We start from the raw sequence: 112,039 nt of genomic DNA, 5'->3' as shown, positions 1-112,039 counted from the left end.
AAAACCGGCAATTCAATAGCCGGTCAAGTGAATGTTTTAATTTCTAGGAATAAGTCATTTCAACGATCTCTGACATATTATACCGGTCTCCAAAGCAACGAGATGCATACTTGTTGTGCAACCATTCTTCTTAGTCCTGATCTAAATAAAAAAAAGGAATAATTTCTAACTTAGACCGACGGTTTTGATCGAACCGATTATTTTTATTCAAAATTATAATTATTTAGTCTATTTTATACATCTTTAACAATTTCAATAATATTTCATTACATGATAGACTTTATTTAAAACTTTTTTTTTAAAATACACTTTACTTCAAAAGTTAAAAATCTAAAAAAATAAAATGGTAAAAAAAAAAAAGTGAAATATTTAGTTTAAAATTATATTATTTGATACAAATGGAAGTTTTATGTTTTTTAACTTTAAATTTTTTACTTAGTTCAAAATTATATCGTTTGAAATTTTTTTTAACAATTTATTTGATGAATAATATTTAGATAAAATAAAATGATAAGTTATTTAATTATCTTGTAAAATTAATTAATTTTATTTCTTATATAAGTATGAGCATTCTAAAAGTTATTTAAAATAAAACTTATCAATATTTTTTTAAATTCACATTATTTTTTTTTCGAAAGAATAATACTATTACCACACCCAATGTTTGAAATTGAAATATAATTAAATGCTATTTTTTTATTTTGGTATTGTTGATTTTTTTTTTTTTATTCTTTGTTTATCATATATCATGCAAGCATAACATTGTGAAATTTTTATGGGAGTTAATTATACAAATCGATAATTTTAGGAAGTTTTCACTTTTAATAAATGTATTAAGATAAGTATGAAAATTATATTATAATTAGCTTTCACAATCTATTTATCTCATTATCAAAGGTAGATTCTTTTTTTTTTTTTTTTTGTCAATTTATGTTTCTTGACTGAAAATTTTGATGTATGTAAATGAATAAAATTTTAATTATAAGTGATAGTCTTCAAAAAAAAAAAAAAAAAAAAAGAATGGGTTCACAAGTGTTGTTTAGAGAATTTTGAGAACTCAACAAGAAAGGTAGAATAGAGAAGACAAATAGAATTATAACTGTTTTTTAAATTTAGATGAGATAGTGGAGAAAATCTCCCCATTTATCCCATATTTGTTAACTACTGGCATTTAGGATACTACCATTTAACAACATGTGTTCTTAGCGTTGTTACTCATTAAACATACCCGTTAGAATGATTACTTCGTAATTTATTTTTATACATATATTTTTTATTGATTTTTTAAAGATAATATAAAAATTCAATATTTATAATCATAATTATCACTCATATCAAAATGGGTGCAAATCACCACCATATGACATATCTAGTATTTGATGAAATTTTTTAATATTTTTTTACAGTAGATTTTTTTTCATAAAATGGAATAGTTACAAAATTAAAAATAAATAATCATTTGATTCAAGATTTCACCATATACAAAAATAAATATATACATATATTATTGATAATCAAATTTAAAAATTTTTTTGTGATAGTATATACCAAAATCAAAAAACCAACATTAAAATCATCTAAATGATCACTAGGCATCTTATTAAAGCATCCATATACATTCTTTCTTTTATATTACAAACTTTAAAATCTAAATCTTCATTCCCTTTCTTTATGTTTGAAGTTAGATATTATTTTAAAAAAAGAAAAACTAACGTTGATATATAATAAAAATGATTATTATAAAATTATTTGTAGCTTCTGGCATCGTCTTTGTTCTAATTCTTTTGCTTTCTCCGGATAGCACTCCAAATTCTAGAATCTATAGTTTTGCTATATATAAATATATATATTTGCTCATTTGTATTGGAGATTTGCCGGTCCATATGGGGGAAGCATTTGCATGGACCTGACATAGACAGTAGGAACTACGCCTGTTTACTAGTCAGTCCTAAGAGCTGAACATCACCTGATATCCAATATATATATATATATATATATATATATATATTTGTACATGTTTTTCCTTCTTTGTAGTTCCTACTTGGAGAATTCAACTATAATTTTGATGGTTGTATGTTGATTGTATATGTCAATGTTAGAAATTGAAATTGCATATTTAATTTATTTTTTCCTCTAATTTTTGTGGGTTTTCCTATTTATGCTCTAAGAATATTGGAAACGTGTATTGATATTTCTTTTGTTAGTTTTTACTTACAAAATAAGTAAAAATGATTTCTTTTTCATTTTTAGGGGATAAAGATTGGAAAATTCTTACCAATGCAATCTTTTGAATATGGTCAATGTAATAGGAAGATACCTGATTATAAATATAAATGAGTGATTAAGAAAATTTCCATTTCTTTTTTCTTACAGTGTATTGGTGATATTGGAATTTTCCTTTTTCTGGTACTTACTATCCATGAAAAAGTATTTTCATTTCAAACTTAAGTGTATTTGTTAGAAAAAAAAAAAAAAAAAAAAACTAAATTACCTTTTGCCTTATGATTTTATTTTGTATGATTCAATTTGACCTCTAAACCTACTACCGATACTACTGATTAATTGTTATCAGCTTAACATTAATAAAAAAAAAATAAGTTGACATCATAATAATAAAAATTCAGCAAAACATCAAAAATCGAATAAATTTGTTTATAATATTTGCCTATGATATATTAAAATTAATTAGAACATATACCAAAGCATAATCATATTAAACTTAATCAATAAAATTAAAATATTAAAAATAGACCGAATTAATCAAATTAACCGACTCTTAAAACTAGTTATTTGATCAAATAGATAATATTTCGTTTAATTTTTATTTTGGTCAAAATCAGTTAATCAGAAAATTTCAATTTAATCAACGAATTCCTAACAGTTGCTTATTTATTTCAATCTGTTGGTGACACGATAAGGAAAATAAATCGGCTAAAAGAAACACAGTTCAAGTAAAACATAGTCTTGAATTTCCAATTTCAAGAAAAAAAAAAAAATAGCAACATTGTCTAAAACATAGTTTGAGATTCCAATTTCAAATGGTGAGTTCAACGAGCCAATCTTTCTACTATTATCCGCTCAATCCTATAGTGGAACTGAAACCAATCCCCATTAAAATCTAACTCCACAAAGTCCTCTTCGTCTGGGTAAGGGTCATATATATCCAGCAGACCGCAAAATATGACTCTAAATCCAGGCCACACCGTCTCCCTAGTAACATTTTGACGCGGCGGTTGATTGGCATAAAGGCACCAGTGGTGGTGGAGGAGGTCAAGTACCTGTTCCCTATTCATATCTGAATACAAATCAATCTCGTACAACTGCTGCAACTCATTCCGTGGAGTTCTCAAAAGAATTGGAATCCTAAGAGCTCCACCTCCACCTCCACCTAGAGCTTCCCCTCCACCTCCACCTTCTCCACCTCCACCACTACCTTCTCCATCTCTACCAGCAACAGCACCACCACCTCCATTTGCACCATAATTTTCAACCGCTTCATCAGTTGCACTTCCTCCATTGCTAGGTAAACCAGGATAATGTGAAACTCTTTGTCTTTTAAAAAAGCCATTTGCATGGCTTTTTCCTACAAAACATTCATAATTAAATCAATGAACAAACACAATAACACAAGACCAATCTGATAGATTTATATGCACATAAATATCATATCAAAAATAAAATTGATACATCTCATATCATTTCAAGTACCGAAACAAATAATCTGATAGATTTAGACTTCACTACCTGTTGCAGAAAGTGCTCCAGAATAAACCAAATCCACAAGTGAGGAGTACTCTTCGAACTTATCACTATCCATGGAAGCAACAATGAATTAATATATGCATTTAAAACGACATATGAAAATATAAAGCATATAATATCGAACTCAAAGCATATGATAATGTAAAATCAAACTCAGTTAAAAGTGTGGATGTTGTGTACATTTTCAAGACATCCACCATCTTTGTCTCTTAGCTTGGAGCAGAGAGAGGGAAAAGGAAGGAGAGATGTGATTTGAAGCGATTTCTCTGTTTCTTTTCTTCACGCAGAACTGGTTTTTTGGTCTGTGATACAATTTGAGAGAAACCTTCATATATCCTACATGGGAGAGCGAGGGAAGGAGATATTGGCGTGTTTTTTTATGGGAAGGAATTGTATACTCATGTTGTATGGGTGCCCCATATATCTAGCCAATCAAATAAAATTATTTAGAATAAATGAGGGTTATTTATGTCTTTTCATTCCGAGATAGGATAAAATAGTAATACAGGTTAAAAGCTTTTCACTTTGATTAGTTTGATATTTGGCATGGGCCTATACACAGATGTAGGCAATCCTTAAATCCTTTTAGAATGCTAATCGTTTCTTTAGGCCGATTTGATTTCATGGGTTTCGCTTATTTTAGAGTCAGGGAACCTGGATCTATTACCAGCCCTATACTTTGGTGTCTTGGTTTTTATTTATTTTGCTATATAAAGTTAATTTAAATATCAAAATCAAATAAGCAAGGAAAAAGCCGTTACGATGGTTTGCAAAATATAATTAGTTCATTTCTATTTTTTTAAAAATATATCAATTTATCCCTATCTTTTGCTCCTGTTATACTATTAGGTCTTTCAATCTATTTTTTACATTTTTCTGTTAAGTAAATAAGAAAATATAGAGTTAAAAGAGAGATACTAAAATATTATACCAAAAAAATTATAATACGGTCCTTATGGTTTGAAATATACAATTAGTTCGTCCATGTGCTTTTAAAAATAAAAGGGATATTTTTGCCATTTCATAAGGTATTAACGGAAAAAATGCAAAAATTGAACTGAAAAACCTTATAATCTGATGGAAGTAAATTATAAAAATGTTTTAATTTATTTTTAAAAATACATAGACGAACTACTTATATTTCGCAATCCACGGGATCCTAGTGTACCTTTCCCAATAAGCAATCAAGTCTTTCATGCCAAGCAACAATGGGAATCGGTCTCTTATTTGGAAGTGGACCGGTCCCCAAAGAATCCGAGTATTTCTTTGGCTAGCTCTACATAACAGGCTACTAACCAGTAGCGAAAGACATAGGAGACACATCTGCAGCTCTCCAGTGTGCAATATTTGCATGGGGGCTCATGAATCAGTCCTTCATGTGTTAAGGGACTGTTGTTATGTGAACCGGTTTGGCTTAACTTGAATAATTTCTTTGATGTTGGTCTATCCTTAGAAGAATGGATGATTAATGACCTGAAAAGCAAAGAGACTCATGCCTCAGGTGTTCCATGGACCACTATTTTCGGAGAAGCTTGCTGGAAGATTTCGAAAAGAAGTACATGGACCTTTGAACAGCACCACATCACTTCTGAAGAAATTGTTAATGAGATTCTCTTTTCAGCTAAAGAATGTTACACCGGAGGCCATATCCTACATGGAGAGGTGAAGGAAAATCCTATAAGGGATGAGAAATGGATATCTTGGACAGCTCCTTCCCTCCCGTTTGTTAAACTTAACATAGATGGCTCCCTCGTAGAACCCTTAGCTCATGCAGGGGGTTTAATAAGAGACGGCTCAGGCCGCTGGATTAAAGGATTCGTAACAAAGATTGGAACATGTTCAGTCCCTAGTGCGAAACTTTGGGCAGTATTAGAGGTCTCAAAATTGCTAAACAAATGGGTATAGCTCACATTCAAGTAGAGTGTGATAATGCTACGGTTGTCCAATTCATACAACAGGTCATTTTTACGACGTGCATTGACTATACTCATTATATGCTCATTTTTTATATTTATTTAATTTTTTTTATTTATATAATTAAAGTATAAATTCTTATTTAGATTGCAATAAATATAGTGATTTTTTATATATATAGTAAAAATTTTTAGTTATATGTCTTGCAATGTAATATCTCATTGAAAAAAAAAATTATATATTTGTTCTCTCTTTAAAATAGCAATTTAAATATGAAATATGTCATTTATATTCTATTCAGTATATTGGTTCATATAGTTTTTATTATACACTAATTGCTTTTAATTTTCATTTAAGTATCTTAATTTATAAAAATCATCATACACCTTTTATTTTACATCTTATAATTAACTTACATATTTTGTTAATAACTTTCACTATAATCTCTTTTAGTAAATAAATATACTTTAACAATCGAATGAGAAACTAATCTAATAAATCAAATTAAATATTTATAAATAATAATAATTTTTTTTTATTTTTTTAGGCAATCAAAATCATGAAATCATTTAAAAAATTTATTAATAAATTTATATTCCTTAATAGAAAGAATATGATTTGAATTCAATAAGATATCAACATAACTAATCATATTCAAGATGTTTAAAAATAATTTTTTTTATTTTATTTTTTGCCCAACCAAATTAGAGTACAACATGTAATTAAAGAAATTTAACAATACCCTTTTTAAATCAAAATCTTAATTATCTAGATATATATATTTAAGATAAATTTGAAAAAAAAATTTTCAAATACCTCAGATTTATACATATTCATTTAAAATAATAATGTTGAAAATAAATTATAATAATATTAAATAAAAATAAAAATAATATGATAATAATAAATTATTATTAATAATTTATACAATAATATAATGAAATAAAACATAAGTAGACATAATAAAATAATAATAGAAAAATTTTAAATTTTCAAATACTTAATTATCTATATGTATTTATCTATTAAAAAAAGTTAAAAAAATGTCCAATCAAACTGTAGAGATATTATATATATTTTTATGTTAAAATTTTTTAATTGACTATGACTAACGTTATTTTAGAGTATCTTAAATTTTACAAGTACAATATAGGAAATGTCATTATTCCTTGTCATTCCCACCTTTACATATTGTATAGATAAACATAACTAGTCACATACTTGTGCTATGCACAATTTTAATAAATATTAATTTTTAAAATTTAATTTTAATATTTCACTTTTTATTACAATTATTTTCTAATATTTATATAACTTATTTGTAAATAAACAATTTTAAAACTTGTAAAATTTAAATTTATGATATTAAATCTTTTATATTTTAAATGATAAAAACATCATGATAGAAATAATAAATGACAATCAATAATTATAACAATAAAAATATTTTAATGAGAATTAACTAAAAATAACAGTTACAATTTACATGACAATTAATAGAGGGAGATGAAATGTCAAGTTTAGAAATAAATATTAATAAATAATATTTTAATAAAATATTTAGTATTTTAAATTTTTATATATCAAGTTTTATTAAAATATTATTAATATTTATAAAATTGATTTGTAGATAATTAATTTTAAAAACTTGCAATGTTGAAATATAATTTAACAAATGTAGATAATATTTTATAAATTTTAATTATAATATTAAACCATTTTTTAAAATATAGGATAATGAGGTTACATATATTATTAGTTAATTCTATTTATTTTATAATTTTATTTATTTATATAGTCAAATAAAATTTTATAATTTTGATGGCCATTTCATTTATTCGAAAAATTTTGGTTAAGCTAGTTATTTATTCAAATGATTATTGTTTCATATATTATTGATTATTATGTCTTGATATTTATAGTTTCGCATTTAATTAATTAATTGCAATACATATTAAGTCGAGTTCAACTAAGAAAATATGCCACATGTCATTCTTAGAAAAATATGCCAAGTGAAAACTTTATTGAAAAATTATGTCATATGTCAACTTGAAAAAAAAAAACTTATATATATATATATATATATTGATTTTCTTTGCCAAACTTTCATTGTTTCAACTAAATGTTACCAATATATTTAAAGTATACATATTTAATCTATAATACAATTTTTATTTTCTTGAAATGAATTCTTATTCATCCTATACATGGTATTTAATACACTATATTCAATATATTATATAATTTCTTATGTTATCAAATCAAATTTTTTTATTCTTACCGTATTTGATATGTACCTTAATTAGTATATAATACAATTTTTTATTTTATCCAACAAAATTTAGATTCAAATAGAAAATCAATTTTTTATTTTAAATTGTCTTTATTTATTCAACTAATAAAATTAAAATATACTATATTGATGCCATATTTAATATATATACTATATAGCATATAATATAATTTCTTAATTTATCCAATATAATTTAAATTTAAATAGAAAATTAAAGTCACCAATCAAAATTAAATTACCATTATTTTTTAACCAATAAAATTAAAATCCTTAACAGTATTTTTATCAATCCATAAATTTGGTAAAGTGTTTTTTTGCGATCCCAATGTTTCCCTCTCTATTTGTACATCTTCTGTTTGGTAGTTCCTGATATTATGAAATAAAATGGAATCCAATCATGTTACAAAAATCAAATTAGAAGAAGGTCAAGTGAGCTTAAGTCACGACAATGAAAAGCTAGCACGTGAAGCTCCTCGACCTAACATCTTGATTTAATATTTAAAGAATTAATATTTGAGCATTTAACTTAATTAGTATGATTGAATGATTATATGAAAGAGACAAAAACCACCTCTTCTCTATTCTCTCATTTTGGCCGAACACCCTAAGAAAGAAAGGAGAGAATTCTAAGCTTTTTAAGAAGAAATACTTGGTTTTTCATGAAATAATCTAAGAATTTTCAGCTGGAAAAAGCAAATAAAGTGCAGTGAAATTAACCAATCCAATTCAAGAATTACCAACTCAAACGAATTGCAGAGAGATAGAAGGGAGATTGATGAAAGGATTTGGAAGGGCTTCAGTTCAAAGAAAAGGTGCAGTTTTGTGCTTTAGGGAGCTTGCTAGGTCAAAATTGGGCGAAATCGCAACAAAACGCAAAATACAAGGTGATTTAATGCATTAGGCAACTAAACAAAATGTTTTCTAAGTGCTAAAGAGAAAAGATAAGTACTTGAAAGCCCCTCCTATCATATCTTGTAAACAGGTACAATTCCGAGGAGAAAAAAGCATTTTCTCATGACCAAGGCTGTTGCTTCGCACAACAAAAGTCTGCTTGTTTCTTCTGTAGATCCGACAACCTGCACCAATTCCCAACATACTTTAGTTAAATCAAAGTTGTAATGTACCTTCAAATTTTCTGAGATTATCATACAACATTCAAGATACATCAACTAATAGTTGAAGCACACCTGGCAATTAGAGTAAAATTTAGTGAAATATTCGGATAAGCTGTAGAGGTATTCACATATCGCACTTGGCAACAAGTTGATGCAAGCTTCTTCAACCGTCTGAAAGGTTAATTTCATTAGTTAACTATCTAACTATTGTGAAAATAAGCCAGCCAAACAAATAAAAGATCTACCTCAAGGTACACAATCAACTCATGGTTCTTTATCAAATCTTACCTCCGAAAATCGTAGCAAATGAAGTGCCAGAAAACGTTCATCTGGATGATCCAACACTAGCTTCGCTGTCTGTATAATCCCCAAAAAAGGTAGCTGACATGTTAATTACTGCAGGTCTTCTGAATTATGGCAGGGGCTGGGGGAATCCCGTGTTTGACATTACAAAGTCCACTGATGATAGCTTAATAATGGCTAACGAGAATACAAAATCATGCAACAGATTGTGTAGACTAAATGGTGTGGAAAACATCCCTAAGAACTATGTCAAGGACTATAAATACATATTATTACGAACATAGAACAAGTTCTGTCAATCAATTTCAGTATTACGCTTAAATTTGTAATCATCATGAGAAGATGAAAATTATTTACGCTCAAGGCATTAAAATAAATACATAAATGAGTTGTAAGATGAGCAGAAAGATTGAAAACGACTTTCTAGATCGTTAATAAGTCACTTGTACATGCCTCAGTATACATATTTAACCAAACAAGAATACCATAATGGTGCAGCCTCCAATCAAAACCGAGGAATGTAGGAGTGACTAATTAATGATAACAGTTTAGTCACGTGAAGAAACAGGGACTAATTGAACAAGTACAAGAAAATTACACATTACAAAACAACTTACATTTTTCAGCTCCTCTATGTCTCTACCAGATTTCCTGATTATTGAACAGATACGAGCATGCGCATACAGCAAGTAAACAGCAGTATTGCCCTGGTCACAAGTTATAGGTATTCATTGTGGCAGCAACAAATAAGGCAAGTAACAGTCTATAAAGTAACAAAATGAAATGATAGCATAATCAAAAGGTCATATAAACATGCCAGGGCGGAGAAAAAAGAGAAATCTTAATACTATCATAATCACCTTAGATATAAGCAGGTTTAGTGTCATAACCTTTTAAAATATGCTTTAAAGCAGTATGCCTACCTTATCATTAAGCATCTGGTCAAAATTGAATATGTAATCAGTCATTCGGTTGTTCTTTAGGTCAGCATACCTGCCAGAACAAGTTTACAATAAATGCAAGAAAATTTACGTTCACATAGACGCAAGAAAATATAATCTAAATAAAAATATAGAATGTAGTAATACATAATTCAACGTACGAAACCCACAGCACCGAACAATGGCAAGTGTATTAGAGAAAGTTTAGATGATAATATCATAGCAATTGTTACCATTAATACAGATTTCAACTCTTAAGATTTTCTGAAGCATCAAACTTTGTTGTTTAGAAAAGTTTAATGACTTGCACATCGCACATGAGAACCATTAGAGTATATAATTGTTTATGTTATTATTATATGTAACATAAAAATATCTTAAGAAATTGGCGCATTTACATATATTAATTGGAATATTAAATCTTGGAGATCTCAAGTACAAGGAGGCTATTGGCAGAGCTAGCACATCAGAGCAAGTCAAGATGCAAATATTGAAGAATGCCATTAGTTTTCTCTATTACTTTCTCTTGTATTTTTTTCCATTAGTTTGATTAATGTTTGCTGCCTTATATTTGAAATCTATCAGTTCTTTAACAGCTATGTGTGGCTAGTATTTCTCTTTTCAGGGTTTGGTAAACTATGATTACACAGTGATTTTGTAAGAACTTTTCTTTTAATTAATGAAAGCATTGTTTAGTTGTTATTTGAGAAGGGTCCTCTCACTTTGCTTATTAATAAATGACTGACGAAGTACCGAATGATAAGTTACTTAGAACCCTAATGGGTTTTGATTAACTTGGCATCATTAGAGGTACAAAACCATAGCAAGTTGCATACGTGAACCTGGCCCTAGGTGTCACGGAGATAGGATTTTGCTATGCCTATCCGTGCGGCACTTAGTCGCCTTTGGGTGTTAGGACGAGCTAAGTAAGCCTTGGAGTTATGATGGAGCAAAACTGAAAGCCAAATAGAGAAGAGAACACAAGAGAGCTTTGTTGTAGAACTCTTACTACCCAAATGCTTTGTATTACATGAATTGCTTGGCTAAGCTTGGTTTTCTTGGTTGATTTACAAATGAAGTGAGGGGTGGTATTTATAGCCACTTCCACCTCCTCAATGGACGGTTATGATTTAGCCTACACGAATCAATGGTCTAGATTACATAGAGAGTTCTAGAATAATGTAGACACTACACAAAATATCTCCTTGTGTGGAGTAGTGTGGAGAAGTGTAGAGAATTCTAGAATGCGGGCTTGGGTTCTCTCAAGCCTTGTTATATTATGGCAGCCCAATTGGCACCTCTCTAATGCCTTGCCTATAAATTGCTAGGCTGCCTTGCATTCTTGCGCAGCTTGCAGTGCGGGGCGTAACATCCTCCCCCACTTGATTCAGCGACGTCCTCGTCGCGCTATGAGCTTCGTGCTCTTTTACTTGTCCTTGAACTGCCAAAGAACCTCTTCATGCACCCAGCTAGCTTCAGATTCGGGCAAGTTCTTCCACTTGACCAAGTACTCGCGATAGCTCGGCACTCCGCGTCGCCATACTTCTCGTGAGTTGAGGATGCTGTCAACCTCCTTATTTGCTTTAGTAACAACAACCGGCGCTTTAGTGGTCTCGCCCTTTCTTGGATCTTTGCCATCTGCATGATAAGGTTTTAACATACTAGCATGGAAGACATTATGAATCTTCCACTCGGTAGGCAGTTGGACTTGATATGCAGCCTTCCCTACTCGTTTGATGATAGGGAATGGTCCCTCGTACTTCTTCACTGGCCCTTTTTGATCTTTTTGTAAGGACTTGAGCTGATTAGGGCAAAGTTTGACGAGTACCTTGTCTCCTTTGGCGTACTTCTTCGGTCGCCTCTTGGCCCATTTCTTTATAAACCGAACAGCCTTATTGAGACAAGCAAGAATCTCGTCTGCTTCCTTATGCCATTCTCTCACACGCTTGTGAGGTTTACGGGTGTCATCCCGTGGGTTGTTTTGTGAGGCGTTAGCACTGGTGTTGGCTAGCTTCGCCTTATGACTTGATGTGTCAGTGGCAACATCGGCCTTCTTTTGTTCTCCCAATTTTGGGGCCTTCCTTAGTTCTCCCGTCTTTGGAGGTGACTTTCGAGGAAAGGATTTGGCTGGCAGCTTAGCACTTGGCTCCAGCTCAACCTGGTGATTAACTTCCTTTTTAGGAGGTGTTTTTGGTGACTGTGGAGGTGTGATGTCTTTGGACTTATCCTCCATCGTTTCGGCAGACTTTGGCGAGGATTGCTCATGATTTGTCACTTCCTCCTCCTTGGGAGTGCGAAGAGATATGGCGCCTAAATATCGTACGGAACCTGTCTGGGCTTGGTGTTCCTCTGTCGCCTTCACTTCCTCCTCCTTGGGAGTGCGAAGAGATATTGCGCCCAAATATCGTAGGGAACCCATCTGGGCTTTGTGTTCCTCTGTCGCCTGTTTCTCCTTATTGCACTCAGTGACCATGGCATTCACTGCCTTTTTATAGATGTCACGCATCGTATTTATTTTCTCCTTATCGGGGCAATCTCTTGTCCAATGCGGCCCTCCACATAGGAAGCAAGGTTTAGGTCTGAAATTATGCTTCCTAAACTGCTTATCATGTCTTCCCTCGAGAGCTTTGGGCGAACCATCTTCCCTGTGATGATGGTCCTTCTCCTCGTCTTCACTCTCTCCCCCACTCTTGCTAGGAATGGGCTTGTTGTTCTCAACTCGGGTGGAGTAGTCTGTTAGAGTTTCAGCTACGGCAATAGCATCATCAAGTGTTTGCACGCTACGCCGCTCTAGCTCCACCTTCGCCCACTCTCTTAACCCATCTTTGAAGAAGAAGAGAGCATCTTTGTCGGACAAGTCGTCAATTTCCAACATAAGAGTGGTGAACTCCTTAATGTAATCGGAAAGGCTACCTCTTTGTTGTAGACGACGTAGTTTACCCCTTGCTTCAGTATCCGCATTATGAGGCACGAAGTGCTTTCGCAATTCGGACTTGAATTGCTCCCATGTATGGATGTTGCAAGTGCCTTTTTCACGCTCCGCATGCTTCCTTCGCCACCATAACTGAGCAGCATCCCGAAGGAATGTGGGGGCATTGCCAATCTTAGCGGCATCATCATTTACCCCCATGGCCTCAAAGTACTGGTCAAGGCCAAAGAGAAAGTTTTCCACCATGGAGGCACTGCGCGTTCCATCATACGTCGCAGGCTTGGGTACTTTCAAACCATGTGCTACATGACTTGTGGTAGCACTAGTCGACGCAGGACTACTCATTCTTTGGTGCATCCGGCATTCAGAACGGATAGCATCTACTTCACCACGTAAGGCACTAAGTTCAGATTCAGTGAATGTACGTACCTCATTTATCCTACCAGCAAGGGTTTGAAGCTCCTCTCGTAGGGATCTACCAAGCTCGGTGATCATGCATTTGGCAGCTCGAATGATCTCTCCATTCTCCTGAACAACATTGTCGATTTGTTCGGAGAGTTCTCCCACAAAAGCTTCTTGAGAAGACACAGCTTGCTCAAGAGCTGCAAATCTTTGCTCCACATGATCCACGGGTGAGGTTCGTGCCTTAGACTTCCCCCTCTTAGATCGAGTGCGCACCGGCTCACGGCCTCGTACTGCCTCTGGCTGCTCGGGTTGTTGTTCCTCCGCAACAACCAATTGAGCTTTATCGTTTGCCATTGATCAAGGCAAAGGGCTTGGGACCTAGGACGGAACCTGCTCTGATACCACCTGTCACGGAGATAGGATTTTGCTATGCCTATCCGTGCGGCACTTCCTTTAGAATTAACCTATTAAACAAGCCAGTACTTGATCTCCATTCCTTGAGGATGATATTTATTACAGCATCAGAGGCGTATGCTTCTGTAGCTGAACAAAGTACCATTCCATATTGCCTGCCAAAATCTACCTAATTTTTAAGGCATATACCAATTCTCAAAAGAACCTTAGTTAGTTGTTGTTGCCTATTTTATGCTTTGCTTATTTATTAACATATCAAATGATTTTAAAATTCCACTACAATTTTTCTTTAAAATATATCAAACTTTTTCTTACAGAAAGTAATTTAAAATTTTTCGACTTATAAATTTAATCTGCACTTTATATTAATTTGATCAGTGGAGATATTGGAAACAAAAGATTAAAATAGCCAACCCCAACAAGCTTGGAACTAAGGCTTAGTTGTTGTTGTTGTTGTTGTTGTAGCATACCAATTCTCAACTAATCCCATTGCTTCACTATTCAAACAACAATCAATCAATTTATAATTTTTTACACCAAAGTTTTATTCCTTGATAAATCACATCATAAATACTTAATGAACTCTCTTCCATCAATCCAAAGATTGAGTTCCATAATTCCCAAGTTCCCTCACACCCACAGCAGATAATGACGTATTATTCAAGTAAGCCATGCATCAATAGAAAAAAATACCAAAAGCATACTGCATGCCTATTGACAATATGATGACAAGATTTAAGCTAATGAAAAAGGAAAGACAGAGGATAGACAGAAAGCTTACTTAACAGCACCATAACCAATAGCCTCAGCTGTTTGCTCAAGCTCATCTTCAGTCCATTCTTCACCCTTACCTGTCCAGAATTAAGAAAATATAAAGGTAGCCCATAAAAAATCTTTGAGCAAATACTAAAAGCATGTCAATCACAGCTAAATATAAAACACTTCAATTATTCTACCACGCTCAACTAGTGCTGTTTTACTGCGTTTCTTGGCTTCATCAAGGAGATCAACCAATCGAACCACTTCAGTGGAACGAGTTCTAAAGCGCTTTCCATCTTCCCCTTTAAGCACGCCAAAACCAACATGAGTAACTTTTGGGTATAAATTATCAGCAGACGGGAGCCAACCTGCTAGTTTGGCAGCCTGCATTCAAACAAAATCTAATTTTAGAAGTACTATCCATGAGATAAAAGCAACTATGTGTAGATTTTGATGATCAGTATTGCACTTCACCATCACAGAGTGGTTGCAATATAACACAAAAGTAAACTTGTATATAGAAAATAAAGAAGAAAATAATTCAAGCAAAACAAAAAAACAACACGCACTAAGAGGAAAATAAGTGAATACAAGAAACAGAAGCAAATACATACTTTGAAAACCATTTCGAAGTGCTGATTCTGGCCAGCATCAGTAACATAAATAATCCACTCAGCTTTCTCCTCATTAAGGCGATACCTAAAGCAAGAAATATTAGCAATCAAAACAAATTACAACCCACCTTACCCTCTAGCTTTTTCTTTTTCTTGAGAATCCATTCTCCAAATGCTCGTGAATATATGTCATAAAATGGAATTCTTAAAATTCATATATCAGAGTACTAATAGTTTGATGTTAAGAGAAAAAAACTACCCATCTCCACATATATTGAATTTAATGTTGAGCAAAAATGGACCGTAAAACGAAATGTCACAAATCACGAAGCAAAGGACATCACCCCACTTTACATGCGAACAAACATCCATAGGGCGTAAATATGCCTCTAACTTGAGTGGGAGGAAGTAATAATTCAAAATTAAGTTGCTATATGTGCAACAAATCCCACCAATGCCAACCTTCCATATTGGTAATTCAGGAAACCATAAACCGGAATTTTCTCAGAAATCATCGAAACGAAAAAATTTCTGTAGATGATGGAACTTCTTTTTTTTGGGGGGGGAGGGGGGGTGGGGCGGGGGGGAAGGAAGAGAAAGTTAAAGGACAACATAGAAGCAATCACAGTTTTCTCCAATTCTCATCACCTACCATCCATTATCAAATTCAAATTAAGATCACTAGAAAATTGCATAATCCATACAACAATAATAGGATGATTTTAACCACAACGCCCACCAAATACAAATTTAGGAAATGGTTATAGAGATTACAAGGCAATCAAAATAATCTGAAGTAAGATGAAGCAAGGCCAACTAACCAAAGAGCAGCCAGATCAGTTGATGCATAGTTGTAACCACCATCACTCTTCACAACAATAAGAGGTACATCATACCCTTCAATAAATATCACACTAGCGCCTTCACTTTCTTCAACTAATCTTTGCTGGGTTAGTGCCTCTAAAACCCCAGGAATGTAAGGATTGTAAAAGCTTTCTCCCTGTCAATAAGGAATGGCATATAAACATGCATGTGATTAGTAAAAGCTTGCTGCTTATTTTTCTCCTAAAAAAATGCAAAACACTGGTGAGGCTCAAATGCGCCTCTACTAGAATAAACAGCCATTTCTTATTTCAAGCGACCTTTATGGGAAAAAAAGGAAACAAAGAAAGTAAAAGGAGGTCATCATAAGCCCAATATCTTAAATCAGCAAGCATGTTTTTTTATGGATTGCAAGTGTGGTTGCACAGTATATATTAATGCATGCTCGGTAATCAGTATGTCTAAGCTTTAAACAGAGTTTCAAAACTGCAACATACTTAAATGAACAATAAAATAGAGAATTAAATTTATTCATGACTATAGCATAAGCAACATTTGGTACCAACAGCCTAAGTATCATTTTATACTGCTGTGACAACAAGGTACATTAAAGAGCCCACCCCCACCAGAAAGCGGAAAAAGAAGAACATGCAACTTACCTAATTTTATTCTCATCACTTGACATTTTTTTGATTGCCAGATATCATATTACAACCACAGAAAGACTTCAAAAAATATTTGAGGAACACCAATTTTATAATTTCCCACTAAGATCAGACTTGACAGGCATTCCTAGAGGATTCTATACAGTTCAGCAGAACAAACTTTTATGACATCCATGGATCCACAACATAAAAAATGCTAAACATTTACCTTTTCCTCTAGCTGAACCCGAAGGCGTTGATAGACCATATCAAACTCCCTCCTGCTGATATCACATATCTGTTTCCAAGCATGGCGGTACTTGGGTTCTCCACCCTTTGCAACAAAAAATGTCAACATGATATAATACGAAAAATATACTAGCTGTAAAAACAGAAGATTAAACAGTTTACCTGAAGGCGGACCACTGCTTGTTGTGCTCTCTCCTTAAACTCAGAATCAATGTCAAATCTCTTTTTTGATTCCTTGTAGAATGCCTATAAACACAAGTTGTCAGAATCTGCATATCCCATTTTCTAAAAACTTATGATCTAGATCCAATGAAAATATTGCCAGCCTATTTGAAATTAAAAGACAGTGATAACAGAGAACTAAACTTTAGCTTTTTAAGTTTATTAAAAAGTCTTGACCCACCTGTAGATCACCAATGGCACTTTCATTAACATCTTCAATGTTTGGAAACTTTTCAAACAGAAATTCAATCAACATACCAAACTACAAAATGAATAATAATTTGTTAGGTCAGTATTGTTGATTGAGAATGAAATCAAGTTGGCATACAACACAAACCTTTTTAAACTGTAGATATATGTAGACAATCAAAATAAGTTGCCAACATAAATTTCAAATTAAATTTAAAATATCGAATCAAACCATGTCATCTGAACTTGACGAGCTACACATGCAATTATGTTCAAAAAACTTACAACATTAGAACATAATTCACTTCATGTAAAATAGCAAAACACAACACCTAAAGCAGACGTCAACCAAGTGACAAGAAGAATAATCATACTTTATACACAGTTTAGTACAGAAATCAGGAATGAAATAATAGTATATCACTCATTTGAATTGTAAAGAGCTACTGTTGAAAGAAGCAAAGTGATAGCTTTTCAAAATCTCATAAATAACTTTAGCAAACACGATTAGTGAGTGTAGTAAATACAACCAATGATACCTGAGTCCCCCAATCACCAACATGATTTCGACGAAGAACTTCAACATTCGAAAACTCAAGCATGCGAGCTAGCGAGTCACCGATTATGGTAGATCTTAAATGGCCAACATGCAGTTCTTTTGCAATATTGGGTGATGAAAAGTCGACCACAGCACGTTTAACCGAAAGCTTGGGTGCCCAACTTTCAATGCCATTAACAAGCATCTTTTGAATGTACTGCAGGCACAACAATATAATTTAGACAGTCCAACAAAGTTGGCATGAACAGAATGATTAAATTAAAACAAAAAGGAGCTCATGCTAAAAACAAACATATAACTAGAAAAGCAACGATTAAGATGATTATGGAAAACACATGAAATCAGGGAATGCACCTCAGCCATCCACTTGTTCGACAAAAAAACATTCACAAATCCGGGTTTTATCACAGAGGATGACTCTATCATTTCAGAGAAAGGCAGATTTTTCTGAATAGCCTGCCAACATTCCAAAAATATAGTTATCATGTCATCAATATTGACTAAAAAGACTAACAAAGAACATTGTCCAGTACACATGCCTGTCCAACAGCAAGGGGATTCTGATAATTGCTATTTGTTCCTTTCAATTTAGAGAAAAGACTCATGGCGTTATTACTGCAACAACAATAATAATAACAACAAGGTTACTAGATTTACCAAAAAGGGAGAGAAAATGAGAATCCGAATAAAATAAAAGTTAATCGGAGACCCATCCATGGACATTGTATCGAAACAAAACAGAGAGAAAAATTCAAAAAGACAGAATAGAAAACAAGATATCCGCATAATTAAAAATAAACTTATATACCATTGGTAATCGCCAAATTTTGGTACACAGGAAGCAACCAGTGGCTCAGCATTGAGTTGAGGAGGCAGCATTTCTCGAAGTGAAACGGCAAACAACTTGGATAATTGTTTCTTCACATTGCCCATATTCTCCTCCTCCTACATACACAAAATAAATGAATAAAATAAAATCATCTTCAGTGGGGTTTGGTAAATTTTATGTTTACCTTCTTCCTCCTCTTCTTTTAAATCAAGAAAAATCTAAACTAATGTCAAATTAGCATAGATTGAAAATCAAGCCTTCAAGACTTAACCTTTCAAATCTAAGTCAAAACCAAAAATGCCTTTGAGGCATAAAGGATGATGCAAATTGACAATCAAACTTAGACATAAGTAGGCAAAAGAAAGTGATGGAAAAGCAAGCAATAATGACTAAAAAAAGTCAACCATGATTCATGACGGCATTTGGAAATTAAAAGGATGGTGTGGGATAAAAAGATACCCAGAAATAAATTTGAGCTAACATAAATTGTTGATTGCACCATACAAAAACCATGCAAGTGAATCCATATAAGTAGAAGACTACTCATTCACAAATTTTGATGCAACGGAATGCATATTGGTTCACAATCTGTATGTGAACCACACTCCAATAAACCATACTCTAATAAACCAAAATAAAGAGATTCTGCATTCAACGCCCTCTAATCAAAAATTCAAAAAACAAATTAACATTATGCCTGAACTCGAAAAATCTATAATTGCCCAAAAAAAGAAATTAAAAATTCTCTTTAAACTCAAAAAATCCTTGAAATAGTAAAAAAAAAAAAAAAAAAGGTTCTGTCTTCATCTCCAACTAATCAAAAATAATAATAATAATAATAATAATAATCCAAAATTGGGATTACTACTAAAGCAGAACATAATGGAGCATGGTGATTCTGTTGAAGCATCATGGACTGGTCGATGAAAATAGAAGATTAAGTCTTCATGTCCAACTACTAAAAAAAAAAAGAAATTAATTCAAAATTGGACTTACCGCTAAAGCAGAGGACAATGGGGAGTGGTGATTCTGTTGAAGCGTCATCGACTGGTTGACGAAGCGACTCTGTGAGGAAATTCGGCGATTAAATTAGAGGAGTGTAGGAGGGTTTTAACCATCGTATGATCAGTTGAAACAGCAATTGCATGTGCTACGGATTTTAACAGAAAAGTGGAAACTAATTCACGTTTGTGTCCGACATTTTCCCTACTCCTACAATCAGGGGTAATTTAGTCATTAATGTAACATTATAAGTTCTGCTATATTATTCTACTAATGGAATTTTTTTATTATTATTAGTTACTAATGGAAGATTTGGCTTCTTGTATTGGATTAAAACTCTATCACATTTTAAATTTAAAAGATTTTAAAAGATTTTCAATTTAAACTTTTATAAAATTTATAAAAATATGATAATATTCAATTATGACTTTTAAATTAATGATTTGGAAAGATTTTATAAAATTATTAATTTCGTTGGATTTTATAAAAGAGTTATTCTCAAATTTATCATCCAATCCAAAGATTTCAAAAATATTTTAAAATATAACAGAGTTTTAATCAAATACACTCTTTGATGAGAATGGAAGTGAAGTGGATACCTAAGAATTTTAAACTACCTGTACATGTATCTATTCTAGATTCATTTAAAATACTCTTTTAAGTACCCGTATTTGAATCTGTTTAAATTTTACTATCCGTATGTGTCCAAAACTCGTTTAAAGTACCTTGGTAGTGTATCTGCAAATCTTAAATTATCTAAATTTAAGATTATTTAAATACATTTTTACTAACAATGGATAGGGTGCCCCCGAAGAGAATGGATAGCAGGAATTCAAATATCTATACACGTATCCTACTTTTATCCATTATGGATAGTAATTTCATTATTCATATCTGTTGTGGGTAGTAATTTCATTATCCATTATCATTCTAAACTCATTTATAACTATCCATATTCTCTTTAAATGGAATGAAACAAAGCAGATACCCTAAAATACTTGTACCGCTTCCATCCCTACCCCTTAAGGTGTAAAACAATATATTAATTATGAATTAGTTTCGATGGTTAACGATGGTTATTGATTTTCAGTTTTAAATTAGTATATATATATTAGTGTTTATTATAACGTGCGTTGCATATCGTTAATGTTTCGATATTACTCATTGTTTATATTTATTAATTTATTTTTATATAGCATTTAGTATGATTATAATTTTTCTCATTTATTCTCTAAATATTTATATAATGGTAAGATATGAGCGCAACAGCTTTAAATAATATTTATTATAACTGAATAATATTTTTTTAAAACTAATTTTAATATAATAGGACAACGTTAAAAGCAAAGTATATTTAATAAAATAATTATAACTGATAAAATAATAAAATTATTATTAATTATAAGTTTAGACTTCAAATTTTTTTAAAAATGATAAGGTTAGACTTAATTAGCATCGATATCTTTGATAAAAAGCATAAAAGAATTTAATTAAAAACAATCAACTAAATATTGATGAATTGGTTAATTTTTTTTAATAGTCATATTGATAGTTAATTTTAAGTGAAATTATATATTACTAACTTATAATTTAATTAAAAGATTTTATGTTTGAAATTATTATGATATAATAAATTATATTACATGGTATTTACGAAATATGGTAAGAACATAATATAAGAATTCAATTTGAGTTATTATTGGTGTTTTTAAATCTAAATTTTGTTGGATAAAAAATAAAATAAAAAATTTTAAATAGGATAAAAATATAATATAAAAATTTGTTATTAATATTTAATTTTAATTAAATCAACCACAATTTTGAACCAGATGCTTGGTTCGTTGTTAATTTTTGAGAATTATGGTAGCAAAAATTTTAATTAAAAAAAGAATTCTAAATGGCTAAAAAAGTAAAATAAAAAAAAATTATATTAGAACAATTGCATCTGTAGCAATATCTAAAGGTCACACTCAGCAATAGAATAATAATAAAAAAAAGTACAATCAGATGAAGCACTTTCCATGGCTTCGTCTTTTGCATAGACAAGCAAATAAAACTGTGATCGGGTGAATTGCAATGTTATCTAACTTTATACTTAATTTCGTAAGTTCACAAAATTTTAATTCGTTATTTTTTAATTACAGAACTTCAACGTTTGTGTGAATGGAAAGTCACTCACCGGAATACTGTTATCAGAAATACCAACGTGGTAATAGAAATAAAGTATTTTATTTTAAAAATTCATCGGAGTCACACCGAGACCAAAACTGAACCGAGAGCGTTCAAAAATCAATTCAGATTCAAAATTTATAAAATCTCGAACGGTCGGCTCACTAAATCGATCATGTCTACTGAAGGGTAAGCTAAAAATGAAGGCCATAGCAAATAAATGATAGTCAGAAGCACAATCTACATTAGTAAATCTTAAAAGAATACTTTGAAGAATAAACTAACAAATGCCATAAAAACTGAATAAATGGTTCAATTACATGAATTTCAAAGAATTAGAATCACTGATTTCTAATAATAATGCTTCATAATGATGAAATCATCAATGACCATAAATTAGCTGAATCCAAAAAGCAGAAGAAAGAGCTACATACAGTCCAACACATTCAAGGTTCAGCTCCTTCGCCCTTCGGTTTCTCGGATTGAACATCTTCTTGCCCAGACTGGCTTTCAAATTCATTTGTTCTATATATATCGCGGAGCGAATGTCTATGCTGATTGGTTATCTAAATTTACTTCTATTCAACTAGGGGTTTAACGGTTATAGATTCCGCTCTTATTGCTCTTAACTCATGACATTTCTGGTGTTAGTTATAACCGAAAATACCATAATCTCAAACATTGTAAAGGAATATACCTGAAATCAGAGATTGTCGAAGAATCTCATTTTTAAAGTCGAAGTCGATCCTCTTTATTATAAATTTTGACAAAACTCTTACCTTTTTAACGTGTAGCTGAGGTTACAAGGTGGCCGGCCTATTTTGACTAAAGTAAAATCAAGGAAAATTTCCTTTAATATCTCTTCAAGGTATCATAGCAAGTCCCCTAAGACAAACATACCCAATTGTAACCAATAACTAACAAGTAAAATACAAACCAATACTATAACTGAATAAAACTATATAAACCGATAAAAACAGAAACACACATTGTCAATTACATATCAGAACTTGCAATACTAACAAAATTATGAAATGAGGATCGAAATTGGAAGCTCAGGCACTTTTAAGAAAGCCTAAAAAACCCATAGAAAGCCAAGCAATCACATACTGCCAAATGGGAAGAAGTTGTTAAACTTGAAACCAACTTGCAACTTGCAGGTAAAACTGTAATATCTATATGAGAGGGACCGACAGCTATCAACAGTATACATTTATTCTGCTCATAACAAAACTGTTAAAAAATAAATTTCATGTATTTAATATAACTCGTGAAAGTCAAACATAGGAACCATACACGACCCCAAAATGATTGCTCAAACTGCAGCAGTAGTAGTGTGCCAAATGCTTCGATCCTGAAGAATTGACAGACCTAGGTATTGATTTAAAGTCTCTCCTTGAATGCCCAAAACCAGTTATGCAAAGTCCATTCAACTAAACCTGTTATGTTCAATAACAAATGGGAACAAACAAATAAGAACTATAAATGAGTGCAACAAACATCAATATTGCAGTTTTGTTAAATCAACTTGAAGGAATAAACAGAAATGAGGATATCATTTTCACAACATACACATCAACCAACAAAAATAGTTCATACTGTGTATTCAGCTTATGTTTTACAATAGAACCATTACTTGTCAGTCAGAGAAGAATGCCATTTTGTACGGAAGGGAGTTCACAAGTTAATCACAAAAAATCAGAATCATGAAAGCATTTGTATATAAAATAGTCCATTTCCAGTAAATATATGGGTCATCAATACTTTAGTACAACATGTTTGCTTATATTGTAGCACAACGTAGAAAGACAAATATACATACATCAAATGCATTCATTCATTAGTTTGGCACGAAGAGAAATGAAGTTCTGCTACTATAAAATGCACAAGGGACGGATCCATGATACATCAACTCTACAAAAATCACATTCTAACAGCATGAATGTAGACACCATTAAATCATAGTTCAAACAAATGTCAAAATGCATTCCAGGCATTTGTCAAATTTGGAAAATATATCTGCAAGATAATATAGCACCATTCAAGTAAATCTTAGGCACTTCAAGTTTATAAAATGCATTAAGCTAAACATGATGTCTATCTTCGTATGCAAATACTTTTGCAAGGAACACCACAACCATGCATACACACTGCATAAGTTAGCCAAATGCTCTAAGAATATTGGTAAGTATGAAATTATTTCTCCAATAAGACATACAGCATGAAGAATGAACCGACCTAAAGCAAGGGATATAAAAAAACCAATAAATACCGCAAATGATCATAGGCATTAGCCATAAACAGCAAAAGGAACACATACACAACAAATAAATAGGGAGGGCAGTCATTTATAGAACAAACCTTGGAGAACCTGCATTGATATTCCTGTGAAGAATTCGAGCACCAGCAGCATCCCCATCATCAATCAACTCTCTTAGCCCCAAATTCTCCAATTTCTCCCCCTCCTTCTCTTCCTCCTCCTCTTCCTCCTCTTCTTCCTCTTTCTTATCCACCTTACTAATCCCACCACGTCCAACTTCATTACGCTGCAATCTCTCAAAGTAATTTCCATAAATATACTCAGGAGTATACCCATTCTCTTCATCAAACAACATAATATGTCCATGCCACTCCCACACCCTATAATCTGATCCTTTCTCTTCATGAAACCCAACACATATGTGATGTTCACCAATTGTAACTGCCTGGCCTGAGTTAGGTTTCAACGAATCAGTCTTACCCGAGAGAATTAGCCGAATAATTTCCTTCTCAAGCTTCGATTCTTCTTTGGATAGTTGAGTTCTAGTATCAAAGATGTCTTCATCTGAGTTATCAGAGAAAGTGTTGGCACGGTCAAAGAGGAGGTCCTCAAGAGACTCAGAGAGGAAGGGGTTATATGTAGCATTTGGAGGGCGGATTTGGAGGCGGCCCATTAGCGTTTGGAGCATGAGATTGTCAAAGTTGGAGTTGCTGAATGAGCCCATTGCGATTGAGATTTAGTTTTTGGCTTTGACGATCACAAAACAATAGAATCCAATACTGATCTGCAAAAAGAAGCCATATTGAATAGATATTTGATAAGAGGATGAAAATACACAAACAAGTCTCAAAACTTATATTAAGCTGCCTTTCCACAAATAATTTAATCCTCATGCATATTGTACATTTTCCTTTAGAGCAAAATGCCTAGTTAATTGGTATAGTGAAAAAGGACAGTTGCAACCAAAGATAAACCATCAAAATAAGAAAATTTAGAAGAAAATGATAAAACAACATAAACAAGTTTCAAAACTTTTATTTCACAGATATTTATCTTTAGTTCTTCCATGCATAACAAATATTTTCCTTTAAAGCAAAACGCCCAGTAAAAGAGAGGACAAATAAAGAAAGCAGCAGAAATAACACAAATAAATAGTTTTTTTTTACTCTCCACATGCAAAACAAATTGCTCTATCATCAAGCCACTTGATTCTGAATTTCTTAATTAAGGAAACCACAGCATCTGTGAACAGATAAGAACAGAATACTAAAAGTCCTAGTTTTATTATAAAAAAAAAAATAAATACCCTAAAAATATCAAATTAAAACAGATTTGAATTATAAAATCTAGTTATATCAAAATTTATTGAAACGAGAAAACTCAAAAAAAAAAAAAGAAAAAAAAAAGAAAAAAAAGAAAGGGAACAGCAGCCAGTCACAAAGTGAAAAGCAAAAGCAAAACTGGTAGAAAGAAGAAAGGAGAGAAATGGCTAAAGAGGATGAATTCTTGATTACTTTCATGAGCCATTATCTTTTTTTATTTATCATAATTACTAATTTATTCTTACCATTCATAGAAAATTAGAAATCATGTCTGAGATTGCTTTTCAATATACCATATACAGCAGCCATCAAACAACTAAATCATTACAAGAATATAACAAATTGATCTGATATGGCTTAAAGCTCTTTGGTTTTGATTAAAGCATATATATTCATGCTTAGAGGCATCAAAAACGGACAAAGTTTCATATTCTGCCATTTAACTTAATTTTCTCAACGCTTGATCAAATTCTCTAGTTACATTAACAGGATTTTTAAACTCTTAATTAAGTTTAAAATGCCTAATTAAAAAATTCTAATCTAAAATGTATGCTGCAAGTTGGCATCCATAGTCACATTAAAACAAAACTTGCTTATTAAAGATTAAGATTATACCTGAAAAATGGATTTCCATTCAAATATGAATCACAAAAACCTACAAAGTTGTTTACAAAAGAATAACAAAAGCCAGCTCTCATTCAATCAAAAGTAACCTAACACACCACATGATCAAATAGGCCAAAAACCACAAACTTTCAAACGCAAAAGCACCTTAACAAATAGCACACAGTAAATTGATCATGACCTAAACCCCAGAACCCAGAAAAAAATGCTACTTTTTTACACCATCAGATGTTAAATCCCAAACAAACATGAACAATAGTACCCGAATCCGTCCCTCCCAAATCCGTTTAGTATTACCCGCATATTGGCCGAACCGTTCAATCACAAATTCATCTCGCTATCTCTACACAATCTTAATCATTATTAACAAACCAAACTTTGAACTAACAAATCAAACTTTGAATTAACAACCAAACATGTCAGATTTCACTCATATAGCCACGAATTGGCTTATATTCACCATCCTTTTGCCTTTTAATATATATATTTTCAACAAATTAAACACGCACAAAACCCCTAAATGAAAAAATAAAACAATAAACATATATCTCCCGGCTGAACCCACAAATTAATTCAACAAGTCCTCCTCTTTGTCTGTCTATATGTATTTATATAAAAAAAAAGAACAAAGAAAAAGGAAATGGAACGAAGGAAAACGAAAAAAAAAAAATGAGAACGAAATAAAAGAAAACATCAAGAGTGGAACCTGTTAGTGGTACTACGGTTGAAGAGCACCACTGCTGCGGAGGCGACGGCAAAGAAAGGAAGCGACGGGAAGGTATAAAGAAAGAAGACTGTGAGTGTGACTGTAAAAGGAGAGAATGAGCGGCGCAGGGACAGGGAGAAGAATACGCTTGAGTTGAGACATGAGAGGGCTTTTGTTTTGTTTGTATCATTGAAAAGCAATCCTAAACTAAAACGACGTAGTTTTATTTGTGGATTTCATTTACAGAATAGCAAAGAAAACAACGAAACAGAAAGTATTTATTTTCTTCTTTTTTTCCATTGAACATTGAAAGAGAAAGAAGAAAGAGAGAGGAGATCGTACCGCGCAAAGAAGAACTTGATTGATTGAGAAATTGTCTTATCGAAAGTAAATTTGATCAGTTTATAGTTGTTTCTGCTCCTGTTGCTTTTGTATCAACGACTCTCTCTCTCTCTCTCTCTCTAGTGAGCTAAAACCCACTTTTGTTTGTAAATACAGGCAGTTCTTTGTGTTGTGCCCAACAATAAAGCCCACAGAAGCTCGAATACGTTAAGATGCAACCTCAGTCCAGTTCAGTTTTGTCATGTGTAACCTCGTCCATTGGTTATTGTTTTTTAGAGTGGCTAAACGACAGGTAATCTCTACTCTCTTCTCTCTGCCACTATTCCCCTCTTTGCTCTCATCTGAATATATTAAATAACTAATCTCTTCCATCTTTCTAACCCTAAGAACTTCCATCACCATCCATTCACCTTTTCCTCTCTACTGCCTCGTTAATGGCTTCTCCAGTGGCCTAATTGAGCTATAGTGGTCAGGTACCTATAACCTATTTCTTTTTCTTTTGACGGAAAACCCATTTCCTTAATTTGATTTCTCTAGTTGTATTGATGTTGGATTTTGATTTTTAGCGACTGTTCTGGCTTTTTTCCCTGTTATTAGAGGTGCTTTGACTATATTTTAATTTGGTGTGTTTGACAGGTTATTTTGTAAGTTTGTATTGTTATTTTCTTATGTCTCTTGTGTTTTGTCCAATGCAGAATTTGTATTGTATTGGATCTATTGATAGTTGTTTGTTTCTCTTGTGTCTGTGTGTTTTTTTTAGCTGAATTTCTAATCACTGCCTCCTCTAATTGAGCATCTGCGTTTGATCCTGCCACTGTTGATAATTTAAGCTTGCAAGAAAGCTGTGGTTGGAAGCATATTTTTGTTTTCTACAATATCACTTATTATTTCTTGAATTTCTTCTTTCTCAATATCCATTTTTTTTTAATCTCTATTTGATTTGTCACCTGTTCTTTTATCCTAGCTTCAAGTTCCTCCAGCCAAAATAAAAGCTTTATACAATTTTATTACATAAAATTTTACTGTCTCCACAAAGAATGGCTGAGTTTTTTTTGGCAAATTTCTAATCTCCGTCTAAACCATATATTTTTGCCTTCTTATATATAGCCCCGCACTATTTATTCACATTAACCATTTCTAATTTCGAATCTCTGTCTAAACCATCAACTTAAAAAAACTTATCATTTGGCCAATGGATTAGCGATTAACTTATTCCTGTAAAATTTATTCATCCTTGAGTGCTAGCAAGAGATGCTTTAGACAGTGTTTGGTATGAGTAAACATGAAATAATTTTGCTTCTTCTAATCTCTGTGATGGATATTCAAAGCAGGTTCTCTTTGCTAGTTATTTCTCTCTCACTCTCTCTATCTTTTAATGTTCACTTGTTGAGTTAATAAACAACTGCAATATTTAGTAATTCTCTACTCTGTCTTGTAACTTTACTTCAAGCAATGTATTGTACTACCAGTTCTAATTCAATGATGTATGAGTTCTCTTCTTTTTCTTTAGTAAGCTTCACATATAAGTTGGTAAGTGCAAATTATGGATCAAGCAGAGCCAGGCTGCAGTGGAGCAGAAGCAGTGTTAAATCTTCAACCCAACTCTTCAATTGCTATTGCTTATCACCCTCTCTTTGGTACTCATGATGATATGGTGCTCCTTGAGCTTGACGAGAAACTCCTTCCTGAGGTACTTCAACAAAGGTAATCTAAAATCTGATGTCATTTTAGGAATTCATTTAATATCACTTCTCTTTGGCCTCTAGTCATTCAATTTAAGGCTTTGATCTTGTAGGGTTACTTTAAGAGGTCAACCGGATGAAGACGCAGTTCTTTGCACTCAGTCGAAAACTTACGCCATAAAGTTTGTTGGAACTTCTAATTCTTCTTTCCTTATACCCCCATCAGATCAATTTGCACTGTCAGAAAGTTCACTAGATTGCAATGGCAAATTTCATGACCAGCAACTTCTTGCACCTGTCATTAAGGTTGCACCTGGTAACATGGAACTCGTTGAAGTTTCTCCAAAGCTTGATAAGCTCAAGTTGCTTCTCTTACAGAATCCCCTCAGGTCTGAGGAGGTCCTAGAAACGCAGGATTTGGATGTGGATAAAAATACAACTGGATTGTATAGATGGGATGATCTTGTCGACAGAGTTCAGGCGAGCAATGATGAACTGAGAACTAGTTTGTTAGCTCTTTCAGCTGTAGAGATTGATGGTTATTGGAGAGTTGTCGATGAGAAGTACATGGACATCATTCTAAGGATGCTTTTGCACAATTTGGTATTGAATGACTGGTCATTAGATGCACTTAATGAAGGTGAAGTTGTGAGTGTGCTAGCTTCTGATGGATTTCCGCCCAAGCTTGCCCGCCATTGTTTGGATGTTTATGGTAGCAAGATTGATGGCGTTGTGGGCACAAGTAACATGTGGAAGTTGGATGAAAGGCGAGTATGTGTGCATTTTGCAAGAGAGATTTTGAAAGCGGGGAAAAAGAAGATGGAAAATTTTATGGGAGAATGGTTGAAAGAGATTCCAGATGGTATGCAGGCAAGTTTTGATATGTTGGAAGGTGAGGTTTTGACAGAGAAACTTGGTGTTGACATCTGGGTTCGAGCATTCAGTGTTTCTTCATTGCCGTCGACTCCAGCTGAGCGCTTCCTCATGCTCTTTAGGGAGCGGGCAAAATGGGAGTGGAAAGATTTACACCCATACATCAGGTTTTGTTCTGTTTGATTTTTATGTTTTCCCTTTATTCTTGACATGATCTTAGAATGTTGTTAATTGTTGTTTGTGGAATTATTCTTCAGGGATCTAAAGGTACCTGGTCTTTCTTCTGAAGCTTTGTTGCTCAAATACACAAGAAGATCGCAACCGAGCCCTGATGCGGAACCTACTTTTAGTGCCAGATAGTGCCAAATGGTGCCCTTGCTGGTTTTTTAAGGCACTTTGCAACCTAATAAGTGAATTATTTCAAGTGGTTTAGGTTGTGCATACTTTTATTTGTTATATATGAGATCTGTTCGGTCATACAATCTAGGAAACTGAAGCGAGAGTGTAAGCACATTTGTTATGTGATTAGTGTTGCTTCAGTATCAATTGAAGCTGTAACAGTTGCTTAAGTCTCTCGCTAAGCTTGTTAGTTTCATCGAAGGAGACAGTAGAAGTGCTTCCTGGACCCATTAGTTCTTACTAATTTTTCCTTTTTGCTGTAACGAGTTGTTTCTTTCCTGTTAAGATTGAATGCGATTATTTTTTTAAATTAGTACAGCCGAAGCAATAGTGCAATTTAAAGCACGGTTGAAAATCTAAATTAATGGTCACATCTTTTAGTAAATGTTAAACCAATGCGTTGATTGAGCATGGCCACGGTTCCGGAACCGCTGGTTCCGGTTCCAAATTTTTTGGAACCGGAACTGAACCGAAAATTTTCGATTTCGGTTCCGGTTCTTTAACGGTTCCAAAACCGACGGTTTTGATCGGTTTTCGACCGGTTTTTCGGCAAATCGCATACTTTTAAATTTTAAATTTTGAAGAACGGTTTTCAAATTTTAAAAATTTATGAAAATTATTTCTAAAAAAAATACACTTAAAAATTTAAAAAATGCTTTAATTAAATTTTTTTTTTTTTAAAAAAGACTTGAACTTAATTATTTTTTTAAAAAATTTATTTTTTGTTTAAAAAAGTTGGAACATTTTTTTTTTTTTAAAAAAAAGGGCTTCCTCTTGGGGTTTAGAGGAATTAAAACTCACGTAATTCTTACTTACCTTGTACCAATTTCACCTCTTTTACCTTATTTGCTATTTCCACTATCGGTTGATGTTCCCGTTGAGGACCCATCGTAAAAATCATATAAATCTTCATTTTCTTTAGATTTTCTTGTTCTCTTAATTCGGACTTGCTCCAATCATCCACGCATGATTGTGCTTCTAGTGAATCGGGTGTTATACGAGGTCTTGATTCATCAAGTATGTTTCCTCCACTAAAAGCTTATTCAACCGCAACAGTGGAGACCGGAGCTGCTAAAACTTGTTTTGCAATTAAAGAAAGTATTGGAAATGTATTGGCATGACAACTCCACCAATCTAAAATTGGAAAATTATTATCTGCATAATTATCACCAAACTCAAAGAAGTGATTAGATAATTATCAAATTCAGAAAAAGAACCAGATTCCCTTTGTCTCTTTTATCTTTATAGTAAAACCCGTTATATTTATATATATGTCATAAATAGGTGACTATGATATGACACACATATATACACGTGCCATAACCTATGACACAAACTCGTTCAAGGCGATACAAATCCGTTTATGGCAAATTGTATTCGCGTATCATATCCCATTTTGACACCCCACTTAATACTATGTTAATAGAGACCAACTGTACTATAAAGAAGGGGATAATATTGCCCCCTTCTCTTGCAGTGGAAATTTTTTTTTTTTTTTTCCTTTAATAACAAAGAGGTGAGTCTTCGTGGATGAGAAAATTTAACAACCTTTTAACCATCTTGCCCACTATCTCCTTTGTATAATATTCATTTAGCCCCTTACTTTTAGATCCTGCTTTGTCTCTGTACATGAGAATACTTGAATTCAACTATTAGGCATTAAGCTATAAATATCCTAAATCTTTATGCTTCATTGCATACAGAGGAAGGAAAAGCAGAGTATAAATTAAATTAATAACGAAACTAATTATGTTAGAACAAGAAAAAAAATATTTTATTTTATTTGAATACTTTAAATTAATGGATTTAGTTTAACTCGATCAATTTTACTGTATCATACTCAACTTAAATTATAACAAGAGTGATATGGAATATTTATTTTTATTATTTAATATATTGTAGTACATAATACAAACTTAAAAGCCGTATACAAAGTTTACAAACAACTTGTTATACTCGACTCAATTCTGCCATTGCAAAAGGAAAAACATAATTGCACTTTGAGACCTATAAGTGTTAAACAAGACATTAGGCATACTAATTAAGCAAAACCCAGCTGTTTTTAGGGATCCAATAAACAAGGGAAAAAAGGTGAAGACCCCCTAACCTAAACTCACTAGAGCTTTTCTACCATTTTTAGCAGAAGCTCTCTACACTGAACTTGTTGTAAGTCAGACATGGAGGCCATTTTAGAAAAAGAGAAAAACACAGCCCCATATCTCTCTCTCTATATATATAATATGTACTAGTTAATATAGAAAAAGTAGAGGAAATTTGTGTTAAAAAGGGTGATTTTGGTTAGAGAAAATTAGAACTGCCCTCCATTGTAGGTTTGGCCAAAAGCCCAATTAGAAGGAGCCACATTGTTGGAGACCACAGTATGGCCATCACTTGTAGTGACCTTAAAGGAGAGGGATTGACCATTTAAGTAAGAGTTGCTCTGCCAGTTCTGACCCCAGTTTCTGGACATGGCCTGCCAATTTGTTTTAGAGCCTTTTATAGACACAGCAACTACATTACCAGCTCCACCCACATTCGTTATCAACACAAGATTAAAGTAGGAGTGCCCATTTATCGTGAATCTGATTCCACCTGTCTTCCTGCAAGGTACCCTGCATAATCGTTGACGTTAAGTTTAAATGGTTGTTCGGCAAAATTAACTGTTTAAAATACTAAAAGCTACTTCAAAAACTGTTGCCGAGGACAACCTAAATAGACAATATATAATACCTTCTATATTGAACAGGAACTATTCCAGCTCTGTACTGAGCAATGCGTTGGAAAACAGGCTGAGAAAGATCAAAATGCTGCAAGGGAGGGTTACACCACCCTCCATTATTGTTAGGAAGAGCAAAATTTGGTGGGCAAAAATTAGTAGCAGAGACCATAATAGACCCAGGTAAGCACCATCTTTTGTCATTCACACATTTAATCTCAAAGCAAGCTCCACAGCTCGACCCACTGTTGAAAAGAGCAGTACTTAATGCAGCCGTGTTTGTTCCATAACCCTGACTGTACAGATTCCCATACCCACAAGCCCCACCTGCAAGAAACAAAAAGACCCAAAATTTTATATTTTGACTAAAGAGAATAGAAATTTTTTTTAATGAACCAAAAACAAAAAGAGTTCATTTTGGTGGGTTTTTCTTACCCATTGTCCCTGATGCATCACCTCCTCCATAGAAAGTAGCATGAGCATTAGTCCATCCAGTTCCATAACCCTTAACTGTCCTTAAAATTGTGAGAAAAGCCAGAATGGTGTATGCAATCAAATCCATTTCCTGGCAATAAAGAAAAGAAAAGAAAAGAAAAGAAACACTTTTGAGTGAAGAAACCTAAACTGGATTGAAGGCAAAGAAAGAATGTGATAAAGAAGTCAAGGAATTGAGTTGTTTATATAGATGGGAATGCAGAGATGGTTAAAAAATTATTAGGAAACATATATGGCCCAAATAATAGAAAATGGAAACTTTTGGAAGAATCTTAACAGCTAACTGAAACTGAGCAATTAGAAGTGCACATTCAACTGAAAAAAGTAACTTTGACCTCTATCTTTTCGAAAACCAAGTGAGATATAACTTGAAACCTATTAAACAAATGCAAGTCTTTTTGCTGTGAAAGAAACAAAGAAGAATTTTATTTAGTAACACTAGTGGAAGTTATACTTCACATTCAATTTGGGTGGCACATGCAATGCAAAGCACCCACTACCCTAAGAATATAAATTAAATATAAATTAATTTGGATGGAGTAGAAAAATGTAATTTTTGGAAAAGCGTATAAAATGCTTGTATTTTGTTTTTATTTTTAATTCTACTTTTTGAAAAGTAGATCATCCAAAGAAAGCAATTTCTTTAGAAACGACAAAGAAAGTTATTTCTTTAGGGATCAGTAAAGTTACACTTTTTCAGTTAAGTGCAATGAATTTACCGATTTGTCCTGTTATTTAAATATACTTAAACTTATATTATGAATATTATTGCTTTTGTAAATTGAGAGTATTTTACTTTTCATGGAATTGATTTGTATACCAAATACTATCAAATTACTTCTTGGAAAATAGATTATTTTGAACCGAACGAAGTGTTGCCGGCCTCTAATATTATTTTATGTGACGGTTTATAGTTATAAAGTGATTAACTGAATATCATGGGAGAGCAGAACAGATTCTGGAATAAATGCAGTTCTCTTCTCCTATGGACCAAAGACAAAAGAGGTAGACTTTTTGGCATGCTATTCTAAGATTCTGTAGCCAAGAGGAAGAGTTTGAAATTCCAAGCTTTCATTTTCTCAATTTCATAGCTTAATGCAAACTCATGTCTTTTGCTCCCTTAAGTTATATTAGGGATAGAATCTTTTTGCAAAGTTTTATCACCATTGGCTTCACCTTTTGACCTATTATTTAACCTTTCTCTAAGTAAGCATTTTGAAATTTTTATTTTTATTTAATTCTATGGTGGGAGATTTTTTTTATAATAAATATTTTTTTTATCAGGGGAGACGTGGCCTCACTTTAACTTTAATGAAAAAAAAAATTTAATAATTGAACGGGATTAATTTAGTGAGAAAGCAGAAAAAAAAATTCTCTCTTAATTTCTTTATCTTGCTTTTTTTTTTTTTTTGAAAAAATATTTCTTTATTATGCTTGGTCATGGGGTCCTTATCCTATCCAAGTTGGACACTTAGTACTTGTTTGTACAATAAGAGTCTATCAAATATATTTATTGATTTTTTTCTAAAAAAAATTATTGATTGAATGATAATATATTGTTTGAATTAATTTTTAGAGATTATGATAGCGTTTCAATTCTTTGTATCGGTCTTTGTTGCGGAGCTGAGTTCGAAAGGAGCTTTGGGAAAGTCCCCAACTGGTTTGGTTTTTACCGACCAACTGCCGAAATGCCCTTGCTTGGGTCAGCTCTTCGGAGGTTTATGAAAAGTTAACTCATATAATGTTTAATTTTCAGTGTTTTATGAAAAAAAACTCAAACAGTTAACAGCTAAACAATATTAAAACAACTATCAAATTAACTAATTTCACCGAATATACTCTAAGTGGTTGGTGTAACTCTTACAAGAAGTGGTTTTTTTTTTTTTTTTTTTTTCTTTGACATATACAATTGTACCACACACATGTTGGGAATCCACCTGTGTCTTTAGAGTCTTGACACATCTTCTATCTTTTATTTTTTTATTTTTAGAGGTTGACATGCCATTTCTAAGGAAGGAATCTAATGGGTTAATATAATTTTTATTTTTGGGTGAAGATTAAAAGGTTGAGCATGAAATTTGACTGCCTCAAATTGAGGATCTTATGGATTAGATCGAAGTGCTTTGCATGTGCAAACAATTAAATAATAATCAAAACAATGCTATTATTTCCTTATCCTTTATTTCCTTTGCCTTTGTAAAACATCTTAGCTGTATCCACAAGTGATAATTAAGCTCGATTCGTACTGTTATTAAAACCTGCTCAGTCCGGCAATTCTACTCGAAAACGGGTCAATCAGACTCAAAGTCAATTCAACCATGTATTTGAAATATTTAAGAAACAGACAAATTGATTTTAATTTGATTGGTCTTTTTACTTCTCGTAGAAGATAGAAAAAGTGAGAGGTTTCGAATTCGAGTCATTTCCACTACAAAAGCTGTATGTAACCCATAATATTATTTCGATCTATTGAACCTCTCATATATCTAAAAAAAATATTTAAAAAAGATAATACATTGATTAAATATTGATTGAGCAGATCAACCTACACAATAGAATCAACTCAAAGTGCTTCTATTTTCTACTTAAAAACTTTTTTGAGGATAATTCAGCTTGTACTGTGGCTAGGGGTGGCCAAAATTCGATTTTCGGAACCAGAACCATCGGTTTCGAACCGGTGGGAACTGGAACCGGAATCAATGGGAACCGAAACCGGAACTGGAATCGGTCCAAACAGGTTCGGTTTCTATTCCACCAGTTTTGGAACCGTGAACCGGTGGTTCCAGCTCCAGTCGGAACCGATTGTTCTAGTTCCATCTGAAACCAGGTTGAACCATCCAAAACCGGTCGGAACCGGTCTAAAACCAACCTGAACCTTCGAAAAATCGATCAGAGAACCGGCCGGAACTGTCAATTTTGGAACCACTGAGGAACCGGAACCGTACGGTTCCAAACCGTAACCAAAACAGTTATTTTTCGGTTCGATTCTGGTTTCAAATTTTTTAGAACTGGAACCGGCGGTTTCAGAACCGTGGCCACCCCTAACTGTGGCAATATTTTACATATAGAAATGGAAATGCAAAAATTCACCTTTTGGAGTTTCCGTACATCATAGTTTTTAATTTTATGTTATATATATATATATATAGAGAGAGAGAGAGAGAGAGAGAGAGAGAGAGAGAGAGAGAGAGATGAATTGCATTGGAAGGAAGCACTGATTATCATTTGGTGCTGAGAATTAGAAGGGAAAATGCAAATGCGTCGTGTTATGATCCTGAGAATAAGCAAAATTGCATTTGAGTCATGTGCAATTAATGACAATAACTTCAACTTGTACACCACTTCATTTTTGAATTAAAGAAAAAAAAGTGAATAAATATAAAATACTCCAATTGAGTAATCATGAGTTTAAGAGTATTTTCTGTAAAATTAAATGTTTTGGTAACTGTTAGCTGTTTTAATAACTTTTCATGAAACATTAAGCTAAACGTTACATGAGTTAACTTTTCATAAAACGCTATTCTAATCTTTAAAGTTAGTCAAACGATATGTTACTAAACAACTTTTTAGTTAGAGTTTAGCGTTTTGACCAGTTAAAATGCTTAAAACACTTAAAAAGCTATTGCCAACCAACAATCTAAGAGTGTTTAAAATAGTTTTTACTTGAATTATAGGGCTTAAACTAGTCATTATCCCGCACTTCGCACCTGGATAAAAATAAAATTGATTGACGTTTTAGGTAAAATCTGCATAAATAATGGTACCAATTAATCCTTATTTTACATTCAAATAATATATGTATTTTTTTTCATTTTTTCTATTGAAGAAAAATACAATTTAAATGTCAATCAGGTGATGATTTGATTGGTCTTCTCACTTATGTGAAGAGTGAAAGGTCTCGAGTTCGAATCATCTCAAATTGTTTTCACCAATTCGATAAACCAAGGGGAGGATACCCTTGTTGTGTAGACCGCAATATTATTCGGCCCTTAAAAGCCTACAATAAATTAAAATAAAAAATAATTGGGAAAAATGATAACATTTTCCTGCCAGTCTAAAAGTATTATTTTCTCAACCTTTTTTTGCTCAATTGGTAAACTTCAAATAACCTTTTGCTTTAGAATTCAAGTATCATCAATAACATCTCAAACAATATTGACGTGCATATAATTACAAATTAATAGATATGACCATCAGGGACGTACCTAGAAAATTGATTAAGGGGCCAATTATAAATTAAAAAATATTATTAAAGTGAATAAAAAAGTCTAAAAATCTATTGAAAAAAATTTATTTATATTGACTTTATAACCTATTCTGTTTTTGAGAAGATTTTAGAGAAAATGCACTAAAATTTTCAATAGACTTTGAATAATATTCACCAAATTGGTGATAACCTACGTCTTTATGAGAGGTAAAAAGACCAATCAGACCACACTTGATTGACAAACATATATATCATTATTTAGAGCAAATAAAAATAATATCATGTTTCTCCTTAAAAAAAAAAAAGAGTAGTATCATGTTTCGAATTAATATTAATAATAATAATAAAAGTTTTCAACAAATTCAAATGACTAATTATTAAGTACACATCAAATTATCAGTAGAATTTGAAATCATAATAGAAAAAGGATAACTTTTGAAATCAGAATAGAAAAGAGATAACTTTTGTGCCTTCACTTGCAATCTTCTATTGTATTAAGTACATCCTGAAAAATTGATGACCAGAATATCAAATCAAATAAATTAAATTTTAAAATATTAGTATTCAAATAGACTTATAGTAAAACAAAAAAAAAAAAAAAAAAAAAAAAAACAAAATAGTGAAGTAGGAGATTAAAAAAAATTGTGAAGGGTTTTATACTCTTCAATTCAAGCCTAAAGAACTAACTCTTACTACAAAAATTATGGAGGGTTTTGCCAATCAGGTGGTAGTTTGGTTGATCTTCTCACTTATTTTATGTAGGAGTGAGAGGTTTGAGTATAGGTCCTTTTAACAACAGTTGTTTTCATTAATCTAGTGAGTTAAGGGGAGGACTATCTTTAGCTTTATAAGCCGCATAGCACACAATGTTATATCGGCCAAAAGACCTCCAATGAAAAAAAATTATGGAGGGTTTATGTATGAGGAAAGTACAACCTTCTTAAGGCATGGGGCTTTGACAAAAATAATACTCTCCATAAAACTATTTCTCAATCTAATATCATTTCAAAACTATTTACCAATTTAACAATTGTCCTGACATGGAGAGAGAGAGCGTTGCACTAAAACCACTAATTGAGTTTGTAGTTTCAGTGCAATTAAAAAAGTAATTCGTATTGATAAGCAGTTAGCAAAAAGTAGTTGTATGAATAAACAATAATTTTTATTTTATATTGAGACTACCAATCTAATTGAGTTTCAATACACAATGAAAATTTTAAGTTGTCAATTTGCTTTTTCACTAAAACACATATTTCGTTTGGTGGTTTTAGTACAACTATGGAATGTGACCACTAGTTAGTAAAAAGTACATAGAGAAATAGTATTTCGTTAATAGTCGATCAGATTAATTAGTGGTTTTAATAAAAAATATTTATTTACTCAAAATATTTTTTCACCAAAACATACATATAATCTGGTAGTTTTAGTGCAATACATTTGATATGTGCAACGCACTAGACATTAGATTTCATTTCGAGGTGTAGCAGTTGGAGCGGTGGTAATTATTCGATATCTTTTTATCTTATCTTATAATTTCTTAATCTAATTGAATAATAAATTTTGCTTTTATTTTCATAATATTTTTTTTTAATACAGGCAAATTGGCTCCAACATATATATCACAATTCAACATCACCAACATGTAGACATCCATCGGTCCGTCGAAGATTATTTAGCTTATTTGGTGCAATGAATGAAGAAATTCGTATTGAAACTCATCCTAAGCTTTAACCCGTCCCTCGATCTATAGAGTTTCCTCGTGTTCAAACACCAAAAGAACTACAGAGGAACTATAGCGGTGAAGAAGACATGAAATGGAATCCAGACATATTCTAGTTAAGCCCTGCCAGTAGATGATATACCTCAAGTCCCTCCCCCTATGACATATAACTATTATGAAGGTTATCGTGCTAATATGCCCAGCACATCATCTTCTGCACCACAACTTGAGTAGAGTGTACCATCTGCAGCATTTGAAATGCCATTGGACATTCATTACACTCCGATGATGGCAACCCAGGAAACCCATACTTCTTTCTCCGAAATAGGAGAGGCAATGCTATTTTAATATACAGTACCTGTTTTCAATACTTCTGCGGTGCCTTTCGGCACACGTGATGGATCTACATCTCATGCTAGACACTAATTTAATGATTCTTTTGAGATGATGATAGTACCTGAGCAATAGAGTCATCTGACATTTTCTTTCTCCAAAATAGGCGAGGTAACGCTATTTTAATATACAGTACCTGTTTTCAATACTTCTGCGGTGTCTTTCAACACACGTGATGGATCTACATCTCATGCCAAACACTAATTTAATGATTTTTTTTGAAATGATGATAGTACCTGAGCAACAGACTCATCTGACATTTTCTCCACGTCGGCTTTTCTCTCTTACCTATTTTTTTCTTTCTTTTTTACTCCTCTCTCTCTCCTTCCTCTTTGCATCCCTCTGTCCATCACAAATTCACAGTTCACTCACCAGATCTGCATATTCATAATGAACCAATACTCTGGTATTGCACGTTATAATATTATAATATATTAAAGAAAGATATAATTCTTTTTAATATTATTATAATGCTATTAGAATATTAGTTCCAATAATAATATTATTTATGATCTAATGGCTATAATTAAAAAGTTTATAATTATACTACTATTAGAATGCTAGTGATAACTAGACTATAATAGTATATTTATAATATTATTTATGTTTAATCCTAGTATTAGTTATTATAATTATAAAATAGTTAACTATTATATAGTTTTGCTGTATATTTAATTAATATAGATTAATTAAATTAATTTTAATGTATGCATTATAATACAACTGAATACATCATTTAACCTCGGAACTTTGATAAAAAAAAAATCTTGTGGTACCTGAACTATAAAATCGACATTTTGACATCCTAAACTTCATTTTTTTGTAAAATAATTTTTTACTTTTATATGTAAAATATTGATTTGATATATGGTTAATTCAATTTTTGAAACAATAATTTTATATTTTATAAGTGTTTAATTAATCTAATTTTATCAGTTTAGGTGTTTAATGAGTCAAATAAACTATTTAATAAATACAATTTTATAAATTGAAGTGTAAGTCAAAACAAAAGTTGAGGGTGCAATAAGAGTTTTTTTATTTATTTTAAAGACATGAGTGAATTTATGTATTTAACCATTATAACGCTAATGGGTACACACATATTTAAAAATCTAAAATTTAAGTCATCTATATATTTTATATACATGAATATTTTCATTTTGCATTAGTCCTTTATATAATGAATAATTAACTAAATAAAACTCAACTAAACAACTATATATAACGGCTACATAATCATTAAATTTTAGTAATAAATATTTATAAATATCATTTTATCACTATTCAAAAATATTTAAATGTGTCTTTTGAGTTGTTAGATATGAGTCCTCTTTTCTTTCTTTTTATTTTATTTTATTTTTATTTTAATTTTCTTTGTTGTTATCTGCTGGTTTAGTGCTAATTTGGTTCCTATTTTTTCTGAGTTAGTTGAAGTTTTTTGTTATATATAAGTGTTACTCAGTTGAATAAAAATCATCACACTGCCAACTAATTATTTCTGCCCACCATATGTTCGATAGATTGCCTCTGCTATATTTTTTAATCTTCATTCACTACTCTCCATCAAATTCTGCCCGTAGACACCATCCTCCTTTCTCCTCGACGCCAGTTGCAGAGCCTTGTTTGAGATTGTTATTCTTTACGATATAATTATATGGTCCTAATAAGAATGGAAATAGAAAAGCTATGGACCTACAGACCACCAAGAGAGAAAGGAAAGCCCACCACCTCTTGCAATGAAATTTCCTGCCGTATATTGTTGCGAGTGAACACAGAGTTAAGGAAATAATAACTATTGCAAGTGACCACAACCATATACGGCAAGGAATTTCATTGCATTATAGGTACTTGATTTCCATTTCTCTCTTGTCTATAAATTCATGGTTTAATTAACTATTTACATCCTTATTAGTACCAAATAATTTTATTGTCATCAATATTTTCTGATAGCTGGTGAAGTTATTAATTTTCTTTTTTTTTTTTTTTTTTTTTTTTTGAGTGTTGGGGAAAGAGGAAGTTGAATCTGAAGTCGTATTTATACTTATCACTAGACTAAATCTTAGTGTGCAAAATTATAAATTTAATGATGAAAAGGTATAACGGTTTAAACCATTTTGATTAGATTGATCTTAGCTAAATTTATGTTTAAAATTAAAAGAAGGAAAGAAAGAAAGCCTTTGCCCTTGAAAAGATCCACCACCTCTGTTTACATCATCTTGATTTTCACAGGAACAAACACTATTATTACAATGTGAAGGTAATAGATTGCAAGAAAATTGTTCACACACTACAACTGTTAGACATTATATAACATATATATTATCGAGTCAGATGATGTTTGGCATGACTAACGAAATCGCCTGGTCGGCCAACCACCTTCTTCATTTGGTTTCTCTACTGCAATTGGTTTCATCACACAGTATCCATTGCTGGTTCTTGAACAAGAACCCATCACCCTTCCTCTATTGTTCATCACCTGACGATGATGACCACTCGCAAGTCTTCTCTCCATCTCGTGCCTTTCCACCCTTCTCCTTAGATTTTGCCTCTTTAAAATTGAATTTAACGTTTCCTTATTATTATTTCTTTCTCTATTAACTGGTACTGGCATCGCCTCAAGACCCATCAACTTGGCTATCACTCCTGGCTTGCACCAAACCACACTTTCTCCGGCCAAAGTAGAGCATGACTTGTTATGCGAAGAAAGGCTTTTTTCATTTCTCAGTAATCCTCGCTCGCAGCAAATGGATTTTCTTCCAGCAATAACCTGCTGGTGGTGATCTAAATTCCGAAATGAAGATCGATACATGGCATCCTTCCCGTCGAGAGAAAAGCGGGGATACTGATTCAGTGCGTTTCTTGCAGATCGTAAGATATCAGAATTGTTAACACAAGACATTCTCCGACTTCTCATCTCATGATTAAGCTTAGCTGTTCTTGCAATTTCCTCTTCCACCTCTAACTGCAGTATCATCTCCTCTAGTGTTGGTGGGGTTGCGTTACTATTGAAACAGGGAGTAGAGTTAATAAAGCAAGCACGATCACCTCCATCATCGACATGATTAGGTTTGTGTTGATTGAGAGTAGATGTGGAGCCATCGCCATTGCAAAAATTTCTGATCCCTTTTCTCATCTTGGCTCCGACAGAGTTCTTGATGAGAAAAAAGGACAGATCTTTCATTTCATATAATGTTAGTTGTAAGATCTATAACACGTAGTAGAGAGATTTTATTATCATGGGGAAGGAAAGGGTTCCTACAACTACAAGTACTTTCTTTTCTTATTATTATTAGGTGGGGCTTTAAAGACTAGTTAAGAATAACTTGTGATGATGATATATTGTTGAACATCAAAGTTGGAACGTGAAACTAGTGAAAGGGAGCTATAGCTAGCGGTGAAGCTTTAATTTCATATCGGAAAAAAGAAGAAGAAGGAGAAGAAGATAGATTGAACAGTCTAATAAATAGCATTCACAAGGTTCTTTACGTTTCCATACAACATTTATATGTGTTCTCGTGGGTTTAATTAATGATATCATTTTCACGTCTATTGGATGATATATTTTCTCTCAATATATTAATTTGGAATCTATCCATTAATTTAATTAAAAAATAATGTTATTTACACGAAACAAGTTTAAAGAAAATAAAAAAGAAAAAAATTTTCACTCTATTATTTATGTTGTGTAGTATTATTTTCTTTTCTTTTTTTTATATTCCTTTGTAGTCATGATTTTATTTTTGTGATATGTGTAATTTTTAATGTCATATTACTGTTTCGATTACCGAATTTCGATAAGTGACCTCCTGTTGAAATAAAAATTAAAGTTGATTGACTAAAGAATGAAAAATTGAAATTTTGCGACCTAAATAAAATTAAGTATACAATTAGGTGACCATTGGTATAATTTACCCTGAAGTGTTTAATAGACACAATTTTATAAGTTGAAGTGTTTAATAGATTAAGATACCACAAAGTTATTTTTGATAAATTATAGACACGAATATAGTATTTTTGATGTATAACATGGGCCCCATACACTAGGTCTAGGTCTAAATAAGTTTTTTTTTTTTTTTTTTTAATCATTATAGGTTAACATTTGAATGAAGCCACGGATGAAATGTTAAAATATTCAAGACAAATAAATTAGTACTGCATCTCTTATCTGATTCTAATTTAATTACTTAACTCTCAATTTTAATGGTTATTTAATTAAAAATAATTAATAGATTATGCATAATTATCACATTAATAAAAATGTCAAAATAAATATGTGACATCCTACCGAGTTGAGTCTTAACATAGAGTTGAGTAGTCGAGTTGAACCAAACCCGGTTGGGGTAGAATGGGTTATTAAGTGGAGTTACTTGAGTGAGAGAAAAAGATCAAGCATGTGGGTGAGGACTTATTTGCATTAAAAGATCAAGCTTGGGTATTAAGTTGTAGCCTGTTTACAATTGAGGTACCATTTAGGAAGTTTTACATAAAATCCCTTGATTTTTGATGGCCTACCCGTAATACTCATTTTCACTTTCCCATTTGTCATCTTTATCTTCATCTTCTTCATTTTCTTCCTTTCCTCTTCCACCTTATTTTCAATTTTAATGGTAGTTAAGCCTTAACTTCAATTTTTCTTCTATCCAAGTAAGTAAACCTTCTTGAAGTTCATAATTGAATCATTTGGTGTTATTATTTTAGAATTCATAAGAATTCTTATGTATAGGTGAAGGGAGTTCTAAGAGTGTAGAAAAAAGAAGCTAAAGAGGAGCTCAAGCTTTTGGAGTAAAGGTTTGATATCTCTTGTTATTTTTCATTTTCTTTGTATGAGATTTGTGTGGTGTGTTGCTATTGAGACAATCTTGCTTTATGTTGAGTGGGAGGACTGGTAATGGTGAGAAAACAGGGGAAAACAGGGGAAGTATTGAATAAATGAAGTAAATAGGGAGTTATGTTGAAACAGGTTTTGCTGGAAATTTTACCCGTAACTTCATCTTGATTTTGACCCCATTTAATGATGGAATTAGGAAGTGTCATAGAAGAGTTATTTGTTCCTCTATGTGTTAGCTTTACATGGGTTTTTGAATCATCCAAATTGGAGTTGTATATTGAGAGATATGACCAAAAGAGTACAGATAGTGCAGGCTGGAAGCGCGCGCGCGAATTGCATGACGAGTTCTGCCTTCTCGCGCTCGCGAATTTGAACTACGCGCTCGCGACTTTCACCTGACACTCTCTGGCTCTCATTTGGCACATCTCGCGCTCGCGACTTTCAAGTACGCGCTTGCGACTTGTGCTCGCAAACTCTCTGACTCTCATTTGGCACATCTCGCGCTCGCGACTTTGAAGTGCGCGCTCGCGTACTTGGCCCTTGGCCTGTAAGCGATCGCGACCTTCATCGCGCGCTCACGAAATTGGCCTGGGAACTCACTGTCTCTCATTTGGCACTTCTCGCGCTCGCGACTTTCAAGTACGCGCTCGCGACTTGTGCCCGATAATTCACTGTCTCTCATCTGGTGCTTTACGCGCTCGCGACCTTGCAAGGCGCGCTCGCGACTTGTGTTTTCATGCATTTTTGGACTTCTTTTTCAATGCAATTGTATTCCTTTGCTTCCCTTATATGCCTCCAATCATTTTAACATCAAATACAACATTAGAACATGTATCAAAACAACATGCAAGCATGCAAATGATGTGAAATCAAATAAACATTATGAATTATGAAGTTATGAACTATGACTATGATGTTGTGTGATATTATTGACATATCAACATTATGCTCCATTGAGGTTAGGTAGAAACCATGTAGATAAGGCTATGTCGCGACATAGGATAGCAGATCTGCACCTCATACAGTTTGATACTCCGGCTACAGGCCGTTGAGTGGATATGATTATATATGGGCCATAGCAGCCAAGCATACAGTATTCATCCAGTTTCATACAGTTTTTCTTATCACTTCGGTTTCACTATAACCTTATGGAGCCATACAGATATCTTGACATAACATTTCATGAATTATACAGTATATTATAAACAGTACAAAAGATAATCAGGTATCATGAAAGTATCATGATGTGTGTGCTTATATGTGCCATATGTGTTTACATGGTTCTTTCTATACATGTATGTGTTTAATTGTTTCTTTATCTGTTGAGATATCCACTGAGCTTTATTTGCTCAGCGAGTTACCTGTTTAACTCGCAGGTTTTGAGATTGGACCGTAGAGAGTCAGCTTACAACTGCTGCAGTTCATCTGTAGAAGACTCAGTCTTCAGGGTAGTTACTCATTTTAATATGTATCTTTGTCTACCCTTTTTATGGCATGTACAGGGCACTCAGTTGGGCCCATTTCATCTTGTAAACTAGTATCATGTTTTGTAAATATAAATTACATTATTTTTGTATACAACATCAGCATGCTATTATATTCAATATACATTATGACTTCAGCATGTCAGACCATACAGTCAACCAGTTTGTAGCATCTCGGTCCGGTTCATTCGGGTTTACGGGTGGACCGGGAAGGGGTGTTACAAAATAAGTATCAAAATATTATTATTATAATGTCAAAAAAAAATTATTATTATAAAAACTTCAATTAATATATTTGGAAAATAAATATTTTTTCATTTTGATATAAATGGATAATTTATTTATTTTTTAATTTGAATTGACAGAAATAAATTTATATGGATGGAAATCAATATTTCTATTCACTGAACATAAGATTTTAAATGATTGGTATTAGAATTGGGTTCAATACTTCAATTAAAAAGTGATGAGTGATAAGGGAGAAACCAATTGAGCAATTGTACCTGAAAAATTTATATATATAAATGTGAGAATATGGGAAATAATGAGAGTTTCGATACTGGCCTTAATGAATTTAAAATATACTAAACTAATCTTAGTTATAGCCAATTAAAAAATTACATTTTATTAGTTGATTTGATATATTTATAAAATTTATTTTTTAAATAGATATATGTAGATAATTAAGCATTTGAAAATTTTAAGTTTTAAATTTTTTAAATTTATTTTCAATAAACATATATGATAAGGAGACAATTGAAAATTTTTATATTTTATTTTGTAAATATTTGATTCCATTTTAATTATAACTAGGTGAAGGCCCGCGTATTGCGTGGGTTGCTTTATTATTATTTTTTTAAAAGATTATTTATTATTGTATATAGATTTATAATTTATAAATTGTATTTGCTAATAAATTAATAAAAACAAAAGATCTCTTAATTAAAAAATAAACTTCAAAAGTTTAAATTAAGTGTAAACCAATAAATATGGTCATACATATAAAAATGAAAAACTAATTTAAGAGTCTTGTTTAATAGTTTCTTATATATATATATATATATATATATATATATATATATATATAATGACCATATTTTTCATTCAATGATCACTTCGTTCAACGGTTTGAGAAATTCAGTCACTTTCGTAAGGTCAAGTTTATACATCAATAAATTTAAATCGTTTAACATCACCACAATCAAAGGAAATAATATTGTAAACGCGAAAGTTTATATTAGTATCAATATAGCATATACAAAATATTTCTTTTCTGCTTGAAGCTATACTAAAAAATAGAAAGAATTCACACTAACATAAAATTAATAAAGGCAAATTGATGCTTAAAATAACGGTACATATTAAGATTTTAAAAAGATAAGAATCGCATCTTCAAAATCAAGTAGAACAATTTTAAGCATATAACTATAATCATGCACAATTTTGATTGGATATTATTGCTGGGTAGGAACGATGACGAAAGCAAAAAGCTCTTCTTGGAAATGCATGATTCCAAGAGATATTGAATCCAATGAGGAGTGTGATGATTGATGCTTACCCGCGAGAAGATAATTGGATTATAAATGTAAGTAAAAATGTGTGAAAATATACTAACTGATGCCCTATACGAAAGAAAGAAAAAAAAATTCAACATACAACAAACTAACAAAAAAAAGAAAGCAAAGTAGTAACCATATAGGTATACAATTAGAAACAAAATAACTATATATTTTATGCAAAAACGATCATCTTGTACATGTAAGCCAATAACTATGATTATATATAGAAACAGATACCAAATTATCTTTTAAAAAAATTAAAATTTTCAAAAGCTAAATTATCTTTAAAAAATTTTACATTTTGAGAAAATGAAAACCAAGTACCAATTAAAATAGAATAATTTTAAATTAGATTAGATTTCAAAATATATTGCTATTATGTAAATATTAATTTTTTAAAATTAAAAAAAAATATAATCATTTAATCAAAATATAGAAAAATAAAGAAAAAAATCCAAAAATTCCAATTAAAAATTTTCAAAAGCCAAATTATTTTTTAAAAATTTTAAATTTTAGAAAATGAAAATCAAATACCAAATAAAATAAAATATTTTAATTATAATATAAAATATTTATTTCGGAGAGAAATAAAAAAGTATATTTTTTATTAATATTATTTTTCTTTATATTTATATGATTTGATAGGATATATTTTTTTAAGAAATAAAATTTTCAAATACAATATACAAAATATTTTATTTAGGAGAGAGATAAAATAGAAAAAAATGTATTTTTTTTTATTTATGTTTGTATGATTTAATTGGGCATAATTTAAAAAAATAAATTTTCAGAAAGAATATGCATAATTAAACCTTTCAAAATTTTTAAATTTTTACTTTTTCAAAATTATTTTAAAATTTATTTTTAATAAATATACATGATAAGAAGACATTTAAAAATTTTTATATTTTACTTTTAAATATTTGATTCTATTTTAATTATAATTTAAAATTTTTATTTAAGAGAGAAATAAAAAAAGAAAAAAGTATGTTCTTTTTATTAACATTCTTTTTTCTTTATATTTAATGATTTGATTGGATATATTTTTAAAAAAATAAATTTTCAAATAGAATACACATAATTAAACCTTTCAAATTTTTAAATTTATATATTTATATTGAAACTTTTTTATTAGGTGAGTTCTGAAAAATATTTTATTCTTGATAATAATTTTTTATTTTCTTTTTGATTATTAAATAATTTGTATCTATTATTATTTTAATTTAGTAAGATATTTATATCTCTCTTGCAATAAATAGATAGTCTTTTGATGATTAAGCATTTTTAATTTCTCTCATATCCTAAATCTGTTTGACTTAGAATTGAGTCACTTTTTGTAGTTTCTAGATTTTTTTTGTATGTGTATATATTTTTTTCCCAGGGAAAACCCTTCTTACAATAACAGTAGATAGCACACTATCCCAAAGAACAGCACATGCATTTTATGGCAGAAGGTGGACTCAAACCTGAGACCTAAGAAGACAAACTTCTAAAGAGGAATATTCCAATTTGTTAACTGAAATGACAGGTGAAACTTTATACAGCCATGGAAAAGGGAAGTGACAATCTCAACCTTAATCTTTCATTAGACACACAGTTTCAAGTTTTTTCGGTGGCTGGAGACACAATTTAAAGAAAGGAAAAAAAGAATCTCCCAGGTGAAAACCTATTACCATTAAATAGCATTTGGCAGTACGGGTTTTCTTCCATCTTTAAGTTCTTCCACATCAACGCATTGATTTAACATTTACTAAAAGATGTAACCATTAATTTAGATTTTCAACCGTGCTTTAAATTGCACTATTGCTTCGGCTGTACTAATTGAAAAAAATAATCCCATTCAATCTTAACAGGAAAGAAACAACTCGTTACAGCAAAAAGGAAAAATTAGTCAGAACTAATGGGTCCAGGAAGCTCTTCTACTGTCTCCTTCGATGAAACTAACTAGCTTAGCGAGAGACTTGAGTAACTGTTGCAGCTTCAATTGACACTGAAGCAACACTAATCACATAACAAATGTGCTCACACTCTCGCTTTAGTTTCCTAGATTGTATGACCGACCAGATCTCATATATAACAAAAAAGTATGCACAACCTAAACCACTTGAAACAATTCACTTATTAGGTTGCAAAGTGCCTTAAAAAACCAGCAAGGGCACCATTTGGCACTATCTGGCACTAAAAATAGGTTCAGCATCAGGGCTCGGTTGCGATCTTCTTGTGTATTTGAGCAACAAAGCTTCAGAAGAAAGACCAGGTACCTTTAGATCCCTGAAGAATAATTCCACAAACAACAATTAACACCATAGAAAGATCATGTCAAGAATAAAGGGAAAACATAAAAATCAAACAGAACAAAACCTGATGTATGGGTATAAATCTTTCCACTCCCATTTTGCCCGCTCCCTAAAGAGCATGAGGAAGCGCTCAGCTGGAGTTGACGGCAAAGAAGAAACACTGAATGCTCGAACCCACATGTCGACACCAAGTTTCTCTGTCAAAACCTCACCTTCCAACATATCAAAACTTGCCTGCATACCATCTGGAATCTCTTTCAGCCATTCTCCCATAAAATTTTCCATCTTCTTTTTCCCCGCTTTCAAAATCTCTCTTGCAAAATGCACACATACTCGCCTTTCATCCAACTTCCACATGTTACTTGTGCCCACAACGCCATCGATCTTGCTACCATAAACATCCAAACAATGGCGGGCAAGCTTGGCCGGAAATCCATCAGATGCTAGCACACTCACAACTTCACCTTCATTAAGTGCATCAAATGACCAGTCATTCAATACCAAATTGTGCAAAAGCATCCTTAGAATGATGTCCATGTACTTCTCATCGACAACTCTCCAATACCCATCAATCTCTACAGCTGAAAGAGCTAACAAACTAGTTCTCAGTTCATCATTGCTCGCCTGAACTCTGTCGACAAGATCATCCCATCTATACAATCCAGTTGTATTTTTTTCCACATCCAAATCCTGCGTTTCTAGGACCTCCTCAGACCTGAGGGGATTCTGTAAGAGAAGCAACTTGAGCTTATCAAGCTTTGGAGAAACTTCAACGAGTTCCATGTTACCAGGTGCAACCTTAATGACAGGTGCAAGAAGTTGCTGGTCATGAAATTTGCCATTGCAATCTAGTGAACTTTCTGACAGTGCAAATTGATCTGATGGGGGTATAAGGAAAGAAGAATTAGAAGTTCCAACAAACTTTATGGCGTAGGTTTTCGACTGAGTGCAAAGAACAGCGTCTTCATCCGGTTGACCTCTTAAAGTAACCCTACAAGATAAAAGCCTTAAATTGAATGACTAGAGGCCAAAGACAAGTGATATTAAATGAATTCCTAAAATGACATCAGATTTTAGATTACCTTTGTTGAAGTACCTCGGGAAGGAGTTTCTCGTCAAGCTCAAGGAGCATCAGATCATCATGAGTACCAAAGAGAGGGTGATAAGCAATAGCAATTGAAGAGTTGGGTTGAAGATTTAACACTGCTTCTGCTCCACTGCAGCCTGGCTCTGCTTGTTCCATAATTTGCACTTACCAACTTATATGTGAAGCTTACTAAAGAAAAAGAAGAGAACTCGTACATCATTGAATTAGAACTGGTAGTACAATACATTGCTTCAAGTAAGGTTACAAGACAGGGTAGAGAATTACTAAATATTGCTGTTGTTTAGTAACTCAACAAGTGAACATTAGAAGATAGAGAGAGAGAGGAGAGAGAGAGAGAGAGAGAGAAATAACTAGTAAAGAGAACCTGCTTTAAATATCCATCACAGAGATTAGAAAAAGCAAAATTATTTCATGTTTACTCATAGCAAACACTGTCTAAAACATCTCTTGCTAGCACTCAAGGATGAATAAATTTTACAGGAATAAGTTAATCGATAATCCATTGGCCAAATGATAAGTTTTTTTAAGTTGATGGTTTAGACAGAGATTCGAAATTAGAAATGGTTAATGTAAATAAATAATGCGGGGTTATATATAACAAGGCAAAAATATATGGTTTAGACGGAGATTAGAAATTTGCCAAAAAAAACTCAGCCATTCTTTGTGGAGACAGTAAAATTTTATTTAATACAATTGTATAAAGCTTTTATTTGGGCTGGAGGAACTCGAAGCTAGGATAAAAGAAGAGGTTACAAATCAAATAGAGATAAAAAAAAAAAGGATATTGAGAAAGAAGAAATTCAAGAAATAATAAGTGATATTGCAGAAAACAAAAATATGCTTCCAACCACAGCTTTCTTGCAAGCTTAAATTATCAACAGTTGCAGGATCAAACGCAGATGCTCAATTAGAGGAGGCAGTGATTAAAAATTCAGCTAAAAAAACAAACAGACACAAGAGAAACAAACAACTATCAATAGATCCAATACAACACAAATTCTGCGTTGGACAAAACACAAATACAAACTTACAAAATAACCTGTCATACACACCAAATTAAAATATAGTCAAAGCACCTGTAATAACAGGGAAAAAAGCCAGAACAGTCGCTAAAAATCAAAATCCAACATCAATACAACTAGAGAAACCAAATTAAGGAAATGGGTTTTCCGTCAAAAGAAAAAGAAATAGGTTATAGCTACCTGACCACTATAGCTCAATTAGGCCACTGGAGAAGCCATTAACGAGGCAGTAGAGAGGAAAAGGTGAATCGATGGTGATGGAAGTTCTTAGGGTTAGAAAGATGGAAGAGATTAGTTATTTAACATATTCAGATGAGAGCAAAGGGGGGAACAGTGGCAGAAAGAAGAGAGTAGAGGCGAGCGGCGACACAGGTGAAAATATAAATTTGGTTTTTGGGTCTCACAAATATCGGGTTTGAGCAAATCTTTTAAAACTCAGCATTAGTCAGTAAACCAGGCGGACTCCCGCGCGCGCGTAGCTGTCTGTGTTTTTTTGATTTTGATGAGCAGATACATAATTTCTAGCTAACCTTTTTTACTTTATCCTACGAGGTTCTTAATTTTTACTTTCATCCACCAACAACTTTAACTTAGTAAAATTACATGTATCAAACATTTAAAATTATAAAATTATTTTATTAAACACTTTAATTTATAAAATTAAATCAATTAAATTAAATATTGTAAAAATTATTATTCTAAAAATTATGCTAATTACAAATCAAATTAATAAATTACATATAAAAACTAAAATTTCCAAAAATAAATATCGTTAGCAAGGAAAGGTGCAAGGTTATTGAAAATTTATAAATTCACAAGCATAATAAATTATTTACAAATTATAGGGTGTCATAAAATTAAAATAATAAATTTTAGAAGTGAATTTAAGTATTCGACCATTTTTAATTGACACATAGCTTATATTTTATTTATTTATTTAAGTTTATGATTGATTTGCTTTGATTCAATTTTATTATTTTTGAATTCATATAAAGTGATTTATTTTTTTATAGAAATCAATTAATTCAAATAAAAGTTTTGTCAAATTTATTATATAATAATTTGTGTAAGGGTGATGATATTTGACCTAATATATCAAAATGCTACAAACTTTATGAAATTTTGCAAATTTACTCTTTTTTTTTTTTTTGTCAATTTTATCCTAATTATATCTTAGGTCTTGGTTGGTTCAAATCGACCTAATTTCTGGGAGTTGACTTCCTGAAAAGTACAATATGATTGTATTTGATTGATATATTGAATTTTCAATAAGTAAAGCTGAGTTAATGAAATGTGAGATTTAAAATAACAAAAACACTCCAACCAAAAACTATACGTATAATAATTGAAATATTTTATTGAAAAAAAAAAAAAACCTTTTATACAATCCACAATTAAACTCACCTTAAAATCAACATAATTTTTTTATCACATAAATACAAAAAGTTATTATAATTTTATCAAAATAATTTTCTTACATATAAGAAAAGTCACATATGATAATAATACTAGAGCTGCATATGGATTGAGTTAGGTCGGATATATCGATTTAAAATATTCAATATATATGTATGAGTCGATTTTTTTGATCCAAGCCAACTCGTTAACTCTTTAAACCCATAGATTATGAACGGATTTGACGTAAACCTATGAGTCAAATAAATGACAAATGATAAAAATAATTTCAAATAAAATACAATTATTTAATAGAAATAACTAATAAATTAAATGCACTTAGAAACATAATTATATAGCAATTTTCACAAATAAAAATATATTCTAACGGCATTTCAAAACAAGTATTTTAAAATAATAATAATAAATAAATAAATAATCAACAACATTATTCCAAGAAGAAATAAAACCAAATTAAAATACTTAGTTATATATAAGTGTACAATAAATTTTAAACTACAAATGTTTTACTATATAAATTAGCAACTTTTTAAAAGGTAAGACCTGCTAAATATGTAAAATAATTTAGTATTTATATTCAAAATTACAAATCAAACTAAATCAACTCAAATGAATTAAACACATAGACACACACACCATACATATTCATACGTAATATTATTTTTGGAATGAATCAGATCTGTGGATTTATCTAGTGAATTCGTGATCCCACCCAACGCATAAATTATAATGATTAGCCACCTAATAATAATCTACTATATTTTTAAAACTTAATGGATTGGATTGAGTTGGGTAAGGGCAGGTCGCTTGAGTTGAGACAAGTTAGAATGGGGCTTATACAATACATACTAAAATTTCCTTTCTTTCAAAATTGATTATCTCATTACTCTGATTAACTTCGCTTCTGATTATCAAAAAGTTATTTTCCACTCCCTTTATTATATATATTAATAATCATATTCAATGCTTCAATATACCATTTGTTAATTCAATTTTCAGTATTTCGGTTATCATATGGAATTGCAAAAGTGAAGTAAGCAAAACCTTTTTAATTACTATAGTGCAAATATAGGAAAGTTTCCTTCCATAGTGTGATGGCAAGCTACGTACATAATATTGTGACAGATGTAATTAAGTTATGTACATGAGCTCATTTCTATAATAGCATCATTTTTCAGTATACAAGCATATACAAGCATATAGAAGTAGACATCACAAGAAAACTACATATACCTCAAAAAAGTATGAGTATATATATATATATATAAAACTTAATGCAACGACAGCAAGACCAACAATAGACTAAAATTTTTGAAAAAAGAATGGGGGCATACCGTTTAGCCCTGAGGCCTTTGAGGGGTGCATTTGACGCAAAGTAGAAATGACTTCCTCTTCAGAATATGGTTGACATAGGTCTAGATTCATATCCATAGTTACCCTTGACTCTACTGAATTCAACACATTTTCATAGGCAGATGGATTAGAAGATGAAAATAGTTCCTAAAAATATTTATAAAAAACCCTATAAATCCCCTCTTCATTATCAACCAAACGGCCTAACTCATCTTGAACACCCAAAATCTGATTTCTTCTCTAACGCCTATTAGCTTTTTTATGGAAAAAAGATATATTTCGATCTCCTGCCCTCAACCAATCGATTCTAGAGCGCTGTAACCACATTACCTCCTCCCTGGCTAGTAATTCTTTTCACTTCGATTCCAACGCTCTTTGCCTCTCAATACTATCGCGAGACTGCACCTCAACCTGAAGTTCATGAAGCATTTTCTGATAGTTCGAAATCTCCTTAGAAACATGCCCAAAATGAATTTTCTCCCATTTTCGCAATGCCTCACTACAACATTTAAATCTTTCCTCAATAGAAGCATGAACACCTGTGCCCCTAGCCCCCTCCTAAGCATCTTGAACAACTTCCTTACAGGTATCATCCCTCAACCATATAAACTCAAATCTGAAAGGTCTTCTTCTCCTACGTTTAATAGCTGTCGATTTTGAAAGAGATATAAAAATAGGACGGTGATCAGAACATAACCGAAACAAATGAGAGATAGAATATGCAGGAAAGAGATCAACCCAAGCCACAGAAGCCGTAAATCTATCAAGGCATTCTTCAATTCTAGAATCCCCTTCTTGACCATTTGTCTAGGTAAAATTATACCCTATATATCCTAAATCACTCAAACCGCAACTATCCAAAGTAAGATGGAAGGAATCCATTTTCAGCTGAGATCGAAAATTCCCACCCTTTTTTTCACTATTATATAAAATCTCATTAAAGTCCCCCCAAAACAACCAAAGTAAGCCAAAATTACCTGCCAAATGGCGCAATAAATCCCAGGAGAGATGTCTATTACTCTCTTCAGACCAGCAGTAGAAACCCATAAAATGCCATTTACCATTAATTTCAACATCAATATAGTTATCTGAGTATGACAGTAACTGAACTTGAAAGGAACTAGACCACAAAAGAGCTAACCCACCTCTCCTGCCAATAGTTTAATCACACGGAACGCCTAAACCATTACTGAAATCACATTTTCTTTGAAGTCTATCAACCTCATTATCTGTTAATGAGTTCTCCATAAGAAAAATTAGCTCATGATCTTGTAGCTGAATTAGCTTCTTCCGTTGTCGAACTTCTTCGTGGTTCTCAAGCCCTCTGCAGTTCCAAATTAAAAAACTCATGGTGAACGGCGGGGTTGGAAGCCAGCCTCCGCCAATAGATTGTCTGAGCTACCAATCACAACACTATAATTTTTCTTAAATTTTTTCAATCCCAACTCCATCTCATTACCAACCTATTGCACATCGTCGAGACTCACACTTTTCCTCTTCCCTCCTAATAACATCACAGGATCTGAGGAAGGGGTTGAGTTTTGATTTGTGCGAGCCATCCGCTTCTAAGAAATTTTGGATGGTGTCTTGGTATAGGTGAACTGGCTAGGAGTGGTCGAAAGAATAGGAGAAGAATTATTAAGGTCAACTGAACTAGCAGAAAGGTAAGGATCATTCAGGATAGGAGAGATAACAGCACTGGCTTTAGCTGGTTGGTCACTAGGATCAACATGTGGGGTATGTGGACTAAAGCTGGATTTGCTATTAAGGGAAACAGGTGCAGTAGTGAAAGGGACATTGGGGGGGGGGGGGGGGGGGGGGGACTAGGGATAGTATGGGTTGTGGAAACAGAAGAAAGGCTGGAAGGAACAGTTGAATTTAAATTAGTATTAGGTTGTTGAGGCGAACTAACCTTGTGAGTCACAGAAAAACCCTCCATAAGTCTAGTAAAGCAATCATCGTCAATACTAACATCTTTATTATGGGACGAGACTCGGACATTCATCTGTTTAAGCTTGCTAAGAACCTCATCTACACCAATCACATTATTACCCAAATTGGACTCCGCAACCACCTCCCGCTCCTATCCATTAGATTCTACAGGGTTCGTGGCATCTGTATCAAGATTGTCCATAACACCCTGGTCCTGATGTAGCTTGGGAAAAAGTTGATGACGAATAGAATTCGATCCTACAAAACCTGCTGATAGACGCACTGAATTCCAGAATGGAGAGGCTCTAATCCCTTCATCAAACACAAGCAGAGACTGGTCAACTTCTCGCTCCTTTGACAATAAATCACACTGTCTGTATGAGTGCCCACAACGGCCGCAATAGTAATAAAAATTGGGAAGCCTTTCAAACTTTAACGAAACAACCAAAGCCTTACCCCCTATACTAAGAGAGAGAGAGATTTCTTTAAAAGCTTCCTCAAATCCAGCTCCACTCGAAATCTGATATATTTACCCCAACCCCTATCCTTATCTTCATTCTGTTCAACAAACTTTCCCAGCTTATCCCTTAACATTTTGGCAACCATTTGATTCATCCCCTTCAGCAGTAAATCATAAGCACAGAACCATAAAGATGAGTGGAACAATTCTAAGGTTGAGGGTTGCTCATCACTAGTAACTTGCTTAAGAATAAGAAGCTATTTCTGAAAGTGCCAAGGTGAATTATCAAGAACATATTGCAAATCCTGCCAGTGCTAGAATTGGAATAGCAGCACCTCCTTATCCCATTCTGGCATAATAACTCCATGCTTCGGCTTCTAGGCTCTTTGCATTAGGTCCATAAGAGCAAATTTATTATAAGGGCAATTCGACCATAGCTTATCCGCAACACATAACTGAAATTTTGCTACATCCTCACTATACGCCTCTTCAGGGATCACTATAACCTCCTCACCAACCCCCTGCCTAGCACCCTCACAACTACTATCAGCCATCCTCAAGTCCACACCCGCCTAATATGAAGAATTTAGAGTCAAAAACTATAGACTAGAACACCCTAAGACAGAACGACAGCAGAGAACAAGTCTAAGGAGAGAAGTCGACGACACACTAACCTTACAACGTTACAACACTAGAAAAATGACAGACACAGAATGAACAAAGTGAAAACAAGAGAGAGACGAAAGAGAACCACGAAAAGGGACAAGACAACTCAAGAAAAGACACGAATAAAAGACGAAACCCGAACGAGATCAGAAAAAACCAAACCCAATCCCCATGTAGAGGTGACTCTAAACGCCAAAGAGCGAAACCCTAATTCCCAAGAGAGAGAACCCTAATGCTTTCTTAACGTGGCTCATTTGACGACTCAGTACATAGATTTCACGAGTCTACTGGCATAGAATATGGAATCTTTTCTACGTTCCCATCATAGGGAGAACCTTATTGTTGAAGAAAGTTAATAAATATAACAATATTGTTTGCCCATGCAAGTTTTTTTTTATCTTCCTTAACTATATTCCTACCACTTTTTTTTTTTTTTTTTTAAAACATCTTTATACATGCTACATGCTATGTAAATTGTATATTTGTATTAATTCAACACAAGCACAAACGTATATGCATAGATTTTCAATTTCATTCAATTGAAAAAACATAATCATCCAATAATAGATATTTTAATCAAACTATATTAGACCAAAATGTATAAATACTATTATAGTATGCATGTTACTGTTAGTATAATATCATTATGTAAGAGTTAAAATTATTATGGATGAAGTCAATAAATATAAATTATTATGCAGTATTAAATTCCATAATTATGACATACTTCAAAATTAAATTTACAAATTTTAGTTTATAATAATTAATCGGCACATCGTGACGGGATTTATGCTCGTAATGTTCTAGTGATAAATTTTTTATTTGGCTATTTTAAAGCAAAGAACTATGATTAGTATTTAATTTAATTGATTTGGACTGTATTTTAAAAAATAAATATGCTTCCTAGAGAAAAAAAAAAAAAAAAAAAAAAAAACGACACCGTTTGCGGGCCCAGACCGTTTCTCATCCGCTGGAGGAAGGTGCTGAATATGCTGATAAATAAAAGATGGAAGGAAATTACTGGTCTGAGAAGGGGTTTTTCTTTTTCCCGTTTTGGATCTTTAAAGTTAATGACTCCATAATCAGATCCGCTCTGTGTCTGTGATATACAAAATACTCTTTCTTGATTAAATTGCTTTCTCCCTTCTTCTAGATTTCTCTGCCTCTCCGGTTGGTTTCATATTTACTCTTTTGTTTATTGAATTTAACTTTTAATTGCCGATTAAAATTGCTTTGCTTCGCTTCGATTCGATTCCATTTTTTCCTAAATTCATGGCGAACTTAATTACTGATTTTGTATGTACGGTGTTCAGGGCAAAAAGACGATGGCGATGATGGTGAAGGCTATTACGATATCATTTTTGTTAGTTACAGTTCAGTTTCAATTGCTGTTTGCTTTCCCAACCACAGTGCCTGCTTTTCTCTGGTCTTCCCATCGCGATCATCGGTACGTTTCCTCTTTTGTTTTCTCTAATTAGTATAATTTGTTGTTTAATTTGTAGGATATTGCATATTATGAAAGTGTACTGTTAATTTGTGGATCAGATTTAGGGTAAGTATGTGTATAGTTATTTTGATCATGGCTAGTAATGTGAAAATGTGTGAATCTAGTCTTAGAATTTAAGTAACGTGCTGGCGGTTATCAGTTATTATTTAAGAGCTAAAATTTTATGAAATTCGTTTATAAATCCAATTTTTTCGGTTTCCTCAATTTCACTTTTGGTGTTTGTAAATGAAAATTCATTTGGAATCAAGCGTAACTAATTCTATGGAATTGTTTATGCTTGGACCAAATTGATAGAATTTGCAAATGAACTCTCAGCTTAAAAAAGAATACAAGATTTTAGAGCTAATGAACCCTAAGTACAAGTTAGTAAAACTACATACATATTTATCCAAATATGAAAATTCATTTGCAAATGGATTGAATTCTATATAGATTTATTCTGAACGCTATCTGAGTTTAAGGATTGAGAAGATTGGAGAGATTTTGTTTTCACAAGAATGATGAAATGGTAGTAAGATTGAGGCTTTTCATGTTTTCAATAAATTTTATGGTTTTGAATAAACATCCTATTCAAGTTTTGTCTTATGGGAAAATGGAAGAAAAGCAGGGGCCAGCAAGTCACCAAGTTGGAAAAGCTTAGAGAAGTTAATTCGGTTTTAGCATATCTGTTATTTGTTATTAGCTGAATTGTTTAATTGAAAGTACTTGGAAGACATTTCATTTTTAGTCAATAGGAATTTTCGGGAGATTACTAATATTGTCCAGTAGTTACAGTAAGGTATTGCAAATGCAGGAATAAATGCAATGTTTCAAAATTCTAATCTCTCAACTATGGGAATTTATTCATATCTTATTGAAATAATTGCATTCTAGGAAGCATGGTGATTTCCCTTGGTCTGCTGTGCGAGTGTCCCTAATGTGTCGGACACTGGGACATAGAGACAAAGCGTGGTCATGTGTCTGATGCACCACTTACCGTGTCAGAATTTATTTAAAAAAATTTTTAAAGTTAGGAACCAAACAGGGACATAGCAAGGAAAATTTTTGGGCTAACATTATGATTCTTAGAATTGAAAATGAAGTCGAATTAAACCAACCTAATACCAAGAAATCTATGAAGCCCAATGATTAGCAAGCATAGATTAAATTGAAGAGAAGCTAGAGAAGAAAAACAAGAATCTTCAAAACACAAAAGATGAGTATAATAAAACTCTTTCTAGATTTGTCTATATGATCCGGTTTTCCGATTTTAAATAACAAAAGATAAAGGTTCATGATTTTTGATGGACTTAGTCATCTTATGTTGTCCATCTGCCTCTTCCATTGGCACTTTGGCCTCAAACGGTGGCTGGAGGCAGGCTTTAGAACCATGGTTGTTATCATCAATCAATATCATGGATTTGCAATTAAATGCTGTATGTGCTTCACTTTCATTGAGATAGTTGCAAACCAGATGTGGTTAGAAACTATGCCGTATTAGTCATATTCCTTATTCCAGTATCTGTTGTATCAAATTCTGCAAAATCAGAATCTCATACTATATTAATCTGAGTGACTGCAGGTTCTCAAACAACAGAATGGATGTTGTCAATTATCAGACCATTTCTTCAAGGGATCTTGCCAGGTCCATTCTGTCTGAAGGGGGCTGGTCAAATTTACTGGTTCTTAGCTTTCCTTTATGCTGATAGTTTGCTTCAATTCTTTTTAAAATTCTATACATGTGATATCTTCTAAAAAAATTGAAGTTAAGAATTTTTATATGTTATTTTTCTCCCTTTCTCTGGATAGCCTGTTCCTTTTTAATCCTTTTAAATTTTTATTTCCATGTAGTGTTCAGAAAAGAAACTTCAGCAGCCTGTTGATCTGGCACTTGTTTTTGTTGGTAGAGAGGTAAGAAACTTTGGGACGTCATTTGTCATCAGTATCAAGCTACATATTAGTAGAAACAGTCAACTATATGTCAATCCTTTTACATTAACGTTGTTTCACTGTGATGTATGATTGGCTGTTTAATTTACTTGGTGCCCCCTTTCATGCTAATTACTATTCAAATATAGTGTACTGATTGTGTAATTTGTGTTGTTGATAGTTGCTGTCCTCAGATATTTCCACAAGCAAAAATGTAGACCCTGCTCTAGTGAACTTGCTCAAGGTAATGGGGTCTGTGTATGTTAACCTTTTTTTACAGTTTTATCCAACAAACTGGGATTCATAAAATTTATAACAATCCCCCCAATTTTATTATTCTTACGTTATATCGTGGTCTGAACAGGCCTCTTTTACGAAGTCCAATTTCTCCTTGGCATTCCCATATGTTGCTGCATCAGAGGGGGAGACAGTGGAGAAATCATTGGTTTCAGGTTTTGCAGAAACTTGTGGGCAGGATTCAGGAATAAAAAATATTGCCTTTTCAGAGTCATGCTTTGTAGAAGGCGACAACTTTCAGAAGCTTGCAGACGTGCATGCAGTTCATGTAAGTCAACTTGAAAGTTTGTTTCACTAATCATGAAATAGGGATCTGTGACAAACTTCTAATTATCTTTCGATTTGCAAATTATGAACAGGATTTTCTGGTTTCAAAGATGGAAAAGAGACCAAGTGAGCAAGCAGATCTGGTTGTATTCTGCAATGCAGGCTCCTATTCTGCAAAAGGACTTGAGCAACCACAAACTGAAAGTGCGCTAATTTCTTTGTTGCTAGAGGATGTCAGAACTTTTTGATTAATGTCATTTCTTCTCTCTCAGAAAAATGTTTATGCAGATAGATCAAATTAAATGTGCAGGTGAAATTTTGTCTGAGCTTATCAGTTCTGTGGAGACATTGGGGGCAAAGTATGAAGTACTCTATATTTCAGACCCATTTCGATCAGTCCAGTACCCTACTCATCGAGAACTGGAAAGGTTTCTTGCTGAAAGTACTGCTGGAAATGTATCACTCAATTCCACACATTGTGATGAAGTTTGCAAGATCAAATCATCGCTTTTGGAGGGAGTTCTAGTTGTATGTTCCCTTTATGATCCTTCATTTGCATTCGGCTTTAATAGTGCTGCATTCTGTTTTAATAAAATCATAGTTTTCTGGAATTTCATTCATTGAAAACTGAATTAAAAAAAGGAACATGCATGAGTTTTATACACCCAAATTAATCCTTAACAATGTTAAGGCTAATGCTTGTGGTGATTATCCCGTGAGAAGTAAAAAAATTTCAAAACCAGTCCCGTTCACTAAGGACTTGGATTTTGGGACTTCCACAGAATATTAAGAAGAAAAGTGTTGTAGTAAGGCAACAAAGACTCGAACTAGATTCTGAAATAAAAATAAAGACTGCCCAAACATTTTTGATTGATTGTCGAGTAAAGTTAAAAATTATACAAACTTGCCCTTAAAGTAATGAATCAACAGCTTACTTTTGAATAAACAAATTATAAAACTCTTGCCGTCATATAATATCTAAACTGTATAGGAAATCTAGACAATCATCTTTAACATTTTGAGCATTGAATTTGTATTTTCCTGAATTCCATGTTTGTGTGATTCATCTTTTGCAATGCTATACTAGAAAGAAAGATTTCAAATGAGAATTCTCCTATTACCTACGGTCTCCTATATTGTGGGATAGATTGTGAGCATAACCGGCTTTAGTCTTCTTAAATTTTAGCCTCCATAATCTCTCCATTATTAACACCATAAGAATTCAGTTAGTTGAAAAATGAACAGAACTGAAAATTTGACGAATCAAAATTTTTTAACACCATTGGAAAACTAACTGAACTAACTTATGGAGAGAACCTAATATAATTAAACCAAAATATTCAGTTCAGTTATCTGGTTATAATCAAAATAACCAAATAATTAGAATTTATAAATTAAATATTTATTAATCAGTATATAATTAATTAAAAGTATAAATATGATCATATGTTATCATTGAAATCATTACATATTACATTTTATCAATAAAATTTCATTATAAATAATATACTATTAATAAAAATATATTTTATATGTATTAAAAATTTGGTATTTGGTTTGTTTAGTTACTGTTTTCTAGGTAGCTGAACTGATAACTGAAAACTTATATTTTTATACACAAGTAACCAAACCAAAGCAACCAATAGGTGATTGGATAAGGGATAGTCATTTGTATTCCTAGGCCAACTTTCCCTAAGGTCAAAGGTTTGAAACTAGTAGGAGTTTACCTGAATACCATTCTTGGCGCTAGCATGAAGACACATGTGCTAACCCAAAAAAAAATAAGCAAAACCGAAGCAAACCATTTGTTCAGTTTGGTTATAACCAAAAAATGCACAATCCGTATGATTGATCATTCTCGCATCATTCTAGACTAGGGGAATGCCATGTCCACATAGCATCCATTGTTTGATTAAAAGAGGCGAGTTAACACCTGATTAGCTTTTGGGGAATGGCAATAAACCTTCAAATTTAAACTGGAGCCAAGTTTAGCTCCTGAGGTTAAATGAACACGAGTCCCCTTTGAATTTTGGCCAAAAATTCCCCTTTTTTTTATTTTTTATTTTGGTGTCCTGAATGACCTTTTGTGCGAAAGGCTGATAAGCTTACTTTAAACTGGAGCAAAGCTAATGAAGAGGCAAGTGCCTTAGCTGCAAGTTTGTTTATGTTTTTGGGTGAAATAAGTAGTTCAGTAAATTGATTAGCTCTTTGGTTCTTGATCTTGGCAACAAAATTCTGTAATTTGTCTATGCTGTAGTTGTGCATGATACATTGTACTAATCCTCTTGCTTTCCTTCCTTCCAACTAATTAGTAATGCTTTTGATGTTCTGATGTATCTGCTGATATTTCCAGGGGATCGTTTTGCTTATCATTTTAATATCAGGCCTTTGCTGTATGATGGGCATTGATACTCCAACAAAATTTGAGACACCCCAGGATTCTTAATTGGTTTTCTGTGAGATAGTACCCTTGTGTTATGCACCGACGCCTCTGTTCCTGGCACTAGTATAGCAGATTAGTTGCTCTCATAATCTATTCTTATTGAACAGAAATGTTGCCTTGTGATTTTAGTCCACTTGGTAAGGGCATTCTATGATATTGGTAATAATGGAGTACACTTTTGTTTTTGTTGAAATTATGTAACCTTGTGCATTTTTGTTTATCCTTGTCCAATGTAATCGTCATATTATTCTTCATTTTAGTAGGTTTTATGGGAAAAATATCACCTAAATTGGCCCTGTAATGAAAATTTATGATCAGATTCAAAGTTTTAGCTGTTGTGCTTGCACAGATGTTCAAGTTGAAAAATCTAGTCTCTATACGAACAATTATTGAGTTTTTATAATGGGAACGACATGCAGCTGTGTTTTGGAGTTTTACAAATTCCTGTTGTTTTCAATCTCCAATTCAATTTTGGAAAGAAAATGGACAGGAAATTATGCTATTGCCTTTTAACATGTATGATCTGACACTGTCTGCTCTGCTGTATTATTACTAGTAGTCAGAAATGGATGGCATTGCTCTATTCGTCAAATATTTAGCTACCAGTGCACGAAATGCATCAAGAGGAAAAATTATGCACCCAAAGGGCCCCGTCTCAATTTGTCTTAGGTGCATATTTCTTCCTCTGTTCAAGTTCAGGTATGTGCTTTACTTCCTTGCAGGGTTTGCCCTTTTCTGCTTATGTTTCTAGTTTGGTAAACATAGTCTGATGCCATGCACATGAGGTGAAAACCCTCTAAGTTAATTTTGTTCACAAATTTAAATTACTGCTATCATCAAACGCAATAGGAAGTGTTTGTGGTGAAGACTGAAATGCCTCGTTAATCCCAGTTCTTTGAAGGGCTTTCTGAATCATTTGCTTCAGTATGAATTTCTCCACTCCAATGGTGATAAAGTTTGAGTCTACTAAAATTGAGTTGAGTCGAGTGAGTTAGAATATTATAATATGCTAGGCTGGACTTGTAAAGTCGGCCTAATGAAATAGAGTATTCTGAATTTTGTGAGCTTTTCCCTTTTCATCATATTTTGACTTCTTTTTTTACCATAATTTCGGCCTTTTGTACTAGTAATAGAATGAAATTAAAAATAAATAAATAAAATATTTCCAATCTTTTTTAAGATATTACTTCAAAAGGTTGAAATGTATTTCTATACTAAAATACTTTTATTTTTTCACTTAATTTTATTGTCTTGTAATCACATTTTTTTTTTTTAAACTGACTAATTAATTTGGTTTATTGATATTAAAATATGATTATAAGTTTGAATCCTAATATAGACACTTAACTTTTAAATTTTAGTTCACCCTCACTATCTTGTTTTTAAATAAATTAAAAAATAATAACAACAATAATAATAAAAATAAAATTTTAAATGTACTTTGAATATCAAATTATATTCACATTTATAGATTTCAAATATGATATTTGAGACATGCAATTAAATATTAAGAAGTTATCTATTTATTTTTTCTTAAATTTCGCTAGATTATCAATGGAAAAAATTACAATAATTGGATTATTTTATTCTTAAAGTACAAATAATATGAAAGCAAAATACATAGTTGAAAAGGGTTTTATTTTATTAATTTAATTTTTATGCCATCAAGAAATTCTTTGATAAGTGATAAAAATTTATGCTATTAAATTATTAATTAGTACATTTATTTTAAAAGTTAAAATAAGAGTGCTATTGCTATAAAAAATTGAGGTAAAATTCACAGAAAGGTCAATGGTGTGAAATTGAAAATTCTCTAAAATTTGAGATATTATGATATCAAAATAGAGTGAAATTAAGGTAAAATTGATGAAAATATCAAAATAAAGTGAAATTGAGGTAAAATTGAAGAAAATATCAAAATAGAGTGAAATTAAAAAGCATATAAAATCCCGGATATTCTGATATATTATGTCTGTAAAGTCTATTTAAATATTTTTTTAATTTATTAGGAGGCTCGATGGACTGAAATAACAATGTGACTACACAATAAACTATCAAATTAGTGAAAATACTTGAAGTAAAACCCTTCAAATAAGTGAGAATGATCGATTTCTATTCGAATATTTAAATTTTACGTGTGTTTTGTATTTTTATAAAATTTTTAAAAAGAATTTATTAACATAGACACTTGGTGCCCGAATAACCATCTCTAATTTTATGTTTCTTAGGATAAGGGGTAAATCAATTGTTTGAATCCTTACAGTGACCTTACCACATAAATGGGAATGTGTGAGGAAAATATTTCTGGGAAAGAGAGACATCCTAATACGTAACCTCTTTTTGTGACGGTGAAGAAGAACATGGCTCTTTTTCTATTTTAACAAATAAATTTAAAATGAGAAAAAGAAAAAAAAAAAAAAAAAAAGTTCAGAAACAACACCACCAAGTCTCGATGTTTGGGTCCACTTCACTGCCCCAAATTTTAACAAATACGTATCGCAGCACTCAACCTCACGTTTACATGTTTGTTCTGTTAAATATGCAAATACGTATTCTTTTATATGTGTATTCATTAGATTAGATTCCTTTCTCACTAACTTTTATGTCTATTTTCCTATATTTCTCACTCCTTGCCCTTTGGAGAAACTCTAGGGATATGTACTTTTTTTATTAATGAAGAGCCATTTCCATAAATTTGTTCCTCTATTTTTACCAATTTTACGGCATTTTAAAATTTAAAATTTGATAATCTTGCATGCTGAATTTGATATGTGATGGATATAAGTTTTGAAATAATAATTAACTTGATATGTGATCGATATAAGTTTTGAAATAATAATTTTTATATTTTAACTATTTAATTGTCCACTTTTATTTATAGTATGCATTTAAATTTCTTTCCGATTTTACCCTTTGATAAATTCACATTTACATGTAATTGCTTTTAATGATATCTATAAATTTGAAGCTAAGTTATTATGTACAGAAAAGGGAAACACCGTGAATTATCACTACAATAATTGCATGTTCTTATAATTTGTAGAAAAAGAAAACAATCTTTTCGGGACAAAAGGAGTAAATTTTTAGTTAATTTAATTTTATAAGTTGAAGTTTTTAATAAGTAAAATTAAAGTATTTAATAAATATAATTTTATAAATATAAAGTATTAAATATATGAAAAAAATAGTGTAAGTGTGTTAAAGTTTTTTATAAAAAAATACGCGGATGCAAATAATGACGGTCACGTGAGTATTATTTCTGCACTGCCAACACACACCATTTCTGTATAAAACGTTATCTATATGACTGTGACAAATTAGTTCTGTTTATATATCATAATTTATTACTGTTTTCCACATGTATCTAATGATAAACAAGGTTACAGCCTTTTTTTCTAATGGATTAGGCTTCAAAGCTGATATGGTAGCCCATGTCTTGGTTAAAGCTGCTATTATTAATGCCGGCAAACTGGTATGGAGAAAAGCTTCAACTTTTTATTTTTCAAGTTGCATTTTGATGTTATTGATAAGATCGTTTTCTGATAATAGGTTGGGTACATGGTGTCGATCTACTGGTCGGGGTTAGTTTGATTTGTAATGCTAAGTTTTTATCTGGTTTTCTTTTATTTATAAAAGTTTATTTCAAAAAAAAAAAAAAAAATTATCTGTTTGGTTCAGCCGCTAAAGATTTATTTGGCTTCCTTTAATTTGCGTTATCACATAAATGCAAAAATGATATATATATATATCAAAAAATGGAAGAAACAACCTTATCTCTATTTGGGGCCATAAAAGGATTGTTCTAGTAGTTGTCTGCTTCATCCATCATTCTCTCTCTCTCTCTCTCTCTTTCTGTATATATACATTAACTCATCCATTCTTTAAACTCCTCTCTTCTCTACCTCTCTTCCTTATAATTATATATATATACACTATATAGTTAGTAATGGAGATTTTCAGCTATGGCCTGGCCTGTAGAAATGTGCAAAGAGGGATGCAGCCAAGGATGACTTGCCGACTAATTATGTATTTTAAATTCGAATTAAAAGAACAATGGAGTTGGCAAGTTGTCTTTGGCTACGTGTTTCTTTGTGCTTTGCATGCCAGACCTTTGATGACATATTAATTTTTTATATATGCCCTCGTTATGTTATAAGTTACAAATAATAGTTGATTTCGTATATAAGTGGGCTCATACATCGGGAATAGGTAAGTCATTCTCTTATCTTACATATAATAACTTCGACAATGATGAACTATTTCTTATCTTATTCTCTCAATATTTCTCTCCTTTTTAAGTGTGGGTATTCATGTTTTTTCTTTGTTTCAAAATGTTATTACCAAATTAGAAAATCTCTCTTCTTTTTTTCTTTTTCTTATTGGAAAAGACATTAACAAAAAAATCAATCTATCTATGAACTAATTAATTACATGACCTTATTTATTAATTTGGTTTTAAGATATGGCTATCTCATATGTAATGTATACAATCAGTAAAGAATGGAAAATTTCCTTCTTGCTATTCTTATATTTTTTTCATGGTCATACCTTACATAGAATTGCATTAATTGCAACTTAACCAATGTCAATTCTCAAACTTGATGTAAAACTTTTATTTCGTATGTAGGATAAATTACATCGATGGTCACTTAACTTTACATTTAATTTCATAAGGTCACATAACTTTTATTTGTCATTTTTTAGTCACTGAACTTTAATGTTTGTTTTAATGAGAGATCACTTACCGAAATACTGTCATCGTAGATACTAACATGGTTATAAAAATAAAAATTTATATTTTAAAAAATTTATATTTTCTCCTAATAGATTAATTTAGAATCTATCTATTAATTTATTTAACAAATAATATCATTTATATGAAATAAGTTTTAAAAAAATGGAAGAAAAAAAATTTTCACTCTATTATTTATATTGTCTAGTACTATTTCCTTTTCTTTTTTATATTCCTTTACAATCATGATTTTATTTTTGTGATATATGTAATTTTTAATGTTATGTTACTATTCCGATTACCGAATTTCAGTAATTGACCTCTTATTAAAATAAAAATTAAAGTTGGGTGACTAAGAAATGACAAATTGAAATTATGTGACCTACATAAAACTAAATGTAAAATTAAGTGACCATTGATATAATTTACCCTTCGTATGTATATTGATAATGTAAAAGTATGTCTTTGTCCTAAAATTTGGCTTATTTGGAATTTATTTCTCATTATCCCTCGCAAGGTGAATAGGCAAACACGGTCAATTTGTCACAAAGAGCGCGAAAGAGAGCTTTTAGTAACGACTTTGTCAATTACACATTAGTTACTTGATAAAGAGAGGAAACGTACAGCACTTGAAGTTGCTTTTGGCAAACCAAATCACGATCAAACTGAAAATCTATCCCATTAGCACTAAGATTGTCACACGAAAGAATAGGAGAAGCAAAGATGAGCATACAAATTTCAAATAATAAGTTTCGAATCCACATTAAAAATTTTTTTACTGCATTCCTCGTTAACAGGATGGTATGTAATTTTACACATGTTTATATTAGTTCTTTTTTCTCTCTAGTTATTTAACTCTAATTTAAGTTTGAAGTCACAGTTGTTGATCAACAATAGCTCCTATCGTCTATTCTTTTCTTTTATTCTTTCTCTCTTTTAATCATTTTCAACAAACTCATATTTCTATCTTATAATATATCTATTTTGGTGTTTGTTATTATTATTTTGTCTTCATATTTAGAGTTTTTTGTTTCCTTCTTTGTAAGAGGTTTTATTCCTTTTTTGTGGACATTTATTCTAAATAAAAGTATAATATTTGATTGTATTTGGTTGTAGACCTTTGATATTAATTTGCATATGTAGATCTTTGATTAATGGAATCTGATAGTGCGAGATGTTCCTCTATACTATTGATGCATAATGGCTGGAACTCATCTGTGTATGTTATATATTGCAACAAGTTCTTGAAAAAACAGTTCATATATAGAAAATCTAGAGGAGTTAGTATTTTATTGTTCGAATCAATTAAATGACTAGTTACTACTATACAGATTAAATGACTGGTATGTTATCTCTTTTATTTTTAGTATTGTCATTTAAAAAAGAATATACATAATTCTTTTGGTTTATTAAAAGATCAGCGAACTCTATTAGCGTCTTCCATATCTTATTTACTTAAGTATTTGTAATGTTTAATATTATAATTATGAATTATATTTCCAAAAAGAAACCTAACAACACAAAGTAATTAAACTTTCTTTTGTTTTATCTTCCTCTCAAAAAAAAAAAACAATAATAATAAATAAAATAAAAAATAATAAAAAACCATTAAATATTCCCTTATTCCATCCAAACAAAGAGATAGAAATGTATAACTACGGTTTCAGAATCGTCGGATTTGGTTTCAAAATATCTGGTTCGAAACATAAAAAAGTGGAACCGAAATCAAACCGCTTTTAGGCAGTTTTTGAGATGATTTTGGAACTAACGGTTCTGTTTTGGAATCGAAATTAGATAATTTATTTCAAGCTTTTTATTTTTTTTTAGATTTGTAGCTTTAATAAATAATAACAATAATAATAATGATAAATATTACTATTAAAAAACACTAAAGAAATTTAATAAAAACTTTTAAAATTATATTTTAAAAAATTATAATAAAACAAAAAATAAATTGAGAGTTTCTTTAACAATATATTTTTCACTAGAACCATCAGTTTTAAACTAAAATTGTTGGTTTCAGTTTTAAAAAATAAAAAACTAGAATCAAATCTTAAATACATGGTTTCGATTATGATTTGAAACCATTTAGCCATAGTTTAGTTCGATTTTGATAGGTTTTCAGTTTGAATTCGATTCCAATTTGAAACCAAACCGTAGTGATCCTTGATAAAGTCTCTTATAATATTTAGTCATCCTTTTATAGAGGCACTCAATACTGTTACTTTAGCTTTTCTCCTTTCCTTCAAATAAAAAAGTTATTTATAATGCTATGATTGTCGCTTTTGGGGAGTAGGAGAATGTTCCTTTCCTCGTTACCATTACTTTGTTATGAAGCTTAATTAGCTTATATTTGCAAATTGCATGCTTTCTCCTCAACCCTACATTGCTTCATTTATATATTATCACTGTGTCACGATAAAGAGAAGCAGCAACCCCGCATTTTCCTTTGCCAACAAACATCTAATTTGAATCCCAATTACTGTTTGCTCATAAGCCATTGTTTAAGCTCAACAGATAATTTATTTCTATAGGGTTTGGAATTTAATATATGGAAAGCAAATACTCGTCCGGAGGACTTATACCCAAAATTAGGTGTGGAGATACTCATGGAAATTTTTTCTTCTTTCAAAAAAAAAAAAAAAAAAAAAAATTGTCCCATATTGTTGCTTAAAAGCAAGAAAATAGATTCACCATTTTTATATGTTATTCCATCCATTTCAAAATATAAGTCATTTTTTTTTTGTGATTATTTATTTCAAAATATAAGTTGTTTTGAGTATTTTAAAGAATAATAAATTATGTTTTTTCCAATGTTATCCTAATTTATATTAGATATAATAACTGCCTTCACAAATTACTCTTAGTTTTGAGATAAAAGTTACCAAATTACTCTTAGTTTCGTTATATTAAAAAAAATTAATTATTTTTTAATACTCGTGTAAAAACCTTAAATGATTTATATCTTGAAATAGGGGAAGTAAAGATTCTAAAAAAAGGAATTAACAAGATATTAATTGGGGTGGTAAGCGACCTCAAAGGTCAAAAAGTATTTACGCTGTATGACTCGAGAGATTAAACCTCTCGATTACCAAAAAAAAAAAAAAAAAAAATTCTTAAAAAAGGAAATAAGCTGAAGTTTTTGCACTCTCATGGTTTTAATTTTCATTTATAAGCAAGTTCAATGGAGCAAAAACTTATAACTTGACATTTCCTCATAAACTATATTATCTTTGTGTATAGTGATGATAACACTGTGTCGATTGCCTCAAAGAAGTTCACATGCACAGTATATGCAATTACCAAAAATATAATTACAGAATCCGAAAGTCCTCGGAGAAGTTCACATTGTGATTTTTTCTAAATAATAAATAATTTTGGTAACCAATGAATGGTTTGAGGTGTTGGGTTAATGCAGAGAAACATGATCATTCCCCAAATATTCATGGTACGTACTTAATACTACCATCAGATTCTAATAATTCTTTAACCATTTCTTGTTGTTTGTGTCATTATCGTAGGTTGGAACAGTACTCTCTGTGGTCCATTCTTTGGCTGTAATAGCGTGGTTTGCACACCAAAAATGAAAATTCCCCTACAAAAACAAAACTATCTTCAACATTTCTAGCTTCTTGCCACATTAAATATGCCGCGGGCGGAACTAGACTTTAGAATTTCAAAGAGTCACGTTAAAGATGCAACTATTTATATTAGGATCATAACTCAGCATACTTATATATAATCCTAAATATATATGCAACCATATGTGAAACTATAAGGTTAAATCTAAAACTTCTAATTAAAATCAAATTTAATAAAAAAAAATAACAATTAACTAGCAATATAATAGCCTTTGTCAAAACGTAATTAAAATAAATATGAATTTTAGGTTGCTCCTAAATTGTTTATGCTTAACGAACCAAATAAGCTCAATGCATGAAAGATTAATTGAAACATACAGAATGTCAGGATATAAATATATAGTGTGTGGTTGGTGAGCTTCGTTAATACAATGTCTAGATGAAGAATGAAGTGTGTGTATAGATATATATATACATAGGACCCTCTCTGTGCTTGTGTCTCACTTTCATACATAAATACAAAAGTATTGTTGGTATTTTGTCATCGAGGCAAAAACCAACTTAGCCAACAATAATAATCTGTACCACATATGAAACCAATTCAGATATTGTTTTTCCTGATGATTTCACATGGGGAATTCAGTGAAATGTCTAAAAATAATAATGATAATAATAATAATAATAATAATAATAATAATCATAACAACTAGATTAAGGTGGTTGCAGACTTTTCTCCTACATGTTTTAGTCACATAGATTCTTTCCTCAGGCTCCCAGTATTTGAAATTTCAAGCCCTCTCTCTCTCTCTCTCTCTCTCTCTCTCTCTCTCTTTCTTGTGCATATAAATATTAATTCTAAAAGACCCAACAGGTCAGGGATTATAGAATACCATGGAAACTTGTACTGGTCAGTCATTCAACAGTTTTGACTGAATTTGAATGAGTTTCCCAAGTTGTAATCTTCCTGGGCAACTTTTGTAGTCCCGGAAATGAAACAAGCATGGACTCAAGAAAATTGTTCCGAAACCTTGGCGAAACTCTACATGCCCTACTGGGTCTAAAAGCTAGTGCAACTCCAAACTGGGTTAAATCAGTTTGTGATATAGTTCAAAAGCTACCATCAGAATTCAAGGTAACCAACATTGATAGTGATGATTCTGCTAATGCCACTTCAAGAATTCAAGGTAATTGAAACAAATTATGTCTTTTTTATTAATTTTTAATGTTGCTGTTTTTTGAAAGGAGTTTAATGTTGCTGTTAATTATTAATTAACTAATTAATTTCTGATTGTAAACTTACAGATGAGGTTGCTGCCTTAACTAGCCAAATAAACCAATTGAGCACACAGAGAAGGCAGCTGCTGAATGCTTTTCTGGACTTGAAAGGTCAGTTATACATGTTTCCTTTTTAACATTGAAATTGGAGTTGCTGTCTCAACTGCAAGGTTTCGGATTTGATATTCAATTTCATCTTGGATTTGAGGCAGATGCTCGTCATATTTGCTCGTTGCAGGAAACATTCGCGTGTTTTGTCGAATAAGACCTATCACATTAGGAGATAATTTTGGTCAGATAAGACCAGTAGTGGCTGTCGATTCAAGTAATGTTCTTCTAAAACTTGCTGATAGTAAGAGTAAGAGTTACAGTTTCGATAGAGTTTTCCAGCCAGGCTCATCACAAGGTAATCAATTAATCAATAATAAACTAAATTAAAATCAAATTTAATCTTTCTTCTTACCACAAATATATTTGCAGATGAAGTTTTTTCGGAAGTTGAACCAGTCATCAAATCCGTCCTTGACGGTTACAACGCTTGCATTTTTGCATATGGGCAGACAGGCACTGGAAAAACATTCACAATGGTGAGCTAATCTTCAGATGAAGATGGTAATTAAGTGCACATCATCCGATAATATTAACATGTATAAAATCAAAACTGTTTCAGGAAGGCAGACCAGAAGCTCCTGGAGTAGTACCTCGCGCATTTGAGGCACTATTTAAGCAGGCAACAGATAGTACCCATTCATTTCTCATCACTTTCAGTATGCTTGAGATTTATATGGGCAATCTCAAGGACTTGCTTGTCCCCAAGCCCTCAAGACCAATGGATCCTATTTCTCCTTGGTGAGTAACTTTGGCTTGCCCAATACTCACTCTCATGCATACAACTTGTCCATTTTATAGTCACCAGTAATGTAACCAAAACATACAACGTTATCATGATGAAAAAAAAAAAAAAAAAGAATAGTCAATTGGCAAAATATAACATATATGCATTACAACAATCCACTAAAGACAAGTCATTATATGTTCAGCCTTTCAATTCAAACAGATCCAGAGGGTGGAATTGAAATCGAAAACCTTGTGTCAATTCAAGTTAATGATTTCCACCAGGCTTTGCGGCTGTACAGATTAGGGTGCCGTTTCAGATCAACTGCCTCTACAAACTCCAACAGAACTTCAAGCCGCTCTCATTGGTAACCGCTTTAACTGATTAAGATTTAACTTGTCCATTCAGTTTAGCATGAATGAAGAGTAAAGCATGAAAATCATAATCATCTATACAATTTCCGTGAGATTGAATACCATTAACCATCTTTATTTTATCATTGCTCTCATAGCATGATAAGAATAGCAATAACTTGCTTTGATGCTCCTGAGAGGCGAAGGGAAAAAAACAAAATCTGGTTAGTGGACCTTGGAGGAAGCGAGCGTGTGCTGAAGACAAAGGCATGGGGGAAAAGACTTGATGAAGGAAAAGCTATTAACTTGTCACTCTCTGCACTTGGAGATGTTATTAATGCCCTCCAAAGCAAGAAGCGCCACATACCTTACAGGTAGCTTGCTGTATAACTCATCAAGGCTTCAATTCATTATGATATTATTGGTTGGTCGCAAGAATCATTTCATTCATTTAGCTTTATCTTGAGTCTCAAATACTTTCTGAAGTTCATCAGAAAAAAAGAGTGATGGAGCTCAAAACATTTTGATTAGGATAGCACAAGCAAACACCAAATAAAAATAAAACATTTCACCCTGACTATTCTCAGCATTGAAAAACAAATATAATATTTAGACTTTCAATATTCTGCAAACATAAGAGAGCAACACTTATCTAACCTGCATCTTAACAAATGACCACTTTAGCTAGCTAATGGAGACTGATCCAGCACCGCAGAGTAAAAACGAACTTACAGCTTTTTACTTTTGGCAGGAATAGCAAGCTGACACAAGTCCTTAAAGATTCACTTGGTAGGTACCCTATTCTTACATCTTGCTTTTCAAGTGGTACTCCAACGGCCCATTAGTTCAGTGTAAAATTGGATTTGGAATGGAAATGAATTCCATTTGGATATTACATACCAAATTCATTTTAGATAATTAAAATGTGAAAGGTAATCTTAAAAATTATACTAAAACTAGATTAAATTTCCAAATAAACAGAAAAGGTGAACCAAACCAATAAAATACCATACTGGATCTTTTGTTTACCATGTAACATGATGAAATCTTAATAGAAGATTTATATTTTATTTTCATGTTTTCAACAAACCAAATGGTTCCTAAAAATAAAATAGCAAAAAAGCTGAGACCACAATCGTTCTTCATATTTCTAGCAAATAGAAAACTTATCCCAAATAATGACTTCTCATGGAAGGAAAATGCATATTTTCAGATTGGTCAACCTTCTTGTTTGCAGGGGCATGTAAAGCAATTTCTGTGCCATGAGCTATACATTCTTCCTTACATAGATCTTTATCTTATTATATTCAGGTGATGATTCAAAAACACTGATGCTAGTCCATGTCAGTCCCAAGGAAGAAGATTTATGTGAGACCATATGTTCTCTAAATTTTGCAACAAGGGCGAAAAACATTCACCTAGGCACTGAGGATACAATAGTGAGTAAACATAATACTTCATCTAATGTTATGCTGCAAAACTTCGTAATTCAATCCTACAAGTATTGAGTAAATGTACAGACCATTGGTAGTTCGATCCCTATATATTGTTAAGAAAAGAGCAAATCTTCTCAAGAATATAAATTATTATGAAGAATGCAATTCCATATATCAAGTAAAATATATAAGGGAAAAAAATTAAAATGAATCACAAAGTACTCTAAAATCAGTTTGTAGTTCTAAAAAAACAATGATTAGAATATCAAAAGATACTAACCAATGAGGTGAAATTTTGAAATCAGGAGGTAAGAGAGCAGAAGGAAGTAGCAATGGCAAATCTGCAGCAAAAGATGATACAGATTGAACATCAGCAGCTGCATATTAGAAGCGAAATTTTAAAATTGAATAAGAGATTAGAAAATCTAACAGGAAAAAATATATTTTCTGAAAAGCAACTTGAGGCATATAGTTTTATGGAAGAACCACTTGCAAAGAACAGATGTGGAGATAAAACAGCAGCTCCCATATCAAAGTTACCGAGATTTATGAGGCCTACCATTTGCAGCCAAAAAAAATCAGGGACAAATTTCCAAACTTCAGAACGGAAAGTCCCGGTCTCTGGAAAAAGGAGAAGGCCATCGTCTCATCATGCTGAGTCAGTGACTTTTCCTGTGAAGGATCATCCAGATCACAAATCAGAGCGTAGTATTTCCAGAGCTAGCTGTATAGCAGGATTGGATGGGAGAGACGGTGCTGATAATGCAACAGAATATAGCCAAGACACATTAGAAACTGATACTAAAATGATGGATGTCCAAGAACAAGAAAAATTGCCAAGGAGTTCAGATAGTCAAAGGGCTGACAATACTCACATTCTGAAAAACATAAATAGACAGACAGCCATGACAAATTATATCAAATTGTCAAAGGTTGACCAATGGCTTGGTCTGCAGAAGAATGAAACCAATAAGAGTGGTAATAGGACTAAACGGGTTTTAGCTATTCCTACCCCCGAGAAGAAACATAAGCATAATGAGCAGAGCAAAGCAAAGGAAGCTTTTGATACTAAAGTACATAGTTTTCATGATCCTAGAATACATAAAGAAGTGAACCGCAATAAAAGGGCTAAACCAGTAACTGCCAGGATAGTTGGAAGGCCCATATCAGAAGTAGGGATTGACAAACCAGCAATAATATCACAGGATTTATTCACTGAAGACTCAAGATCTGATTTCATTTCTGTATCTCAAACAACAGAAGGAATAAAAATCGTACAAACACAGGATTCTGTAGATAAGTCATCAAAAGAGGATGAATGGAGCACTCTTTCTCAAGAAGATGTCCGTTATCACAGATTTGGTGAGTATAAGGATCATGATCATGCACTTCCTATCAAGGAGACAGTAGAAGGCGAAAAACAAATATCAGACTGTTTCCAGTTAAAGAACAATGAATGCTATGAACTTTTGCAATCTGATTTAGATAGCAGTATCGTTTACTCAAAACGGGTTTCTGGTCACTCCACTTCCATATTAGAACATGAATTGTTCTGTCAGCAAGTATCCACTGAATATATTGTGGAAGGTGGTGAAAGGCAACACACAGATTCCTCCATTCAAAGATCTGCAAAAGATAGAAGGCATGGCATGCTCCATGTGAGATCACAAAGAGCTTTATTTGTGAACTACTCAGAGCAGAAGCATTTAAACAAGCAATTTGATAAGCCTCGAGAAGAACCACAGACCACAGGTAACAAACTTTTAAATAGAACCAAATAGTCTCTCATATTTTAACCAAGCTCATTATTTCTGCTACAACCCTTAAGCTGTCCCAAAAAAAGATAAATGAGAAAAGGAAAGAAAATTCATTTTAAGCAAACTTGCACAAAAACTAGAAACTGGAGGAGATAACTTGTCTTGTGGTTATTGAACTTTAGTAAGTTCGTAATTCATCTGACTAGTTTCTTTGACTGCATCTTTTCCAGGAATATGCCATATTCTTAAAGAGAAAATTGAAATTTTATGGGCCAGTGCACTTCTAGGATTGGGGTTCTATAACCTGGGATATGAGCATGAGTTCTTCTATAGTTTAATGCTTTGAAGCAAAGCCAGTAGATGAAAGAGTTAGCAATCTTTCGTGCGGAGGGGCGAGCGTGAGATGCAAGTGGATGTCACAAAAACCTCACTATCATAGCCTTCTGTCAATTTTTGCTGAGAAGCAAGCTGAATCCTGGTCCATTTAAGCAACGCTCCATGCACTGAAGCAGTTATGAAAGGTCTTTGTGGCTTTATATAAATGATATTTAGAAACTCTCTGACAACTATATTAGGAAAGCTCTTGCGAAATTCTGCTCTAGCTTCTACAGCTGAAATGTTTATCTTAAGAAACAAGAGGATGCCAATGTTTCCAACGTGCCGCAGGCAGAATAGACAGCTACTGGTTTGTGTACATATGTAAAATGTATGTTTAATTATAAGGTGCAATAGGCTCGGTTGGTTTTACCACACCTGAAGGAATGGAATATCCTAGAGCCATGTTTGTACCCATAATCCTAGTACTGTTGATTCTTTCTATGCATCAACATCAACTAAGCTTTAATCCCAAAGTAGTTGGAGTCGACTATATGAATCTTTTGATTCTTTGTATGTATATTTTTTAAAAATATACAATGGAAATTATTCAGCTGAATATTCTAATCAATGACATGAAACATTTAGGGCACTAGTGTTAACTTAAACTACAGGTGTCTCAAATATTAAATTGTTCAATTTCTTTAAGGAAATTTTTTTTTTTTAACGCAGTAGTTACTTCTTCAAGGTTTCAGATCTTGCTTGTGCTTATTTGCTAAAAACAAGATGCACACTGCTTCCCATTATCAAAAGAGGAAAAAGAAAAAGGTGAAACCATGAAATTGAAGTTCAGAGGCGAGAGGAGGATGGACTGGGCCTCTCAAAATTTGTTGCAAGTTCCCGAAGTATTTATAGATAATTACTAATTAAACACCTTTTTTTCATATTGGCTCTTCAATATCATTTTTTGATTTTGTCATCATCCCCTTTAACAGATTTTCATTGACAAATGGGATGGCATCAGTGGATCTTGGAATTCACTAGTACATTAAATGGACACAAATGGTTCTTTCTTTTTTTATTTATTTTCCCGATCAAATTTTGTATGGTGTATCCTACATTCAGATATAACATTTAGCAGAAAATTTTAAATGTCAAAACAGAATAAAGAATAAGGGAGAATTTATGTGCATATTAAATCTACCAGAAGCATAAAAAGGATCAGATTTTACAGTGGCGTACCTCTCATCAGTTAGATGGCAAAAACATTATGAAGCTCTGATGCTTCATTCATCAGAATGATATCAAGTCAAGGAGTAGACTTTATGAGTGAAATCCGTTCCCAGATACCTGAGTAATAAATTAAACCCTGAACCATTTGATGAAACTGGTGAACTTATCCAAGTCGAATAGAAAGAAACATCTAACCGTGAGTTAAGTCCTCAGCTGCTCAACAGGCAAAATTCAAGGTAATGCAGCATCTTAGGTGATTGCGACATTGAGTTACTCATGGCTATGTAGAATTTCATCCCACCCCTCACAATATTCAAGCAGCCCCATCACACTCTCTTCGAAATGATGAGCAAGTCTCAACTGCCTATTTATATTCCATAGAACTTCACGTATCTCATTAAACTGAGGATGTGATGCGTCTCCTGCAATAAACTCATTAACTCTACTATTCACCTCAATGAAACTTCCTCCTGGCATCTTCTTAACACCTTCGTCTCTCATCACAATCCTTACTGTCCTAGCTGCTTCCAACCAACCGAAAGAGGCATATAGATTACATAGAAGTACATAATTTCCACTGTTATTGGGCTCCAACTTTATTAGATGCTCCAATGCGCTCCCTCCAAGCAAGGCATCACCATGAGTATTAGCAGCAGCAAGCAGAGATCCCCATATTGCTGCATTTGGCTCAAATGGCATCTGTCGAACAAGTTGTTGGGCCTCTTGAAGGCAACCAGCACGCCCAAGTAAATCTATCATGCAGCCATAGTGCTCAATCTTAGGTTGAATCCCATATCTCGATTCCATATTGCTAAAATATGAACGCCCAATTTGAACCAATCCAGCATGGCTGCAAGCAGAAAGGACAGCAAGGAAAGTAACGTCATTAGGCATAATTCCATCACGTTCCATGCAAGAGAACATTTCAAGAGCTTCTCTTCCAAGTCCATGCAGAGCTAGTCCAGCAATCATAGTTGTCCATGTTATGATATTTTTATGCTTCATATTCTCAAATATTTGTAATGCCCTTTTGATATTCCCTGACTTGGCATACATGTCTATGAGTGCATTATTAAGAGAAGTAATTCTATTCAATCCATGCTCGTCAATGTAGTTATGAATCCACTCCCCTAATTCTAATGCACCCAAATGAGCACAGGCTGAAAGTGCAGCCAGCATTGTGATTTCATCGGGCTCCACTTTTTCAATCTGCATTCTCCGAAAGATGCCAATTGCTTGGTGGGGCCTATTAATCTGAGCATACCCAGAAATCACAGCCGTCCAAGAAATCACATTTCTTTCAGGCATAAAATCAAACAGACGTTGAGCATTTTCCATGTCACCAATCTTAGTGTAACCAGCAACCATAGCATTCCACAAAACCACATATCTTACTCTGCCGCACGCCCCATCAAACAACTTGCGAGCATCAGAAATGCACTCACTAGAACAAGAAGAATACATCTGAATGAGAGCCGTGACAACGTGAAGGTCAGAGTCCAGGCCAACTCCAATAGTTTGACAATGAATTTGCCTCCCTGTTCTGATTGCTAACAATTTAGCAACAGCCTTTAGTGCAAAAGGGAATGAGTAAGAATCGGGTCGCAATCCGGCCACTTGTATGTTGTTGAAAAGAAAGATGGCCGCTTGAGATTGTGTTTGAGAGAAAGAGAGAGACCTGATCATAGTGTTGTAAAGATAGATATCAGGTGGTCGTGTTTTGTGGGTAAAGACTGAATAGGAGTAGAGAGAGAGGCCTAGAGAAGAGCAGGCATTTATGAATCGGCTAAGGAGGAGGTTATCATGATGGAGGCCTGTAGAAACCATAAAACCATGTGTTTGTTGTATGTGTTTGAGATTGGAGCAGTGACTTAGCAACCAAATCAGCTGCTCTGCGAGGGTGCGTGATGGGATTGGGGCATGTTTGTTTCTTGGCAACTGTAGATACGAGTAGTGAAGACGCATTTTGCACCGCTCTCGATTGGCATAAATTATGATAATTTATACCTTTTGGTCGCTCAAACTTCGATTTATGATGTTAAATAGTTAATTTTGGGAAGTTTCAATTCGCCTCCTCAAGTTGAACCCAATATGCAGAAAGTCCAAAAATAACTTTCATTAATGAATAACTCCACAATTTGAACATTTGTGATCATTTTGCCCATTAAATAAGCTAGTAAGCACGTGTGTTTAGGATGGCAGCAGCGAAATTTAAGTTACTCATATCCATATCCATGTAAAATTTTAACTTTTTGTATCCGTTCAAATATTCATTTAAGAACACATATTCAAACCCATTTAAATTTTTACTATCCGTACACGTCCAAAACCGTTTAAAATATCCTTATATGGGCAAGGTTTCCGTGAACTTTAACTATCCAAATCCGAATTTTTTTAAAATATTCCTAACGTTCCATTTTGTTTAATTGTTATTTCTTTTTTGGATATCCTAAAATGTTCGCAAGATTTCTAAATTTAGATATGTAAATAATTATTTTTTTTATAATAACTTTTATGATTGTTCACTAAGTTATTTTACGGAACAAGAAAGATATTTTCACTAAGTTATTTTACGGAACAAATGGAGCCTAAGTTTTGTTCGACATTTGTCTTCAAATTGATCAAATATTAGGTTTTATAATCTGTAGATCTTAAGAAATTCATCATTTTCCATCTATTCTCTTCTATTAGACAAATTTTTCCTATTTTTGATTGGACAATTTCTAGGAATAAATATTCCTTTGTACGTTGTTCTTAGTACTCAAATTTTGGAAATTTATAATTTTTCTTCATATTTTTCTAGATTGTTTTTTTTCCAATGCAATTGTGATTATGTATTATTAACATCAAAAGTCAAAGCATCCAAAATAATAGTTGGGGGAAAATAACCCCACTCCAATAAGCCAGACTCAAAAAACGCAGCTCTGGCCAACTAATGAGCACATTGCTTCGTTGACTTCTTAATAAAGCTAACACTAATAGCAATGAACTCTTTTAAGAGTTTTTTAATTCTAAAATAATGGTCTGAAGTAGGACATATCAACCTTAGTACTCTTTAAAGCCTAAACAATTATCATGCAGTTTGTCTCCAACTCAATCATCGACTGTAAATACCCCTGATCCTTCAACCAACTCAAAGCCTCTCTTACCCATGCCCATCACGTAAAAACAACAGCTCTAGCCACCTGATGAGCACATTGATTCATTGACTTCTTAATAAAGCTAACATTAATAGCAATGAACTCTTTTAAGAGAGTTTTACATTTTGAAATAATAGTCCGAAGTAGGACATATCAATTTTAGTACTCTTTAAAGCCTGAATAATTATCATGCAATCTGTCTCCAACTCAATCATTGACTGTAAATACCCTTGACCTTTCAACCAACTCAAATCCTCTCTTACCCCTATAGCCTCAGCTAATAAAGCATTGAAGACCCCATTATTCCTTGTTAGCTTTCCGCCTCTAATATACCCATGCCCATCACGTAAAAGCCAGGAAACACCTGCATGTGAATTTCGGTAATGAAAGGCACCATCACATTACACTTTAAACTAGACCCACTAAGTGATTTCCACTAGAGTTGGAAAGGAACAGCCACCACTCGTGAAACAACTTTAACAAATTGAGCTGTTACCCATTCTTGAACCATTTGCTTAGCTCGATACACACATTCATGAGTATTAACAATACCCTCCTCCCAAACAACTTTATTACGACTTAATGAAATACTCCACAGAAGGCAAAAATACATACCCCACTTACTACCATCAATAGTCTCCCTAAGATGACTAAACCATGCCTGCATATTGCTAGAGCCGGTCCAGCTCAGACCAACCAGCAACTGCCAACATTGCCTAGCAAAAGGACAGAGAAGAAAAAGGTGTTGCTGGGATTCGCACTCTACACCACACACTGGACAGGTCTGATCAATAATAACTTGATGGAGGTAGAGTTTGCCTGACTAGAAAAATATTATGCAACAAACGTCAGACAAAATTTGCAACTTTGGGAGGGACGTGTACTTCCATACCTCATCCTGTCGAACTACACTACCAACATCATCTGACACCTACTAATCTATTATAAACTTGTACCTGCTACGAATAGAGTACATACCTCATGGGTCCCACCACCACATCCAACCATCAACCCCCATAGCCCCATTCATATGACATAATGGAATACGAAGAATAATATCAATCTCATGCTGAGTAAAAAGCAAGTTCAAAATGGTATGTCTCACCCACTTCCATCTACCAGTAGCAAATAGAAAATCAGAAGCCCACCCTCACCTGAAATATTATCGCTCAAAATAAAAGGATGAGATGGGTCGGGCAACAATGGACTATTATAAACTTCAGTATTACGACCATCAACAACACGACACAAACAACCTAACTTAATAGTTGCTAACTCTTAATAACAAATTTCCACACAAAGCTTGGATTGCATCCCACTTCAACCTGGAGAAAAGAACACTCCTTAAAATAGCGTGCCTTATAAACACAATAAACCAGAGCATTCGGGTCATTTAAGAACTTCCACCCTTGCTTCGCTAGTAACGCCAAATTAAATTCACGAATAGATCGAAATCCAAGCCCACTAACTAATTTTGATGTGGCCGACCTCTTCCACCTGTGCCAATGAATACCAGAGTCACTATCCATCGAAGCCCTCCACCAATATATGTTCATCAAATTTTCAATGGAATTGCAAATATTCAACGGCAATAAAAAAAACTCATAAGATAGTTCGGAATGGCTTACACAATAATTTTTAAAAGAAACTCTTTTCCAGCACGAGATAATTAAACTCTCTTTCCACCCCTGAAGCTGCCGCCACACCTTATCAACCACAAAATAAAAAACCTTTTTCTTATTTTGCCTTACGACAATTGGAAGCCCTTGATATTTGGAAAAGGAATCTGTCTAGTGGACATTAAGTAGCCTAGAAATTATATCCTGAGCAGCCATTGTTGTGTTGATATTGAACATTATTTTAGATTTTTCATAATTGACTTACTGACCTGACGCCGCTAATATAGTGCAAGAATGTTTAATCAATAAAGCTTCTGTTGTAGTAGCTTGAAAAAAATACACTTCGTCATCCGCGAAAAAGAGGTGACTTATAGCTGGGGCATTGCGCACCACCTTACAACCAGTAACTGTTGCCGCCATTCGAACTCTTGAGGAGACAAGACAGAGCTTCAACACAAATTATGAAGAGGTAAGGGGATATGGGACCACCTTGTTGCAAGCCTCAACCAAGAACTATCGAACCGAAAGACAAACCAACATGACAGATATGATAAGTACCGTAGTAACAAGTTTCATGATTTTATCCACCCACACCTGAGCAAAACCCATTTTCAACATCAATTCACCTAGAAACCTCCACTCAACCTTATCATATGCCTTAGACATATCTGTTTTTAAAGCGGCAATCCTGTACTTCCTTGAGATTTACGCTTCATACAGTGCATCACTTCAAAAGCAATCATCGCATTATCAATAATCAAACGATTCAAAATGAAAGCACTTTAGGCTTCATCAATAATCAAAGGTAAGACCTTCTTCAATCTATTTGCCATAGCCTTTGCCACAAATTTATCAATAACATTACTAAGAGAAATTGGCCTTAGATCCGAGACAAACTCTTGCCTTTCTTTTTAGGGATGAGAATAATCTAGTCTTATTAAGCTTTGCAAAAGGTGCCCCCGAATTGAGACTTTCCAGACAAGCATGTCCAACGTCCCCACCAACTATTGGCCAATAGGCTTAGAAGAACGCAGGATTAAAGCCATCCGGATTGGCTACTTTATCAGGATGCATACTAAAAATTGCATCCTTCACTTCACTCATCACAAACGACTCCATAAGCTCCCTATTATGTTCCTCCAAAATCTTAGGTTCGACACACTGAAGAACTGTTTCAAATTCCCCTTGTTGCGATTGGAATAAAGTAACATAATACTCTGTAATGAGCCTATCCAATTTGGTATCCCAACCAACCCAATCACCATAATTATCATGCAACTGACTGATAGCATTTTTTCGCCTTCTATGAGATGCCATCGAATGGAAATATTTAGTATTGAGGTCGCCATCCCACAACCATAGCTACTTTAACCACTGCCTCCAATATGCCTCCTGTTAGCGAAGGACCGCCATATACGCCTCCTGCGCTGTTCGATACAACGTGATAGAGCAAGCGTCACGTCCCCCTTATAACGATGCATTTGATTTTTGCTTTATCACAGCTTTGCTTTAAAGTCCATTCGCTTGTCATTGCCCCACTTATGAAGAGCTGTTGCACAATTATAAATTCATTCTAAAATATCCATACCAGTCCCTGGAAGCTAAGCTGCTTGAACAACACAATCGAAATTCTCTTCACACAACTAGGCATTCTCAAAATGAAACGAACGAGGGGCATAATGAATTATTATGATACCCAACCCCATAAAAATAGCACCGTGATCATTCTGCGCTACTTCTAAGTGAAAAAGTATGGCATGGGGAAATTGCCTTAGCCAAGTATCTATTGCCAAACATCTATCAAGCCTTTCCGAAACCCAGTCTATAGTTCCACGGCCCCTTTCCTAAGTAAACTTATTTCCAGTGTAACTAATGTCAAATAGACCACAAGAAGCAATAGTGCGTCTAAAGCCATTAATAAGCCAATTAGGACGATTAATATGACCCACCTTTTCATTATGAGCCAATAAGTCATTAAGGTCACCCCTAAAACACCACGGTAAAGGCAATTTATTTTTCAAAGAGATCAATAGATTCCAGGACTCTCGACGATGACTTCTCTCAGGCAAACCATAAAAACTTGTAAATCTATAAGGCTTAACACCATCCACATGAATTCCAACATCAATATAATTATTATTATAGCCAATAAGAGAACAAGAGCTTTTTTCTTTCCATAATAGAGCAAGGCCCCCACTATGACCTTGTGGATCAACAACAAATGGGCCTTCAAAGCCTAACAATCGTCTAACTTTATCAATTTTATTTCTCTCAACTAATGTTTCCATAAGAAATAAAAATTTGGGTTTCTTGGGACACAAAGTCCTGCAATTCACGAATTGTACAAGGTTCCCAAGCCCACGACAATTCCAACAAAGGAAACTCATTAGGCCTGGTGGGCTTGGATATTAGGACCCGCTTCCTCGACGTTTTTTCAGTTGGCCAAAACCTCCAGCAAATCATTTTCCTTCATTCCAAGATTCTCTGTAACACCCCTTCCCGGTCCACCCGTTAACCCGAATAAACCGAGTCGAGATGCTACAAACTGGTTGACTGTATGGCCTGACATGCTGAAATCATAATGTATACTGAATATAATCTCATTCTGATGTTGTTTACAAAAATAATGTACTTAATGTTTACAAGACATGATACTAGTTTGCAAAATGAAATGGGCCCAACTGTGTGCCCTGTACATGCCATGAAAGGATGGATAAAAGATATACATCAAAACGAGTAGCTACCCTGAAGACTGAGTCTTCTACAGATGAACTGCAGCAGTTGTAAGCCGACTCTCTACGGTCTAGTCTCAAAACCTGCGAGTTAAACAGGTAACTCACTGAGCAAATAAAGCTCAGTGGATATCTCAACAGATAAATAAACAATTAAACACATACATGTATAGAAAGAATCATGTAAACACATGTGGCACATATAAGCACACACATCATGATACTTTCATGATACCTTGATTATCTTGTGTACTGTTTATAATACTGTATAATTCATGAAATGTTATGTCAAGATATCTGTATGGCTCCATAAGGTTATAGTGAAACCGAAGTGATAAGAAAAACTGTATGAAACTGGATGAATACTGTATGCTTGGCTGCTATGGCCTGTATAATCATATCCACTCAACGGCCTGTAGCCGGAGTACCAAACTGTATGGGGCGCAGATCTGCTATCCTATGTCGCGACATAGCCTTATCTACATGGTTTCTACCTAACCTCAATGGAGCATAATGTTGGTATGTCAATAATATAACACAACATCATATTCATAGTTCATAATTTCATAATCCATAATGTTCATTTGATATCACATCATTTGTATGCTTGCATGTTGTTTTGATGCATGATTTAATGTTGTATTTTGGTGTTAAAATGATTGGAGGCATATAAGTGAAGCAAAGGAATACAATTGCATTGAAAAAGAAGTCCAAAGTGCATGAAAACACAAGTCGCGAGCGCGTACTTTAAAGTCGCGAGCGCGTAGAATGCAAAATGAGAGACAGTGAGTTATCGGGCACAAGTCGCGAGCGCGTACCTGAAAGTCGCGAGCGCGTAGAGTGCAACATGAGAGACAGTGAGTTCCCAGGCCAAATACGCGAGCGCGCGATGAAGGTCGCGAGCGCTTGCAGGCCAAGGGCCAAGTACGCGAGCGCGCACTTGTAAATCGCGAGCGCGAGAAATGCCAAATGAGAGTCAGAGAGGTTGCGAGCACAAGTCGCGAGCGCGCACTTGAAAGTCGCGAGCGCGAGATGTGTCAAATGAGAGACACAGAGTTTCAGGTGGGAGTCGCGAGCGCACATTTGAAAATCGCGAGCGCGAGGTGTGCAACGCGAACTCTTCATGCAATTCGCGCGCGCGCTTCCAGCCTGCACTGTCTGTACTCTTTTGGTCATATCTCTCAATATACAACTCCGATTTGGATGATTCAAAAACCCATGTAAAGCTAACACATAGAGGAACAAATAACTCTTCTATCACTTCCTAATTCCATCATTAAATGGGGTCAAAATCAAGATGAAGTTACTGGTAAAATTTCCAGCAAAACCTGTTTCAACATAAACTCACTATTTACTTCATTTATTCACTTCCTCCCCTGTTTTCTCACCATTACCAGTCCTCCCACTCAACATGAAGCAATCTTGCCTCATTAGCAACACACCACACAAATTCTCATGCAAAGAAAAAGATAAATAAAAAGAGATATCAAACCTTCAACCAAAAGAGCTTTAAACTTCTTCTTAGCTTCCTTGTTCTCCTACTTTGAGCTTCCCTCTCCTAAACATAATCACTCTGATAAATCATCTAAAAGATCACAAAAGTATGAACTTTAAGAAAAGATACTTACTTGGATAGAGTTCTAGGTTGAAGTTAGTGTGTCAATTACATGAAAAGTGATGGAGAAAGGAAGGAGATGAAGAGAAAGATGAAAGAGATGCAGAGGAAGATGAAGATGAAGAAGACGTTGACGATGAAGATGAAGAAAAGGAAGAAAGAAAATGGAAATGGAAGTCTCGTTTACGTCCACTTCCCAACCATCTCTTTAAATGTATGGGACAACTACCAAATAAGACCTACAGTTTCTACATGTTACATTTTAATCCCTCAACTGTATTGTTTGAGTGCAAGTAAGTCCACTTATAATCCCATTCTACCCCAACCGGGTTTGGTTTGGTCCGACTCAACTCGACTCTATGAAAAGACTCGACTCAGTAGGATGTCACATTCTCCACATCATTAACTCTCTGTTTATAAACATTGGGATTCAGATTTGTATATTGGGAATCAAATCCACCAAATCCTGCTTGTTCCGACTCCATCGAGATTGGGCCATCACCCCTATTACGTTGACCACCATTAAGGACATCCACCTCTAACAATAGCCGCTTGTCACTGACGTTATTGGAACACTGATTATCAAATTGTAACCAAGCACCATAAGCAAATTGATCCCTGGTAACACTCGAGTAATCTAATAACTTAGAACAAAAACGGTCAGAATGTCCCAACAGTCCACAAAAAAGCAAAATGCGGACAAGCGTTCATATTTGAAAGAAACCCATTCCCAGTTACCCCGTGGATTTTTAAGTTGAATTCTTCTTTTTAATGGTTTCATAATATCAATAGAGACACGAACTCGCATAAACTCCCTCCATACCACAGAATAATTTTGTTGATCAGCCTCTACAAACTCCCTAATGAAATTACCAATATCGTGAAACACCTTTTCTAATCGACACCCAACTGGATAGTTATGCAATTGCACCCAGAACTCTATTTTGGTAGCACAACATGTTTAGGATTCATCCCTTCAGGGACAGGTTTTAGAATAAGCAAGTTTTGATTAAAGTTCTAGGGTTCCCCACTCAATGCTTTGTTTCAGTCCACAGGGTGCATAAACTGCACTATGAAACCATTATTTCCCAAGTCTTTTACCAACATCCCCTTAATAGGTCTCGAGACAGAGGCCATGGTTTGTTTGGAACTCAAAAAGTTAATAACTCCCTTTGTAAAAATTCATCCGACAATACAATATGGCAATGGCGGGATCTCCTCCTCCCTTCCATCAGTCTCGGTCACCTCAACTCTGACCCTGCCTTATTGTTCCTCAAAATTCATACGAGCATAGAACTCCTCTGTAAACGAATCCGTACTGCTTCCAGCCATGAAGGATGATAGAACCAAAAATTTTACTTGTAGAAAACAAGAGAGGAAAAACTTGTCACATAATGAAAAAGAGAGAATTTTTATTATTTGTTAATCTCTTGGTTCTTTTTATTCAATTATCTTAAATTTAAATTTGTCTTAAGTTGAAATTGTGGGGTCGAATAATTTAACCACACACACACACACACACACATATATATATATATATTCACCATAAATTTTAATAAGCTTTTACATTTAGATAATTTAAGATTGTTTACATTATTGAGATGAATATGATAGATTGTTTATATCCAATTGATTCCTACTGCTTATTTAAAATGCACAATTATTTGAAAAAAAAAATGATTTTATAATCTTATTAGTGTAAGCTATTGCTAAATTTAAATTTAAAATTCACCTTAGGTTGAACAGACAATAGGACTTGGAAAACATAAAACTTCCAAAGCGTGTAGTAAGTCCCATAGAGCTAAATTCATTTACTTGTATTATATAGACGAGCTTCGGGGTCAAAATTATAACAAAAAATTTGAACAACATATTTACAACTGTCTCGGCATACCTTATTATGCAATTAATCAAATTTTAAGGCTCATCAAGCCCAAATCATTACATTATATTCATTGGCATACAAAGCCTATTTTCAATGCATCAAATTATCTGTTAGTCAAGCTAGAGTAGGCTAGGCCTTCCATTACCATCATCACCATAACCACCTCCACCACCATCATCATCATTATATTATGGTTTGCATTAATAATTTCATCTTATAATAAGAATACAATAAAAGGAAATGTCAAAAAAAAAAAAAAAAGAATACAATAAAAGGAGGCTCAACTATCCTCTTCCACATATAATAACACACAACACATAATAGTAATAGACCAAAATGAATCCTAAGTGAGTATGAAACTTCTATATTTAACAATTTTATAGATTGATAAAAGAAATTACTATCTAGAATAATTAAAAGCCTTAATGGAGAGGAGGAAAAGCTAGACTTCTTAACAACTACTTCGCCCCTGAACCTAAAAAACAGTAAATGTCAAGGATTAGTCAAATACATGCATAGTGTCAGACGCTTCCTGCAAATTTCATGCTTAAAATGTCACATCATAAGTAATATTAAATAATTCAAATAGTGAAAAAGTTTAGTCAACAAGAAACACAATTCACGTAATTTATCGACATGCAATATATGAGGTCTAGAGACTCTCTGAGGCACGAACTCATCACTATCTCAAATCCAACATAGAGAATGCGTACTTGACCCTAATGCACAAATTCTCCTGCCATACTCTTTGGTGGCTCTGCTTTGTTTTCATCCAAGCATCCACTACCAATAGCAATTCACAATGCGAACCTAAGATAATGGCACAAATTATGTAAATAATGTATGGATTGTCTATACATATAGATGATGAATAATGTATGGATGACAATAATGTATTGTAACATATCGCTCATAAATTACATAGAGAAAATATCCAACACTGTTTCTAGTAGAGTCCTAGTGTGATATTAGATGGTCCTAGATTGTCTATAAATAGAATAGTAATTTAAAGAAGATATAAGACTCGAAAGAATAAATAGAATTATTAACTAGAGAGAATTAAAGAAGAAATGACTTAATATATTCTGCCAAAATTTCGACAAAGTCTCCTCTAAAAATTGAATATAAGCCCTATAAAATAATAATAATAAGGTAGCTCAACAATTGTCATTATATCAGACACATAAAAATGTTTAACTCAAATTTGTAGAATCAATTTCTATGACAACTCGACCCAGGAAAGCAGTCCAATAAGGGGAGAGAGTGGCGCTACGGAGCGGCTCTTAAAGAGTTTCCAAGATGGCGAGGCTATCTTTGATAGTGAAATGTGGGGTGCATGAATGAATTGAGTTATACATTGAAAACAGAAAAATTAAATATTAGATGCGCCTTTTGGTGAAATGACCAGGAGAGTTGGAAGAACATTATGGTTAAGCATGCTCGCTTAAGAGAAATCCTAGGATGGGTGATCTCCTAGGACGTTCTCCATTCAACTGTGGGACAAAAGCGTATAGATCACGTTCAAATCCAGGGTGGGTTGAAATTGGCTTGATCCAAAGTGGACAGTTCCTCTGGTAGTTGGAGCCAGGACATGACAAATGGTATCAGAGTCAGACCCCTCTAGTAGATGTGTAGTTCGAAGATGAACCAACATCCTTGCATTTTAAAAAATACACTACAACATCCCCATAGTTTGCTCCATTACAAGCTTTCGTCCTTCCATCAATATTTTATAACTTTATCATTAAATGTCTAATGAAAAGATAAAAATGCCCTTAATTAATAAGTCACTTGCATCAAAGAACATCAATAATGTAAAAATATCAATTTTCAAAACAAAATCAGTCAAAAAAATCATAAAATAAAAAATTTCCAAAAATTCAAGAATACAAAATACAAATGGTGCTTATTCTTTTAAGAACACAAAAATTCCAATAAAAAACTCAATAACAGCAAAAACTTTCATCTCCTCCCAATAAAGATCCACATGACATTACCATATCTCCTTTCATTTCTTCTATTCTTTATCTTCCAATTGGTGCAACTTCCCCTCCTTTTGAATAATAATTTGAGACTATAACTATTAAAGGACCCAGATTTGCTAATACACAATGGAAACTTTTGCTTCTCCATTCCAGCAACAAATACAAACTCTCATTGCTACTGTTCATATTGTTCCCCACAAATCAAGCCTGACGGGCCCCTTTCCAACCACAACTCCTATTTCTACTACTAACCCATAGACTCAACAACTTCACACTATAGTAGCTTGCTCTTTTGATAATATTGTCAATAACGGTGAAGGTAGATAGAGAGTCAAAGAAGGATTGATAGAGAAATAAGGGTTTCAATTTACGTAAAAAAAGGAAAGTTGTTAAGGATATTTTGGATAAATAAAAAAATCTCTCTCTTCTGGCTGTTTAATTTCTCTTTGACTTGTACTAAAAGTTGGTAAAAAATGGTCGGAAGGACAGAAATTTGTAACAGAGTAAACTATGAAGATATTATACTGTGTTTTTTAAAATGTAGGGATAAACTAATAATTTATGGAAAACCCAGGGTAAAATTATAGTTTCTCTAATTAGTATTATAATTTTATCATGTTTCAAATCGCCACAAATTGTTGCATTGCTAAAAGGAAAAGTTGGGTTAGTCGTAATATCTTAATAACAATTGTAAATAGGAAGTAAATGGAGTTTGATGACGCCGGTACTGTGATGTTTAATCTGAGATGGTATATTAATGTTTAATCAATTATAATTGGTTAGAGTACCATTACTATCTGCTCAACATACTGAACGAACATGAAATGGTTCTCCTTGAATATTTGAGGTCAAATGGATACCAAATCGGTCAATGACAGAGTTAGCAGTAATATGGATACCAAATCGGTCAATTCTATTCATGATCTCTTGAATTTTATAAAAGTTCATTCATGATCTTGATTAAATTCCTGTAAAATTATTTTATTTTAGCGAGAGGCATAATCATTACTGAAATGTAAAAATACAGAATCATAATAGGTTCTCTCAAGATTCAAAAAGTTATAAGAATAATTACAGAAAATACGGGTCAAATTTATGCATTAGGCTTTTTTTATTTATACAAGTTTGTTAAATATAAAATAAGTGAACTTCTAGAACATTCACTATTCGGCTATATGTATAGGAAGAAATTAACGGCCCTTTTGTTTATGAGCTCAAAGCCTAAAAGAGACTTGAGGACCCAACTTAGCTTCCTATGTTGAGCCTATAATTGGGCCGACTGTATACTGCATTTTAAGGTTAATTATAATTTAGTATACAATTTTCAAAAATTTTTTATTTTATGTCCCACTGAAAACGTTTACTATCAAGTATTTTTTAAACCTCAAAAAAAAATTTTCAAACGGATATTTACAACTACAAATCGAAAATAGCAAAAGGATTTTTTTGCTGACATAGATTTTTTTTTTTTTTTTTACCAATAAAATCCAAAAGGTTTTATTGCTCACAGTGACACACAACCCCTCCCCTCCACCCCACCCAACTATTCTTGTCTGCAACAACAACCAAATATCCTTCTTTGCCATGAGCTAGTTAACCATTGCAAGCAATCTAGTAATTGGGTTTCAGCTTTAGAGAGAGAAACTGACGAGAATAAAAGCGAAAATCTAAGAAAGAAACGTTTTGTTTTTTCATATACAAGAAAAAAGAAAATGAGAAATGATAGACTCCTTAGATTTCTCCACTGGGTTTCGCCATCCAAACAACCACCATAAGGAAAGTTATTGTTTTTCGCCATCCAAATCCTTAGATTTCTCCATTGGGTTTGCAGAGAATCTTTATAATGATATCACTTGTTTTTTCTTATTTTCACTATTGATATCGTCTTCTTCCTGTGGAATACTGGTGATTCAGCTGCTTTTCTCTATCTTCAATCGAGACCAGACAACAATGGCGCTCCAACATCAGTAACACCTAGACACAAATTTGTTTGAATTTCACATATCTACCCCTTCGATTTTCTTTTTGTGTTTATTTTAGTCCCAATTTATGAAGGTGTTTGAAGCTTTAGGGTTTAATTATGAAGTTTATGGTGATATCAGCACGGCAGAATCATTTCAGTGGTTGTGGGTTTGAAAAGGAGGCGATCGGAGCAAAATCGTTTAAAGCTGAAAACAAAAAATTTATGAAGTTAGAGTTTTGAGGGGTTTTGGGAAGGAGGAGACTAGAGAGTGGAAGGTGGCTAATCGGCTGGTCGTCAATGAAGAGATGGCATGGCGAGAAGATACAGTGCAAAAGAAAGTAACGGTGAGGACTGCTGAGTTGTCCACCAGTAACTCAATAAAAAATCCATCTTTGCACAACATTGCAGTCCTATTTATATTTTCAGTTTGCCATGAAAATTGGAGGTACTTATTGAAAATTTTTTTAATAAATATCTAATTGTAAATATTTTTTATTGAGATTAAAATAGAAAATTTTCAAAAGTTGAAATATTAAATTTATAATTAATAATTTTCTCAAAAATTAAAAAATTATAAAAATAATTGTCGAAAATTCGAATCAAATTCATACATTAGACTTTTTTTTATTTATATAAGTTTCTTAAATATAAAATAAGTAAACTTCTAGAACATTCACCATTTGGCTATATGTATAGGAAGAAATTAACCGCCTTTTTGTTTATGAGATCAAAGCCAGAAGGAGACTCGAGGACTCAACTTAGCTTTCTATCTTGGGCTTATAATTGAGCCGAAAGTATACTTACATTTTATTACTACTTCTGTTTTATAATATTTATTATATTTAAAAAAATAATTCATTTCTAAATATTTATTATATTTATAATTTTATTGAGTAATAAATTTTTTTTTAATATTTACCTTTTGCATATGACCAATAATTATTATTTTAATTTAATTATTCTTAGATAATTAGTATTAAATTATGGGTAATATATTCAATTTACTTAATAATTTGTTATAATTTAGAGAAATTTAATGATTTTTTTAGGGACGTGAAATTTCAAATGTGACAAATATTATGAAATAGAGGTAATAGTTTCTAATTAATATAAATCGATTCTTAAGTAATATATTTTTAATTTTTCTTTAGTTTTTCCTATTTAATTTTATAAAGTCTTTGTAAATATACTAACATACAATATTTTTATCAAAATAATATTCGAAAGAAATGTTTAAAGTGTATGCAACATTTTTTTTCTTGACTTAATATTTTAATGCATATTCTTTTTATTATCATTATTAAATATGCAATAAATTTTATTTAATTTGTTTTTGTTATGTGCACATATATTGTGAATATCTTTAAAAGGAACTAATTTTGTGTTATATATGTCAATTAATTTTAATCTTTTAGAACTTTAGTAAAAGATTACAATTTTGGGAATTATTTAATTTCTTTTAGTAAAAAATAATAAGATTATGAAGAAGTGTGTCGAAATTTTTTATATTTATGCGATTATCAAAATGGGTTGATGTGATAAATTCGAAACGAACATACTTAACATGCGACATATGATTAAGGTCAATACGAACACAACCTGTTTAATAATCGTGTCAAATATTTAAACACGAACATGAAACATAAATTAACTATTGACATTAACACAACACATGTAACTCGTTTAATTAAATGGATGATATACGAATAAAAAAATTCAATCAAATTTGATTAAATGAGTCGTATATAGGTAAAAAATACAACATATATAATACGTGTGTAACAAGCATAATCTTATATATATATTATTTGAAATTACATATTTATTTTCAAATAAATGGATTAGATGAATCAATCCATGACACAATCTGTTTAAACTCGTGTCATATATAGATGACTCGTTTAAAACACGGATTGTTAGACGAATCGTGTTTCCGTGAATTTTGACACCGTAAATTACATAAGGCTTGAATTGATAATAATGGAATCAATGTATTTTGACTTTGAGGGGTGAATTTAATTTAGCACTAGGAGAGAGCGATAAGGATTGCAAAGCACTCAAATACAGTGAAACAGACAAACAAACAAGGCACTTGCAGGGGACAATAATAAAATGCTGTTTGCACAGCCATTACCAGCCTCAGCACTCAGCAGCAGTAAGTTAAAAAGCGTAAAAAACGCAATTTTAGTTAAGGTGAGTGAGTCTGTGACAGAGAGAGAAACTGAATTATTATTACTTTTAAAGTAAAAAAAAGAAAAAAAAAATGGGACTAAGTCAATCCTTATTATCCCTCCTACTGCTTCCATCTCCCTCTCTTTCTCTTCCTCCTCCAAACCCTAAATCAATCAGTTGTTGCATAACTCAAAGCTTCAATTTCCTCCAAATATTTTGCAGATCCGACTCTTATCACATCACTCTTTGCTTTTGCTTTGAACCAGAATTCGTATAACTACTCAGTTTAGGGGTTGGGCTTTGACTTTTTGAGTTGGTGTTTTGTCACAACAACTAAAAGAGGAACACCGTTTAAGTACTATTGCAATAGCATAGGTATATTCATGGAGGGGAATTCCGGTGGTGGAGGAGGAGGAGGCGTAGCTGCTGGTGCTACTGGTGTCAGTGGTGGTGGTGGAGGTGCAGGAAATGATGTGGAGCTGATGTGTAAAACGCTGCAGGTAGAGCATAAGCTTTTCTATTTTGATCTGAAGGAAAATCCACGTGGGCGTTACTTGAAGATATCTGAAAAGACGTCCGCCACAAGGTCTACCATAATCGTTCCTTTCTCTGGAATTTCTTGGTTTTTGGATCTCTTCAATTACTATGTTAATTCTGATGATCAGGACCTTTTTAGCAAAGAATTGCAGCTTGACACCAAGGTATTTTCCCTTTTCCTCTTTCTTTTCTTTTCGCTTTTTTTTTTTTTTAATCTTAATTTCCTTTAACGCCACATTTTGAATTTCATTGCAGGTATTCTACTTTGACATTGGTGAAAACAGGAGGGGCCGGTTCTTGAAGGTATTCTTTATATATATATATATATATATATATATATATATATATATATATATATATATATATATATGCATATGAATATTTACATTTTATTGCACAGCCTTGTATTTCCTTGAATTGATGTCAAATGCCTTTTAAGGTGTTTGAATTGTTAAAAGTAGCTGGTAATCTTTTAATTTTCCAAATAGACTAAAAATCTAGCTAGGGTGATTTCATTTTTTTGCTCAAATTAACAAGTCATTTGATAAAACTACGGTTCTCAATTATCCTTCATCTTGCCCCAATGGGCAGCTATTTAATGCCAAATAAGTTTGTTTTTGAAGTTATGCTTGAAAATTGGACTGAAACATTATGGACCGCACTGTATAAATTAAGTTGAAACCTTTTCACTTTTTCCCAGTTGAATAGTTGATCAGAAAAAGCTAGCTATCAAAAGAGTCTGGTTTTGTGTTTGTGTTCTTTGTACATCATCTTTTTTCTCCGTCTCTGAAGACTGAACACATCCTGTTGTTCATCATACTACAACTTGCTGTGAAGTAACTGGTGAATAATTGGAAGTCAAATTATGTGGCTTAAGAGAATGCATGCTCTAGCTTTGTATTTTTTATTGGAAATTTGATACGAGTAAAATAGTGGTAGAAGTTGATGGCATGCAATATCCAAAATTAACCAATTTGGTTATCCTGGTCTGAACAGTTATAGGTCCGGGAGATAATTTTGTGGATGCGGCTTATGGAAATAAATGGATAAAGCCAAAGTGTTTCCAGAATTTTAAAAACAACAGGATTTCTGTTTGTTTATGCTCCAAAATGAAAATATTAATTGCTGTTTTTCTCCTAAAAATATACAAATAGCAGACTGTAAGGTTTTGAGTATGTTGTGGTGAAGTATAGATGGTATTTAAGTTTGGCTGGATTATGTTGCAATCTGTGTGATGCCTTTACAAAGCCCAGGTGCTCTTTCTATAATTCCAATGGAAATTAGGGTAACTAGCTCTTGTCTGATCCTGATATGGTTTTTCATTGATAATGCATCTTGGAGGCAATTCTTTTCTTTTTTTTTTTTTTTTTTTTTTTTTTTTTTTTTTAAGTTCTTGCTAATAAAATCAAGCTCCCAATCTTGAATAGAATCAGTATCTTTGCAGGATAGGAACAATCCTCACCAGTCTTCACAGTTTATAGGATTTCATAGAATATGACATAGTCTAATAGCTGGATTTTGTCCAAAGAGGACCGAGTACTGATGGATCTTATCTTTCCTATGTTGCAACTAGATCTCATTAAGAATAGGCCTGCTTGTTATATTTTTAGATTTAGAAGAACTTTTCAGTGGACTAGAGATCATAGCGTGTCCCCAAAGTCAAACATCACTTATTTTTGAGGTAGAGTGGGGGTGGTCGGGAGTTGGAGAATTCAAGAATAGTTGAAGGACCCATTTCACCTCTTTTCTTTTCTTTCACTTTGGGCCTCTGTTAGACTTAGTACATTCTTCTTGTAACTGCTCTAATAAACATATACATGCAGGTATCTGAAGCTTCTGTCAGTAGAAATCGCAGTACTATTATTGTTCCAGCTGGAAGTGCACGGGATGAGGGTTGGGCAGCATTCAGGAATATTTTGGCGGAGATCAATGAAGCATCAAGGCTCTTTATGCTACCCAACCAGGTGTCTCTGTGTTGCATGCACTTTTTTTCTTCCGTTTTCCTTGGAAAAATATTTATACCATTTGTAAGATGGATCTCACTTGTCAATTTTTACCCAATCTATTTGTTGCATGTTAAAGCAGCAAAGTTCTGAATCATCAGAGCGTCTTGTTGGCCTGTCTGATGATGTTGGGGCTGGCTTCATATCTGGGCACAGTAGCCAACCTGCTCCAGCATCTGAATTGAATGTAGATAGGTCAGTTGAACTTGCGCCACAGGAAGAAATTGGGAATTTGGGGGTCTCAAAGGTAATCAGAGCTGACCAGAAGAGATTCTTCTTTGATCTTGGTAGCAACAACAGAGGTCATTTCCTGAGGATTTCTGAGGCAAGTTTTACCAAAATTTTTACTAAAGGGTTTATTTTCAGTTCTTTTTTTACTATTTATTTAAAGATATAAATCTTTTCTGGGTTTCCTTGTGTGTTTTTTTTGTATTTATAGGCTCTAATTATTGAACATAGGTTGCTTTTTTGGATTGAATAATGGACAATTGAAAGAGGATCATTGTTTCTTCATTTCATCTCTTTATTTCCTCATTCTCTTTCTGAAACTCAATATTTTTCTTGTTCAATCAAAACTGAACATCCTATATCAACTTGTATCAAAGCAAAACCTTGATCCAGACTCTCCCTGACCTGCAGTGGCATTACAACCCTATGTTTAAAAAGAAAAAAAAAAAGAAAGAAAATTTGTTGCGTTCAATTTGTAAAACAATAAAACTCTATTTTGTCTCCTCACCGCCTCCAAAAGAGTCTCTCTCTCTCTCTCTCTCTCTCTATTAGGGTTATAGCAACCAGGATAATTAAAATAGGTGTTCTCACTGTTGATGAAGTTAGATCTTGGAGCTTTCATGGATTGGGTAAATCATCAGAGGATTTCCTTGACTTGTATAACGTCATAGGTATTACTCATATTCATATATGCTAAAAATGAATTGATAGGGACTGCTAGGTGATACTGGCATAAAGTTGATATAGAGAGAGATTTGGTGAGGCTCCTATTGATTCGTGGCCAGAGATAAGACAAAATTGAAAGAAAAGTATATATCTTTGCACCTACTATGAAAGACAGTTGTCAGAAATCTTCATGAGGAACCCATGGTAGTCATTTGAAGCTTTGTTAATTGTTAAAGGTATGATATTACGAGCACAATGACTTTCTTTTTCCCAGTAGGTCTGCTTGGAATGGCTTTTGGTTTTATTTCTCAAATATAAAAGAAAGATCTATTATGAAAATCTATATATTTTTCTTTTTTGGTGTTGAAGCAGGAAAAAGAGGTTTACACAAAAAAGGAAAATAATTGAAAAATGGTTTTTCCTTGATTCATTATACGTTTTCCAAGACACAAGCTTTTAAGTGTAAGAAAACAGAAAAAAAAAAATCCAAAAAGAGAAATGTTAGCAAACCCCTTAGATTAAGGCTACCAATTGCTTTAAAGTTTTAACTACTCACCAATGTTCTAATGAATCTCAAACCAACTATTCCTTCTACTAAGACTACCAACCAAAAGGTCTTTTCCAGCAAGGACAAGGATAATTAGATTCATTACCTCCTCATTCTTGTTCTACAATTGTGAACTGTAAAGTTTCATCAACCACTCATACTGTTTCTTGTTTTGCCCATTATTTAGTTTTTTAGCTCATCATGGTGAACCTTCGAACAAACTAGATGAGATTTTAGTACTGAGCCTATGGAAGAGTATCTTGTACTTGTGATTGGCATGAAGGTGCTTTTATTTATATTAGGCGACTAGTTTTTGGTATGCCTGTTGAGGGAAGTGACAAGTGATATTTGGAAGTGTATTCGTAATTTCCATTTATTTCTTAAATGTGAAAATAACATTTTTAAGGTTCCATTTATTATGGGAGTGCTTTGAATGTGGCTTCTAAAGTTTTAATTTCTAACTTGAAATTTAACTAGTGCCACATCCTTGGTCATTTAAAGTAGCCTGGGTAGTAAAAACAGCTTTACCTCTTCATTATTCAGATAAAATCTAGTGTGATGTTTAGCCCATATTGTATTAGGTCATCCTGGGCTTTATTTATATATGACTAACCATGAAATAGCACCTATTAAGTCTAAGGGCAAGAATATTGTCCTAAACATGCAAAACCTTCACCAAAGGATTGGATGTATAAACTTCATCAGTTATCAAGTCTTAAGGGCAAGAATATTGTGCTAAAACGTGCAAAACTTTCGTCAGAGGATATGATGTATTATCTTCGTGATGCAAATCCCAATGCTAGGGATTTTAGAAGTACTCATTTTAGGAAAAAAATAAATATAGAAAGTAGAAATTAGATTAGGCTTCCTAATCAGTTATTCAAAACACTATAGGAGACTTTGATATGAGAATCATTTGAGAATAATATTATCGAGAATTAATTTCTCTCTTCCTCAAGGATTTCATCCTTGTTTTGCCTTCATTCTTTCTGGTTCTACATCACTTTATCTTTTTCTTAGGAGTTTCATTGGATCTCTTTGATACTGCCGCTTGTTCTATGATTTTAGATTGTCTTGCTTTCTGTTCCATGACCATTAATTATTTTGCCCCCTCTTTGTTATGGGCTTTGTCTTGCCTGCTTATACCTTAGATGCCAATATTTGATGCCTCATTGCTTTAGGTAATGCTTGTTATATGTTACTATTCATTCTTTTGCAAGTGTGATGTGCTGGTGATAAATATCTGAGCATGTTGAATTGTCCCTTTTTGTGCATGCTCATTTCCTTCTACTTCAAAGCACTCACACTTTGTTTCCTTTTATACTACCATTGGGCCATATGGTTGTATATGGTTGTATGGTTGATGAAATCTGGTTCATTGACACTGGATTCAGCCAATTTTGGGACATTCTGAGTCTAGAGTTATTGGCGTTGCTTGATAATGAAGCTCAAGGGTGGCAGAGGCTTTTGAAACACTTCTACTTTGTGCCTTGCACATCCCAAAAGGCTTTTGTATCATAGTATAGGATGTTAGCAATGGGAATGGTGGTTGCTGTGATGGGGCAGCGTGAATTGGGGATTGTGACCATTTGGGGATGTAACATTGTGTGTGAGTTGACATTATCCCTTTTAACCTAAAACATTTGGTCACTCTGTTTGCTTCAGCCTTATATTTTCCATAGAATAAATTGATCCCATATTTTCTTCTTAAATTTCCACATACACCAGAGTTTATAGAGTAGCAAAATTGAAATACTTAAGAAAGCATGTTTACTTGATTTCCAAAAAAGGAAGAAAAAAGGGGGTGGGCATATGGATGGTAAAGAATGCTAAAAATATGATATAAGATAGCGAAAATACTGTTTTTTTTTTCAATCTATTATTCTGTTTTTGGGGTGATTAAACTGTATTATCGTGGTATCTTTGAAGGCATTGGAATTAAAGTTTTATCACAATTGCAGGTTGCTGGTTCTGATAGGTCGTCCATAATTCTTCCGCTATCTGGGCTGAAGCAGTTTCATGAGATAGTGGGTCATTTCGTGGAGATCACAAAAGAGAGAATTGAAGGAATGACAGGTGCAAATGTTCGCACTGTGGATCCCCCTCAGAGATGAATGTGCAGAAACAAAATAGTATTATTATATTTGCTTTGATGCTGCAAATAGGTGTTTGATTAGGGGGTGCAGTTGTGTTTAGTTGGTTTCTTGTTAAAATTCTTACCTCTTCTCATTCAAGTCTATAAATAATCCGACCCGATTTATCTGTTTGATGAGCAGAGAAAAGTTACGGAGCTGGTAGTCGGTCAGTAGCTTTAAATAGGGGAATAACAGAGGAAGCGCATCAGATATTTATTTGTAACTGTCGGTTTGATAGTGTGGCTATGGCACCCTTTGTTACATTTTCAATAATGCTGATTCCAGTTTCAATGCCTAATGGTGGTTGATGCTCCTTTAGCTTGTACTTATTCAGGTATTGGGTTGTAACTATTGACTTTTGTGTAATTGCAAAAATGACAGACTTCTCTTTCTTTCCCCTTTCTTTCGTGAACCCTTATGCTATATTGCTAGTACTAGATGGCCTCTCAAAGTTACACAACTACACGATGTATAACTTTATGGCCGAATATATAAATTTACCTTTGAACTTTCTTATTTTAATTTTATATCACTTTTAACTTTTATTTTGATTTATTAAATATTTTAATTTTTAAATTTGCGTTATTAAATATTTCAATTTACAAAATTAGATTAATTAAACACTCATTAAAAAATTAAAATTTATAAAAATTATTAAACACTTTAATTTTCAAATTTATGTTATTTAATATTTCAATTTATAAAATTAGATCAATTAAACATTTATCAAAAAATTAAAATTTATGAAAATTATTATTTTAAAAGTCATACTAACTATATGTCATGTTGATATTTTTTGCAAATGAAAGTCAATCAAAAACTCTAAATTTTATTGATATTAGTGTCGACAAGTATGTAATATTATTAAATTTATAAGTTCAAGAACACAATAGGTTATTTGCAAAGTTTAGGGTGCCACAGGGTTAAAGTTGCAAAATTCATGGGCCACTGGTAAAATTTAGGATATTACAAGGTTAAAATTGTAAAGTTCATAAGTGAATTTATGTATTCAGCAATAATTTTGTTAACTCCATTCCAAAGAGTAAAATTTAGCCAAATAAATCATTCACCCCTGAAATTTGACCAAAAAAACCTTATGACATTGAACTATAAAATTGACATTGTAGCATCCTGAACTTCACTTTTTGTAACAATTTCACTTTTTCTTACACTAAACACAGTAAATTTTAAACTTTTTTGGCTTTTATATGCAAAATGTTGGTTTAATATGTGGCTAATACAACTTTTGGAATAATAATTTTATATTTTTTAATTTTTCAATATTGAATCAATATAGTTTTATAAATTAAGGTGTTCAATAGGTCAAATAAAATATTTAACATGTACAAGTTTATAAGTTGAAGTGTACAATGGGTCAAAATAAAGGGTACCTCAAAGTTTTTTATAAAAAATACAGGGTGGGTAAATTTATGTATTGAGCCGTAAAATTTATGTAAAAGTGTTGAAGAAATTAAAATACAAAATTAACTTATGTAGAAATATGTATGAAACCTACGCATGACTCTATAATGTGTATCATTATTTATAATGCGATTAAATATAGTTTATGTAAATTTTACATATAAATCAAAATTATATAAGCTCGATTCAATATGTAACTAAGCTACCATTGTATAATTAATTAAATCCAAAATTTAATAAATTATTATTATGATACATAATAAAAAAATTAGGAAGATTAATTAATTTTAAATAAGAATATGTAATTTACTTAAACAGCTTTACTATTAATCACTACAAAAAAAACGCGATTTTGCGACCGATTTTTGTGTCAATCGCAATATGGCGATGATGTTACGATCATTTGCGATGAAAGTTGAAGTTACAAAAATTTTAATATTCACCGACGGATTTGCGACCAATCCCTGACAACTTTCGCGACGGATTTGCGACTGATTGCAGATCCGTCACAAATTCTACGCTAATAACTCCTGCAGGTTTGGTTTTTGTTTTGCGACTCAATTGCGATGAATTTGCGACTGATTTTGAGACGGATCTGCGACCGTTTCACGGTTCGTCGCTAAAATGCGCGCTGCAATTTAGCGCCGATTTTAGTTTCTGGTTTGCAAGGGATCAGTGACAAATCTGCGATAGATATTTTTGCTACTGATTATGGTGGTCGCAAGTCGGTCGCAATTTCTTTGAATACAAAACGATATCGCAGGATTAAAAATTGTCGGTTGTAAAAACTTAAGGCTTTATAATGCCTTGGTCGCCTTGGGTGCGATCGTAGCGTGCCTCTTCCCTTCTTTCTCCGTTTCCGGCAACTATGTCTCCTCTTTGTTGCAGCAACGGTCGCCGGAGAAGCCACTGCGGAAAAGGTTACAGCTTGGTCGACGGTTGTCCTCCATTTATTTGCGTCTCCTCTGTGGCTCTGCGGAAAAGGTAAGTCTTTATTATTAATGTAATTTTTTTTTTTTTATTATTTTGTTTATGCCATAGCAAGTTTAGGTTTGATAGCAGGTTTAGGTTTTTCAGTAGAAAAAAAAAAAACTATAGTCAATAAATAAACAAAAAAAACAAAGGCAGCGTATGAGCTTAAAACAAAGGTTTTTCAGTAGATTATTCTAGCTTCATTTTATAAAGATTTTCAAATTACATTTAAATACAACCAATAGATAGTAATTACAACTTACAATAAAGAAATGACATATAGAAAATGTGTGAACGTTTTATGGAAGTGTAAATATAATTTTTTTTTCATATTTATCCTTCGTATATGAATAATAATTAATATTTTAATTCTTAAAAAAATTTGGTGTTTGGATATATTAAATTAAAAATAATACAATCAACTTACTTAATAATTTATAATAATTTAAATAAATATAATTTTTTATTTTTAAAATCATGAAATTCCAAACCTGAAATATTCAGGATCGGAGGTATATATAATTCGCTTTAGAATGATAAATTCAGTAATTATTACACAAAGGGACTCCAGCAAACTGATACAGAGGAGAATAAATGGAATAATTTTTTATTTTTATTATATTTTGGAAAGGGTTATCACATAAAATTTGAAAAAGAAAAAAAAAAAGAAAAAGAAAATGCATAGTGGAGTTTAAATAGTGTAAGGTGGGGGCTTGGGCAAGCCTTTAACAAGTCCACATAGCATAGCATTGTCAGGTACATTGTACTCATCTCTAAGAGATCTTGCAGGAGAAAGAACGCTGGCATAAAGCTGTTGTCCCAAGTATGTCCTCTCCCACATCTCAGATCTTAGGTTCCACATCCCACAATTGTCGAATGTCAACAGAATTGCTGCCCAAGATTTTGGGAATACTTGGACTGTCGTCCTGCTCACTGCGTCAAGAAGATTGTAGTTCTTCCTCTTCTCAGGACTCCATGTGCCGGCCTCTACTCTGTTATTCATTTACAAACGTTTGTTAGAGTTAAAACACAATATATATAATTCAAATCATAAGTTTCAGAAGCATTTCTTACGCCACTGCAAAGAAGGAATATCCATCCAAATGCCATGATTCAATGCTCTTCTCATGGTTCTCAAAGATTATCTCCACAAAATTTCGGTGGGTCATATTTACAACATTAGGCTGTGTGATGACCTTCCTAATTTTAGCAGGCGGATCGTCTTGAATTGTATCATACTTAAATACCTTGTCTGCAACCCCAAAATACTCGGCAAGTTTTAATGGGGTTTCTGGATCAGCGTGAGAAACGCCATTGATAGCATAACGAAGCTTTCCGCCTGCCCTACTGACCGAGTTAACGAGTTTGATAGTACGAGTAATATTGATTGATCCATAATGATAAGAGCCTTGAGGGTTTGGTCTAGCAGCGCTTGCTGTCAGATTCCAGCGGAAAGAACGGAACTGGTTCAATGACCAAGCCCATCCTACAGGTGCCTCTGGTAATTGAGGTGATGCTTTTCTACCATTTGCGTTAGTGTATCTAATGATGCCTTTACCAGTAAGAATAGTCTTAATGAATCGAGTGGAAGCCACAATATAGTAATCCCTGGGTGCTTGATCGGCTGTCACAAGAACGGTAAGGCACTGCCCAACATGAACATCAAGTGACTCGTACACATTTTGAATCACATGAGAGCCCTCCATCTCTACAAGCTTCATCGTATGGCCTTGGATTCTGAAGTTAATGGATGTTTTGAGCCCAGCATTGCAAATTCTGTACTTGTAGGTTTTTCCAGGCTTCATGGTGAAGAGAGGTTCGTCCTTGCCATCTCCTTTTGCGGTTTTGCCATTGATGAGAACAGCATCTGGTCTACCAAGTGATCGTCCACTGTCCAAGAATGACCTCAGAGCTTTGTGACTTTTGGTGTACCAATCGTTAATAATGACGGTGTAATCATCCTCAGGATCGGGATAAGGGACGGGAATTAGCAAACGGCTATTTATGTTGAGGCCACCAAAAGCACCGGCGGCCCTGTGAAGGGCGGTGCTTGGATAGTACATGAAGCTCCCGATCTGGTCCTTAACTTGAAAGTGATAGGTGTAGTTTGTCCCAGGTTGAATAGGACAATTGGTGCCAAGCACACCTTCTTGCCATGAGTTCTTCCTTTGTTGAATACCACTCCTGTGACAAACACAATGAGACTTTTAGAGCTGAAAGTTCAACTATTGTGGTTATTAGGAAAACAAGAAAAAATAATTAGAGGAGATTTTTTTTTTTTTTCGAAATTTAGAAGGGCGATATAGAAACAAATCACTGTACTATAGATAAAAGATAAAATTTTATGTAAATTTCAAAATAAATTAAAATTAAGGAGTTGACCATTGTTGGCAATCCCCTAGTTCCGTCATTGAATTACTAACTAGTGGTTATATTACAATTTTTTTTTTTTTGGGTAGAACCAGAAAGCTGTAATCAATAAGCATAACACCTCACAAGTATGCATATATGAGCTTCCTCTTACGGAGATTAATATCTCTTGCCACTTTAATTAACACTTTATTAGTGATAAATAAAAATTAATAACGATGAAATTAAATATATATGAATTAAGAATGAAAGTAATAAATTACCATGTCAAAAGGAATGGTTCGTCAAGGTTATTGAAGACATTAACGACAATATTGTTGTTGGTTGTAGAGTTGATGAGAGGTCCAGGAAATTGATCATTGATGAGAATGACCTGTTGGGGAATTCCCAAAGGGGAGAGGGTGCCATATGTGATTTTCCATGTGAAAAACAGGTAAGGGTCTTCGCTATTTACCCCTATCATTGCCCCGGAAAGGAAGCATAAAAATAACACATGCATCACCCCATCCATCTCCCCCAACCCCTTTCTTTTTCTTTTTCTTCTTCTTCTTATAATATATATGTTTTGTGTTTTAACCCTTTCCTATTCTATCTCAAAACTATATGTATATATATGTATATGTTTGCTGTCACTGATGGAAGAAGATGTATATCTTCTTCTATGTTTTTTACATTGCCCCTTTCTTCCCTTTTATACTCCATAGGGAAAACATAAACCATACGAATTACGGAAATGTTCTATGGCTATCCTTACACTTGTAACAAATTTGCTAAAAATAAATAAAAACCATTTCTATTCTTACCACCACTTTAGTTGAACAGCTAGAATTGCTCTATTCTTAGTTAAAAATGAAAATTTTTTTCTTTGATTGTGCTTTGTCTTGCATCCATAATTCTTCTATATTACGTACGTACATTGGTTTGTCAAATTTTAAGTGTTTAATAAAATAGTTCAATTAAGAAAGTTCTAGAATGCAAAATTAAACCAATTAAGTATGATTTATTTGGTTTTCTCACGTATGTAAAAGATTTAGGGAATAACAGGTTTTAAACTCCATAAAATTATTATGGTGAATGTTATTTAAAGGGAGGGTAACCTCTTACGGTGTCATTTATAATATTTACTATGTAATCTATAATAGTTTTCCTCTCCATTGGATTCCCATGAATCAAAACACTATTTAAAATCAAGATTATTCAAGTACCCAAAATTAGACTTGATTAAGGTAAATATTGGATTAAATTAGGCCGAATGCATAAAATCCCTCCTGAACTTTTTCATTTCAGTCATTTGTCAACTTCAACTTTGCGGGGACCGAATTAGCCCTTGAACTCGATTTTTTTTTTTTTTTTTTTTTTTGTAATTTACAAGCCCATTGTAAGCTAGAACAGTAGCGCGTGAATTCAATGTCCAAAGAAAGCTTGAATGCTTCATTTTAATCCAACGTGGCACAAACAACAGCGTTTTGTTGTTGCACAAATGCAGCTCCCTTCCCGTCTCCTTGTTGTGCCCTACTAGATTGAAAAACAAAAAAGAACAGCAGTCGAAGAAACTGCTACAGATAAAGAGAAGGTCTAACCGGCCATTCCTTGGCTAGTCATGCCAAAAAATAAAAGAAAACAAAAGGGTGGTGGCTGTCTTGATCAGGATTCGCAGCTCAACACTTCCCCGATTGCTGCGCTACACAAGTCAAAAGTGAAGAGGGAGAGGATGATGGTGTAAGAATAAGGAAATCAATCAGAATCAGAAAAATAAGGAAATTGGATCAAGCAAATAAGGAAAGGATCAAACGCAATTATTGTAATATTCTATAATAATTATATGTTGTGTATATAAACTCTGTAATTTATAGATTGAAAGGTATGAAAAAAAGAATTCTTTTTAACCCTAAAAGCTATCAAATGGAGATGTGACGACGACAAGGGAATCGCAGCTCAACACCTCCCCCGTTGCTACGCTACACAGGTCGAAAGTGGGGAGCGAGAGGATGACGGAGATGTGACGATGACAGGGAGGAGTCAATGCTAGCCGGACACAAGCAGATGATAAAAAAAAAACATAAATAAAAATGGAGGGGAGGGTTGTGCACGATCGGGGAGAAGCAAGAAGATAGATTTAGGACTTAGGGGAAATTTAAAACGTTCTAATTGGCTAGAGCTGGTTTGGATTGATTAAGGTTTAGTTTGGCCCAAATCATGGGTTTTTACTTGATTTTTTAATTGGTTTAAAAATTTCTAATGGGTTTACATTGGTTTAACAAATATAAATGTCGTATGGAATAAAATATGCAGACTTGTTTAAAAAAAAAACTGCCATGTAAAAGCAATTGTATTTCATGTTGAATTCTGTGATTGAATAGGGGTGTAAAAGATATAAAAATTGCAAGTTAAGAGGCTAATTAGGATCCCCACAAAGTTAAAGTTGACAAATGGTTAAAATGAAAAAGTTCAGGGGGATTTTATGCATTCGGCAATTTAATTAATAACATTAAACTTTATATAATTTTACATTTATTGTTAAAAATAATAATTAATTGTATGTGTAACTTTTTACTTCTTATCTATGGGAATGAGAGAGAGAAATTATGGGTTTTCAATAATATCTTCGGTTAATTTAAGATATCCTATAATAACTAACGCAGTTGTTTATCCTAAAATAACTAACGTTACTATTTCTATTTCCATAATACCTGTCACATTTGAATTTCACGTTCCTTATTTTAATATTTTTCTTTAGGTTGCTGTGATTTGATTGGATATTTTTAAAATTATATATATATAATTAAGCTTTGCAAATTTATTTTTTACATAAGAAAATTACTTTTTTAGAAAATTTTGAAACTTTTAATTTATTCTTTTATAATTTGATTCAATATATTTTTCTAAAATTATATATATATATAGTTAAAATTCTCAGAATTTTTAAATTTAGCTTTTTAAATAAATATATGCAAAAACGAGATATCCAAATTTTTTATACTGTTCTTTTTAAAAACTATTCTTTAAAATTGTTTACTTTAATATTTAATTGTAATTTAAATAATTTTATATAAGGGAGAAAAGGAAAAGAAAAAAACATTTAATGACCATTAGTCTTGGCAACGGCGCTGAGAATCAATTGATGGCCACAGTATAATGAATCGTCAAAAAACCACCAGTCTTATACACTTTAATTTTTCACATCCAATCCGATGAGTTGCCTTGATGATCTTCAAGGGATTGAGGTTGATGAAGGTGGCCAATGGATGTGAGAACGCGACGTCGTTTTGGATAATGAATAATTGACCTTAGGTTAAACTAAGAGCTTAGATTAATGCAGGATCCATATTATTTATTTTTTTTATTCAAATCCTAGCTCTAATTAGATTTTAGGCTGCGGAGGGATGGTTTTCGTAACCGCGGGCCCCCTCTCTCTCTCTCTCCCGTTCGCCATTAAATTTTTTCCCTTCTCTCTATTAAAACACAAAATAAAACACGTAGATACAGGAAGAGGTCGATTCTTGTCTCTTGTGATAGTCATTTCTTATATTTTTAGTATACTTTTAGTTCTGTTGCAAATTTTTATGTTTTTTGTTAAATAAATTACAGATCTATGTATATTCTAACATTAGATTCATGTTATTTATGTTTCTGATATTGTTTGTATTTTATCTTCATCTTTTGTGGAGTTTATGATCTCTTCATTTTATGTAGAGTTTTATTTTGTTGTTTTTATTTTTTGGTTTATTTAGATAGATTGCAATTTATGGAGAATTTTTCAACTACACAATTATCTTCGTCTTTTGGAGCCTGGTAGTGCGATCTGTTCCGCTATTGAATTTAGTGGTTCAAATCTTTTGTGCTCATCATAAGCATCTATGAAAGCAACAAATTCATAGATAGTTACGCCATAATTAAAGAAGATTCAGGAAGTTCATCTAATCAACCACTTTTGAAGATTTATTCATTTTCTTCAAGTTCATCTTCTATTTTTTATTAAAATTTCTTATTAGATTAGCAAACAATAATTATTTTATAATTTTTATTCTATATCTGATCTTCAGGAAATGAGTTATATCCTCCCTATAATATTTTGTACTGATTTGAAGTTTTTTAATGAAATCCTAATATT

At 32.8% G+C, this 112,039-nt stretch overlaps 12 protein-coding genes across 31 annotated transcripts; 4 read left to right on the top strand and 8 right to left on the bottom strand.

Annotated features, from left to right (window-relative positions):
- Positions 1-2,946: 2,946 nt before the first annotated feature.
- LOC110010248 (uncharacterized) lies at positions 2,947-4,041 on the bottom strand. Its single transcript, XM_020682063.3, has 3 exons — positions 3,943-4,041; positions 3,745-3,809; positions 2,947-3,583 (listed from the first exon to the last, which is right to left on the bottom strand). Exons 1-3 carry the CDS (start codon positions 3,960-3,962, stop codon positions 3,048-3,050), a joined length of 621 nt encoding a protein of 206 aa, XP_020537722.1. The 5' UTR covers positions 3,963-4,041; the 3' UTR covers positions 2,947-3,047.
- Positions 4,042-8,653: 4,612 nt separating this feature from the next.
- On the bottom strand, positions 8,654-20,138 carry LOC105641003 (arginine--tRNA ligase, chloroplastic/mitochondrial). The gene is made up of 17 exons (XM_012225442.4): positions 19,960-20,138; positions 18,943-19,079; positions 18,674-18,749; positions 18,489-18,590; positions 18,115-18,330; positions 17,568-17,648; positions 17,327-17,410; positions 17,145-17,249; positions 16,271-16,449; positions 15,450-15,534; positions 15,033-15,219; positions 14,858-14,927; positions 10,311-10,380; positions 10,005-10,094; positions 9,373-9,441; positions 9,157-9,255; positions 8,654-9,045 (listed from the first exon to the last, which is right to left on the bottom strand). The coding sequence occupies exons 1-17, from the start codon at positions 20,005-20,007 to the stop codon at positions 8,935-8,937; spliced, it is 1,809 nt and encodes a 602-aa protein (XP_012080832.1). The 5' UTR covers positions 20,008-20,138; the 3' UTR covers positions 8,654-8,934.
- Positions 20,139-23,074: 2,936 nt separating this feature from the next.
- On the bottom strand, positions 23,075-27,551 carry LOC105641005 (uncharacterized). Of its 2 annotated transcripts, none has more exons than XM_012225447.3 (3): positions 27,389-27,551; positions 24,496-25,178; positions 23,075-23,573 (listed from the first exon to the last, which is right to left on the bottom strand). In XM_012225447.3, the coding sequence occupies exons 2-3, from the start codon at positions 25,116-25,118 to the stop codon at positions 23,564-23,566; spliced, it is 633 nt and encodes a 210-aa protein (XP_012080837.1). In that variant the 5' UTR covers positions 25,119-25,178; positions 27,389-27,551; the 3' UTR covers positions 23,075-23,563. The 2 variants fall into 2 exon arrangements, with proteins under 2 accessions (XP_012080837.1, XP_012080836.1); XM_012225446.4 differs by lacking the exon at positions 27,389-27,551 and adding an exon at positions 27,047-27,201.
- LOC105641004 (uncharacterized) lies at positions 27,545-30,652 on the top strand. Of its 3 annotated transcripts, XM_089723584.1 has the most exons (5): positions 27,545-27,680; positions 27,776-27,861; positions 28,899-29,092; positions 29,184-30,110; positions 30,201-30,652. In XM_089723584.1, the coding sequence occupies exons 3-5, from the start codon at positions 28,932-28,934 to the stop codon at positions 30,301-30,303; spliced, it is 1,191 nt and encodes a 396-aa protein (XP_089579710.1). In that variant the 5' UTR covers positions 27,545-27,680; positions 27,776-27,861; positions 28,899-28,931; the 3' UTR covers positions 30,304-30,652. The 3 variants fall into 3 exon arrangements, with proteins under 3 accessions (XP_089579710.1, XP_012080833.3, XP_089579711.1); XM_012225443.4 differs by lacking the exon at positions 27,776-27,861; XM_089723585.1 differs by lacking the exon at positions 27,545-27,680 and having other exon boundaries at positions 27,716-27,861.
- A 1,552-nt stretch (positions 30,653-32,204) lies between these two features.
- LOC105641006 (expansin-A10) lies at positions 32,205-33,935 on the bottom strand. Its single transcript, XM_012225448.4, has 3 exons — positions 33,494-33,935; positions 33,073-33,385; positions 32,205-32,954 (listed from the first exon to the last, which is right to left on the bottom strand). The coding sequence occupies exons 1-3, from the start codon at positions 33,618-33,620 to the stop codon at positions 32,651-32,653; spliced, it is 744 nt and encodes a 247-aa protein (XP_012080838.1). The 5' UTR covers positions 33,621-33,935; the 3' UTR covers positions 32,205-32,650.
- Positions 33,936-42,049: 8,114 nt separating this feature from the next.
- On the bottom strand, positions 42,050-43,288 carry LOC105641007 (uncharacterized). The gene has a single exon (XM_012225449.4). It carries the CDS (start codon positions 43,052-43,054, stop codon positions 42,221-42,223), a length of 834 nt encoding a protein of 277 aa, XP_012080839.1. The 5' UTR covers positions 43,055-43,288; the 3' UTR covers positions 42,050-42,220.
- Positions 43,289-49,565: 6,277 nt separating this feature from the next.
- On the bottom strand, positions 49,566-52,597 carry LOC105641008 (uncharacterized). The gene is made up of 4 exons (XM_089723625.1): positions 52,352-52,597; positions 51,124-51,317; positions 50,106-51,032; positions 49,566-50,015 (listed from the first exon to the last, which is right to left on the bottom strand). The coding sequence occupies exons 2-4, from the start codon at positions 51,282-51,284 to the stop codon at positions 49,913-49,915; spliced, it is 1,191 nt and encodes a 396-aa protein (XP_089579751.1). The 5' UTR covers positions 51,285-51,317; positions 52,352-52,597; the 3' UTR covers positions 49,566-49,912.
- Positions 52,598-59,009: 6,412 nt separating this feature from the next.
- On the top strand, positions 59,010-64,786 carry LOC105641009 (2-C-methyl-D-erythritol 4-phosphate cytidylyltransferase). The gene is made up of 9 exons (XM_012225451.4): positions 59,010-59,168; positions 59,312-59,445; positions 61,067-61,166; positions 61,336-61,395; positions 61,595-61,657; positions 61,778-61,978; positions 62,070-62,181; positions 62,288-62,505; positions 64,331-64,786. The coding sequence occupies exons 2-9, from the start codon at positions 59,324-59,326 to the stop codon at positions 64,421-64,423; spliced, it is 969 nt and encodes a 322-aa protein (XP_012080841.1). The 5' UTR covers positions 59,010-59,168; positions 59,312-59,323; the 3' UTR covers positions 64,424-64,786.
- Positions 64,787-72,415: 7,629 nt separating this feature from the next.
- Positions 72,416-82,036, bottom strand: LOC105641010 (Pentatricopeptide repeat (PPR) superfamily protein). Of its 14 annotated transcripts, XM_089724311.1 has the most exons (9): positions 79,947-82,036; positions 77,508-78,258; positions 77,192-77,388; positions 76,913-76,973; positions 75,320-75,676; positions 75,095-75,223; positions 74,472-74,575; positions 74,034-74,276; positions 72,416-72,747 (listed from the first exon to the last, which is right to left on the bottom strand). In XM_089724311.1, exon 1 carries the CDS (start codon positions 81,900-81,902, stop codon positions 80,208-80,210), a length of 1,695 nt encoding a protein of 564 aa, XP_089580437.1. In that variant the 5' UTR covers positions 81,903-82,036; the 3' UTR covers positions 72,416-72,747; positions 74,034-74,276; positions 74,472-74,575; positions 75,095-75,223; positions 75,320-75,676; positions 76,913-76,973; positions 77,192-77,388; positions 77,508-78,258; positions 79,947-80,207. The 14 variants fall into 14 exon arrangements, with proteins under 14 accessions (XP_089580437.1, XP_089580434.1, XP_089580435.1 ...); XM_089724308.1 differs by having other exon boundaries at positions 74,710-75,676; XM_089724309.1 differs by having other exon boundaries at positions 75,095-75,676.
- On the top strand, positions 73,303-79,335 carry LOC105641011 (P-loop containing nucleoside triphosphate hydrolases superfamily protein). The gene is made up of 11 exons (XM_012225453.4): positions 73,303-73,917; positions 74,036-74,119; positions 74,247-74,414; positions 74,489-74,595; positions 74,679-74,857; positions 75,049-75,210; positions 75,355-75,570; positions 75,948-75,985; positions 76,508-76,635; positions 76,938-78,384; positions 78,620-79,335. The coding sequence occupies exons 1-11, from the start codon at positions 73,734-73,736 to the stop codon at positions 78,733-78,735; spliced, it is 2,829 nt and encodes a 942-aa protein (XP_012080843.1). The 5' UTR covers positions 73,303-73,733; the 3' UTR covers positions 78,736-79,335.
- A 15,022-nt stretch (positions 82,037-97,058) lies between the features above and the next one.
- On the top strand, positions 97,059-103,556 carry LOC105641012 (purin-rich alpha 1). Of its 4 annotated transcripts, none has more exons than XM_089724300.1 (6): positions 97,059-97,749; positions 97,841-97,888; positions 99,409-99,549; positions 99,668-99,913; positions 102,991-103,105; positions 103,306-103,556. In XM_089724300.1, the coding sequence occupies exons 1-6, from the start codon at positions 97,432-97,434 to the stop codon at positions 103,470-103,472; spliced, it is 1,035 nt and encodes a 344-aa protein (XP_089580426.1). In that variant the 5' UTR covers positions 97,059-97,431; the 3' UTR covers positions 103,473-103,556. The 4 variants fall into 4 exon arrangements, with proteins under 4 accessions (XP_089580426.1, XP_089580427.1, XP_089580428.1 ...); XM_089724301.1 differs by having other exon boundaries at positions 97,065-97,749; positions 99,671-99,913; XM_089724302.1 differs by having other exon boundaries at positions 97,073-97,749; positions 102,991-103,556.
- A 2,593-nt stretch (positions 103,557-106,149) lies between these two features.
- Positions 106,150-108,585, bottom strand: LOC105641014 (L-ascorbate oxidase homolog). Its single transcript, XM_012225456.4, has 3 exons — positions 108,192-108,585; positions 106,633-107,742; positions 106,150-106,550 (listed from the first exon to the last, which is right to left on the bottom strand). The coding sequence occupies exons 1-3, from the start codon at positions 108,437-108,439 to the stop codon at positions 106,250-106,252; spliced, it is 1,659 nt and encodes a 552-aa protein (XP_012080846.1). The 5' UTR covers positions 108,440-108,585; the 3' UTR covers positions 106,150-106,249.
- Positions 108,586-112,039: the final 3,454 nt, after the last annotated feature.

Source organism: Jatropha curcas, chromosome 7 (assembly GCF_041381405.1).
Source record: "Jatropha curcas cultivar XTBG-Jc1 chromosome 7, XTBG_Jcur_1.0, whole genome shotgun sequence".
Taxonomy (NCBI): Eukaryota; Viridiplantae; Streptophyta; class Magnoliopsida; order Malpighiales; family Euphorbiaceae; genus Jatropha; species Jatropha curcas.
Note: the sequence above shows the minus strand (reverse complement) of the source record. Positions and strands in the feature narration are given on the sequence as shown.

Excerpts from the sequence above, each read along its gene's own strand:
- LOC110010248 (XM_020682063.3), bottom strand. The coding sequence starts at position 3,962 with ATGGTGGATGTCTTGAAAAT. Across the intron at positions 3,810-3,942 it reads ATGGTGGATGTCTTGAAAAT|TGATAAGTTCGAAGAGTACT; the intron begins GTACACAACATC and ends TTCCATGGATAG. Across the intron at positions 3,584-3,744 it reads TGGAGCACTTTCTGCAACAG|GAAAAAGCCATGCAAATGGC; the intron begins GTAGTGAAGTCT and ends AATGTTTTGTAG.
- LOC105641003 (XM_012225442.4), bottom strand. The coding sequence starts at position 20,007 with ATGACGCTTCAACAGAATCACCACTCCCCATTGTCCTCTGCTTTAGCG. Across the intron at positions 18,750-18,942 it reads AAATTTGGCGATTACCAATG|TAATAACGCCATGAGTCTTT; the intron begins GTATATAAGTTT and ends TTGTTGTTGCAG. Across the intron at positions 17,649-18,114 it reads TTGGTGATTGGGGGACTCAG|TTTGGTATGTTGATTGAATT; the intron begins GTATCATTGGTT and ends TTCATTTTGTAG.
- LOC105641005 (XM_012225447.3), bottom strand. The coding sequence starts at position 25,118 with ATGGGCTCATTCAGCAACTCCAACTTTGACAATCTCATGCTCCAAACG.
- LOC105641004 (XM_012225443.4), top strand. The coding sequence starts at position 28,932 with ATGGATCAAGCAGAGCCAGGCTGCAGTGGAGCAGAAGCAGTGTTAAAT. Across the intron at positions 29,093-29,183 it reads CCTGAGGTACTTCAACAAAG|GGTTACTTTAAGAGGTCAAC; the intron begins GTAATCTAAAAT and ends TTGATCTTGTAG. Across the intron at positions 30,111-30,200 it reads GATTTACACCCATACATCAG|GGATCTAAAGGTACCTGGTC; the intron begins GTTTTGTTCTGT and ends ATTATTCTTCAG.
- LOC105641006 (XM_012225448.4), bottom strand. The coding sequence starts at position 33,620 with ATGGATTTGATTGCATACACCATTCTGGCTTTTCTCACAATTTTAAGG. Across the intron at positions 33,386-33,493 it reads TGATGCATCAGGGACAATGG|GTGGGGCTTGTGGGTATGGG; the intron begins GTAAGAAAAACC and ends TGTTTCTTGCAG. Across the intron at positions 32,955-33,072 it reads GTTCCTGTTCAATATAGAAG|GGTACCTTGCAGGAAGACAG; the intron begins GTATTATATATT and ends ACGATTATGCAG.
- LOC105641007 (XM_012225449.4), bottom strand. The coding sequence starts at position 43,054 with ATGAAAGATCTGTCCTTTTTTCTCATCAAGAACTCTGTCGGAGCCAAG.
- LOC105641008 (XM_089723625.1), bottom strand. The coding sequence starts at position 51,284 with ATGGAACAAGCAGAGCCAGGCTGCAGTGGAGCAGAAGCAGTGTTAAAT. Across the intron at positions 51,033-51,123 it reads CCCGAGGTACTTCAACAAAG|GGTTACTTTAAGAGGTCAAC; the intron begins GTAATCTAAAAT and ends TTTATCTTGTAG. Across the intron at positions 50,016-50,105 it reads GATTTATACCCATACATCAG|GGATCTAAAGGTACCTGGTC; the intron begins GTTTTGTTCTGT and ends ATTATTCTTCAG.
- LOC105641009 (XM_012225451.4), top strand. The coding sequence starts at position 59,324 with ATGGCGATGATGGTGAAGGCTATTACGATATCATTTTTGTTAGTTACA. Across the intron at positions 61,979-62,069 it reads CAGACGTGCATGCAGTTCAT|GATTTTCTGGTTTCAAAGAT; the intron begins GTAAGTCAACTT and ends AATTATGAACAG. Across the intron at positions 62,182-62,287 it reads TGAGCAACCACAAACTGAAA|GTGAAATTTTGTCTGAGCTT; the intron begins GTGCGCTAATTT and ends TTAAATGTGCAG.
- LOC105641011 (XM_012225453.4), top strand. The coding sequence starts at position 73,734 with ATGGACTCAAGAAAATTGTTCCGAAACCTTGGCGAAACTCTACATGCC. Across the intron at positions 75,211-75,354 it reads ACTTCAAGCCGCTCTCATTG|CATGATAAGAATAGCAATAA; the intron begins GTAACCGCTTTA and ends TTGCTCTCATAG. Across the intron at positions 75,986-76,507 it reads AGTCCTTAAAGATTCACTTG|GTGATGATTCAAAAACACTG; the intron begins GTAGGTACCCTA and ends TATTATATTCAG.
- LOC105641010 (XM_089724304.1), bottom strand. The coding sequence starts at position 81,902 with ATGCGTCTTCACTACTCGTATCTACAGTTGCCAAGAAACAAACATGCC.
- LOC105641012 (XM_089724300.1), top strand. The coding sequence starts at position 97,432 with ATGGAGGGGAATTCCGGTGGTGGAGGAGGAGGAGGCGTAGCTGCTGGT. Across the intron at positions 97,750-97,840 it reads AATTGCAGCTTGACACCAAG|GTATTCTACTTTGACATTGG; the intron begins GTATTTTCCCTT and ends ATTTCATTGCAG. Across the intron at positions 103,106-103,305 it reads GAGAATTGAAGGAATGACAG|AGAAAAGTTACGGAGCTGGT; the intron begins GTGCAAATGTTC and ends TTTGATGAGCAG.
- LOC105641014 (XM_012225456.4), bottom strand. The coding sequence starts at position 108,439 with ATGGATGGGGTGATGCATGTGTTATTTTTATGCTTCCTTTCCGGGGCA. Across the intron at positions 107,743-108,191 it reads GAACCATTCCTTTTGACATG|GAGTGGTATTCAACAAAGGA; the intron begins GTAATTTATTAC and ends TGTTTGTCACAG. Across the intron at positions 106,551-106,632 it reads TATTCCTTCTTTGCAGTGGC|AGTAGAGGCCGGCACATGGA; the intron begins GTAAGAAATGCT and ends AATGAATAACAG.